This window comes from Oppia nitens, unplaced genomic scaffold, assembly GCF_028296485.1.
Source record: "Oppia nitens isolate AA-2021 unplaced genomic scaffold, nextdenovo-longstitch-racon4-pilon3 scaffold1_pilon_pilon_pilon, whole genome shotgun sequence".
NCBI lineage: Eukaryota > Metazoa > Arthropoda > Arachnida > Sarcoptiformes > Oppiidae > Oppia > Oppia nitens.
The window spans coordinates 12,405,855-12,550,033 of record NW_026533199.1 but is presented as its reverse complement, the minus strand read 5'-3'; the positions used below and the strand labels follow the sequence as shown (position 1 = coordinate 12,550,033).

At 22.5% G+C, this 144,179-nt stretch overlaps 13 protein-coding genes across 14 annotated transcripts; 9 read left to right on the top strand and 4 right to left on the bottom strand.

The window, feature by feature from the left end:
• Positions 1-68,012: 68,012 nt before the first annotated feature.
• LOC128951563 (ras-related protein Rab-3C-like) lies at positions 68,013-68,384 on the bottom strand. Its single transcript, XM_054296810.1, has 2 exons — positions 68,200-68,384; positions 68,013-68,139 (listed from the first exon to the last, which is right to left on the bottom strand). The coding sequence occupies exons 1-2, from the start codon at positions 68,382-68,384 to the stop codon at positions 68,013-68,015; spliced, it is 312 nt and encodes a 103-aa protein (XP_054152785.1).
• An 826-nt stretch (positions 68,385-69,210) lies between these two features.
• LOC128952277 (uncharacterized) lies at positions 69,211-70,580 on the top strand. 2 transcript variants are annotated; one of them, XM_054297639.1, is made up of 2 exons: positions 69,211-69,267; positions 69,742-70,580. In XM_054297639.1, exon 2 carries the CDS (start codon positions 69,769-69,771, stop codon positions 70,573-70,575), a length of 807 nt encoding a protein of 268 aa, XP_054153614.1. In that variant the 5' UTR covers positions 69,211-69,267; positions 69,742-69,768; the 3' UTR covers positions 70,576-70,580. The 2 variants fall into 2 exon arrangements, with proteins under 2 accessions (XP_054153614.1, XP_054153613.1); XM_054297638.1 differs by lacking the exon at positions 69,211-69,267 and adding an exon at positions 69,304-69,358.
• A 5,858-nt stretch (positions 70,581-76,438) lies between these two features.
• LOC128951562 (ras-related protein Rab-3-like) lies at positions 76,439-77,301 on the bottom strand. Its single transcript, XM_054296809.1, has one exon. The coding sequence runs from the start codon at positions 77,153-77,155 to the stop codon at positions 76,439-76,441; it is 717 nt and encodes a 238-aa protein (XP_054152784.1). The 5' UTR covers positions 77,156-77,301.
• Positions 77,302-80,378: 3,077 nt separating this feature from the next.
• On the top strand, positions 80,379-81,630 carry LOC128951561 (ras-related protein Rab-3-like). Its single transcript, XM_054296807.1, has 2 exons — positions 80,379-80,402; positions 80,800-81,630. Exons 1-2 carry the CDS (start codon positions 80,400-80,402, stop codon positions 81,628-81,630), a joined length of 834 nt encoding a protein of 277 aa, XP_054152782.1. The 5' UTR covers positions 80,379-80,399.
• A 9,457-nt stretch (positions 81,631-91,087) lies between these two features.
• On the top strand, positions 91,088-93,643 carry LOC128951560 (ras-related protein Rab-3-like). The gene is made up of 2 exons (XM_054296806.1): positions 91,088-91,093; positions 92,762-93,643. Exons 1-2 carry the CDS (start codon positions 91,088-91,090, stop codon positions 93,641-93,643), a joined length of 888 nt encoding a protein of 295 aa, XP_054152781.1.
• Positions 93,644-94,420: 777 nt separating this feature from the next.
• On the bottom strand, positions 94,421-97,595 carry LOC128952155 (protein zer-1 homolog). Its single transcript, XM_054297499.1, has 8 exons — positions 97,311-97,595; positions 96,379-96,679; positions 96,052-96,226; positions 95,734-95,823; positions 95,248-95,421; positions 95,021-95,150; positions 94,843-94,940; positions 94,421-94,727 (listed from the first exon to the last, which is right to left on the bottom strand). Exons 1-8 carry the CDS (start codon positions 97,532-97,534, stop codon positions 94,453-94,455), a joined length of 1,467 nt encoding a protein of 488 aa, XP_054153474.1. The 5' UTR covers positions 97,535-97,595; the 3' UTR covers positions 94,421-94,452.
• A 4,156-nt stretch (positions 97,596-101,751) lies between these two features.
• On the top strand, positions 101,752-104,686 carry LOC128951559 (uncharacterized). The gene is made up of 2 exons (XM_054296805.1): positions 101,752-101,910; positions 104,411-104,686. Exons 1-2 carry the CDS (start codon positions 101,752-101,754, stop codon positions 104,684-104,686), a joined length of 435 nt encoding a protein of 144 aa, XP_054152780.1.
• A 19-nt stretch (positions 104,687-104,705) lies between these two features.
• Positions 104,706-105,128, top strand: LOC128951557 (ras-related protein Rab-3-like). The gene has a single exon (XM_054296804.1). It carries the CDS (start codon positions 104,706-104,708, stop codon positions 105,126-105,128), a length of 423 nt encoding a protein of 140 aa, XP_054152779.1.
• Positions 105,129-106,000: 872 nt separating this feature from the next.
• LOC128951556 (protein zyg-11 homolog A-like) lies at positions 106,001-109,098 on the bottom strand. The gene is made up of 6 exons (XM_054296803.1): positions 108,876-109,098; positions 107,893-108,190; positions 107,335-107,506; positions 107,162-107,251; positions 106,894-107,000; positions 106,001-106,132 (listed from the first exon to the last, which is right to left on the bottom strand). The coding sequence occupies exons 1-6, from the start codon at positions 109,094-109,096 to the stop codon at positions 106,001-106,003; spliced, it is 1,020 nt and encodes a 339-aa protein (XP_054152778.1). The 5' UTR covers positions 109,097-109,098.
• A 7,336-nt stretch (positions 109,099-116,434) lies between these two features.
• On the top strand, positions 116,435-117,655 carry LOC128951555 (proteoglycan 4-like). Its single transcript, XM_054296802.1, has 3 exons — positions 116,435-116,567; positions 116,643-117,077; positions 117,255-117,655. The coding sequence occupies exons 1-3, from the start codon at positions 116,435-116,437 to the stop codon at positions 117,653-117,655; spliced, it is 969 nt and encodes a 322-aa protein (XP_054152777.1).
• Positions 117,656-120,308: 2,653 nt separating this feature from the next.
• On the top strand, positions 120,309-122,160 carry LOC128952127 (manganese-dependent ADP-ribose/CDP-alcohol diphosphatase-like). The gene is made up of 2 exons (XM_054297464.1): positions 120,309-120,711; positions 121,151-122,160. The coding sequence occupies exons 1-2, from the start codon at positions 120,327-120,329 to the stop codon at positions 122,053-122,055; spliced, it is 1,290 nt and encodes a 429-aa protein (XP_054153439.1). The 5' UTR covers positions 120,309-120,326; the 3' UTR covers positions 122,056-122,160.
• Positions 122,161-124,795: 2,635 nt separating this feature from the next.
• On the top strand, positions 124,796-127,656 carry LOC128951862 (uncharacterized). Its single transcript, XM_054297149.1, has 5 exons — positions 124,796-125,202; positions 125,297-125,755; positions 126,219-126,488; positions 126,570-126,989; positions 127,152-127,656. The coding sequence occupies exons 1-5, from the start codon at positions 125,043-125,045 to the stop codon at positions 127,622-127,624; spliced, it is 1,782 nt and encodes a 593-aa protein (XP_054153124.1). The 5' UTR covers positions 124,796-125,042; the 3' UTR covers positions 127,625-127,656.
• Positions 127,657-129,262: 1,606 nt separating this feature from the next.
• On the top strand, positions 129,263-143,868 carry LOC128951554 (uncharacterized). The gene is made up of 4 exons (XM_054296801.1): positions 129,263-129,303; positions 129,713-130,111; positions 130,192-130,439; positions 143,860-143,868. The coding sequence occupies exons 2-4, from the start codon at positions 129,718-129,720 to the stop codon at positions 143,866-143,868; spliced, it is 651 nt and encodes a 216-aa protein (XP_054152776.1). The 5' UTR covers positions 129,263-129,303; positions 129,713-129,717.
• The last annotated feature ends 311 nt before the right edge of the window (positions 143,869-144,179 follow it).

Genomic DNA, 144,179 nt, shown 5'->3' with positions numbered 1-144,179 from the left:
CTAATTGATAATCAATTTGATTGTTGTATTTGATATTATATAACTATAGTATCAATAAAATACAATCGATTAGTCTATTTTCATAATAATTAGTTATACTACACATGATAAATATTAGGCTAAATTAGACAGCGATAACATTGCCAATACTAATATAGGATTGTATAACACATAGATTGCTTGATATCCATAAATTATTTATAAAAAACAAACAATAAAATTTAAAAAATATAATTAAATAAATACATGATTATCAAATATAGCTGATTAATGGCAAATTTCAAACAATACAACAATAATATTAATTGACTTTTTTTATAATAACATTTATAATATATTTTTTAAAAGTTTACATATGTTATAATTTTTTAATAATTTTAAATCACAATAAAAATATAATAATTATTAACATATAGAATGTTATCAAAAAAAAATAATAAAAATATATTTGACCGCTTAAAACCGCCAATAAATTAATATTATACTAAATAATATTGTAATTATTTTTATAAATAAAATTAATTACAGTTTTACAAAAAAATTGCTGAAAATTAGTTTTAAATCATTCAAAAATAGTAATGATAGATTTACTTAATTATAAATATTACCTAAATCTGTAACAAATTTTTAAATATTATAATTAAAGTAAAATTTAGTATTAATCAGCATTACGTAAATCATTAAATATAGTACTTAAAACTGTAACTAATTTTTAAAAAAATAAATAATTTAGCAAAATATTATTTTTGATGTTGACAAACTGTAATAATTTCTATTTTCACATAATATTATTTTAAAATTATTTAAAATATTTATATTCTTAGCACTTAATGGACACATTTTTTTAAATTTTACTTTTTATATATTTTTATTGAAATATTTTTATTTTTATAATTCAAGTATTGTCAATATTTTTTCAATATATTAATAAATTTTTTAAAATATTATTAAATATATTTACTATATTTAATTAATAATTATTTTTATTAATGTACGATAAGTTATGTTAAAATTAAAGTTATAAAAAATTGACTAAATTTTAATTATCTTAAAAATTAAATTACTAACATCTTTTTACATTTATAAATATAATTTTATTTAAACTGTATAATTTTCATTAAAATCAAAAATTAATTAATTAATTAAGTTTATATTGTAGCAATTTCCGTGCGGTAATTCACTAATATAGGTTCAGAGATAGTTCTCTGTTAAAGCCGCGCTTACTATCACCTTCTCCAGCGGTAAAGTTGACACAGAAGCTACACGGATCATCATCACCACGATGATGACACCCTCAACAACAGTGATCGCAACGCATTTGCATTTATATTCATAATTTATAATTCAAAAGTACCTTATATGTGCTAAAATAATCACCTATAAAGTAAACCTCACTTAGCTTTGATTATGTCGATCCGTTACGATCCTGCCGTTTGTTCCGCTGTCTCGTTGTTTGACATCCCTTACACTATATACTCACGCGTTTACACTACTTACGCATTTTTCTACATACCAATTTCTTACTCTATTATACTTAACCTATGTCCGACTCTTCAGTCAGAACTACTACTTAGATCTATGTTTTAATAGATCTAAACCCATTATTCGACTATTACAGTCTGCAAATATGTCTCGATCGGTGTTTCCACCGAGAGACAAACCTTAAGGTAACATTACTGTTACCTACTAAATCTATGTCTCGATCGGTGTTTCCACCGAGAGACAAACCTTAAGGTAACATTACTGTTACCTACTAAATCTATGTCTCAATCGGTGTTTCCACCGAGAGACAAACCTTAAGGTAACATTACTGTTACCTACTAAATCTATGTCTCAATCGGTGTTTCCACCGAGAGACAAACCTTAAGGTAACATTACTGTTACCTACTAAATCTATGTCTCGATCGGTGTTTCCACCGAGAGACAAACCTTTAGACAACATTTATGTTGTCTAATATACCCCAGACTGACTATTTCAGTCTGAAACTATGTCTCAATCGGTGTTTCCACCGAGAGACAAACCTTAAGGTAACATTACTGTTACCTACTAAATCTATGTCTCGATCGGTGTTTCCACCGAGAGACAAACCTTAAGGTAACATTTCTGTTACCTACTATATATATGTCTCGATCGGTGTTTCCACCGAGAGACAAACCTTTAGATAACATTTATGTTATCTAATATACCTAAGACTGACTATTTCAGTCTGAAACTATGTCTCAATCGGTGTTTCCACCGAGAGACAAACCTTTAGATAACATTTATGCTATCTAATATACCTAAGACTGACTATTTCAGTCTGAAACTATGTCTCGATCGGTGTTTCCACCGAGAGACAAACCTTTAGATAACATTTATGCTATCTAATATACCTAAGACTGACTATTTCAGTCTGAAACTATGTCTCGATCGGTGTTTCCACCGAGAGACAAACCTTTAGATAACATTACTGTTATCTATTAAACCTAAGACTGACTATTTCAGTCTGAAACTATACCATGATCCGAGGTTTGCCTCGGATCAAAGCCTGATCTGCACTCCTGCAGGTCGGCATACCCTACATGTCCTACCTATGCTCCCATAGGCAGACATAATACATGCCGAATCTACGCTCCCGCAGATTGGCATACCTTAAACTAAAACTTACTTATGGTTGAATCCGTGTTGAGTTGCTAATGTAGTCCGATCCTGTTTCCGTTTGATGATGACTTTATTATTAACACTAATACTTACATTATTAACTCTGATAATCATACTTACTTAATTAACCTTTAAATTACTTCGCTAGCTTACACTTTCTTAAGGGACTCAGGGCCAAAGGCCCGAGCCCCTCGAAACACTTACTCTTTAGTTGTGTTAAATCCCTTTATTTATGTGTTTCAAGTATAAAATACAACTAGAGTATAACACTTCACGTCTATTCACTCTGAAGACTTGATGAGAACTCTCTGAGAGTTAGTAAAACACTAACTCTCTTCACAGTGAAAACATAGCGATCGCGCATGTATGCGCTGTCGACTTATTTTTCTATTACTGACTTTTCATTATGACGTGATTATACCTAATTGGCTATACATCTAGTTTCGTATATTTAATAGTTAAGCCCTATTTTACCTCTACACCCATTATTATAAATGCAGTTTAACTCAAACTGAACCTATAATTGATATATCTTTATGGAACCTAAACTTATACTATTTTTCATATAACATTCTCGTTATATTTATAGTATTCAAATAAATCTAAGAGTACCTGTGATAATCATTAGTAGCCGACATCGGCCGAAACAAGATTAGCTCTCTCACCGCCTTAATCTTGACCTAATCCACGTGGTATATCACATTACCCATCCCATTAATAAAACTCGTGTCCTCACGAGTGAAAAGACGTTTACAAAAATTATAAGATAAACCATTACCACTTATATAAATAAAATAAAAGAATAATTAAAACTAAAGATAAACTAATTCAGTCCAACAGGCTCTTCATTTTTATCGATGTCCTTATCAGGTTTTTCTTCAATTTCTTCAAACTTATTTTCCCAAGTCCAGAACTCATCTTCCTCGTTAATATCCTGATAATACGGTCTAATACGATCAATTGTTGCTTTAATAACACTACCAGTATTCACATCCTGAAGAGTATATGTTGTTCCAAATTTATCAATCACTTGCAAGGGCCCTTTGAAAGGATTGAGAAAGCGTTCACTTAGTCCTACTTTTCTTTCTTTTTTGTAAACTAAAACATAGTCCCCGACGTTAAACTCGTCTGACTTATGTTTTTTATCATAATTATACTTTTGCCTCAATTTGGCATTAAATAAATTTTGTTTAACAAATGCACGTGCTTCTTCAAATCTCATATGGATTTCTTCGGTTTCTCTGAACCGGGAAGGTAGGTCCATAGCAATATCAATAGGTAATCTAGGGTGTCTTCCGTAAAGTAAATAAAAAGGACTTTTCTGAGTGCTGGCTTGTTTTGCTGTATTTAAAGCAAATACCACATAGGGTAAAAATATATCCCAATCATTTTGCTTAACTGAACAATATAGCGCTATCATGTCAGTTAAAGTTTTACATTGCTTCTCAGCCAAACCATTGCACTGGGGATGATAAGGAGATGTAAACACGTGTTTACTTTGAAGAAGTAACATGACTTCTTGTATAAAATCTGAACAGAAACTTTGTGCTCTGTCTGTTAGTACTTTCGCTATAGCTCCATGTTTTAGAACTCCATAAGTTACAAAGAATTCAGCTATAACTTTTGCCGTCGAATGAGTTGTAGCCATAGCTTCAACCCACTTCGTATAGTGGTCTACCATAATAATAATGTATTTGTTACCACTATCACTCTTCCTTAGAGGGCCTAAAAAATCTATTCCGACCAATTCAAACGGTTGTGTTGTGATAATTGGTGTTAAATACCCTCTTGGTAAACCAGGTTCTCTCTTTCTTGATTGACATTCTCTACAAGTGAGAACGTATTTACTTGTTACTTTCTTAATTTTAGGGAAATAAAATCGTGATATAACTTTTTCATATGTTTTATCAATACCCAAGTGTCCCGACATGGGATCTTTATGTAATTGATAAAGTATTTCATTCCACATTTCTCGTGGTAAACATAAAAGTTTGTGTTGTATACCATCTTCCAATATATGCTTTCTATAAAGTATATCATTTTCAATAAGATAATGTATAGATTCAGTTATATTTTTATCTATAAGACTCTTAATAACGCCTTGACACCATCTGTCTTTTTTCTGTAGATCGGATATATTTGCTATTTCAGTTTGATAAAATTCCATATCTTTACCAATATCTGCTTCTTCATTTAATGGATATCGAGAGAGTGTGTCGACATTTTTTTGTTTAACTCCCGATTTATATTCTATTTCTAGTTGATTCATGAAAGGTTGTAATCTTAAAGCCCATCTTTGTAATCTACTATTTAAATCTTTTTTAGTCAATAACCAACATAGTCCATTATGATCAGTACGTATAGTAATCTTTTCGAAAGAGACATAAGTTTTAAATTTCTCTAATGCCCATATGATTGCATAACATTCTCTTTCGGTAGTCGAATAATTTCTTTGACATTGGTTAAGTGTTGCACTTGCATACTGCAATACTACTTCTTTATCTTCTTGTTTTTGGGCTAGTATCGCGCCAACACCATAACCACTTGCATCAACATATATGATTATAGGCTGGTTTTCTTTGTAATGTCCAAGAATAGGTGGGTGAGTAAGTTTATACTTAATTTCTTCAAACGCTTCTTGACATTTTTCATCCCATTTAAATTCAACATTTTTAGACGTTAGAGTTGTAAGAGGTTTGACAATACTAGAAAAATTCTTAATAAATTTTCTGTAAAAATTAGCAGTTCCTAAAAATGATTGAATATCCTTGACTTTACACGGAACGGGAAATTCATCTAATGTTTTGGTTAGAGCTGGATTCGGTTTTATTCCCTCTCTACTAATAATAAATCCAAGAAACTTCATTTCTTGACATACAAAAGTACTTTTTTCAGGATGAATTCTCAAATCATAATGATCTATACGCTCGAACACTATTCTTAGATGTTCAAGATGCGAGTCGAAATCTTTAGAAAATATAACTACGTCATCCAAATACACACAAACAAATTGATGTAAAATTCCTTTAAATACTTTTTGCATAAATCTCTGAAACGTCGAAGGTGCATTTACTAATCCAAACGGCATCACATTGAATTGATAACGATTATGATTAGCAGTAAAAGCTGTCTTTTCTTTATCTTCTTCTTTCATAGCTATTTGCCAATAACCTTTTGCCAAATCAAATACTGATAATATAGGTTTGCCTTCCATAAGATCTAATAAATCTTGTATTAGTGGTAAAGGAAAGACATCTTCTTTAGTAATCGAATTTAATTTTCTATAGTCTAAACAAAATCTCGATTTGTCTTTTTGATGTACTAAAACGATCGGGTTATTCCAACTCGATTGAGATTCTGATATAACACCATTTTCCAACATTTCTTGAACTTGTCTTTCAATTTCTTTCTTATCAACCCAACTATATTTATAATTTCTTAAATTTAAAGGTTTGGCGTCACCCGTGTCAATTTCATGCTCTATTCCTTTTGCGGTTTTTAGATCAGAAAATTTAAAGGCAAATATTTGCGAAAATTCTTCCAACAAAGTGGTTATTTTCTGTATCTCTTCATCTACTGTCGTTCCAATTTTAATAGTAGAGATAGGTTTATCAACATTCAGATTATAAAATGAAATATTACTACAATTATCCATTGCTTCAATTTTTATAAGATGTCCATGTTCAACAGCGTTTATTTTGTTAAAGAAATCCATTCCGAGTATAATTTCTTCGTTTAAATTTTCCATATACAAAAATTGTTGATAAAAAGTTATATTAAAAAATCTAATTTCTATGTTAGCCATTTTATTAATTATTATATTAGAACCATTAACCAGATATACAATAATTGGATCACATTCAGTGCTCTCAATATTCAAGCTATTAGCAAAAATTGGATTAATATATGTTTTCTTTGAACCTGTGTCGAATAAAGCATTGATTAAATGTCCAATAATAGTTATAGGATAATATAAGATATCTTTAGACGAATTTGTGAAATAAATTGCTTGTGATAGATGACCATCTTTATCATCTATCGCATACATTAGTTTTTTGAATTTTCTTGTCTTTTATTAGGACACTGTCTCGACATATGGCCTATTTTGTTGCATGTATAACACCTTGGACCGAGTTCAGACAATTTTCCTTCTGGTTGAATACTCTTAGGTTCAGTTTTAGCTTCTTGGTTAGTAATCGGTCGTGGTTGATTTTGATAATTATTTTGGGGTGCATTTTGATAGTTATTTCTAGCAAAGTTTTGATTGTTTTGGTAATCACTTCTCGGTGAATAACTTCTATTATTAAAATTACGTCTTGGTTGATCGAGGTATTGATTTCTGTTACGATTAGGTCGGTTTTGATATTCAATACTCTCATAGTCACGATAAGAGCGACTCCAGTTATTGTTATCAAATCTTGAACGATTTTGCATATTAGGACCTGGACTCATATCAGCAAACCTTACTTGTCTATTAAAATTACCTCTCTGTTGTCTATTAAATGGGATATTGTCTTTCTTCTGATTAAATGTATTTTGCTTCATCGAGCGACTCATAATCTCATTCTGACTTTTTGTAGCACACTCTACATTATATATGTCTATTATGACATCTTGTAGTTCCTCCATATTTCTTGGATTTCTGTCCAAAACTTTTTGACAAATCTCTCTATAGAGATTTCCATGAAAACCATAAAGTAATTGATTCTTTTTAGCATCAAATGTCATGTTTTTGTCAACTTTTCTCATATATTCCAACTTATCGCAAATGTATTTTTGAATATCTTCTTTCTGCGGATCGAACTTTCTAGATAGCATATTATGAAAATCCATTGGACTGTTCTTTGTACCGCTGAACATTTTAGTCAGTTTTTCCTTCAAATCATTATAATTAATATCTGGATTCTCGTTAATAACTTTCAAACAATATCTCGCTGGATCCATGGCCATATAAAACAGTAAATGATTTCTTTTATCATTTTCGTTAAACCCATTAGTTAATGCGAATATCTCATATTTAAGAAGCCAATTTTCAATCGGTATGGATTTATCATACTTTTCAATCTGTGGAGTCTTCTTTCGAGATACACTTACCTCAGTCGTGTTTATTCGAGGAAATTCACGAGCATCAGTTTGGATTTCGATGTCTGATCGATTATGACCAAAAGAGCTTCGATCCATTATACTCTGGTCGTCATCTACCGCATCTCTTCGTGGATTTCGATAGATTGGAGCGTTGGGATCTGCTCTATTAATATCTAACTCAGTATATGAGACTGACGGTCTTAGCGAAGTAGTCATAGTTTAACTTAACTCACAATTTTGTTATTTAAAATTAATTTTAGAAATAAACAACAAACGAATGAATGCTTAAAACTAAACTTTATTTCTCAAAAGTATCTACTTATATAGTCTTATAACTATTTCCCCTTCACCTTTATAATAATCATATAGTTTCTGCGCATTAGATTCTTAGTTAACACCGCTTATACTGTTATTAACCAAAGAAACATGCGCTATGCCATAATTGGAATTCATTTTAAATGCGAGAGGTTTTCCATCAAAAGGCTTATTTGGTCCATATTTCCAATTTATTTCTCTCGTTTTGATTCGGATTACTTTCCATTCTGAATCTTTGTTTACATTTTCTCCTTCATAAATGTGTATGTCTTCTGCGAACTTGAGAAGTCTTATACCATCGCGAACCACTAAAAACCAAGTAAATTTGTTTTCCACTAATTTCAAAGATTTGATTGGTTTTCCTCTAAATCCATGAATTGCATATTTAATCTGTATATTTTCAATTAGATTATAACATAATTTGTTTTGTTGTTGTATAATTTTTATAATCAATGTCCAGTTTGTATCAAGTTCATGAGAATTTACAAAAGATCTGCCTATATGATTTGTTATATAGACTTTTCGAAACCATGTCATCTTAATTAAGATTATTAATACCGATATCAATAAAACAATCAATACAATGTCGATAACTGTTTGCAAATCAACAGGAATAATTTCATATCTCATGTTGAATAACTGTATCGCATTTATTTTTCTTGTTGTAATCACCTGGATCGTTCCTACCGTAGACCAAATATTTGTTTTGGAAAATATACCAATTATCAAAAATAACGAAAATAGTGTCTGAAACATTCCGCCAATTCCTCTGAACATACTTTTGAACGAATACTGATATCTCATCTTTCTCGCATCGTGTTCCATAACTTCAACAGCTTTGGATAAATTCAGATTCATATTGTATAAGTAATTTGAAAATTTTGTAAGATATGTAGTATTCCATTCAAGAAAAACATCATCTGCTTTTTCATCAAAGGCTCTTACAATATTTGTAGTTAGATTCGGATAAATTATGTTTTGAATTTTATATTCTGACTCCTGTGCCGTTTTCTTGAATGCGGTCATTAGTTCTGAATGAAATGTTATATTCTGTAAATCAAGTGTTGCCCTTAGGGTTTTCGAGAATGGTCCGTGATAAAGTCTATTAAAGTTGGGTACACTAATTGTACATCCTTTTTGTAGATCTATAACCTCTGCAAAATTTTCTACTGTAAAACTTTTAGGATTACTGTCTTCACATATTAGTGTATATTCCGGTACCAAATCTTTATGAACAATATAGCGATCTCCTTGTATGTATATCAATTGATATTCATTTCGCGTTCTAGGTTGATAACCACAAAATTGTACAATTTTCAGTTCATTCCATTCAAAGATTGCTTTATTACACTCCGTTGCTTGTGTTATTTGATTTACTCGAAATGTAAAACAAACATATTTATGACCAATGTATTGACATTCCATGTCATTCCTATCAATTTCAGCTAAGATTTCGTCTTCTTTGGTATTTAATAACCAAACTTTTTCATTGGATTTTATTGAAATTGTTGGATCAGTAGAACTAATATTTAAACAATTACTAGATAAACATGAAAATGGTAGGAAATGCGGTTTATATATCTTATATTTCCTTTGCGTACCTCGCCTAACTAACGGTATCCTTAATGAAACGTATACATAAGTTAAATTAGCGTTAAAATTCATTGATACTAATGGTAGGGAGTAATATAATTCTTTCTCTTCATAGCTAATTGCAAAATTAAATTGGTTATCAGAAGCAATCATAATCTCACTCAAAATAGCATTCAGTTTCTTCCAACTTAACAATCCAGGACTTAATTTTCCCTCATATAAAGTTGAAAAGATATTCTCAAACGTTTGAATGCCATCTAACAACAAAATCATTTGGTTTTGCAATAAATTATTTTCCGAAAGTTGAAAGTCTCCGTATAAAGACAATAATGTTGACATATATAAAATATTTTTTATACCATTTAATGTATTATTAATGATATTTAATTGATTAACTGTATAAATTTTTAATTTATCCAATTTAGCATCAAATTGTTCCATAGCTGTTGCTACCTCTTTTCCAAATCCAACCAATTCATCTTTTAATATTTTAACTGTATCTGTAACGGAATCCAACTGTCTTTCCATTGCTCCAATTTTTTCACCTAGTTCTTTTCTCTCGTGCTTTCCATTAATAATTTCACTTACACCATAGACACCAGCTGCTATCACGGCTCCTACTGCCATCTCAATAACTACTCGGTTTTTACGTATCTGTCTGGTCCTAAAATCCCTTAAAGCATTTACTATAGTCGTTTGGATTTGTGATTCAAATTCTATCATATTGTTTAAGATAGCATTGCAAGAATCGTTTAGTGATGGTAGTAATTCTTTCAACTCTTTTCTAGTTTCACCATATTTATATTCTGTATCTATCAAATCCCATAAGACTTTGTTTTTAAATACATCACATAATCCCGTTGGTTCAACTGAAGTTAATGCGAAGTTTTTAAAAGGGAATGGGAATCGAAAAATATGAATAAATTCGTCTGAAAACGCATAAAGTGTTCCAATTTCATCATATTGTATTCCATGCATTCCTGCTTTGATAAGATATGTTGTATTTTCAAATCTTGATTGCATATAATTCTCACTAGGTTGTTGGGCAATATCAATCTTTTGATCTTGTGAAGGTAACATAGTATTGGTAATTTTTTGTTTTAAATTTGCATAAGGTATTAGATAAGGAGCTATAGATATCGGTCCGGATGCTGTTGAAATCTCTACGGCCTCAGTAAAAATTTCTTGAATTGATGAATCATCTATGTGAATTTTATTTGTTTGCTGCGATGTGTCAATCAATTGACCTCCAGAGGTTACATTTGAATTAAACGTTTTTTTAATAAAATCAGTATGCGGTTTGTTAGTTCTTGGAATAGGTTTAAAAGGAGAAGTTATTGAGTATAATTCTATAATTTTTTTGTTAAGATCATAATAATCGGTATCATTCATTTCAATGTGATCATTGCTAGCTTTAGGAGAAATCTTTTGTGTTGTAACTCCTACGGCTTCAGTAAAAATTTCTTGTATTTCTAAGTCATCTAGGGAGGTATAATCATAATCTCTTAATGGATGTCCAGTAGTAATATTCAATTCAAGAGGGTCGAATTCTTCATCGATCAAAGCTTCCTCCCTCTTATCTAAAATTCGTTTGTCCTCAAACGAGAGTAGTTTTCTAGATTGTATGTTACCTATATCATGTTTAATAATTTTATCAGACTGATCTAAATATACTGTCTGCCTAACTGTTGCTGTTTGGCAAACAGTTGACTTGGGAGACAATACTTTAGTAGATGTAAAAATGATATTTATTTTCTCAGTTGTAGTATAAGTAAAATTGATTGGTAATACGCTAATCATACTTTCGATATTAGTTATGGTATTATTAATATAAGACGTAGTAGTTTCAATATCTGTAACAGTTTCATTGATATATGAAGTAGAAATTATAGTATCGGTTATGGTATCGTTAACGTAAGATGTCGTAGTTTTAATATCTGTAACGGTGTCATTAATATATGAAGTTGAGATTAGAGTATTTGTTGAGATAATAGTCGAGTAATTAGTTATAGTTTTATAGATTTCTTTTATACTCGGAGTTACAACTATTTCCGTTGAAACTTCTGGGGTCAATGCAATTGTGACATTATTAATTACCGTTTTAGGTTCGATTGTTGTTGTATAGTTATACTGTATAGTTTCGGTGGCAATTATGTTGCTACAATTAGATACTGTTTCCGTCGTACTGCGATAAAAAGGTTTGGTAATAATACTAGTCTTGATAATTGGTTTTTCATATATCGTTTTATTAAATGTAACCGTCATGGGTTTAATCTTTATAGTTTTTGTAAGTGTTGAATTTACAGTGACGTATTTTTCAGGCAAAGTTGAAGTTAGTGTAATGGGCTCTATAAATTTAGTTTTAGTTGAAGTTATTGTAACTGGTCGTATTCTTTCTGTTTTAGTTGATGTAATTGTATCGGTTACCGTAGAGAAATTGAGTAAATATGTGTAGGTTTCATGAATTATTGGTAATTTAAATTGTTTCGCTCGACAAGTTTCTTTAGTAATCGTCGTAGTAATAGTCAAAGGTGGTAATGTGACAACACTGCTAACGATGTTATAAAAAGTATATTTTGATGTATCGGTATAAGTCACATTAGAAAAACTGTATGATGTTATTGTTGAATAATCGGTTACCGTGTTAACAAATTGTTTATATGAGGTTACAGTTTGTAACCCAGTTGTAGTCGTTGTGGTCTGTGGTTTTTCTATTATAATCGAATTCTGTTGGATAACTGTTGTCGGTTGATATTCGCTTTCTTTTATCGTTTCAAAACTAGGTTCAATAGGAGAAGCGATACCTAAACGTCGTGTATTAAATTTTTCTGATATGTTGTTGCTTCGAAATTCAATTATACTCATAAGAGGGAAATAAAGAAAAACTTGTGAATCTTCATTCTTTTGTGTTTTTAAATTATGAACAAATATAATTTTGTCAATTTGTTTTATATTTTCACATTTATGTAAATTAGTACTAGACATAAATGCTGGCTGTACGATAACATCTTCATTTGGTATATCTATTAATTTGCAATATTCGTCGTAGATTTTTGTGAAAGTATCATTTATTTGATTAACATAAGGCAAGTAAGCTTTGCCAGTTAATAGATTTTCATAACCTCTCTCTACGAAAACTTGTTCAGAAAGTGTTAGCACCCAGTTTGAATAAACTGAATTGTCTTTTCTGAATAATTCTTCTTTTGTCCAAATATTATACTCACAATTAAATGTTTGCGAAATGGGGACAGCTAAAGTATATTTGTTTTTTATTTCAGAGTTGGAAACGGTTCGTGTGTCACAATAACTATTTTGAATAACATAGCTGTCTTGATTTAAAACAGACTTTAGTTCGTATGCTCGATTAGGTGGAAACAATTCACTACTCGCTAATAAGGTTATTTCAACATAATCAACACGGAGACAAAAACTTAGTTTTATAATCAATAAAAATAAGATGATTAAATTAGACATTGTGAACAGTAACTATAGCCACAATTAAAAATATTTATCATCCAATTTATTATTGCGTATATATCCTCCGTATGATATAAGTATACATATAACACAATGTATAAGAAAATAATCAAAGTGACACATAACATCTTTCTCAAAAACAAAATAACATTTACTTTTATAGTATATTTTTTTTTTAAGAACATGCGCAATAAATTTGTTTAGAATTGACAAATAGGCTAATCTCAATAGATAAATTTATTATTTCTTTGTTTACAGATAATAAAATTAAAACAAAACTTTATAAATAATTATCATTATAAACTTTAAAAAATCCCTATTAATCTTTTGGTTTATTCTAGTTTAACAAAAAGATCCGAGAACTTTTCGTAAAGTATATCCATCCATCGTTCAAATTTTCTGATATCTGTTGAGTCGTAACAACTACAGCGATAACAGATTCTTAAGTGTTCATCAGTATCTTTTAAGTCAACTTGGATAGTCTCTTCAAAATCATTTATTTTACTAATCAGTATATCCATATCAAGTAGCGCTTTGTTTTGATCATTACATCTTGAAAGAATAGAATATTTAACATTGAAATACGTACCAATACATTTAATAGCTCTCAATTTTTCGTCAACTACATTTCGGTCACCACTATTAAGTCTTCTTTTCAGATCGTCATATTATTCACGTATTGCATATCCCAGATGTATAAACTTATAAGCAAAATTAATAGCTTTCTCATCGAAATTTTCTACTAAAATGATAGATTTCTTCGCTGAACTGTTATATCGTTGATTAAACAACTCACACACATTGAAAAAATGACTATAAAGTAACCTGTTTGTTCGATTACATATAGAGCATTTTATTAGATGTCGTTCGAAAATCACTATTTTATCGATAACTGGATATTCGATTATGTAGATTAAATCAAACAACTCGGTAACTAATCCATTAATAATAATGACATGTTGTCTTTCAATCAATGCTTTAAGTATTTGATTATATTTGTGAATACACATTTGGAGTAATATTTTAACACGTACATTTTCGTCATTTATTATAAGCAATGAAACTCTATTATATTCATTAACTAAAGAAACTTTAAAATGAATAAATTCAAAAAACTGTTGAAAATTTCTTTCTATACCACCTCCTGCCATGTCCAAAAGTTATAAAAAGATGTACGAGGTAGTAATACGATTAGGTTACAAGACAAATATCGTTTAACCAAATGAGAAAAGTTTATTATGTTTACACTATTTTATACTATTTTTAATGGAAGTAAACCTGTTTGACAGCTTTCAGTAATTATATTTTGTAAAACTTTTGTAAAACAGCTTTACATGTTTTTATACAAACTATTTGATTTCAATCAATATTTCAATGTAATTAACAATATACTAACATTACTAATAAATTAATTCTATATTATATAATATAGCCATTCATATTGAAATAAAAAATTACCTCGTGCGGCAAAATTTTTTTTTTTTTTTTTTTTTTTTTATTTTTTTGTAAATATCTCAGAAACTATAATAGATAGAAAATTTCATTTTATCTGTCTATTAATTCAGTACAAAATACCGTTAACAGAATATTAATTTTTTAAATATTTCCTCAATATTCCCTCGTGAATTACATATTTTTATGAAATTTTCTATTGTAATTTCTTAACTAAAAGAAATATAATTTTTTCAATATAGCCATTCATATTGAAATTAAAAATTACCTCGTGCGGCAATATTTTTTTTTTTTTTTTTTTTTTTTTTTTTTTTTTTTTTTTTTTTGTAACCCGTTTAGCAACTTTTGTACTTAACAGGTTTGACAACTTTCATTTTTATTTCCATTATGCTTATTCAGTTTTAATACTGTATAATTCAGTTTTGATATAGCTTTTGAAGAGTCAACATGAGTGGAATAAAGAGAATTGTTGATATTCGAAGAGTCGGTGCGTCAAAAGAGTACTGTGTCTGTTATAATATCGAAACTTTGACTAATGGTGATTGGATTCCAGAAGTTGATTTCTTTTCTATTTTATCTGATAACCGTCTCATTGACCAATTATACCTGATTTTTATCCATTGGTATTTTTCTTACCGTCACGGTATCATCCCATATATCATGAATAATACTGTAATATATGATCGTGATATGAGCATTCCTAATTGGCAGACCACTATTCCGCCGTATTATTCATGCTTATTAAATCAAAATGGAAGAGCTATGAAACTGTTATTCAAACGCCTTAAAAATTGCCTACTCTACGAGGCTTTTAATTTTACCATTGGATGGACAGATTATCACTATGGCGATTCCATTATGGATAAAAAGGTTGGCACAATAATGTTTTTTAAAGATGTTCATCAAGACTGGGGCAATAACTATCTGTACGATCGAATTGTCTTGTTTCGTCTCATTGTTGGAACAAATTGTATCAATCAAAAGGATACTAAACAATTAAACAAGACACTCGTAACTTTGGATATGGAAGGACATCGTCTCACCAATATCAACGTGGCTGCAAATTATTATAAAGTACTTTTTCCTGATAAAGTCTTTGTATTTTTATATTGTTGTAAAAACGATTTTGTTTTTGATTATTTCCTCGTTGGAATTGTCCGTAAAAATCGTTGTCAAGTAAGCTATAAGTTATTTAATCAAACATTTTACTTGTAATAATTTGATTTTTTTTTATATAGTCATTATTAGATTTTGATTTTTGGTTGCCAGGCCATCCGTTACTTCCCAATGGTATAGAGCATCAATCCTTGATATCTCTTTCAAACCGATTCAAATTGGCTTGTAAAGTACCAATTAACCTAAAGGTTCATTATTCAAATATTGTCTCAAAGGTTGATTCTCTAATTCAATGTACTGAGTTTGTCGCTAAATTACTTGATAATGAGACAACTAATGTATCAATTGATTAATGTATTATTTGATTAATAAAATTTTACAATTATGATTAATAAATATTTTAATTTGCTATCACATTATTTAAAGTATAAACTACGGTATGTATTTAGAAATAATGCGTAGAAATAATTCATTGTGAATAAGTATATCCTCACGTAATATTCATCGTGAAATGAACGCTACGACGTAAAATTCATCGTGAAATAGACATTTTGTGATGTAATATTCACAGTGAAATGAACGTTACAACGTAATATTCATCGTGAAATAGACGTCACGACGTAAAATTCATTGTGAAATAAGTATATCCTCACGTAATATTCACCGTGAAATGAACGTTATGACGTAATATTCATCGTGAAATAGACGTCACGACGTAAAATTCATGGTGACGCAATATTCATTGTGACGTCACCTAAATGACGTATATAACTGGTTTCTAAAACAAGTTTAACCGCCTCTCGAACACATATTTATTTTATTCTCATAGTATAGATAACCGTTCATCAGTAAACATGGCTCTCATTACACAGTTTGTTGACAGACGGTATTTTGATGATAATTATGAATATTATGTGGTAATTAATAATCTTAATATAAGAAGAGGAATATGGTTAAGAAGAGAAGAGTTTAAAGATGACATGGATCGTAGCCATATCGTAAGCAAATTATTTACCACTTTTAATCACTGGTTTGCTAATCATCGATATGGTATGAGGCCCTTTATTAATGTTAATAATTTGATCGTCTATGAACATAATATTGATGAAAATGTCAACATCAACATGAATATACCTGACCATTACTTCCTTGATATATCAGCTGCTCATCGTGCCAATACTATCTTAAGACAACAAATACAGCAATATGTCACCGAAGAAGCCTTTAACTTCAGCGTGGGCTTCAACGATTGTCGAAGACTGCCTATAGATGAGAGACTTCTTGAGGGAGCCATTCCAGAAACACTGGACCGGAGAATAACATTGGTTGACTTCTTCAGAAGTGTCTATAGATTATGGAGGAATAATGGTCTAATCAACCACTTCCACTTGTTTAAACACATCATAGGCAGAAACTGTGTTGTCGCTAATGATAACATTCCGTTTAAAAATTGGATGCTTGATATCGGACTTCGTGGATATATTTTGGTCGAAATAAATATTGCAATAAATTACTTAGTTAACTCTCATCCGAATGAACCCGTTGTCTTCTTATTTTGCAATAAGAATAATTTCGTATTTGATCACATAAGTGTTGGTGTCATCAGAAAACAGAAGCGATCAGTAAGTAAATCTATTATTTTTTAATTTTTTTTATGAGTGAATTTACATATTTTTTCGTTTAACAGAATACACTTGATGTTGACTTCTGGATACCTGGTCATTTCTTGTTCTCAGATGGAAATGGTCAACAAGTTTACCGTGATTTAGCCAGTTATTTTGGAAGAGAAAGAGGTTTACCAGTAAATACCCTATTGCATTATTCAGGAAATATCAATCGCGTGGACTCCATGATGCAATCATTGGAATTCATCGCCAATCTCATTGACAATCGCCCTACTGAATTATTTTTTAACTAAATTTTACTTTTTGTTTGTTTATATTTGTATTCAAACAGGTTTTCCTTCTCAATACTGGTTTTGGGTTAAATAAAAATTTATTTTGAATTTGTTTGTTATACAATTATTTCATTTGTAATTTGATTTTTGAAGTATTCATTTAGCAACAGACTTTCACTATGGTAAATAATATAGTTAGAAAAGTTATATGTTTTAATTATTTTATTTTATAGAGTATAATCTATGATTTGACCGAAATTGTTGATCACCGCTTTGCATTTGGTAATCATGAATTCTTGGTTTATCGCAGAGTCATAAGACCAAAAGCTTTATGGATCACACGAGATCAGCTTTTGATAACTTGTCGAAGAGGTCTAAAACGACGACTATTACACGCTTTTTCGTACTGGTTTCTTAACACTAGGTACGGAGCTAGACCTGTGATCACTGATAGTGATCTTCTTCCTCTACCACGACCAATACCTCGTGACCGATCACTTCCACGCACTTTGCGGTATTTATTTGGAGAAGAAATTGGTATCGCTAAGGATAGATTGTGGTGTCATTTTCGCGATTATATAGTACTAGATCTGTTTGATTTTACAGTCGGTTTTAACGATTGTACGATTCAAGTCTTTGATCGTCGTGTCGTGATTATTAAATTTATCTGCGAAGTGTTTACCTCATGGAATGAACAAAATATGTTTAATGATTACCATTTTTCTTCATTCATACTTGGTCGTAATACTATTCAGGATATCGACCGTCGTTATCTAAATATTTTCCTGACTAACCACAATTTAGATATGTTTACTTTTATAAGACCTATCTCGGCAGCAGATCTTAATGTGGGCGAAAACAATCAAACAAGTATTATGCTTCTTTGCCGTGAAGACAATTTCATTCCAGATTTCTTCTCTGTTATCATTACTAAACATAATAGTGGTATGTTTTTTATTTTTAATATAATCTATTAGTTACTAAAAAATTTGTTTTCAGAGGGAAATCTTCATGTTTATCACTGGCTTCCAATAAGATATGTTTTTCGTGATGTTTATAATCCGAGTGTTTATTACTTTGATGGATACCTTAGTGAACTAACACGCCTTTCAACAAACAAATTGATTGTTGAAACTTTCTATGCCAACGTGAATGCAACTGTGGATTCACTTATATACTGCTTAGAAATGATTGCACGCTTGTTAGACGGATACCCATTTCTTGATGTTTTAAACAACAACTATAATTAAGTTAATAATTTTTTTGTTTTATTTTATAATTTTGTAAATTACATTATTCATTAATTACAATAGATTTTTATTTTAAATAAAATCAATTTAACTTATATATTTTTACTTAGTGATTGTATTATTAATGAAATTTTTAATCAAAGTAATATACTTAAGATATCTCTTCTTAATGTTATCCGTAGCAAATCTGCAATGATTACATTTATTTAAGTGATCTATATAGTTTCCAATATCCATAACTATAGGATATTTAAATAGTTTAATCGAGTTGGATAATTCATTCAACAGAAACTGTATGCCCGCAGCAGTAGTCGGTTTCGATCCTAGAATGACGTAGTCAATAATTTTCACCGCGGCTTTTGCTCTGATAGTCAAGTCTACCTCAAAGTTACACAAGTCATTGATGCTGAAATTATCCCCACTTATTATCAGTTGGTTTAATTTTTCTTTGATAGTAATGTTGAGATGGATAAACGTATAAAACGCAACATTATCTTCGTTTGAAACCCTTATCTCAGGTACTCTTCTCATTCCTTGTAGTCGTTTATGGAATTCGTTTCTTGCTTTCATGAATTCAACAGCAAACTTGGAAGGTATCGTCTTGCAATGCCAACAAAACTTTATATGATCCACATAGGTTTCCACAGTATAGATCATTGGGTCTTTTAATAAATCGATTAATGAGAAAAACTTCCTGATGTTTCTTTCCCAATCCTTAACCAAATTAACTTCAGGCAACATTTTAAGCAACACACCATACTGTCTCATAACGTTTCTCACTTTTTCCTTCTCTCCTACCTCCTGCGTAAAAAAGTTTCTTCTCTTTAAGGCATAAGCAAAGTGAGCGAATTCACAAAACGATTGATAATCAACTACAACAACTTTATTTTTACGAGACATGTTTTGCAACTAAAAATATTTACTAAAATCGTCGAGCTTTTATAGCTCTCCATGGAAAACCGGTTATAATTAATTCAACTCATTTTCATTAATTCTATTTTTATTTTATTTCATTTTTCATTGAACTAAAATTACAAATTTATTCAATTTTAAAATAATAAGCACAAAAACAATATTCTCTTTCCCAAATAATTTCAAGTTTTCTTTTCATTTCTTCGGTTTTTCCGTCTTCATTATCCAATAAACCGAATGCAAATTCATATGGTGGTGTATTTTGCTTATATAACACAAATACCTTATCTTCGCTCTTGTTGGCCTCAATGCATTCTATGCAATCTTTTGAATGTTCTTCTTCTCTTTTAGTCACTTCGGTGGATATGGCCATATGAATCAATTTTCTTCTATATAGATCCATATTAGCTTGTATCATAGGTAGCCATTTCATATATTCACGTTGAAGTGCGTCAGGGAAGAAATTACACTCTTTGCATTGTTTGCGGTGAATTCTATAATCTTCAATTTCCAAAGTAATAGGATCTTTAAAGTTGGTTATACTCATAAAATACACTTTGATTTTGCCTGCTACATATGTCTGGTCGTAGTCCTCTTTTGCCATTTCTTCTTCAATCTGAATAATTGAATTGTACGCATTTAAAGCAAGTCGTCGTTCGATATCATCTTCTTTATAAAGTTCAAGACATTCGGCTCTTTTCAATAATGTTCTCCATTTCTTAAGTAAAGTTGTCTTTGCATGAAACATAAGATATATCATTTGCAATTGTGCATCGCTTATCTTTTCTCCAGGCAATTTTACCATTATACTCAATAACCTTCTGAAGTCCTGCTCGATTTCTACAAATTTACTCACTTTCCACAAAGCAGCCTTTGAACATACTACACAATGATGTTTATGTTCTTCTATTTTATCCACTTCATATTCTAAAGGTTTCTTCAGAGTATCGATTAGTGCAAACATTTGTATAAGGTAGAGATACATTTCCTCTCTGCATTTTTCTTCAGCAATTGCATCATGAATTTTATTATAATAATAGCAGACACCGGCAAGTGTAGATCTTTCATGTAGTTTTTGATAATCACCATTTTTAAAAGGAACTCCTTCATTAAGTCTTCTGATTATAGAAACCCTGAGATGAATAAAGTTATAGAAATTTTGAATATTTTTACTGACGACTCCAGCCATGTCACTTAGTATGTTTTTTGCTTATGATAAATCTTCTATATATATACTACGATATGTGAAACCTGATCTACGCATTCTCAGTTAAATATTGTTCATAATATAGGGTTTTATGATATAAATTACAAAATGATTAACCAAAATTCATATCAAAAATATCTTTCAGTTCTTGCATTTTGTCGAAAATAATTTGTTTCCAACTATGAAACATCTGTAACTCTTTAGAGTTTAGTTGACAACATAAATCACATTTTCTCAAATGTTCTTTGTGGTTTCCGACATCAAATAGTATGGGATTTTCAAAGCTCCTTAAGGCGTTAAACAGTCGATTCAAATATATATCAATCGTATCAATATCGTAAACACAAATTAAAATCCCTGCATTCACGACGTCTAACGCATTCATTGCGTCTGCAGTACATTTCTTTTCTTTCAAATTTTCATAATTAATTCCATACTCTCTGATAGTTTGATTAATCAATTCCATTTTGTTTCTCAAGAGTACATCAAGATGTATATAAGAATAGATAGTCCGTAATGCATTAGATTTATAGCCAGGTACATCCTTTTCCGCTAGTTTCAAGCATGAGTCACACATAATTTTAAAATCGCTTTGTATAATAGAAAAATTCTGAGCGTATGTTTGATTGACATTAAAACACAATATACACCGATTGTTGTGATATTTATAAAACACAATTGATTTAATTAAAGGTCTATTTAATTTTTTGATCAAATTAAATAGTTCAAATAATACATTAAGTAATTCACCCTTTGGCAGATTGTTTATTATGCCCACTGTAAAAATTTGATATATTTCTTGAAGATATTCAAGCAATTTTAGTTCTTCCATTTTTTCTTCATGATCATCCCTTTGAAAAACCTTTTCATATTCTCTACAAATACTAATTTTTAAATGGGTATATTCATAAAATGTTTGAAAATCAATTAGTTTTGTATTACTATTTAGTACAACGTCATGTTTTCTTAGTGACATTATTATACAGTCTAAGTTTATGTAACCTATAAAACTTTTGTTTTATACTTTTCAAGCACTTGAAAAACTGGTTTTATCCAATATAGTCATTTATTTTTTCAGACTATAAAATAGAATGTTTTTATTTCATTTGTTATATTAATAAATGACTCGCAGTTCTAGTTAACTATAACTATAAAATTTTTCTTAATAAATATGGCTCTTATTAATAAGTTTGTTGACATCCGGCTTTTTGATGAACATGTATTTTATTTGATATATACTGATAATTATGAAAACGGTATATGGATAACTGAAGAACAAAAATGGGCTTACTTCGGTTATGATGACCGAAACTACCAGTTATTTCGCGCCTTTCGTTACTGGTATAACAATTGTCGGGTTGGTGACTCTCCTAACCAGAATGACTCACTAATAGTATTGGGTACCGACGTACCTCGTGAATATAACATTCCACTGTGTTATACTTATTTGTTAAATCCTCATCTTCGCATCGCCGGTCAAATTGTACGCACCGCTTTAGACAGACTTATCCGACATAATGGCTTTGATTTCACAGTTGGATTTAGTAACATGATGTTTCACGGAGTGTTATATGACAAAAGGAACGTCATGATGTTATTTTATCAATGGATTTTCAGTGATTGGAGACTCAATCGGCTTTTTAACGACTTCCATATTTATCATCATTTAGTTGGTAAGAACACACCACGAGATATTGACGTCCCAACGATTAACAATAGAGTTGTCAATACTTTGGTCAAACCACACTGCTTTGTTAACATTTATTACGCCGTTGAACACCATATAAGATTTAGACATCATGAAAATTCGATTGTTCTACTAAGCAAAACATATAATGGCGTCTTTGATCACACTGGAATCATACACATTAGAAAGGAACAATTAAACGATGAAAATGAGGTATTTTTTCTGTATAGTTTATTTTAATTTTATTAAATGTTAATCCAAAAACAGGCTGTCTTATCGTTTACTATCTGGCATCCGGAAAGATATGACCAAACTGTTGCGTACGACTGGGCTGAGTATGATGATTTCTGTGAACTCTATGCAAGCCGAATGGAACTACCTTATCAATTCACCATGCATTTTTCCGGTAGTAATCGTCTGGTTGACTCGTTTGTACAATGTATGCAAATGATTTCAATACTGTTAGATAATGAACCGAACGAATTCGTTTTGTAAAAGATTTTTTTTTTTATTTCAAATGTTAAATAATTTGTAATACAATAAAAATTTAATAAAATTAAAATTTGTTAAAACATTGTGTTTATTTGCCATCACCTCATAATTTTTATTATTTTTTTTAAAAAAAACATTTAAGGAAATTTCTTGAAGTATTATTCATCTGTAATTTCGCATGTGATACACTCATTAATAATCTCTTCTAATGGTGTAACGATTCTTCCATGAATTGTGTTTTCTATGGCCATATTTACTTCACGACTACTTGGGCTAATACATCCCATCATGAAATTGAAACAAAAATCTTTCAATTCCAGAAGTCCAACACGTATTATATCCCCGACCAATAAAACTTTAATCCGTTCATCAACCATTGCAAAGATTGTACAGTTCTGACAATCCTTAAGATGAGCAAAGCAATTCCCGATATCAATTTCAATAGGCATTTCAAAAGTTTTAATAGCACTGAATAATTCATGGATTAAATCTTCAATAAATTCGTATTTAAAGTTTAACGTTTTAAATCTCTTAATGATCATCCGAAGTAGTCGAACTGTTAAGTTTGTTTTGTTTAACTCCAATTGTTGATCAAACTTTTCTCCCAGAATTATCTTTTCTTTTAGTAAATATATCCGCTTTCTTGTTATCGTCGTATACATATGAGTAAACTCATAATAACTATGACTATCCAAAGGTTGTATTTCTTGTGACATAATTAGGTCACTTCTGTAACTGATCGATGTTATTCTCACAATTCACTATGATTGGCTTCAAAATATATATCTCATATGACTTGATTTTCCAACTATAAACTACAAAAGGTATTTCGCATATTAAGTAACTATATCAAGGTCTAGTTTGTTGATTTATTAATTTATTAATTTTATGGGAAAGTTCATCTGAAACAATAATAAAACAAATTATTTCTTCTCTCACTTGACTTTCACAACATAAATTACAACAAGTTAAATGGCTCGAATAATCTCCAATATATGCATCAATAGGTTCTTCGAATGTATTTAAAATGTTGAATAATGCCTCTGATGTATTTAACATAAAATCAATTTTTGATTCACTTGATATAATACTACGGTACAAAACATTATAAATAAATATTGAAACTTTGGTTCTAAACAACTCGTTGATTTTATTAAACGATAAGCCATTAATTATTTGTTCTTTTAATAAATTATACCATTTGTCATTTAAGACTACTGATAAATGAACAAATTCATAGTAGGTCTGAGTATAAGTTTGAACAACTTTACTCATTTCTACAAATAAAGTTATATAAAATAACATTAAACAGTCTTTTATACACAAAATTTTATTAAATACAATTACAATTCAAACAGGTTTTAATACCTTTACATGTGAATTCAAAGAAAACAAGGTTATCATGAGATAGAAAGTAAAAAATAATTATTTTTAAAATTAACAAATCCCATTACCACTAATATAACATATTTCTTTAACTTAACATAACGAAAGTCTATTAGTTTAATTTTAAATTCTTTATGATGTCATCAACATTTTTACACATTTCTTCATCGTCGGAGAATTCGTCCACTGCGTAAACAGATTGAAATAAATCTTTATGTCCGTCATTCACTTTTTTCAATCTGTTTTCATTTTTAACTAAAGTATCAACCATCTCATTGATGATATTGTCTGCCGTCTGAATTGAGGATCCTTCATCAATTCCGATGGATTCTTCAATCTTTATTCTTATATAATCTTGAACGTAAATAAAACCCTTGACCGCAGTTGTGATCGTTCTCATCAAACAATTGTTACATTTTTCTTGATGATCAATATAATATCCAATACCAACACGAATAGGTATATCAAACCCATTCAACTCTTTGAACAACGCATCGATTGTGTATAAAGTCACCTCTATTACTGAACCTTGTATTATATCGGCAACAATCGACTGATGGATTTGTAAAGCCAACCGGGTTTTAAATAATTCAAGATGTTTATTAAAGGTTAATCCCATTTCCTTTTGTTCATCCATTAGCTGAATAATCTTTTCAACCAATGTATCAGATAAATGCATAAATTCATAAAAAATTTGATGATCAAAATATAAACTTTTAGACATTCTGAAAAAATCATTTATCTTAAATATTGGAAAACTAATAACATTTTATGATTTACACACACTTATATACATTTCATTCTGTTTATCGGGACTTTCTGCACTGTCGCATAACCTCCTTAATTCTCGCTATTTCGTAATTGCTTGATTCTTTTTCTCTTGTCCATTGATATGAGATACCCCCTGCGTCATCAATTTGAGGTTGTGTCCGTCCTTTTTTATGCTGTCTATAAATGTCAACAGTTAATTGCGAGTCAATTAGCGGACTATGACCCTTAGATTTGATATCGTATTCTTGTATAAATTTATTTTTTATACTATAGGATAATGTCTTCAAACCGATTTTATCATTTTTACCATTTTTGCCGTGAAATATAGGCTGAATATCGGTTATTTTCTTAATTGACTTATAGTCACTTAATCCCATTACTTTTAGATCTTTTGAGATATCAGCTCCAAGTATGTGATATCTCTCCAGATAATAGATAACATGATCTTTCGCTTCTTGAAGACTTATTCCCTGTGTCATTTGGCCATTTGTGACACCAGAGTATTTGGTCATTGGGTTCACATCTTTCGGGTTTTGATAAATAAAACAATGAAAAATACAATTACTTTTCAAGCCGTATTTAATCAATTGTCGAGTTCGTAATCTACTACAGATTGCGACACGTATAGGAACTAAACCATTGCTCTTTTTATTTTTTCCACATTCAATATCGAAGCCCAACTCAACGTCTAAAGGAGGATCCTTATCTTTATGTACCGACAAATTAACCAAATCTATATTTGGAAGTTTCTTCTGCGTACCTCTCTTTGTTCTCCCGAACCTCTTATTAGATCGTGACGTATTTTTATATTTTACTTCATTATCCTTTAAATTACTTTTATCTGTACTATGAGAAATCATTCTCATATCCTTAATTTGTCTACTATCAGTTTGCACTATAATTTCATCGTGTTTCGGTGAGGTAATGCCATAATTCACTCTGTTATTTGGTTCCACGTCATTAGTATCGGACATTTTGTATTCTCTATTATATTGCCGATGACTTTGAAATTCATATCTTAATTTCTCTGGATCGTAATCTCCTATTGTACAGTCTTTTGTTAGAATAACATTATAACACAATATACACGATTCGCTTTCATAATGTAATAATAGTTTACGACATTCCTGTTTGCATTTTTCAATATAATCTTTATAATCTGACAACTTGTGATAAAATATTGATCCCGATTTTCGCATTTCGGCAATTATTATTCTCAATGAATTACCATATTTTCTTTTATAAAATATTTGCTTAATTTTACCAATTAATGTTCGAACATCAAATTTTAATTCTTCAGTTAAGTTAAGTTTCTCTCGTAATGGCTTCTCAATCATTCTGGTTCGGTATAACATCTGGTTGATATTCTTCATTTCTTCCATTAAGTTGCTGTATAATACCTCGAGTTTTGCGCGATATTTTTCATCTCTCTCTATTTCTTTTTCCGTTATTTTATCTTTTGCGTGATTAGGGTATTTTCGGGTTACCATCACTGCATAAACATAACAAATGCATTATAAGCTTATGGAGCTGATTCCATGTGTTTAATGCAGCGCGGGACAGAGACTGTATAATCGGGTGCTCGCGACACGCTGGCACACCGTAGTCTCGTTGCTGTTTTGGGTGTTTCAGCTCACCGTCTGTTATATTTCTGGTGTACAGCACACCACTGTTTATTAAGATGTACAGCTCATCTCACCAATGTTGACCATTGACAATTTTTCGTCTACCACCGAAATCGAAGGACCGGACGATTTGTTTTTTTTATATACTTTTTATTTTTTATTTTTTTTTTGGACAAAGACAAACAATAAACGATGACAAACAACGTCGCATCCTGGTTGGCTCGCCAAAAATGTAGCAATTTCCGTGCGGTAATTCACTAATATAGGTTCAGAGATAGTTCTCTGTTAAAGCCGCGCTTACTATCACCTTCTCCAGCGGTAAAGTTGACACAGAAGCTACACGGATCATCATCACCACGATGATGACACCCTCAACAACAGTGATCGCAACGCATTTGCATTTATATTCATAATTTATAATTCAAAAGTACCTTATATGTGCTAAAATAATCACCTATAAAGTAAACCTCACTTAGCTTTGATTATGTCGATCCGTTACGATCCTGCCGTTTGTTCCGCTGTCTCGTTGTTTGACATCCCTTACACTATATACTCACGCGTTTACACTACTTACGCATTTTTCTACATACCAATTTCTTACTCTATTATACTTAACCTATGTCCGACTCTTCAGTCAGAACTACTACTTAGATCTATGTTTTAATAGATCTAAACCCATTATTCGACTATTACAGTCTGCAAATATGTCTCGATCGGTGTTTCCACCGAGAGACAAACCTTAAGGTAACATTACTGTTACCTACTAAATCTATGTCTCGATCGGTGTTTCCACCGAGAGACAAACCTTAAGGTAACATTACTGTTACCTACTAAATCTATGTCTCAATCGGTGTTTCCACCGAGAGACAAACCTTAAGGTAACATTACTGTTACCTACTAAATCTATGTCTCAATCGGTGTTTCCACCGAGAGACAAACCTTAAGGTAACATTACTGTTACCTACTAAATCTATGTCTCGATCGGTGTTTCCACCGAGAGACAAACCTTTAGACAACATTTATGTTGTCTAATATACCCCAGACTGACTATTTCAGTCTGAAACTATGTCTCAATCGGTGTTTCCACCGAGAGACAAACCTTAAGGTAACATTACTGTTACCTACTAAATCTATGTCTCGATCGGTGTTTCCACCGAGAGACAAACCTTAAGGTAACATTTCTGTTACCTACTATATATATGTCTCGATCGGTGTTTCCACCGAGAGACAAACCTTTAGATAACATTTATGTTATCTAATATACCTAAGACTGACTATTTCAGTCTGAAACTATGTCTCGATCGGTGTTTCCACCGAGAGACAAACCTTTAGATAACATTTATGTTATCTAATATACCTAAGACTGACTATTTCAGTCTGAAACTATGTCTCAATCGGTGTTTCCACCGAGAGACAAACCTTTAGATAACATTTATGCTATCTAATATACCTAAGACTGACTATTTCAGTCTGAAACTATGTCTCGATCGGTGTTTCCACCGAGAGACAAACCTTTAGATAACATTACTGTTATCTATTAAACCTAAGACTGACTATTTCAGTCTGAAACTATACCATGATCCGAGGTTTGCCTCGGATCAAAGCCTGATCTGCACTCCTGCAGGTCGGCATACCCTACATGTCCTACCTATGCTCCCATAGGCAGACATAATACATGCCGAATCTACGCTCCCGCAGATTGGCATACCTTAAACTAAAACTTACTTATGGTTGAATCCGTGTTGAGTTGCTAATGTAGTCCGATCCTGTTTCCGTTTGATGATGACTTTATTATTAACACTAATACTTACATTATTAACTCTGATAATCATACTTACTTAATTAACCTTTAAATTACTTCGCTAGCTTACACTTTCTTAAGGGACTCAGGGCCAAAGGCCCGAGCCCCTCGAAACACTTACTCTTTAGTTGTGTTAAATCCCTTTATTTATGTGTTTCAAGTATAAAATACAACTAGAGTATAACACTTCACGTCTATTCACTCTGAAGACTTGATGAGAACTCTCTGAGAGTTAGTAAAACACTAACTCTCTTCACAGTGAAAACATAGCGATCGCGCATGTATGCGCTGTCGACTTATTTTTCTATTACTGACTTTTCATTATGACGTGATTATACCTAATTGGCTATACATCTAGTTTCGTATATTTAATAGTTAAGCCCTATTTTACCTCTACACCCATTATTATAAATGCAGTTTAACTCAAACTGAACCTATAATTGATATATCTTTATGGAACCTAAACTTATACTATTTTTCATATAACATTCTCGTTATATTTATAGTATTCAAATAAATCTAAGAGTACCTGTGATAATCATTAGTAGCCGACATCGGCCGAAACAAGATTAGCTCTCTCACCGCCTTAATCTTGACCTAATCCACGTGGTATATCACAATATTTTCAATTAATTTCAGTAATAACTGCAGTTTTTAAAAATAGATCTTTATTCAATATTTTAAATTATAATTTTTTTATTTATTAAACTATTATTGTTATAATAATTTAAATAGATAAACTCTATATTAAGACTAGTAAAATATAAAAAAATTGTTATATTTTAACTAAAAATATAAATAAAACAATAAAAAAACACAATTTTCTTTTCCATATCCTCTACGCCCTCTACGCCGCCATTTTTTGTGGGCGTGTGGGTCTATTAAGTCATAGTCTAAAAAAATAAATAGTTTAGTAAAATAGTATTTTTTTTAACTAAAACTGTAATAATTTCTATTTTTACATAACATTATTTAAACATTTAAATAAAATAATTAGTTTAGTTCAGTTATAAATGGCATTTATAATTTTTGCTAATTTCAACTTAAAACTGTAACTATATTTTTAATAAAATAAATAATATATCAAACTTAGTATATAAGTAACATTAGTTAAAAATTTATTTAAAAAATAATTATTTTCGAGCTTCATATTTTTTTTATTATTATTTTACTTTTTATATATTTTTATTTTTATAATTTAAATATTGTCAATATTTTTGCAATATATTAATAATTTTTTTATATTATAAAATATGCTTACTAAATTCAATAATACAACATTCAACATTTTTTTTATTAATATTACTTAAAACTGTAACTAATATAAATTATGATTAATGAAAAGTTTTAATTATTATTATGTAAACCATTAAATATTTTATGTACAAGTTTATTATATTTTTATCTATGTAAAATAATATTTTTTAATTTTAATTTTTTGTTTTTACATTGTTAATACTTTTTAAAAAAGACACATATATTAAAAAAAAATAAACAATTTAGGAAAATATTTTATATATTTTTTTGTAAAACTGTAATAATTTCTATATTTACATAACATTATTTAATGATTTAAGTAAAATAATTAAATTAGCTTGGGATTCAATAAGCCTTTTATAATTTTACTTTTTATATATTTTTATTAATTATTATAAATTATTATTTATTAAACGATTATTGTTATAATAATTAAATAGAGATAAACTTTTTATTAAGACTAGGATACGTATGGGTTATAAAATATTAATAAAACTGTAACTAATTTTATAAATTAAAAATTAATAATATAATTAAAGCTAAATTACATAATTATTAGCCTATAGAATTGGTCCAATTATATTATTGGATTTATTAAAATTTTGTTTTAAAATTTAGTTAATCTAATTAATTTTTTATAATAGCAATACTGTATTTAATATTTTTAATTTATAATTAATTTTATTTGTGTAATTGTGTTCTATATATATATATATATATATATATATATATATATAGATTAAAAATTAAAATATCCAATTTATATTTATAAGACAATTACAATAAATTTAATTTAAAAAGCATATATTGATAATTATATTTTTAGTTGATCAAAAAATATATTTATTATTAATATAACATAAAGCAATTTTTACAATAATTTTTTACATTTAGCAATTTTTTTTAATAAAACTCAATCATGTTTTTTGAAATAGAAATAGTAACTTTAATTTTTTAAATATATTTTTTTTAATGACAATCATATATATATATATATATTACTGTAATTTTACACTAAATGTATACTGATTAATTTATAATTAACTCATTGACAATAATTACTATTTAAAAAATACAAAAAAAAAACAATTTCTTTTTAAAAAGATAGATATATTTTTTTAAATATAAATAATTTAGCAAAATAGTATTTTTTGTCAAACTGTAATAATTTCTATTTTCAATGAAAAATCAATAAAAAATTTAAGTAAAATAATACAATTATTTGGCCATAGAGATGACGATTTTAAAATTTTAAAATTTAGAATTAATTTAGATTTTTTAAAAATAATTTTGTTGTTGTTGTTATATTTTGCTATTTAAATAACGTAAATAATTTAGAATAATGAAGTATGTATAATTATTAAATAAAAATATATATTTTAAGTTTTTAAATCTTATAAAAAAACTGTAATAATTTTAATTAATAATAAAATATATATAATTATTTAATTTTATATATTTATTTAGAAAAGATAAAAGCATCGTTATTTTGTTAAAATTTATTATATATATAATACAATATAAAAAATAACAATATTTTTATAATAATGATAATTAATTATAATATTTAAAGTAATTGTTTATAAATTTTGTTTAATTTTTTTAATATTTGTATATAAAAACTGTATATAATAACATATGGTATATAATTATTTTTTTAAAATAAATAATCAAAATTTAATTATTATTATAATTTATAGATAATCTAATAATTTTTTATTAAACTGCATATTATTATTATTATTACTAATAAATTAATCTAATTTATATCATAATTTCTTCGCGTTATAAGCAAATAATACAATATTAAACATTTTTATTTATAAAAATAAATTAAAACTAATTAATTAAAAAAAATAATATATTAAAATAATAAATTTAAGTTCTAAATATAATTCTTTTAACCGCTATATATTTAATAAAACTAGTTTATTTGTTTTTATATGCGTAACTAATATTTTTAAATTTATTGAAAACATATATTAAAAAAAATAATTTAGTAAAACAGTATTTTTATTTATGAAACTGTAATAATATCTATATTCACATAATATTATTTAAAAATTTTAGAAAATACCTAATTAGGATCTTAAGCATTATTTGCTTTTATAATTTTGTTTATAATGTAATATCTTTTAAAAATTTAAATATTCTCACTATTTTTGCAATTTATTAATAGAATTATTTAAATTTACTAAATTTTTCAATTAATATTCTATAATTATATATTAATCTAATAAAATTTAGATATGTAATAACACTTAATTAGTTATTTTTATTTTACGGCTAGTTTTATAAAAATATTTTGTGGGGACGTGGGGTGGGGGAATTAAGTCATGGACTATAATTTAATTAGGTAAAAAAAGAAAAAACTACTTTTTAATATTTTTTTATTATATAATATTATTTATAAATATTAATAAAACTGTAACTTTTTTTATAAATTAAAAATTAATTATAATTATAGAAATATTAATATACTATTAGTATACATCAAAAGACAGTTATTTTATTGTATTTATTTAAATTTTGTTTTAAATCTTAGTTATTATAATTAATTTTTTACATAACAATAATGTATTTTTATTATTATTATATTTATAATAATATTTTTAATAAAATACATTCATGTTTTTTTAATCATATAACTTAAACAGCAATAATATCTTTAATTTATTTAATTAAATAACAATCATATATATATAAAACTGCAATTTTACACTAAATGTATACTGATTAATTTATAATTAACTCATTTGACAATACTATTAGTTTACTAAAACTCGAATATACTTTTAATTTTCATGTTTAAGATTTAGTTAATTTATTTAGATTTTATTTAATGATTTTTTGTTGTTGTTTTTATATTTTGCTATTTAAATAATGTAAATAATTCAGAATAATAAAAGTATGTATAATTATTAAATAAAAATATATATTATATAATTTATTTATTTATTATAAAAACGTTAGTCGTATAAGTGGATATGATTTTTTTTTTATAAAAAATGTAAAAATTATTATAGAGAATGTAATTAAAAACCAAACTATAATAACTAATTATTAAATTTTTAAACAATGATTAAAAAAACTATTTACAAAAATAATAACTATTTTTTAAAAAAAATTAGTATAGAAAAAATTAGTATTAAATATATTCAATACTCTAATGAATATAACTATTGAATATAATATTAGAATTAAAAGTTACTGTTTTTATAAAATTATTCTAAAAAAACTGTAATTATTTTAATTAAAACAAAAATTTATATAAGAATTTAATTTAAGATATTTATTAGCAAAATAATAAAACGAATATTTTTTTATTTTTTTTACAATTTACTATTATATATATAACACATATTAAAGAATAATTTTAAAAAATTTTATGAAACTAATAATTTCTATTTTTACATAACATTATTTAATAATTTAAATAAAATAATTTATTTAGCTCGACATACAATACCACTTTTATAATTTTACTTTAAATATTTTTTTATTAAGATATATGTTTTTGAAATAGAATATTACTTTTTAATATTTTTTTGTAAAGATTATTTATAAATATTAATAAAAATTGTAATGATTTTAATAAATTAAAAATTAATTATAATTATAAAAGCAATATTAAATTATTTTTTTGACACTTATTTTATTGTATTTATTTAACATTTTACATAACAAAACTGTATTTTAACTAATTTTTAATAAAACACAATAATATTTTTTAAATTATCTAATTATATTAATATCAATTATAACTTAATTTTATTAATAAATTTACTTTAATAACAATTATATATATATAACTGTAATTTTACGCTAAATGTATACTGATTAATTTATAATTAACTCATTCAAAATACTATTAGTTTACTAAAACTCGAATAAACTTTTAATTTTTATGTTTAAGATTTAGTTAAATTATTTAATTAATTTAGATTTTTTTAATGATTTTTGTTGTTGTTGTTAGATTTTGCTATTTAAATAACGTAAATAATTTATAATAGTAAAAGTATGTATAATTATTAAATAAATATATATATTATATAATTTATTTATTTATTAAAAGTAAGATACTGTTTTTGTTATAAAATTAAAAAATTATAAAAAAAACTGTAATTATCTTAATTAATATAAAAATATATATAATTATTTAATTTAAGATATTATTTTAGCTTAGAAAAGACGCGTCATTTTTTTATTTTGTTACAAGTTATTATATATAAAATACATTTTAAAATATATTTAGTTATTATAAATGAGTAAAATTATTATTAAGTATTATTATTATATAAATATCAATTATTTGATTTAATTAATTGTTTATAAATTTTGTTTTATTTTATTTTTTATATATCTCTATAAATAAAATTTAAATTATAGTTAAACTTTAAATAAATTGACATAATTTAAGCTATGACTTAATTGCCATACAAAAATCTTGCCCCATATGTCAATCTTATTATTGCAAACTCATAAATATTATCATTAATTTTAAAAAATTAATTATGATTAATGTAAAATATAATTTTTTTTAGTTAATATTAGTTAAAACATTAAATATTTTATGAACTAGTTGATATGTGAAGTGAATATTAAATATAATTTATAAGAAAAATAACCTGAATTTCAATTATCAATTACTAATATATTTTTATTTTAATTGAATAAAACAACTATTTTTGTAATTTATAAAAATAATTTTTTAAAACAGTATAATTTTAATTAAAACTAAAAATCAATTAATTATTTCCGTTTTATATATTTTCAATTAGTCTCGGTAATATATGCAATGTTTTTATTTATTGTTATCTTATTAATTATTATTATTATTTATTAAACGATTATTGTTATAATGATTATATATAGATAAACTTTTTTTTAATAAAACAATCACATATTTTTTCAACCATCTAACTATATCAGCAATAATATCTTTGATTTTATTAATATAATTAATTTAATAACAATTTTACACTAAATGTATACTGATTAATTTATAATTAACTCATGGACATTACTGTTAGTTTACAAAAACTAGAATAAATTTTTAATAATAAAAATATGTACAAATATTTAATTAAAAATATATATTATATAATTTATTTATTTATTATAGATTTGTTAGTCGCTAAAAATAACAATAATTATTTAGAATATAATTAAAAACCAAAATATTTAAACTAATTATTAAAAAAAAAATTTCAACATTGATTGAAAAAACTATTTACAATAATAAAAACAATTTTTTAAAAATTATTATAAAAAATATTGGTATTTAATATATTCAATACTCTAATTGAATCTAACTATTGTATATAATATTAGAAATATAAGATACTGTTTTTGTTAGAAAATTAAAAAATTATTTAAAAAACTGTAATTATGTTAATTAGTATAAAAATTAACATAAATATTTAATTTAAAATATAAATTTTAGAATATATATGAAGCAGATTTATTTATTATATATATATAATATGTTAATTTTTTAATTTAATAAGATTATTATTATTATATAAATATTAATTAATTGATTTAAGTAATTGTTTTTAAATTTTGTATTGTTTTATTTTTAAATATTTGTCTATAAAAAAATTGTAAATTATATTGTATATAATAAATTGACTTATAATTATTTTATTAAAATAATTATTCAAAATTTATTTATTATTTTTTTATAATTGATAAGTAAATTCATATTATAATTATTAATATTAATCTTATGTAATTCATATCATATATTTTCTAGTTATTAAGTAAAAAATAAAATTTTAACATTTTTATTCATAAATATTAATTAAATCTATAACTAATTTTAACTAAAAAAATTATTATAATTAAAGTAAAATTAAGTTTTAATCAGCTTACGTAAATCATTAAATATTCTATAAACAAGTTTGAGCTTAAAACTGTAACTAATTTTTAAAAAATAAAATAATTTATCAAAACTGTATTTATTTGTTGACAAACTGTAATAATGTCTTTTTTTAAATAATCTTATTTAAATATTTATTTAAAATAATTATTTTTGAGCTCCATATTGGATCACCTTTATTATTTTACTATTTATATATTTTTATTGAAATATATTAATAAAAATATTTTATATTATAAAATATACTTACTATATTTAATACTATATTAATTATTTAATAAAAAATATAAATTATATAATTAATTAATTTATTATAGAAATGTCAATCGTATAAAAAAATATCGTTTTATTTAATAATTGTAGTAATAATTATATAGAATATAATTAAAAACCAAAATATATTAACTAATTATTACAATATTTTTAACAATGATTGAAAAAATATTTACAATAAAAAATAGTTTTAAATAAAATTATTCTACAAAATATTGATATTTAATACATTTAATACTCTAATTGAATTTAATTATTGAATATAATATTAGTACTAAAAGATTCTGTTTTTGATATAAAAAGATATAATTATTTTAATTTATACAAAAAAATTATATAATTATTTAATTTAAAATATTATATCTAATAGCAAATAAAGTAAGACGAGTTTTTTTTAATAAATTTGTTATTATTTATTATATATAGAATACAGTTTAAAAAATAACTAAAAATTTATTAATTTAATTTTTCAATTTAATAAAATTATCATTGAGTACTATTATTATATAAATATTAATTGATTGTTTTATTAATTATGTTTTTTAAATTTTTTTATTTATAATTTTTATAATTAATTATAATCTCGTTTAAAAAAATTTATTAATATTTGTCTATAAAAACTGTAAGTTATACTGTATATAATAAATTGACATATAATTATTTTTTTAAAACAATTTGTTGTGTTGGATATCTATTAATAGCTGTAAATAACTTCTAAAAAAAAGAATCTAAAATAATCAATAATTATTCTCATTTATAAATTCATAACAAAAAAAACTTATATTAAAAAATAAATAAATAATAAATAAATAATTTATTAAAACATATTTTTTATTCAAACTGTAACAATTTCTATTTTAAAATAAAATTATTTAAAAATTTATGTAAAATAGTTAAATTAGTAATATCAACTCCTCCGCGACAGGTTGGCCACCATTTACTCCTGAACTCACGACACGACAAGCGGACGCGGCTTACGATTAAATGTGTATTTTATTAGTAGTTAAACAAGTGATACATATTATGTGATATAATAAAAGGTGTGTTATATAAACGTATTCATAATACTGGTAGTTAGCGTAACACCTCTCGAGTCGACTGCTCTCTGACTCAACGACTATACTACTGACGTATAGAACACTCGTCTGTTGGCTCAGCCCTACACTAACTCCCAGTCCATACATAAAGTATATTATAAAAACTTAGGCTAAATATAAAAATGGGTGGACTTGGCGGTCGTTTCATTCCCCGAACTCCGGCGAGACTCCGGGCGAACTACTCCTCGTCTTCAACGACCCCGTCCTGTCCCGTCTGTATCTTCTGATTCCCGTCATCTGTCTCTTTGTTGTCGTCCTTTTCGTTTTCTTCGTCTTTGTCTTTATCGGTCTTTTTGTTGTTGTTCTTCTGTCGATCGGCATTCAACATCTCCCACAAGCGTAGTCTGTTTTATCGTAGTTTACGGATGAACTCTTCTTTCTCTTCCATCGTTTTCTTTTTATCTTTTTTGTCTTCTATCGTCTGTAAACAGCGATTCATGAGATCGGAGAAAGTCAACAAAGTCCGGCGCAATTAATCAAATCGACCCTTAAGACAGGCGATCTCCTAAGTTCTCCCGCCATGTCTAAAAGCTAATTCTTCCCCTTTTTATGGTTGACATCAATCTTCTTTAGCTCCTCCTTGTGTTGGTTTTTGGCCTTTTCCAAAGTATCCTTCACTTGGACTAAGTAGCACAGAATTCTTCGATGGTCTTCGGCACAGAACTCCACTTTCTTTGTCAAGCGAGCAATCTCTTTGGTCAACTCCTCGCGTAGACTACTTTCCCACTTGTGCGGTAGTTCCCAGCCATAGACGCGAATCCAAACGCTAGCCTCCACTCATCGTTGTTCAGCCGATTGTTTTCTTCCCGAAGTCAATCTATCTCTACGTTGGCTTCGACTAGTGTATCGAACTTCTTCTTCTGCGTGAATTCTCTGAGGTCTTTACACTTAGTGTCTTTTTCCCCCTTATCATTGCCCGGATAGGACTTAACAACATCGGTGTCCGTAGTTTGGCCATTGTTTCAGGTTTACTCCTCGGGAATCACTTCACGACTATCGTAGACGAGTCATTTTCAACGCACTTTCAAACATATCCGAGAAGTCCAAATATGACTCTTCCAATGGCGTATTACCAGCAAACAACGGCAACTTATCGGTCGCAATACGCTGTTTCCTTGTCGGCCACTTAACATTGACTAACCACTTCCTGGTTGTTGGGCGTTGTCGCTGATTCCGTCGTTGAATCCGAAACACTATTATTGTCGTCCATTTTGCAATTAAGTCTTGATTTATAGCTCTTTGTGAGTCCCCTCGACCACGAGATATCAGATTTCACCCAAAGTTTCAAAACTATTGCACGTTGTGTGACGTCAAGTGTTATCTGTATGCACGACTACTGCACAACTAATAACGTTAATAACTAATAACAGCTCAATATTTCAAAAACTTCGGCGACGACAAAGTTTTTCTTCGTATTGTTGATACCGACGACTTCTGGCGTGGACTTCTGGAAATACTGACGACGCGATGACGAGAATCCACTTCAATCTTCTATTCGCTATTACCGATCAAACACTCATTGAGCGTTTGAGCGGCAACGCCGACATTCTGCAATGTGGCCAACGACCCGATGATCGATGATTGTCTGACCACAATTCAACTCTACACGTACACGCGTAGTATACCTCTATTGAATATTAATTATTACAAAAGATGTATAAAAAGCTTATATACTAAGGAATTGGAGTCACGTCTCAAGTTAACTGAGAATATAAATGTAAAACTATTAAATTTTTGCCTTTAATACTATTATTAATAAAATATAAGGAATTCACGGTAGTTATCAAAGTTTAGACACAAATATGGTTCTTGACGACTTTGTCACGGTACCAACTTCGAGGCGCGGTGGATCTATGTAAGATAGAGTAACTTTGCGGCGGTCCCGGCCGAAGAAAAGTCTAATGTCGAAAAAATGAAATAGAAGAATATAATAGAAGAAACAGACGATACGATCTCTAAAAATATCATCGATACTCGTGAGGCAACAATGAAAATTGCCGAAAAACGTATTACATAAAAGTACTGATAAATCCAGTACTTTAACGTCTTTAGCTGTCATATATGATCTCTACTGTTGGACTTCCGGATAGGACAGAAATAATATGATGCTCTCGACATACAATTCCTATAAAATCTTCCATTTAATAGCTTTAAAAGTGTTTTACACCTCCACCAATTTTTGGTTTGCCAATCTATGCTTTCGTATTTTATATTATATAACTATTTTATATTATTTAATTAAATTAATATTTAATTGTTCTTGTTAATATTCTATTAAAAATATAGTAAATACGCAAATTATAAAATTATTGATAGTATTAATTGTTTGGCATGTGAATTGTCTTTAGATATAGATAAAAAAATTATTTTAATTTATTAGGATGAGGTCGAAATGGGATATCATTGTTGTTTCAAAATTTGTTTAAAAAATTTGCAATTATTTGTTTTATTTGTCATTTCAGTTTTCATCTTCAATCACATTTTAAATTTGTAATTTTTCATTTATATCTTATTCAATAATTAAATGTTTTAAGCGTAAATAATTATTTTGAAAATTAAAATGTTATGGTAGATGTTATTACGATACCTTCATCATACAAATACAAAAATAAATTGACTAAAATTAATCTAACTTAAAATTATAGAAGATGATAAAATTATTATTAATTATTTTCGTTACTAATTTTTGTTTTATTTTATAATAAATATAATTTATAAAAAATATTTTCTATAAATTAATTTAAAAATATAGACTTTTATTCTAATTTTTTTAAGTGTACACATCATTGTTGTTGTTGTCCAAACCATATTTATAACTACTAATTGTGTGGCCAAACAAAATCATAATCAAACACAAACATGACATGATTATTTTTATGTGATTTATCATGTACATATTTTATTTTATAATTGATTTTGATAAGTTTTTTAAAAATAATTTTAACAAATTAAATTGTGATGTGATTTGAATTTTTTGTACCATAATATTGAATTATTTGTTTGTTTAAACCGATAGCAATATTTTTTTTTAAAAAAATAATTGAACTATTTTTATAAATTTGTCAATATTATTGACCGAAAGTTACAATTGTTTTTTGTTATACATTATATGCGGTAACTTTAAATTTATTAAAATTTTGTGTAATATTTATTATTAAATGAATCGGAATTATTATTAAATTTATCCATTGATAGTATTGCACTTTTGGGCGTTAATGCTATTATACAATAGATATAAATAAATTAAATTTAAATGATTTAATTGACATTTTTTTATATATATAATAAGTTATAGTTACACACAAACTTATCTTAATGTTATAGCAATTATTAACTATTTATTAGAATTTATATGATTATTAAAAAAATTATTTATTTTTATATAATAAATCCAATCAAAAAAATAAAATAAAAAGATAATAAAATTTCTTATTTAAAAACAAGATATACGAAAAAATAGTTGAATTGAATTCATAACTTTTAAAATTCATTTTATTTAGAAATTTTGTCATTCATTTAATTACTAATATTTGTTTTTTATTTTTCTATTTATTTTGTATTTAAACTATAATAATAATTTAAAAGACAATACTAATGAAATACATTTATAAATTATGAATAATTATATTTTACACCTCCACCAATTATTTTTTTTAATTTTTTAATAAAATAAAATTGCCGAAAAATTTCTTAACCAATTCTTAACAACAGTAAAAATATCGGTACAGAAAATACCGGCTAAACAGTTACCGACAGTCATCGGTAATTGATCAGAACCGGGGGCGGAGGAGGCGGCGGCGGCGGCTGTAATGAATTGGGAATTTTGCCATTCATTTAATTTTACAACAGTGACCACTTTTCCCGATATCTTAACATTTTAATAATAAAAATCATAAAATTAAATAATTAAGTTAATTAACTTTTAAAAAATATTAATTAATTAATTAAATAAAAATTAATTAAAAAAAATAAATAATATTATAAGATAAAATGAAATTTTATAGTCAATGACTTAATTGCCAACCACGCCCCATCGTCCCCCTACAAAATATTTTATTAAAAATTAGTTTTTATGCCCACAACGCCCCTCACAAAATATTTTAAAACTTATATCCCCCACACAAAATATATTATTATAGATTTGTTTTTTATGCCTCCATTCCCGCCACTAAATATTTTGTTAAAATTGTCTATTTTTTAATTCATTTATTTAAAACTTAATTAAACTTTTTTTTATATATAATATTTTTATATATATATATATACTGTAAATTCAATTAAATATTTTAATTAAAAATGACATAATTAAATTAAATTAAAATTTAATTAAAATGTTTATGTGTTTATTTAAAAAAAAACAATATTAATAAAAACTGTAACTATTTTAATAAATTAAAAATTAAATATGATTAAAGAAATATTAATTTATTATTAGCTACTTAAGGATGAAAAGTTATTTTATTGCATTTAATTGTATTTATTTAACATTTGTTTTAAAATTTAGTTAAACTAATTAAATTTTTACATAACAAAAATTAATATTAAATTTAATTATTTAATTAAAATAATTGATTTAATTTATATATATATATATTAAAATTAAAACATACAATTTAAATCTAACAAAACACTAAAATAAATTTATTCAATAAAACATATATTTTTAGTTGCTCAAAAAATATATTTATTATTAATATAACATTATCTAATTTTATAATATGTTTATCGTTATTAAATTTTTTGCCGATATATTTTAATTAACAAAAACTGTAAAAATATTAATGGATACAATAAATTATATATTAAATATTTTTTAAAATATTTTTATTAGAATTTAAAGTACTGATATTTAAAAAAAAAGTTTTTTTACAATGTTTATTAAAATTCATTGAAAAGCTACTTTACTCATAACTATTATTTTTAAATATCTAATTATACGATATATTATACCAGATATAAAATACTGTTTTTTTTTTTAAATTATCAAAAACTGTAAATAATTTAATTAATACTAAAAACTATATAAATAATTTACTTAATAAATTTTTTTTATATTCGTATATTTACCAATTTTTATTATTTTTAAAAACAAATAAAACAACAATATATAGTACATTAGTATTACAAAAAAATTCTAAATAATACTTTATAGTATTTTATTAGTTTAGATAATTTAAAAAAAAATTATTATTAAAATAATTATATTTAATTTTTTAATTTATTTAATCAAAACATATAAAAATTGTTAAAAAACTCATGACATTACCAAATGATTCCAACAGATATTGATAAAACAATTATGTAATCACTGGTTGAGAGATAACTGTACTGATTATGTAGTTTTTAACATTTATTTTTTAAAAAAATAGTTAAATTATCTAGATAATTTTTTAATATTAATAATATGTCTGAATAGTTTAAAATATTTAGTTAAAATATTAGTAATTTAAATAATTTAGTTGAATTAAATTAAATGAAATTTTAGTTAAACTAAAATTAATATACTGGTATTAAACTTATTTAATATATAATATTTAAAAAAAATAAAACAAATAACATTTTTGTGTATTGCTTTAGTAATTTTTATTTAGTAAAAGTATTTATAAAGAAATTAAAAAAAATAAATTTTTAAATAAAATAGATTTTATTTGTACTAAATCGTTAAATATGTTTTAAAAAATAAAATAAAATTATCTAGATAATTTTTAATGTATAAAATTTAAATAAACTGTAAAAATATTAATTTATTGATTACTAGTTTAATTATTTACTTAAATATAATTATTTTAGTAACGGCAATGCAATACATTGACCAATAGTCACTTTTGATAATTATGATTAAAAATGACCATAACTATTAGGGAGAGTATGAAAAAAAAAATTTTTTTGAAAAAACAAACAATTGTTTGTTTTTTTTTTCTTCCAAAGTATGAAAAAAAACAAAAAATTGTTTTTTTTTCATTTTAAGCATATTTTCAATATAAATCCAAATATCAATTTTTTAAACTTACAGTTTTTTATTTTCAAAATTAAAACAATGTTTTTATTGTAAAGATTTATTAATATTTTAATTAGTTTAATTATATTTTTATAATAATTTAATTTTTATAATTATATTATAATTAATTATTTTTTTATTGAATACAATATAATTAACTTAAATTTAATTTTTTTAAATATATATGAAAAATAAATAATATTTTATAATATAAGATAAATAATAGAATTTATTAAATATTACTTATAATTACTATAATTACTTATAAAGTTTTTTTATAGATTAATAATTTATATTTCTGTTCTGTTTTGATATTTATATTTTAAATTATAAATAAATACTAATATATAATATTATTTTTTATGTTATATTGTAACCGTGTTTATCTACCAGTACACTGTTTAGTTAGTTATAGACATGTTTTGTAAGGTATGTGACATACAGTTCCGTCCCATACTGTTATTGGACTGACGGTTGAGTAGGTGCGCACAACTCAGCTGTTGGTGGGGTATAACCAGAGAGAGTGGGCGAATGAGAAGAGCAGAACAGTTTCTAGATGTACGGTAACAACTCGATTCCGCTGCCATCAAATTACCTATAACCTTTATTGTTGTATTTTTAATTGTGAGTTTTAGTTGTGTTTATAATAAATATAGCCTTATGAGTGAATAGTATTGTGTATTCATTGTGTTGACAACCGAAACTACGACTGGGAATTGGTTGGACGACCGCCCGATAGGGAGAGGTCTCTGACGACAACGACAGGACGAGTGAAGTAACGATGAAGAAGCCGACAACGTCTGACCAGAAGAGGACAGGGATGGCGATAAAGTCGACTCTTTTAATATTAGTGGAAAAATATAAATTAAGTTAATTTATTATTTCACTTAATATTATAATTTAATTTTTCTTTTTTATAAGAAGACAAAAAATAAATTTAAAAAACGTGTAATAATACTATTGTTATATTGTTTGAAATTTGTCATAACAGCTATTGATAATCAGGTATTTAATTAATTTACAAATTTTATTTAGTAAAAAGTTTAAAATAATAATTTTCTATTTTTAATTATTTAATAACAGTTTTCAAGATTAAATAAATCAAATAAATTAAAATTTTATTAATATTTATTATCTATTTATAGTTTTATTAAACTGTTACAATATATTATATAATTAATTAAAAATTTATAGAAATATTAGTATTATAAAAAAAATGTCGTTAAAAAATATTTATTAAAAATCAAATTATAATAAATATTATTAATTTTTTTAAACATTGATTGAAATAAACTATTTACAATAATAAAATCATAATTAATTATTTTTAAAAATTAATATTGAAAATATAAATATATAATTTATCTAATATTTTATCTATACTATATCCAATAGTTTTTATTATAAAATTATTTAAAAAACTGTAACTATTTTAATTAATACATAAAATTATACAATTATTTTATTTAATATAATTATTGTAGAAAGAACAAAAATATAGTTTAAAATTATTTAAAAAAATATTTTTTAGTATTTTATTAAATATCTATTTAATTAATAGCATAATAATCGTTATTTTTAAATATGTGTGTTTATTATTATTATATACATTAATTATATACATATTATAAGATTTATAGGCTTTATGATGTAAAATTATTTAAGAAATAATTTAACTTTAATTATTTTATTTATTATTATTAAAATATAAATAAATTTTAATTTTAAAATGACTATATAATAATAATCTAAAAGTCATATTAAACGCTTAGTTAAAAATCAATAATTAAATCAATTTAAATTTTTTAAATTTAATCAGTTTATAATAATTTTATTAATAAATTGTTGATAATATTAAAACTTTTATAAATTAAATAAATATATGATAATTAGAATATTAAATTATATTATGTATGAAATTTTTAAAAACTTTAAAAATATTAATTTATTAAATGTTAGTTTAATTATTTACTTAAATATAATTCACATCAGATAAGCTGAGCAAAGCGAAGCGGGATACACAGAAGTCGACCGAAGGTCGACCGACGCGTATCCCAGTAAAATGTGTGTCGTAATTACCTGCAAGGGGTCCGAGATTTTGATGTAGACGAGGTTTCTCTACGGGATCGTTTAGAGGATGAAAAATGATGAAAAAAATCCGCTGTTGAAAAATTGCTCATTAACGAAGAAAGTGGTCAAAATGGCGGAAAACTAAATTTTTTTTTAAAAATCATAACTTTTTAACGGTGATAGATAAAAATATGGTTTCTTTTCTATAATATTTGTATCGATACATATTATAATATATATTAATAACAATTTTCTAACCTATCAGGAAATTAGGTAAATACTCGAAAAAGTTACATTTTCAAAAACTTAAAAATTGAAAATTGGCCATAACTCAGTAAAAAATAGACTTATATTGTTCTATTTATCTGAGCCTATAGTAGACATTAATTGTGATTTTTAGAGACCATTTTCAGATTTTTATCGCTACCTGGTGATTTTTGGGAAAAAGTTAAATTTGAAAATTTAGATTCCCGACATCTCGGGAATGTTATGACCGATCGATATGAGACTTTTAATAAAAAATCAAACAATTAAAGTCAATTAATATTCATGTCCAAATGACTTGATCACGTGACCAAAAGTGACCAAATTTCGGTACCCGAAGATAAAAAATTGTATACCGAAAGTGGTCAGTAATAAAAATCTAGAAAAATAATATTTGAATAGAAGACATAATTTGCTACAAATTTGCAATTAACAAAATTCGGCTAAGTTGTCATCTTCGGATATTATGGCAATCTTTCAAAAAAATGTACAGTACATGAAATGTAACACCAGTATAACATACATGTAAATGAGAGTAAGTAACGGTAAATCGGTAATTAGTGGTCACAATGTTATGACCTATCTAGTCAGTACCGCATACCTATATGCTATTTTCTCCCGAAGTTTGGTCCCGAAATACCCGAAAAACCTATATTTCCTATACATTAAAAACACATACAATACAATAAAATGTTGTAATCACGGGACGGGCCATATTGACCCGAAAACATCAATATAGACAATAATGTCCAACAGACAACTTGTTGGCCATCCAAATACTGTCCATAATATGTTGGTACGGATGTTGTCCAATGTCCGTAACCCGAGTTATACTGACTTGCCGAGATATACCGTCCCGACGATTCGATGGCTGACCAAGTGTTTTGAGTGTCTGATTCGGTGGCTAATCAATAGCCAATCATACACTTCCAATCTTGACTGCGGGCGGTTAACCTGTACCGAGTTATCGGCAATTTTTGTTTTCGGCGGCGGCAATACCTATGAATTACTAGATGATGGCCTTTGCGGCCCAGGTAGTGACCACAGTGTCGTGACATATCTGGTCAGTACCGCACACCTATTTGATACCTCATATTTAAAATTCATTCCAATCGATGATCATTTTCTGGTCAAAATTACCGATATACCGTTTCTCCTATACATACTAGAAAATACTGTATTAATATTACTAAACTGGTCAGTTTGACCCGAAGACATGATTGTAGACAATTATGTCCAATAGACAACTTGTTGGCCATCCGAATACGAACAATAATTTGGTGATCTTATTGTTGTCAGATGTTTGCTACCCGAGTTATAACGGCCCGAAGGTAAATCTTCGGGAGCTTCTGGCCGGTAAACGGGTCCAAGGCCTGACTTTATTTTTCAATATAAGGATCATATATGGATGGCCAACAATGTGATAGTGTCAAATTTGCCTGCCGATCAAACGTTGGTCACTTATCGGGAATTAAACATGTCATATTTTTTCAGGTACAGGTTTATTTTAATTTTTATAAAAAAATATGGCAAGAAATTCGAGTTTCATTATTTTTATAATTTAATCATATACTACATAACTTAACAGTCATTTTGACTTAAAAATAATTTCAATCATTAATAATAAAATAATAATAAAATAAATATTAAATATATTTCATTTAAATATATTAAAAATTAATTAATTAATTAAAAAATTAAAAAATAATAAAAAATAAATAAATAAAATTAACAAAAAAATGATAAAAAACAAAATACAAAAAAAATTAAAAAAAACATGATTTTGGAAACAACCTATGAAAAGAACTATTATCTTAAAGTGTTATAGTGATATATAAATAAAATCAATTATAAATTAAATAATTAACTTTAATATTAAATACTATATTTTTATCAAAAAATTAGTTAGAATAACTAAAATTTAAAAACAAAAGTAAAATAAATGCAATAAAATAATTGGTCAAAATGCGACTATCTAATAATAAATTAATTTAGATTTAAAAATATTTAAATTTTAATTTATAAAAATAGTTACTGTTTTTATTAATATTTATACCTTATTAGTACAATAAGTGATGTTAAAATTAAATATATAAAAAATTTTAAAAACTGTAAAATTATAAATTTTATATATAGTTTTAAAATTATTTTCCTTAATATTTTAATTTTAGTTTCCAGATTACTTCGATTTATTTCAGATACTGTACGTAAACATAAAAAAAATTATATTTAAATATACTTTAAAGAGAAAAAATTTTATTAAAATTTTTATTATTATCGAAAAAAATTGAAACTTGTTACATTGATAATTAATAATAATAATTAAAATATTAAAATATTTTATATATTTTTACTGTTATATTTTTAGTAATAATATAACTATAAGTTAATAATACTGATATTCATATTAGTGCACATATTATTACATTGTATATAAATATTGTTAAAAAAAAGACTTACGACTTAAGTAATAATTTTTATAAAATTAAATTAAATAATTATTTATAATTTTATATAAATAATAATTATTATAGTTTGATAAAAAAATTAATTATTTTATTACTAATACAGTTTTAAATTGTTACAGTTATTTAATCTTACTTTAAATTTTAGTCATTAATAATATTTATAAATAAAAATTTTGAAAAAATTACCTAAATAAATTATAATAAAATTTCATAATTTAAAAATATTATGGATTGCTAATGTTGTTGATTGTTTTTTTTTGAATTTGATTTGATATTTATTTACAATAAATGTTTAATAAATAAAATATAATAATCTAAATTAAACTATATAAAAAATAAAATAATAAAAGTGATAGAAACTCTTATCTAAATAAAATATACCAATATATAAATTTAAATAATAGTATATTAAAATAAAAATTATTACAGTTTGATAAAAAATTATTTATTTTATTAAAATATTTTTTTATTTAAAACGTATTCATTTCTAATTAAAATATAATAAATATTTGTTTTGTAAACAAATTATTTTTAAAAAAATATTAGTTATAAACATAAAAGCAAATAAAATATTTAGCAATTTTTGTAATTAAAACTTTATTATTAATAATAATATTTTAAATTAGTATTAGTTTTAAGTAATATTTATGAATAAAAATGTTGAAAGTTGTATTATTTGCTTATATCACAATATTTATATAAAAATTATATAAGTTTAATAATAAATATATTAAAATTACATGCAATTTATTAATTATAAATATATATATATATATATATATATTAAGGAAAGGTATACTGAGATAAAAAACGGTAATTGAAAATTGTTAGTCAATACTCAATCAATTTATATTTTATTATTAAATTATAATTTTAGAGAATATCAATTAGTAAAAAATCAAAAATAAAACAATTATCAATCAAGTTTAACATATTGTTAATTGTATATAACAAATTGTATAAATATTTTTTTGTGGGCGCGTTATTTTTTTATATATTTAATTTTAACATCACTTATCATACTAATAAGGTATAAATATTAATAAAAACAATAACTATTTTTATAAATTAAAATTTAAATATTTTTAAATCTAAATTAATTTATTATTAGAAAGTCGCATTTTGACCAATTATTTTGTTGCATTTATTTTACTTTTGTTTTAAAATTTTAGTTATTCTAACTGATTTTTTGCATAAAAATATAGTATTTAATATTAAAGTTAATTATTTAATTTATAATTGGTTTTATTTATATACATATATATGTATAAATTGAAATATCCTATTTATAACTAACAAATAATTACAATACATTTATTTAAAAAAACATATATTTTATTACATTTTATACATTATATTTTTAGTTTATCATGATACTATTTTTACTATATGTTTATAGTTTATCTGACTTTAAAAGAATTAATAACTTTAATTTTATTAATGATTTTATTAATATATCAATATAACACTTTAAGATAATAGTTCTGTATTTTTGTATTTATGTATGATACCTTTCCTCAACAACCATATTTTAATTCAAATCTAAAAATGTATTGTTATATTTTCAATTTTTATTCAAAGCAATGTTATTTTTATGGGATATTTTAAATGTTTATTGGGCACTGGTATGTTTTAGGGACAGGTAGGCAGGTGTCGTGTAATTACACTTTGCTATATTCTGTGAGTCTTTGGGCACCGGGAAGTTAGCTAAATTTTTATAATTTTTTTTCAAATGCAATTTTTTTAGCAAAAATGTTTAAAGTTTCATTTATATTTATATTTATATTACTTATTCTTTTTTACATAACAATACTATTTTTAATATTAAAGTTAATTATTTAATTTATAAGTGATATAAAATAATAATATAATAAATAAAAGTAATATACTTATATAAAGTAAAATATACAATTTATATCTAATAAATTTTTTAAAAATAACATTGTTAATTATATTTTTTGGTTGATCAAAAAAAATTATTATTAAAATAGCATTATAGCATTTTTACAAATGTTAGAAAAATACATTGCATACTTTTAGTTTGATTTATTTAATTTATATAATTTTTTGTTTGTTATATTTTTTATTTATTTAAATAACTTAAATAATTTATAACAATAAAATTGTCATTAATTAAATAAGTGGAATAATTGTAAAAATACAATAGAAATACAAAATAAATGACAAATATAAAACTGTAATAATTTTTACATACTGTATATAAAAAATATGTATTTAAAATAATTACTTTAGAAATGTTTAAACAACATAACCTTATCATAAACTTAATTTTAAAATAAAATATTAAATTTTTATTGTTACTAATAATTATGTATTAGAATTGTCACTAGGTAAGTGTTGATTGATTAAATATTTTTAATAAATTAATAGATGGATAAATTTTTAAATAAATTATATGTAATATAAATCATAAATGTTTTTAAATTATATTTCATAAAAAAATTAATTTTGTTTTTTTTATTTTAAAATTTAAATATCACTTAAGATATTACTTTATAGAACGATATAATTTCTAGATTACTATTATATAAAGATAAATAAATATTTTATCAAAATTTTTATTTAATGAAAATTTTTTGGTACAATCTTAATCGCCCCATCGCCCCATCGCCATCACCAATTAATTATGATTATTTTGTAATGTTTTTATTAACATTACTTAAGTCACTAATTATTTTATTAACTAGTTTATTTGTGTTTATTTAAATAAATTATTTTAGAAAATATATAGTATTTTTGCTGACTGTAATATTTTTAATTTTCTCATATCATTCATCATATCTATCATCATCAAGTTTTATTTAAAATAATTAATTTTGTGATAACAATTACTTTCGCTTTTATTATTTTATTTAGATATTTTTTTTATATAAGATAATGTTTTTATTATAAAATTATTTTTTTAAACTGTAAATATTTTCATCAATACTAAAATTTATATAATAATTTAATTTAAGATAATTATTTTAGCTACTTTTGAAATCCCATTCAATTTTTTAACAGTTTAAAAAATTACTAAAAAAATTTATTTATTTTTATTATTTAAAATATATATACCTATTATAAGATCTATAAGTATTATAATGTAAAATAATTTTAAATTATTTAAGACTAAGATTTAAATTAAATTATTTTATTTTTTAGTATTAATAAAGATATTAATATGATAAAATTATTTTTTTAAATTTGTAAATTTACTAACTAGGTCAAAACAATGTGATATGAAAATTATAATAATTAAAATATTATTTATTTAATTATTGATGAGTTAAAGTGTTTGAGTGTAGTTAAAATTAAATATCTAAATGAAAATATCTCAATTTTAATTATCTTAAGTTATTAAAATATTATTTGAATTCAATAAAAAATTTAATTTTGTATTTTTTCATCACAATTTTTAAAAACTGTATACTTTTAATTAAAACTAAAAATCAATTGATAATCTACGTTCATCTTTTCAATAAGTATCCTGAAACATCTTAACATTTTTAATTTTTTTTAATTATTTTATTTATTAAACAATTAGTGTTATAATAATTAAATAGATAAACTTTTTATTAAGTATAAAATTAAAAAATTTATATTATAATTAAAATATACATAAAACAATCAAAACAGCATTATCAATATATAATGTTTTATTTATAAAATTTATTTTATTTTATTTAGGTATTAGAAAATAGTACACTTATAATTTTTTTTATATTTATATTTATAAATATTATTAATACTGTAATTATTTTTATAAATTAAAAATTAAATATAATTAAAGCGAAATTAATTTAATATTAGCATTTTTTCGCACCAGTTATTATATTGCATTTATTTAACTTTTGTTTTAGAATTTAGTTATTCAAATTAATTTTTACATGATAATATTGTAAAATTAAAAAATTATAGATAAAACTGTACATATTTTAATAAATAATCAAATTTATTTAAATTTTTATTTAAAGATAAATATTTTAGTTCATAATGAAATGAAATTTATTTTTTTATTCGGTTACAATTTATTATATAACATTTTATTATAATAATATAGCCATATTACAATATTGGATTTAATTTTTTTTTTAAATTCAAATAATATAAACAATTAATAACAAAAAAGTATACAATTTTACAATTTAAAAAATATATAATTTACTGCCACAGTATTTTAATTGTAAAATTTTATTACAAATTATAAACTATTTGTTATTAATTGTTTATATATTAATAATTTGAATTATTTTTTTTAATTAAATTCAATATTTAAAAATTGAAATATTATTATAATAAACACTTATATCATGTGTATTGAATGTCTCTCTCGAAAACCATAAAAAGTAGATAAATATTAAGTTAAATAACAATTAGTAATATAAAAAATTTTAAAATATAGATAAACATAATGTAAAATTTAGTATTATGCTATATTAATAATAAATAGTTTTATAATTTGTTATTTAAAAAATTTAAAAAATTATTTTACAGATAAGACAGTTCAAAATTAAATAGATTGATAAAATAAAATAAATAATTTTTCAATATGTTATTTTATTGAATTCTAAAAACGTTTATTTATATTTTATAAAGTAGATTATTATTCTATTTAATATAATTTACTTAATAATTAAATAAATATTCTAAATTTTCTAAAATTATAATTTATAAATTTTATTTAATTACATAAAACTATTTGTTTTTATATTAACTTGTATTTAATTTTTTCATATTGTTTTAATAAACTGTAATAATTTAAATTTAAATAAAAAATTATATAATTATTTATTTTAATACATTTTATTTAGCACCAGATCCAGCTTAAAACTTTACATTTATTTTATTAATTTTTTAGAAAACATTAAAATTATTTTTTCATGTAAAATGTATAATTAAATAATGACTTAAAATAAAATAATTTTAAATCAGTTATTGTTTAAAACTTTGACATATTTTTTATTTAAATATTTTTTTTAAACTGTAACAATTTTAAGTTATACGAAAAATTTCATTTTTATTTTTATAATATTACTTTTGTTTTAGATAAAAGCTTTTCAAAAACTATTTTTCTTATAAATAGTCTATAAAATTATTTTTTAAAAAAATATTTAAAGCATAACAAATATTTACTTTTAATTCTAATTTTGCTTATAATACAAATTATATATATATATTGTTATAGTTAATAATTAATAACTTTTAAAGTTTTATTAAACTGTAAAAATTATTATATTTGCAAAATTATTTATAATTATTTAATTAAAGAAAGAAAAGTTTGATAAAGTTGTATATCTGTTTTTTTGGGCGATGACTTAATTGCCCACCACGCTCCCCACGCCCCCCTCGCCCCCCACAAAATATTTTATTACAAGTTAGTTTACTATGGCTCCCACAACTTATAATAAAACTTATATGCCCCCCACGCCCCCCACAAAAAATATTTTGGAACTTATATGCCCCCCACAAAATATAATACTAAAACTATTTTCAATGACTCGCCCCCCACAAAATATATGAAAACATATTATCACCACGCCCCCCACAAAATATTTTAATAAAACTTATTTTTTTATGGCCCTTTAGCCCCCATGCCCACCACAAAAAAATTAAAACTGTTTTAAAAGCCTCCTCGCCCCCCACAAAATATTTTTTAAAAAACATTGTTATCTATACCCCACGCGGGAGAATATGGAAACAAATTTTATAATAAAAAATATGTATATAAAACACTAATTTTGTTTGTTATTACAGTTTATAAGTTAATTAAATTTAATTATTAAATAAATTATACATTTAAAAAATCTGTTAATTACTAATTATATTAAAAACTATATACTTTAAACAATTATAAATAAAATTTTAACATAGTGACCAATGGTCATTTTTACTATTAATTATTAAAACTGACCATGTAATAATTTTTAAAAAAATAAATCGTATATACTAGCAATTGATAATAAAATTGTAATTTATTTAAAAACAAATTATCAATGTATAAAAACTGTAATACATATTAAATAATTTATTATAATATTATTAAATCTGTTTATTTAATTAATAAATAGTAGTCCCAGTGCAATTCGTAATTTTGAAAAAATTGTTGCAAATTTGATTAAACTATATAAATAATTACTTTAATTATAAATAATAATCTAAAAAAAATATTTTAGTTAATGTTTATCCAAAAATTATTAAAACTTGTTTATTATGATCTAGATAATTTTAATGTAAATAGCAATAATATTTATGAAATGTATTAGTAATAGTTATTATATTATATATATATGTTTATGTAATTATAATATATTTTAAAGTAATAATATATTTATGTTTGAAATTAATGCTATTAATTTAAACTAATTATACATTTATTAATTTTTTAAGAATTGGTTATAAAATTTTTTTACATTAAATATTAATAAGAACTTTAAAAATTTTTATTTTATTTATTAATTAAAACACTTTTATTTGTACTAATTTTTTAATTAATATTTATTGTATTATAAGTTTAAATAATTTTCTATTTATATTAATTCAAATAAAAGTTTTTATGATTAAATAATTTCAATAAATTAAAATTCTATTATTAATTATAAAAAAAATTATATATAATTATTTAATTTAGCAAATAAATTTTTACTCATTTTATTAAAAATTATTAACAGTCATTAGGAAAAATACTTTTCAATAATAAAATCATAAGTATTTTTTAAATTTATTTTTTTTAAATTTATTATAGAAGATATCGATTTTTAATACATCCAAATTAATTATATAAGATACTGTTATTTGTCTAATAAAATAATATAAAAAAACTAAATATTTTAATCAATTCTAAAAATTATATAAATATTTAATTTAAGTTAATTATTTTAGTCACCAAAATTTTATAACTTATTATTTTTATTTTGTAACAATTTATTATATATAATACAGATAAATAATTATTTTAAAAAAATATTTAGTTAAATTTTATAACCAAAAAATTTAATATATTATTGTATATTTATTGAATTTTTATTGTATAAATATAATAATTATTTGATTATTTTATCTAATACTTTTAAGTTATATTATTAGTTTCATAATAATTGCATAATAATAACTGTCGATAATTTAATAATAATTAAAATAATAAGTATTTACAAATTTAAAAAAGTAAAATTTATGTTATAGTTTATATTTAATTGAGATAAATAATTGAAAAATATAAAAATTTTTAAAAACTGTAGAAATTATTATTTTTATATATAAAATTATAAAATTATTTAATTTAATATATTTTCAGCTGCAATCATAGTTGTTCAATTTATAAATAATTTAATTTTAGTAAATTGTAAATATTATTATTTATACAGTTTAATTAAATTATTTATATTGAAATGTTAGATATAGATATATATTAATATAGAATTTAAAGTTGTAAAAATATTTATATTGCAAAGTGATTAAAAAATAAAATATAATTAATTTTATTTATTGAAAATTTTCAAGATATTTAGATAAAATTATTGATTAAAAGATTAGTTTTAACTTACAATTCACAACATATGTATGACCAGATACTCTGGTGACTGACCGGACGGTACCGTTTCGACTCAATACTTGAGTCCTCATCTCCGGTCAGTCACCAGAGTATCTGGTCATACATATGTTGTGAATTGTAAGTTAAAACTAATCTTTTAATCAATATGTGCTCTCACAACAACATAAATATAAATCGATAAAATTATTGTTTTTAAAAATTGTTATACAAAGTTTTTTTTAATAAATATTCAATACTATAAATAATCTAATTATTTATATAAGATATTATTTATTTTAAAATAAAATTATCAAAAAAACTGTAAATATATTAATTAATTTTAAAAATTCTATATTAATTTAATAAAATTATTTTAGATCTTAAAAGTTTCACTATGTTTATTATTTTTATAACAATTATAAAAACATTTTATTATAAATATTATTATATTATATAACAAATTATTGTTACTTTTTATTTTTGCTTATTATAGTTAAATATTTTTTACTAATTACATAGATAATTTTTAATATATATAAATATATTTAGCAAAATATAATTTGAAGAAAAATTCAAAAAAAAGTTTTATTTAAATATTTTATAATTTTAATATTGGCATCAAATTTATTCAATATATACTTTATATCTTATAATTATATATTAATCAGTAATATTTTTATATTATAAACTTATTTGTATAATAATTCATAGTTTTTATTTAATTAGGTAGATTATATTTAACTAATAAATAATTGATAAATGAAATTTTATTAGCATAACTTTTATTAGTTTTATTAAATTTTATAATTCTATTAATATAATAAATAGTTAAGATTTTATTATTGTAAATAGTTTTTTTTATCAATCAATGTTAATTATAAAATTTTGATATTATATTTTAATTTTTAATTACATTCTATATAAATATTGTTTCAACTTTTAAAAAATAGTGTTATACCGTTAAGGCTCTAACTTTCTAAAATAAATTAAATAATTATATATAATATTGTTTAAATAATAATATTTACAGTTTAATAAAACAAATTTAAAATTATGTAATTAACTAATTTATCCGTATTTATAATTTAAAATATAATCTTAATTAGGCTTCCGTACAAAATTATTTAACATAGGCGGCCATATTTGCCATTTCAGGTATGGCCTTATTAAAAAAAAATAATAGTTGAAAAAATAATTGGTTTTAATATGTCTAATATTAATTTAATTATTGTAAATAATATAACAAATATATAAAAAATATATTTTTCAATCAATAATTAGAAATTTAAAATTTCTAAAAACTGTAAATATTATAATTTATATACAAAATAATAAAATTATTTACATTAATATATTTATTTTAGTTCGAACCAGCATAAATTAATGTTAAAATTATTTATGTCATTTAAATGTAAACAATTTTTTTTTAAAATTAACGTAGATTAAATTTATAACTTAATTATTTTTAAATAAATAGTTTTATATGATAACTATTTATTTAATATTTATTCTACAGCTGATTTAATATTATATTTGAGAACATTATATATATGATATTAGTATTATTAACTTTATATTATTACAAAAAATATTATTACAAAAATTATAAATGTAAAAATATTTACAAATTATAAAAATTTGGTAATCTAAAACTAAAATAGATATATTAATGTTTATAATGTTTATTATTTTTAATATATAACTGTACTATAATTGTAAAAAATAAAGCCGAATAAATAAAACTTTGATTACTCGGAAAATTATTACAGATATTTTTAAGCAAATAAAGTCTATAAATAATATGAAATAATTAGGGTTTATAAAACTAAAATTAACTTGGTGACACCTCCTTTAACATTAAGGAGTTTAAAAAATATATGCAAATAAATCAAAAAATTTTGATTTTTTTCACTAATGCTTTTAAGGATTGATTTAAACACACTTTCCTTGAAAGTAAAATGTAAAATTTTTAAAAAAAAAAATATCCAGGCCAGACTTTTGGTAGAAATAAATTTTTTTCTAGAAAATTTTATGTAAATTATATGTAAAAACATAATAACCTGTATTTTTTTTATTGTTAAAGGAAATGTCACCTATTAAATTTTTGATTCATAAAAACTATTCCCTATTATTTTTAGTTTATTTTGCTTAAAATATCTCTTATACTTTTTTTGAGTAATTAAAGTTTTATTTATTCCGCTTTATGTTTTACATACTGTATTTACAGAAATTAAAAAAAAATTATTTCTAAAAAAATATTTTCTATAATAATTATTAGTAATAAATAGTTATGAATTTAATATTGTAAATATTTTTTTTATATCAATCAATGTTAATTAAAATTTAATTATAAAATTTAGTTATTATATTTTTATTTTTAATTACATTCTATATAAATATTGTATTTTTTTAAAAAAAAGTGACTTCCTACTCATGGCTACCATTTGAAAAATTAATTAAGTAATTATATATAATTTTGTCTAAATAATAGTATTTACAGTTTAATAAAACTATATTTACTATAAACTAAACTATAAATTAAACAACCAGTTATGAAATCATAACGTAATTGTTTTTGAATACTATCTACAAATTTACAAATTAATAATTTTATTATTACAAAGTCATTGACAGGCAGTGTATGCACCCGGTTTGATAGCATACCCGACACCCGGGTGTATATATACATAAATTATAATGAACATATAAAAGATAAATATTCAAATAAATTATTATTTTAAATTTTTTTTTATCAAACTAATAATTATAATTTTATAGTTATACATTTACAAATATTAAGATTAATATTCGTAGCATAATTATTTATTAATATATAATTATAATTTATTTTTATATGTAGTATTAGATGATATAATACTACAAATTATTTACAATTTATAATTATTAGAAAATTATTAATTTAAAAGTCTTATGTATTTATAAAACAAAAAATATTTATAGTTATAATTTTTAATTTAAACATAAATGCCAATAAAACTAGTAAATAAATAAATAATATTTTTAATTAATTTATTAAAATAAATAAACATTAGATTATTTTATTTGCACTAAATCGTTAAATTTGTTATATCATTAAAAAATAAAATAACCTAAATAATTTTTAATATATAAATTTTTAAAAAACTGTATAAATAATAGTATATTAAATGCTACTTTAATAATTTACTTAAATATAATAATTTGTGTTTTGTAGATATAAAATTATAAGTATAATAAAAAATAAAACAATTAATAACTCACAAGATATTTAAAGTTTAATTTTCGTTATATACTGTATATTGGTAAATATTTTTTTATAAAATAATTTGTTTACAAAATAAATATTTATGATATTTTATTTTTTATAGAGTTTTATTTAAATATATTTATATAATTTAAATATTTTCAATATTTTTTGCAAGATATTATTAGAATTTTTACTTTTATTATTAGAAAAAGTTTAATTTTTTTCAATTTATACTTTATTTCTATAAACATATATTCTAATTTAATAAAATTTAAATATGAAAAATAATATAATAAAATTTTTAAATAATGTTCTATTTAAATTATATAATAAGATTTTAATTTTACAATAACTGTATAATATTAACCTAATATACACATTTAAACGTTTAGTTAAAAATCAATAATTAGAAATTTCTAAAAACTGTAAATATTATATTTTATAAACAAAATAATAAAATTATATACATTAATATATTTATATGAAGTTGAACACTATATCATAAAATATTTATTTTTATTAATTAGATAAATCTAATAAATAATGATAAATTTTATAAAATTAAAAAGCAAATTATTATTATAGTTTACATTTATATGACATCAATAATTAGAAATATAAAATTTAACACCTATAAAGTTAATAATAAATATTTTAAAAAACATTGTTTATTAACTAATTTTCATAATAAATTTCATAATGTCGATAATGATCACATTAAATAATTATAAAATATTTATATAAAATTATTTATAAATTTTATATATTTTATTTGTACTAAATCAATTTTTTCTAATTTAACTTTATACATAATAATAGTTTAGTCAAAAAATAATTGTATTTAATTTTAATTAATTGTATGATGTATTTGTATTATTTGCATATTATTATAATAATTTGTAATATTTTTAATTTAACTAAAAAATTATATAATTAATCATTTTTATACTTTCTATTTACTTGTTATTAGTTAATTTGCTAATTTATAAAATAGACATAAAAAACATCATTATTGTTAATTTTTAACTTTTATGAAAATAAATTACTGTCTATTTTAAAAACATAAGTATTATGTAGATTATTATTTATTTTTTTTTGTATAAAGCTGTAAAAATTATTATTCATATAAAATATTATATAATTATTTAAGTAAAGATTATTATTTTAGTTTCGAATACATACGGTATTATTATTTTTATTTTGTTACAATTTAATATATATATATATATGTAAATATAAGAGATTTTTAAAATTAATAATAAAATATTGCATATTTATTGTGTTGTATTATAAATTTTACATATTAACGTAATTATTTAACTATATAAATATATACTATTATAACATATATAAGTTACACTGGTAAATATATTTATTGAATATTAAATATTAATAATTTAAATAATTACGTTAATATGTTTTACAATAACATTTTATTTATACACTAATTAATATACTTTTATTTAACTTATTTATTATATACTATTGAATATATAAATATATAATTTATAAAACTTTTAAAATTATTTACTTTCCATATGTTTATTTTTAATTTAATTAATAACAAAATTTCTTTTGTATTTTTTATACTGTTCCAATAAATTGTAATAATTTGATTTTTACTAAAAAAATATATAATTATTTATTGTGAATTAATTTTAATCAAAAAGATTGTCTAAATTAAAAAAAATAAATTTCGGTTAGTTATTTTATTTCAATTTTAAACTGTAAATTTTACACTAATAAAATCAAAACTATTTATTTTTAACAATTAATATAGAAAATATTGATTTATAATATAGTAATAATAGTTAGATTTTTGTTATAAAATTATTTAAAAATAAAACTGTAAATATATTAATTTATACGAAAATTTATATAATAATTTAATTTAAGATAATTATTGTAGGCTAAAGATAAGACTAATATTAATTAATAAGAATAAATTTTATTTTTTAACATTTAACATTTTTTTAAAGATTAAAGAAGTTAAAAAATTAAACTAATTGACTTTATAGTAATAATAATTTGATTTTTTTTAAATCCATATAATAATAAACTAATAAAATAAAAATCATATTTAAATAATAAGTTTTAAATAAATTATAAAAATGTTTATTAAAATTACAGTCATAATTTACATTTAACTGTCATGATTAATTTAAAAATATTAAAAAAAAATAAAAACTGTAAAGTTATAAATTTTATAAATAATTTTAAAAATATTTACTATATTATATTAATTTTAGCTTCCAAGTAAGATTTATTTTATTTTACATAATGTACGTAAACATTAATAAAATTCTTATAAATAAAATTTTTAAAATATATAAATTTGTTTATTATTATCTAGAAAATTTAAATGTAAATATCAGTAATTTTGTATTAACATATATTATTAATATTCATTAGAATTTAGTTATTAAAGTTAATTTTATTTATTATTAATATTTTAAAAATATAACACATTTTAATAAAGTGTTAAGTTAAAGAACTTACATTTTAAATGCCCTCAATAATTTTGAAATATAATATTTCTAAAAACTGTAAAAATTATAATTTTTATATAAAAGTAAACTTATTTATTTTAATATATTTAGTTAGCAGTTAATTATCATAAAATTTATTTTCAACATATACTATACATTTAAGTTAAACTAATTTAAAACTAATCTGTTATTTAATAAAATACAAAATTATTATTAGCATTAAATATTAATAATTTTAATAATTAATTTAATATACAGTATATATATATATATATATATATAAAGTAGAATAATAAATTAATTGATATACTTTTATTTAAATGAATTAAATTGATTACTACGGTATATAAATATAAAATTTTATATTTTTAGATGCAAAATGTAAAATTTTATAAATATTAAAATGGTGCTTGTATTTATATATAATTATCGTAATTTTTATAATGTTCCGATAAACTTTAATAGTTTTAATTTTATTTAGACAAAAATAGTAATATAATCTAATTGTAAAATGTTTTATACTATTATAATATAAATTTTATTAGATTTGTTAAATTTATTTTAAGTATATATATATATAATATTAAATTTTGATTTCTCTAACAAAAACATATTTTTGTAATTTTCAATTATTGTAAAACTATAAATAACTATTTTCTTTGGGTTAGCAACTGTAAAACATTTTTTTTATTTAAAATAAGTAGATTATTATTTTATTTAATATACTGTACATTAATTAGATAACATAATTCACTTGAATTAATAATAAAATTTTTAAAAATTCAATATTACTTAATTCTATTATGTATTTGTATTTTATGTAATTTATAAAATAGTTTATTTAAAGAAAAATTATTTAAATATTTTATTAGATTATTTAAGTTTTATTTTTAAAAAGAAAATAATATTTTGATACGACTTAAAAAATATAAATAATAAAAACGTCGTTATTTTTACTTTTTAATTTTTTTTAAACGAAATATTGTCTATTTTAAAAACAAGTATTATGTAGGTTACTATTTATAAAATGTTTGTAAAAAATTTATAATAAATAAAAAACTAGATATTTTTTTTAAGTATAGTGAATTATTTAATTTTAAAAAAAATATTTAGTTAAAACTTTAATAATTTTATTTAATACAAAAAATTATATAATTATTTAAATTAATATTCACATTTAGATATAACACAACAGAGCAGTTTTTTTTAATATTATTACTAATCATAACATATTGTATTTAATATAAAACTACTATTTTTAAAAAAAATATATTAGATTAGTTTGAATTTTATTAAATAAAAAGTTATATTTATAAATAATATTTTTCTAATAATTGCGTAATTACTTTTTATAATTATGAGTTTATTTTTAAATTGATATAAGATTCTATTTTATTTATATATATTTTATATTTATATTTTAATTAATAGTAAATTTTTTTTATAATTATTTAAGTAAAGATAATTATTTTAGTTTCAAATAAATACGGACTTATTTATTATATTGTTACAATTTAATATATATATAATACATTTTTAAAATTAATAAAAAATTGCATATTTAATGTTACCTTTTAATATATATGTTACTATATATATATATACTATTATAACATATATAAATTACACTATTAATTATATTTATTGAACATTTTATTAATACACTATTTAATATACTTTTATTTAACTGATTTATTATATACTATATAATATATAAAATTTATAAAACATTTAAAATTATGTGCTTTCAATATGTTTATTTTTAATTTTATTAATAACAAAATGTTTTTTGTATTTTTTATACTATAACAATTTAAATTTTAATAAAAAAATATATAATTTTATGTTGTGAATAAGTTTTAATTAAATTGTATAGATTGACTAAAATAATTAAAAAAAAAAAAATTTTAAATGGCTTTTGATTAGTTATTTACTTATTTTATTTTAATAAATAATTTTTCAATATGTTATTTTAATGAACTATAAAAACATTTATTTATATAACTAATGTAGTTTATTATTAATAATTAGTTAATAAAATGATTTAGTTAAAAATTATATTGTATTTATATAGTTAAAAAAAATTTTTTTTTTTTAAAAAAGCCATCTACAACGTATGCTAACATTTTAAATAATAAATAAAATAATTATATGCTATTTTGTTTGAATAATAGTTTTTACAGTTTAACAATAATTATAACTAATAAATTATTTATATATTAATTAATCTTAAAAACAGTTATTATTATTTTAAACTTATTTAGTATTAATTAATTACTAAATTTTATTAGAAATTGTTTTTATATTTTGGTTTTTAATCAAATAATATATAAACATTTTAAAAATAACTTTTAATTATATATTTTATTAATTTTCATAAATAATTTTTCAATTATTTATTTTATTGAACAATAAAAATATTTTATTTATATAAAAAATAAATTATTTATTTATTTAATATAATTTCACTTATTAAATAAGTAAAATTTTCAATATTATAAATAATTTATATAATTTTAAAATTTTAATTTTACTTAATTGTATAATGTATTTGTATTTTGTATAACAACACTATTTCTTATTTTTTCATATTTTTCTATTAATAATAAACTGTAATAACTATAATTTAAATATTTAATTAAATAATTATATTAATACAAGTTAATTAGTAGTAATTGTATAAAACCTCTTATTGTAAAATTGTTTGTATAATAAAAATTATTTTTTAAAATTTTAATATATTAGTTAAGTTTTATTTATAAAAAATAAATTTTAATTGACAAAAAATATTATAAATACAAAAAACATCATTATTGTTAACTTTTAATTATTTTAACAAACATTGACTTTTTTAAACAATAGGTTTTATTGTAAATAGGTTATTATTTATTAGATATTGTAAAAAAGTTTATAATAAATTCAAAACTAAATATTTTTTTATTTAATTATTTAACAAATTTTTTATTTGTAAAAACTGTAAAAAATTATATAATTTTTTAAATTACCATACTGATTTAGAAATAATAAAAATGTGGTTTATAAAAAAAAATTAAAAATCTACATTTTCTTACTATTTACAACATATTGTATCTAATTTAAAAATACTATAAAAAATTATTATATTACTTGTAATTTTATTAATTAAAAAGTTTATAGTTATAAATAATATTTTTTTTAAATTGTCAAAATTATTTATATAATTATAATATAAAATTATTTATATAAATATAATATAAAATTATTTATAAATTTTATTCGATTAGATTTTATATAAATATATAAGTTAAAATTTTTTATTTTACTAAAATATATAAATAATAAAAACATATAACATTTGCTTTAATATTATACATTACAATGCAATACTTATTATCTATAGAATATTATCTATATTATTAGTATATAAAAAGTACATTAAAAATAAATTTTTATCAAAAGTTTCTAAATTAGTTATATTACTTAAATATTTTATTAATTTTATGTAGAAATTGATATTATTACAGTTTGACAACATTATTTATTTTATTTTAATATAAAGTTTATAAATATAAAATTTATAAATTTTTTAAAATTATTTACTTTCATGATGTTAATTTCTAATTTTATTAATAACAAAATGTTTTTGTATTAATAAGAAATTTTTTTAATTTTTTATATTGTTACAAAAAACTGTAATAATTTTATTTTTAATAAAATAATATATAATTATTTATTTAACTTAATTTTAATTAGTCTAAAATTGTGACAATGTTTAATTGTAATATGATTTATATAATTATAATATAAATTTTATTCAATTAAGTTTAAATTTTGATTTTACTAAAAAAAATTAAATAAAAACTGTAATATTTTCATAAATAAACATAATAATTTACATTTATTTTATTAATTAAACATTTTATTAGAAATCATTAATATTAACACATAATAATTTTTTCCAGTAAAGTTTAATAATGTATTAATTAAATAAATAAGTCTTAAAATAAAATATATAATAAAATAATTTTAAATTATTAAGTTAAAAATTTGTCATATTATTTTTTGTATAAAACTGTAACAATTATAAACTATACTAAAAATTACATGTTTATTATCTAATACTTAATTTATTTTTTGAGGATTAAACTTCGTAATTATTTTTACTTATAAAATAGTCTATAAAAATATACAACTAATAAAATTAAATTAAAAATATTTAAAGCATAAAAATTTGTTATTTTTAATTTATAATACAAAAAATATGTAATAATAGTTAAAAATTTTAATAATAGTTTTATTATAAAATAAAATAAAATAATTTTAAGTAATTAAGTTAAAACTAATTATTTTTTTTAAATTAAATAATTAAAATTTTTATAAAACTGTAACAATTATAAGTTATACTAAAAATTACATGTGTATTTTCTAATAATATGTTTATTTTTGCTTAAATTAATATGACCGTATTTTTTACTTATAAAATAGTCTAGAAAAATATAAAACAAAAAAAATAATTTAAAATATTGTTACATTTAATAATAAATATCTTTTAATTTACTCTATTAATCTAATAATTAAAAAACATAGTTATTGTTATTAATGTTAAATTTAACTTTAGTTTTGAAGATATGCCTCTATTAGGCTACCATTACGTACTCCCTGAGCCCATAACGATTCATTAGGTTTCAGTTCATTACCATTAAACAGCACTGATTTAACACTTATTTCCGCCGAAAAATGGCCACTATTTTGGATAAATTTGGTCAGTCTATCGATAAAATTGTTGACCAATTGGTGTAAATCTGTTTTATAGTCATCAATACCCGAGAAATCGTTAACAGGATTACTAAAATCAATGGTCACATCTATCAATAAAAAAATATTAAATATATGTTTTTTTATTATTATAAAAAAACTAAAAATATTTATAAATTAATTAAAATAAAATATAATTTTTTTTATAATTACATTCACTAGCATTGGTTAGCAAAACAGTATATAATAAACTTAGAAATAATATTATAAAAATTTTCATATTTTATTTTAGTTTTAATATAAATTAATATATTTTATTTTAAAAACTAAACTATACTAATACACATATATTTTATTAAAATATAAATATTTTTTTTAGTAAACGTGTTGTTTGAAAAATTAGTAAATATAACTTTTTAATAAACCTGCTAAATCATAATGATTTACATTTTTATGTTTTTAAGTACAATATATTTAAACACATTATTAATACAAAAAAAATATTTTCAGCTAAAAATTAAATGTACATAATAAACTCATATAAAGTTAAACAAAATCATTTATTACATACTAACAATTAATATTATATTAAATTATTAACCCTATAATTTATTTATATAACAAAAATAATTAATTATATGTTTAATAAAAATAAAATTATAATAATTTTTTATTTATTTAGAAAAAAATAATTAACTAAAAATTAAAATCAATTTTATTATACAGTTACTAGTAATTAAAAATTAAATTTTATTTATTTTAAATATTTAGAACAATTATTTTTAAAATAAATTATTTTTAAGATTATATTATATTTTTTACATTAAATTATTTTATTAAAAATTACTATAAAAAAAATTATTTATATTAATAATAAAAATAATTAACCATCAAACTCAACAGGCAAAGTTGGCAAATCAGGTAAAGTGGGAACTGTAGGAAAATCACTAATTTTGGGAATAGTTGGGACAGTTGGCACAGTAGGTACTGTTGGCAATGTAGGCAACGATACACTGGGATCAAAACCAATGATTTTTATTATACCACTGATTCCGGTTAGAAAATTATTTGACTCAGCTATATAGATGTATAAAATAAATAATTAATTAATTAAAAATAATTAATTATAATAATAATAGATTAGTTATTTAAACAAAAATAACATAAATACATACACTTATCATCAATTGCTAATAGACTGCTAATGTTAAACAATAGACAACAAAATAAAATTGATATTAAAAATTTCATTATGATTTTTGTTTGTTTGTTCAACAAAATTAAATATAAATTATTAATCAATTCAATCACTAAAAATTATTTATTATATTTTTTATTTCCAAAAAAATATATTTATAATTCTTATTATTATTATTATAAACCTTTATGTATTTAAAAAAAATAAATAATTGTAAATAAAACTTTAATTTAATAAGTTTGTTAACCTTTAATATATATACATATATTAATATAAACATATGCTTAAAACAGCTTGATAATATTTTTATTTTTATTATTATTATTACTAAAAAATTGTCAGTAAATTATATAAATATATATTTTAAATTTTTTTTAAAAAATGATAATTATTAAATAAAAATGATTTAATTACTCTATTTTTACTTATATTTATATTAATGATAATTTCAAAATAATATCATTAAAAATAATAAAACATCAAATTTATTAATGCTACTTATATATTAATTTTTTATTAAAAATTTTATTATTATTATTTTTTGTTTTGTTAACAACATTTAGATTTTTGTACAGGTGAATTATTTAGACGAAAATTTTGTTGACGATTATTATATCCTAAGACAACTGTCCCCCCTATGGTTGCAATCGTCATAGTTGTTAGCGGCTCCGGGCTTTCGGCCAACATATGGTTATCGCATATCAGATCGACTAACCTATCAAACACATTGTCGACATTGATATTATCGTTGACTGATGTTTCATAGAAATTCAGTTTCAATTTATCGGCCAATTGTCAGTCCATTTCATAGCTGATCACTCGCTTAGGTTGCTGTTGTTGTTGGTTGTCATCATCACTACCATCACTGATATCACATTTATTGCCAACCAGTACTACCTGTGCCCTATCGGGTGCATTATCTCTAAATAATTAAAGCCATTGTTCAATCATATCAAACGATTGTCTATCTGAAACGTCATACATTAGTAGACAACCGCTAGCTTTACGATAGTATAAACTGGTAATCGTACGGAAACAGTCCTGACCGCCCATATCCCAGATCTGCAAACGTATAGACTGTTTGTTGGCATCATTGTTGGTCTGTTTGATTAGTGTTTTTATTTTGAAATCCAAGCCAACAGTACAGCAGTTAGCAGCAGATGACATGTTGTTGAACGTGTAGTCGTCAGTGTATCGGTAGATAAATCCTGACTTACCGACTGACTGACTGCCGATTACCAATAGTTTCAATAATAAGTCATAGCTATTGTTGTTGTTGTTGTTGTTATTGTTACCAGTTTTGGTCACAACTCCTCTATCGGATGATGTTTGACCGGTCGGTGTCGTTTGTGATGATGTCCTCTGGGTTTGTTGTGGTAGCCGTCGGCGCCGATCAGGTTCGGGTGATTTATTAGGATAGCCCTAAATTAATGACAATTTTAGTTAATATTATTAGTATTACTTTTTTGTTGTTGTTGATTAGTATTAATTATTTATTTAAGGATTAATATAAAATAAATTTTTAAAAAATTTATATATTTCTATATATAAATACTTGAAACTTACCATTAATTTACTTTTAAAAAAATTAGTTTTAATATATATATAAACTTTATATCAATAGTTAAATAATAGATAATTATAATATTTTTATTATAAACAAATATATAATATATATATATATAATTATAAACTGTATAGTTTCAAGGTTACAAATTATTATTATTATTATTATTATTATTATTACTGATATTGTGTGATCTAGGTTGATGTTGAAATCAATTGTGTTAATTAACGTAGATTTTATAGTTTATTAATAATTTTGATAAAAAAATTAATGGTTGCATCAATATTTAAAAAAAACAACATTACATTATTACATCAACACAAATATAAATTATTTACATTATTTTATATATAAATATTTATATATACAGTAGTAATAAATATTACTGATAAACTAAATACAGTAATAATATTATAAAAATTTATTATTATTATCTTTAGTTTAAATTAAACAAAATTTTTTAGCTCATATATACACTATTTTGTAAGTAATAAAAATTATTTTATAACAATTATTAAATTTATAAAAGTGTATTTTAATAATAATTTTTTTTTTTAAATAACAATTCACAATGGTAAATAATAATTACAATTTATTTAGTTTAACAATATTTTTAATAATTATTAAAAATAGTAATAATAATAATAATTCTAATACTAATAATAATACTAATAATAATACTAATAATAATACTAATAATAATACTAATAATAATACTAATAATAATACTAATAATAATACTAATAATAATACTAATAATAATACTAATAATAATACTAATAATAATAATAATACTAATAATAATACTAATAATAATACTAATAATAATACTAATAATAATACTAATAATAATACTAATAATGGTTATATAATTAATTTAAAAAATTAATTATTAATTATTACTACTATTACTAATACTAGTAATAAAATTATTTTCTCCACACAAAAAAAATACAGTATAGATTTGCACAACCTGTCCATCCTATGGCACTGTCACATACGGTAGTGTTATACCATTATACTACAACTGCCGGCGCCGACAGTATCCGACTATCGGGTGTCATCTATCCGGGCAATAGTGTCGAGCCGTACGGTGGCGGCGGCGAAGGCGGCGCACAGGGAGTAGTACTCAGTTCACTCAGTCCCGATCAGTACTATCGACACGAAATAGTCGACCGCATTCACGGACCACTGGCAACAACATCAGCAGCAGCTCAGGGCGGACGTCATAACTCGGCCGACTGGTTGGTCGAAGTGTATGTCCAAACACTGGACCCGAACCGACTGATACCTATAAAACCGGATGTCTATCTATACTGCGGCGGTCCGATCACTGTCACAGCTAATCAAGTAAAAGATAAACCCAGATGTTTGAGAGGAGGTGCCAATGGTGGCAGAGGTGGTGGTCAACCGTCAGCACCGCAGGGATCACCACAACAACAACAACAGTGGTATCAACCGGTGTTACAGCAGTTGCAAACTGTTGGCACCAATTTGCTAAACAATTGGATCCGACAACAACTGCCACAACCACCACAACAACAACAACCGCCAGCACCGGTAGCTCCACAACAACAAGCGTCTACAGTATATAACACCCACCCGAGTCCCATATACCCGTACCAAAATCTACCTGGCCCAATTTATTCAGCTCCACCTAATAGATTTCCTTATAACAATACTACTACTACTATGCCTACATCATCATCAACACAGATGCCATCATCACATCCCGGTGCTTATCATCAGTCAAACAATTTTCAACATCAACCTAGTTCACAATATCAGTAATAATAATAATAATAATAATAATAATTAGTAACCTTGAAACTACATACAGTTTATAATACTATAAATTTTATATCATCAATGTTGTTTTTTTTGTTGTATTAATTTTTTTTTAAAAAATAAATAAAAATATTATATTTTAATATCTGATTATTTATTAGTATTAATTATATACAGTGATACAATGATATTAATTTTTTTTATAAAATTTTTATAGTTAATATTTAATATTTTAAAAAAATAAATTAATTAAATCTATTATGTAATTAGTTATTACATTATTATTTATCAACAAAAACAAAATAAACATTATATACAATATGAATATATTTTATAATAATTTATATATATAATAATAATTATAATAACATGATGTTTATGTTTTATCACAGTTTGAATTTTTGAATAAATTTAAGATATATTTTTCAATGTCATATCATATATATATATATATATATACGGTATAATATATTGTAAACATTTTTAAAAATAAATGTGTTTTATTATATATATATTTTTATTTATATAGAAATATTTTTCAGTTTTATATCCCATAATTTTATGAGTCATTCAATAGATATGATATTTTATTTTTAGTCTATTCACATTAAATTACATTAAATAACTATATATAAAAAATAATATTGATGCAACAACAATATTAAATTTTTAATTAAATTATTTATTTAAATTAAAAAAATAATAATAATAAATTATAAGTTAATTATTATTTATTAATTGTAATTAATTAGTATTTTTATAAATTGAATTTTAATAAAAAACAAACAATTTTAATCTATTTTCCTAATTAATATTTTTGTTAATATTTTTAATATTAATTAATTTTAAAACTTTATAATAATAATAATTATTATTATTATTAAATTACATTAACATTTTTTTATACTTTAAATACTTGCACATATTAATTATATTAAATATACTATTAGTACACAATAATTTGTAACCTTGAAAATATACAGTTTATAATATAAACTTTATATATTATCAATGTTGTTTTTATCTTAATTAATTTTTTAAATAAATAAAAATATTATATATATTTTAATATTTAAATTATATATTCATTAATTCTTATACAGATTTATGATAATATGTTAGAATACTTTTACTATAATTAATATGTTTTTGTATAAAATTTAAATATATATATACAATATATATATATATATAATATAATGTTTAATTTTAATTACTTTAATATATTTGATATTATTAATAGATAAATGATTTTTGTTTTTAAAATATAAGTCTATATTTAGTTAATTACATAATTTCTCATAGAAATCATATTATGTTGTTTTTATTAATAAAAATATTTTATATATAATTTAATTAATATGTATTAAATGTTATATTCATATGACATATATTTAATTTACATATAATTTTTTTTAAATAAAATAATATATTGAGGTTAATATTTAATTAAAATGATTAAATATTGATAAAAATTTAAATAAAAATTAACATATTTCACAATTCACATTTTTGAATTTAATGCATTATTATTAAAAATAATAAATTTTAATTTAGGTTTAATATACATAAGTATATTTAAGATCTAAATAAAATTTATCATTTTAAAAATAATGCAATAAAAACAAACAAACTATAATTGTTTAATAAGCTTATTTTTTAATCAATTTTAATATTATAGTACATATATTAAAAATATTATTAATATTAATTAATAAAATATATTATATAATACATAAATAATTTTGTCTAATAATAATATAAGATAACGTATTATTATTATATATTATTATTTTTTAAAAAATATTTAAAAACTTATTTTTTTAAATTGAATTGAAACAAATTTTTTGTTTTTAATATTTAATTTACTTACTAAACCAAACAAACAAAAAATGTCACTTAATTTGTCCGGAAAAGTCAACAGTGATTATACTAACGGTATGTTTAGTGTCCGACGGGACGAACCATTAATTATTATGGAATACAACAATACGGATAATACATATCTGGTTCGGTCGGTACTACAAAATTTGGTCGGATATTTGCCGACTGATGTATGCATACCATTGGGTCCGTACACACCAATTACAACAACAACAACAACAGCACCGGTATCGGCATCGGCATCGATGACAACACCATTACTGGTATCGTTAGACAACAAGGATTATGACAACAACACCAACAACAAAGAATCGGCGATTAGCTCCGGGATGTATCCATATCTAGGAAACTATAGGACAGTTATTCAATTGAATAATATACCAAAATTTACGGCCGATGCCGACGCCGACCAACAAAATATATACGATTGGTTAGTCATCTACGAGTATAATATACCCACAGATAGGGATAGACTAATAAATTTTAGTTTTTACGTAACGGGCCATCGGATGAGGACATGGCTGGCCCAGGAAGTGTTGTTTACTACTGTTGATTCAAGCAATACAGGTAGAGATGATGGGCAAATTGTAGAAAGTTTCTATAGAAATTTCCCATTGAGAGAAAATTTCTAGAAAATTTCTCACGAAATAAATTTCTATAAAAATTTAATTATTTATTATTATACTATGGGATCCCCCATATCTATTGTTACTGCAATACTATACATATAATACCTGTATTATACAGTATAATACTATACACTGTATAGTATACAGTATAGTACAGTACTACACAAATGCTATATATATTAAACAATTTTAATTATTTAATAATAATTAGTTTTGTAAAATTGTAAAATAATCATTTTATTACATACTGTATATCATACCCTGTAGTTTAATTAATTAAATTAGTTTACTTTAATTAAATTAATTAAAATACTAATAATAATACTAATAATATTTAAGGTAATGTATTGTTATATGATTATCAAATACCGAGATAATAAAATTAACCATGGGGGGGGAGGATCCCATAGATATAAATTTGTTTCTAGAAACTTTCTAGAAATTTTTCTATTATTTTATATAGATTTCTATTTTTTTTTTGTTGCTAACACTAGGTGCACACCAACAACAAACAAGTTGGCCAGTTATACGGGAAAAATTATTGTATACTTTTGGCGGCAATGAATTACCTATTATTTTAGCAATCAATAGACTATATAAGCCCAATGAGCCAATTGAAACCTATTATCGGGAAAAAATGTCCTATCTCAATTATACGCCATTGGGTCCCAGTGATAAATTTGCATTACTAACCCATGGTATGCCCAATCGGGTACAAACCCTATTGAAATGTATGCATTCAAATAATAATAATAATAATAATGATCCACAACAATGGCTTAGATTTGTTAGGGAGTTGGAAAAATCTAACAAGATCAATTTGAGTAACAATTTATTTAGATTATTTTGAAATTAAATATAAAAATAAATAAATAAAAATAATAATAAATAAATAAAAATAATAATAAATAAATAAAAATAATAATAATAAATAAATAAAAATAATAATAAATAAATAAATAAAAATAAATAAATAAAAATAAATCATAATTATGAAAAGTTTTATTTTATTTTTTTCTAAAGTTATATATGATAAATAAATATTTAAAGTATATTTATAAAAATAAAAAATTATTATTAAATAAATATATTATTATTAATAAATATATTATTATTAAATAAATATATAATTATTAATTATATATTGTTTTATATATATATATATAGAAATGTAAATTTATGTTGTACTTAATAAAGTAGTGTATTGTATTAAATTTTTTTTATATCAATTGTATATTATTATTAATATTATTGCAAAATAGTTTACTTAATTTTTTAATTAATAAATATATTGCTTTTTTTAATGATTATCACTATATTTAAAAAACCCAATCTATAAAATTATATTTATAAAGTAAATTCAAAAAAAAATTATAATATATAAAAAATAGTTGAATTTAAATTAATTTTTTTATTATTTATCAACTATTTAGCGATAATATTAGTTTTATTTAATATATTTAAAATATATAAATTTCATTAACATATATCAAGTTTTTATGAAAATATTTTTGAATATTGATAATATTTAAATTAAAATTAACATAATTTGTACTGTAAATAACAAAAATAGTATTAATAAAAAATAAAAAATGATAAGTTTTATTTAGATTTATTATAAATGAAATTATTTATTAAATTTTATTATCAATTTTGATAGTCTATGAAAAAAATAAAGTATTAATTTATTTAATATTATCTAAACTTGATGTTGTTGTTGTGTAAAATATTAATATCTAATAATAAAAATTAAAATATAGATATTCAATAGTCTCATAATATTTTATTTTTGATAAATTGAAATAAATAAATTTTTTTAACTTAATTTAATTATTATTTTTAGTAAAAAATTTACTAAATAATAAAAATGTCGCTTAATTTGTCCGGAAAAGTCAAGACTGACTATACTAACGGTACGTTTAGTGTTAGACGTAATGAACCACTTATTATACTGGAGTACATCAACAACAACAACCCTAACCCCAACAATCCCAACAACAATACGGACAATACATATATGGTTCGGTCGCTGACACAAAATCTGGTCGGATATTTGCCGACTGATGTATGCATACCAATGGGTCCGTACACACCACTTACAACACCGGCAACAGCACCGGCACCGGCATTGACAACGCCATCACTGTCTGAATCATCATCGGCTGCTGAATCAGTATGGGATACGGCTTTCGATGATACAGAATCGCTTAGCTACCAGTCCCTGACTCCATCATCACCAGCAAACTATAGGAAAGTTATGCGATTGAAAAATATACCCAAATTTACGGCCAATCAGCAAACTATTAATATATACGACTGGCTGATCATCTATGAGCGCAATATAACCGCAGATAGGGATAGACTACTAGATCTAGAATTTCATGTAACCGGCGATCGTATGATGCAATGGATGGCACAGGAAGTGTTTGCTGGTATTGTTGACACTACAGGTGCTGAACATCAAAACAGTTGGCCAGTTATACGGGAAAAATTATTGTACACATTTGGCGGTCAGGATACACCTATTTTGATGGCAATCAATCGGCTATATGTACCGAATGAGCCAATCGATAGCTATTATAGGGAGAAAATGTCTTATCTGAATCATACATCCCTGAGCCCTAGTGATAAATTTTCCATACTAACCCACGGTATGCCCAAACAGGTACAAACACTAGTGAAAAGTTTGTATCCCAATAATGGTACTAATAATCCGCAACTATGGCTCCGGTGTGTTAAGGAGTTGGAAAAATCTAACCTGAACAATTTTCGAAACAATAATAATAATAATCACCAAGATCAATCATTATTAGCAATTAAATATCCATATATACAAAATAAATTTTTTAATCTGGGCTATTCATCATATTAAAAATTATAAGTTTTAATTTAAATTTAAATTTAACTTTAACTTTAACTTTAAGTTTAGTTTTTAATTTTTATATATATTATTTTTGTAGTTTCATCAATATATATATATATATATATATATACGGTATATGATATATAATACAATATGTTATATTTTTTTAAAAAAAATTAGTTTATTTTTATATTACTACTATATACATAAATAAATGTCAAATTTAAAATATTAAATTACTTTTTATATGTATATATATTAGAGTTATTATTAAAATAAAAATTTAAAAATCATAAAATCAAAAATCTAATGATAATTTTTTAACATAATTATTTAGATTTGACTTATAGATATAGGTATATAATTAGTATATAAATAATATTAATATAATAATTTAATTTTTTTTATAATAATATTTTTCATAAAAATATTTTCCACATTTATATTTTTTTTTGCAATAAATGTTTTAATATTAAAAAAAAAATAATTTTTAACAACATTTTGATTTTTTTCGACCTGAAATTAGCCGAGAATTATCTAAGACGACTGTCCCTATGGTCGCCATATTTGTTGGCGGCTCCGGGCTTTCGTTCAACATATGGTTATCGCAAATAATATCCACTAATCTATCAAACACTTTGTCGACATTGATATTATGTTTGACTGATGTTTCATAGAAATCCAGTTTCAATTTATCGGCCAATTGTCGGCCCATTTCATAGCTGATCACCCGATGCTGCTTCGGCTGTTGTTGTTGTTGGCTGTCATAATCATCACTACCTCCACTACCATCACTGATATCACATTTATTGCCAACCAATACTACCTGTGCCCCATCGGGTGCTAATTCTCTATATAATTGAAGCCATTGTTCAATCATATTAAACGACTGTCCATTGGTCACGTCATACATTAGTAGACAACCGTCTGATTTACGAAAGTATGAACTGGTAATCGTACGATACTTTTCCTGACCGGCCGTATCCCAGATCTCTAAACGGATAGTCTGTTTGTTGCCGCCGCCGCTGACACCGTCCACTTCCTCCGTCTGTCTGTCAATTGTTTTGACTTTAATATCCATACCTACTGTACTGGCGGCTGATATTTTGAACATATAGTCAGTGTATCGGTAGATAAATGCCGACTTTCCGACCGATGAATTGCCGATTACCAGCAATTTTAGTGATAGATCATAGTTGTTGGTCATAACTCTCCCGATAGGCTTATCCTGTATACTATGGCCGATAGTTTTCGGTGTTTTTGCGGTAACCGGTATTGTTGTTGTTGTTGTTGTTGATGATGATGTCCTCCTGTTTTGTTGGCGGCGGCGGACAGGTTCGGGTGATTGAGTATTGTTTCCCTTGAATTTGAACATTTAGTTTATAATAATTATAATGTTATTATAAATTTTAATTACAATAAATTTTAAATATTTTAATACTTACCATCAGTAAAATATTGTATAATATTTTTATATATATATATATAATTAATATTTTAGTAATACATTTAAAAAAATTGTTTTTAAAAATTATTGTTTATTTTTTTTAAAATTAATAGTTAGAAGACTAAATGTATTTGTTTTAATTAAAACAAAAATTATAATCTTATAACAAAAATAACAAATTGATAATAACTTGATAAATAATAATTTATATATAATTTTATATAATCAAAAAATGTTTGTTTACAATAATAATTTTTATTTATATAAATTTGATAACTTTAAATGATATATAGCAAAAAATTTTAATAACGCAATAATATGATAAAAATAATAAAAATAATTTTTAAATCAATTGTTTTTTATATTTGAAATTAATTAAGTATATTTATAGTAATAACATTAATAAATAACAATAACAATAATTAACGACTGGCCCAACACCTATTATCTTTTTAAAAATAGCGCTATTTCTATACTTTAAATAAAAGCAAAAATATTTTAATGTAGATTTAGTGTGGGGTAGCTGGCGTTTATTATTTAAAAAAATAAATTTTAAAAAATCAAAATTGCGGCTGTACATAACATAACTAAAATTATACTAAAAGTTAAATAAGTATAAATATTTTATTTAAAAATTTTTGGTTATCATGTTAGTGTAAATGGATATAGATACTTGTTTGATAAATAGAAAAAAATTTGTCAAAAATTAAGCCAATGTTTAGTTATGAATTTTTAAAAATATTATAATTTACAAAATTTTAAATTTTATTATTAATTAAAAATTTTTAAGTTCTTTCTAGTTTTAATGATAACGTTTAAGAAACTAAATGTATTTTTAACAATAATTAAAATTTTATTAAAAATATATAGTATAACTTTTTCGTGAAAAACTACACAAATATTCTATAGAATATGCTAGAAAAGTTTCGAAAAAAATTGACTTGCAACTTTGTAAATTTATTGCCATAAAATGGCGCCAATTTAAAAATTTTATTTATTAAAATATGAAATCCCATTTATTCATAAATAAGATATATATTTTTAAAATAAATTTCAATTAATAATTTTTGAAATAAATGGTGTATTTTGAAAATAACTCTTGATGAGTATTATTGTTATTTGGTTTATTATTATTATTAATTTTTTAAAAATAAAAATACATTTAAAAAGCTATTAATAAAGTTATGTTAACAATTAAAAAAAATAAATTAAATAATAATAATAATAATAATCAAGATCAATTAATAGTTTTCTATAAATATTATAGATTTATTTAGAATAGACTTATACTGTATGTATAATAGGTATAAATATATATTGAAACGGTTGGATGGGTTGCTTAAGGTGTCCGGTGCTGACTCGACGTTATCGGCACCAAAGTGTTTCGGTCTTAGAGATGAGTCGGCACCAACACCTATGTAGTTGAGGACATCAGTGACCACGGTATGGATCTGGCGGTGAGTGGTGATGGTTGTGATGAGCCAATGAGCTAAACGGTGCTGTATTGGCCAGTGAGTTGAGCGGTGCTGTATTTGCCAATGAGCTGAGTGGTGTTGTCGGCCAATGAGCTGAGTGGTGTTGTCGGCCAATGAGCTGAGTGGTGTTGTCGGCCAATGAGCTGAGTGGTGTTGTCGGCCAATGAGCTGAGTGGTGTTGTCGGCCAATGTGTTGAGGTGGTGGTGTTGGACACGGGAAAGGGACACACGACTGACACGGCAAGGGAGCCCGTAGATGAAATGAAAAGAGAAAGTAAGAGAGATAGAGAGAGAAGAGAAAGTACGGGCCAAAGGCCCAAATGACTTACTCGGGACTTATACCAAAACCGAGTTTTATTGATAACACATATAAAAATAAACTAATACAATGTAATACAATACACTACCGTGTATTGTGGAGCAGAGTGACGGCAACCGACCAGTTCAAGAGTAAGACAACTTTTGTCGAGCATTTCGCTCGACTGAGAGCTCAGCAGTCTGATCGCTGCATAAGCCACTGCCTGCTGCGCGCGCAAACTGTTAAACTCTGCATTCATATTTGATGACAACTTTTACATATACTACTACTTTGCTCTTATTGGTTAATTCAAACTCTGCCTATTTTTGATCAATCGCACACTACCACCTAAAGGCAAATTCTCATTTGCATTAAAATACAATACACAAGTGCGCTTAGAAGTTAATTAATTCATTAATGTTAAAGTATAGGAAACAAAAACCCTTGTTAACCCCTGTATATAAAATGTTTAAACCAATGGTTAAATAGTATTCACTGAAACGCAAGTGCGTCACTACATTTACTGACACTATACGTGTCACAAACTAAACCTATATGTTTGTATGTTAAAGTATAGCTAATGTTATTTCTATGGCAATGTTAAACCCATATTTATAATAGTGAATGTGCCGTTAATGCAATTCCTATGGGTATACTAAACACATACTTTAKAATACTAAATAACCCGTTWATGTTATTTCTATGGGAATACATATCTCATATTAAACTATGTATTTAATACATTATAAACTGTAGTGAAAACATACACATACGTAATACATATAAGATGTTATATAAGTAATTAAGCTTATAATTTGAGTACTTTTACTATTGTTTTAAATGATCTATTATTATTCCGCTACAATATATATAAATAGTATATCTATATCGAGTATTTTATTTCATAGTAATAATCAATTTGGTAATTAAATAATATTAATAAAATAATTATTTTTATTTGTTATTTTTTTACAACAATATTTTTCATAGATATATTTTATACTTTTATATTTTTTTGTAATAAAAATACGATTAAAATTATTAATATTAATTATATACCTGTATATATACATATTCAATATATTTTTTTCTGCAATAAATTTATTATTATTTTTTATCATTATATTTTTTTGCGGTGCATTACATTAATACATTTTATAATATTAATATTTGTAATTAAATATTAATATACTATTTAGTAGTATTTTAAACTAAATTTTTAGTGTTTTAAATGGTATATTATTATTATTATTATTATTATTATTATTATTATTATTATTATTATTATTATTATTATTATTATTATTATTATTATTATTATTATTATTATTATTATTATTATTATTATTATTATTATTATTATTATTATTATTATTATTATTATTATTATTATTATTATTATTATTATTATTATTATTATTATTATTATTATTATTATTATTATTATTATTATTATTATTATTATTATTATTATTATTATTATTATTATTATTATTATTATTATTATTATTATTATTATTATTATTATTATTTATAATATACTGTATATGTTTTATATTATAGTATTATAATATGTATAATAAAAACACTAATTATTATTATGAATAATAACTTAATTGTTTGAATTTAAGGGCTATCCTAATAAATCACCCGAACCTGACCGCCGTCGACGACGGCAACCACAACAAAATCAGAGGACATCACAAACTGTTCAAACATCCGATAGAGTTGTGATGAACAATAGCTATGACTTATTATTGAAACTACTGGTAATTGGGAATTCATCGGTCGGAAAGTCGGCATTTATCTACCGATACACTGACTACATGTTCAACATATCGGCTGTCCATACACTTGGTATAGATTTCAGATTAAAAACAATCGACAGACAGTCAGTCAATGGCAACAAACAGCGTATCCGTTTGCAGATCTGGGATACGGCCGGTCAGGAAAGGTATCGTACGATTATTACTTCATACTTTCGTAAAGCGGACGGTTGTCTACTAATGTATGACGTGTCAGATAGAGAGTCGTTTGATATGATTGAACAATGGCTTCAATTATTCAAAGATAATGCACCCGATAGGGCACAGATAGTACTGGTTGGCAATAAATGTGATCTGAGTGGTGGTAGTGGTGGTGATAGTGATGATGATTACAACCAACACCGACAACAACACCGACTACAACAGCCAAAGAAACGGATGATCAGCTATGAAATGGGCCGACAATTGGCCGATAAATTGAAACTGGATTTCTTTGAAACATCGGTTAAAGATAATGTCAATGTCGACGATGTGTTTGATAGGTTAGTCGATATTATATGCGATAACCATATGCTGACCGAAAGCCCGGAGCCAACTAATATGGCAATTGCTAACATAGGGACAGTCATCTTAGATAATGATAATAATAATAATAGCCATAATAAACGCCGAAAAAAATCATCGTGTTGTAAATAATTTTTAAAAAATAATTTATATATTTTTTTCAAAAATAAACATTATCAACTTTCAATCAAGGTTAATGCTAATTACTGTATTATGTTATATAATATTTACTAGTTTTACAATAATAAATTTTTATTTTTTATATTAATATTTATTAAATAATAATAATAATAATAATAACATTTAATATTATTATTATTTATAGATTAAGTTTAATTATAGATTATATACTACAGTAGTAAAGTAATAAATAAAATACAGTACACAATAATAGTTGAAAATTTATTAATGTTAATGTTAAATAATTGTATGCTTTAAATAAAACATATAATTTATATTTTTTTGAATTAATTGTTGTATATTTAATTAGCTGATATTTAATTATATATAATTAATTGTAATAATAAATACAATAATATACTGTCACAAAAATACACTATTATTATTATTATTATTATTATTATTATTATTATTATTATTATTATTATTTTTGTATATCACGGTTGTTCCGGTGTGATCACAGTTGTGTCGGCCACTTTTGGTGGCAGAGACACGACTGGTTAGACTCAACTCAAGTCTAGTACTTTTCTGACTGTTCTACAACTCTGAAGTATCACTGCTTTTTGCATTTCATAGATCTTAGTTTTTCTGATTTCCAGTGATTCCAAACTTAAGGCCAGATTTTTCGGTATTACGGCCATTGATGACAGGATTATAGGTATGATTTCAACTTTCTTAATGCGCCACATCTTATTGATCTCATAGGCCAAGTCTGTATATTTTCGGCGTTTCTCACTATGCGTGTCCTGTAGTTTGTGTGTTAGTGGGACCGCTATGTCTATTATGTACGCCTTATCTTGATGTTTGTCTACTAGTACTATATCTGGGCGGTTGTGGGCCACAGTCTTATCTGTTCTTATTTCCTTATCCCAGTAGAGCTTGGCTCTGTTGCTTTCCATTACACCTTGTGGCTCGTATCTATAGTATGGTAATGGTTCTTTGATTAGTCCGAATCTTATTGCCAATTCCTGATGTATGATTTTGGCTACTTGGTTGTGACGGCTTAGGTACTCGGTGTTTGTGAGTACTTTACACCCATTTAGTATATGTTCTATTGTTTCTGACTCCATATGACACATCCTGCACTTGTCTGTTGGTATATTTAGCTTTTGGATGTATTTCTGATGGTTTCGTGTCGGAATCACTCGATCTTGTATTGCCATCATGAACCCCTCTGTCTCTCCATGAAGACCGGCGTACTTCAACCATTTTGTAGACATTTCTTCGTCTACGTGTGTTTGGTTGAGTTCTGCTCTGTATCTACCGTGGAGTTCTTTTGAGGCCCATGTGTTAATCCTCTCTTTTTCATTTTGTATTTCTATTTGATGTTCATTATTGCTGAGATTTAGAGGTGTGTAGTTGTTATCAAGTGTTGCTGTTATTTTGTGGAGCTCTGAGACATTGCATTTTTGTTGATGGTATTTTCTCAGCAATTCTCGCTGTTTGGCTTCAAGGCTTACAATGTTTAGTAACCCTCTACCCCCATGCTTTCTACTAACACACAGTCGTGCTACAGAACTTCTAGGGTGGTGTAGTCCAAACATTGTAAGTTGTCGCCTTATATGTCTTTCAATGGTCTCAAGTTCTGTTTTACTCCATTTTATTATTCCGAACGAGTATGTCAGTACAGGTATAGCCCAAGTGTTTATGGCTTTGAATTTGTTGTTTGAGTTTAGTTGAGATTTTAGTATTTTTATTATTCTTTGGTTTAATGTTTTCTTTATTTCTTCTTTAACTTCTGTCATTTTAGATTTATGCATTTGCTTAATTCCTAAGTACTTATATATATCTCCATTTTCTAGTGCCTTTATATATCCATTTTCAGTTTCGTATTGATTTCTTTCAGAATAGACTCCTCTTTTCAGTTTCATTATAGCACATTTATCTAATCCGAATTCCATATTTATATCATTGGAGAAAGTTTCTGTTGTTTTTAGCATTGCATTTAAATCAGATTCTTTTTCGGCATATAGTTTTAAGTCGTCCATATATAGTAGATGTGTTAGATTATATTTTGTATCACTTGATTTTAGATTTACGCCTTTTAGCTTTTTAAGTAATGATGACAGTGGGTTTATGGCTAAGCAGAACCACAGAGGACTGAGTGAATCTCCTTGAAATATTCCTCTATTTATTTTTATTTCTGTACTTATTTTTGTTCCATTATTTGTATTGACACACAATTTAGTATTCCATTTTTTCATCATATTTTCTAATGTGTTTATCAGTGTGTTGTCAATTTTATATAGTTTTAACACTCTTAATAACCATTTATGAGGGACTGAATCGAATGCTTTCTTATAGTCTATGTATGCCATTTCAAGATTTCTATGTTTTTGACGAGCTCTTATTGTTATGATATTGTCTATTGTTAATTGCTCTTTACAGCCCATAGAGTGTTTTATACAGCCTTTTTGTTCTTCAGCTATTATGTTGTTGTTGCTTAAATGATTATATATTTTTGTTGATATTATGGATGTTAAGATTTTATACATTGTTGTTAGGCAAGTGATGGGTCTATATTTACTGGGATCTGATGTATTTTCTGTTTTTGGGAGTAGATATGTTATTCCAGAAGTGAGGAAGTCATCGGTTTGTCCTGTTTGTATTATTTTATCCATTGCTATTGCCATTGGTTGATGTACTGTTGTAAAGTGTTTGTACCAGAAGTTTTGTATTTTGTCTTGTCCTGGGCTTTTCCAATTGTGGGATTTCTTGAGGGCTTCGGTTAAGTCATCTTTAATTATATTTACTGAAGTCATATGTGGTATTTCTTTATTTTCATCTACAATATCATTTATCCAATTTGATTCTTTATATTCCTTTGGGTTACTCCAGATTTCTTTCCAGTAGTTTTCTATTTCATCTATTTGTGATGTATTGTTAATATTGCTTGAATTTATTTTATTTTGATTTCTATAGAACATTTTTTCGTTATTATAGAACATTGTATTTTGTTTTCGTCTTTCGCTTTGTTGTTTATATCTTCTGATTCTTTGTGATAGTGCTTGAACTGTTTGTTTTAATGTGTCGTTGTAATTTCGGATTATGGATTCAAATTCAGGATTTCCAGGTTTTGTCTGTAATGATCTGTATATATCTTTTAATGATTGGTTAATTCTTTTTGATTTGTTTCCATTTAACACTTGCGTTATTCTTCCAATTATTTTTCTTTTCCCTTCGATTCGTGTCTCTATTCGCTTTGCCATTTAGGTATTACATTTTCTTGATTTGGTTTTGTTGTTGACATGGGATCTATTTTGTAGCCTAAGAGTCTCGATACTGCTACTGCTGCACAATACGTTATTGTATTAATTGCGCTCAACGACATATTTTCTTCGATGTAATCTTTAAGTATATCATTTATTGTTATTATAGTAGATCTTGTTTTAATGCCACTTCTTATTTTTGGTAATTTAGGTCTGAATTCTATTTCAAAGTCTTTATATTGTTCTAAAGATGTTTTTAGTTCATTTTCTGCTGTTATTCTGTTTGTTTCATCATTTGTATTGTTTCTGTTATCTGTTGTTGTAGGTGTCTCTTCTATTTCTGGCACTACTTCTACTGTAATATTTAATTCAGTTGTTTCATTTAATGATAGTTCATGTGCCACTTGTTGTTTGATTTCTTGTAATTCAATCGGGGATATTTTATTATTCTTTGCTAAGAATCGCCGTTGGTCTGCAATCCTTTGTTCCGTTACATTTAGTTCTGGATATTTTTGTTTGAATGCTAAGTATATTTGGTTTCTGTAATCAGTCATATTTGATTCGAGTCGAGTTGATCTGTAGTATTCGCGCATTATCAAGGTATTCATCTCATGTGTCCATCTCATGCGCTTTTGCGATTTGTCAACCAAATTGGTCAGTTGTTGCTGAGAACCAGCTTGAACTGAAACATTTTGGAGGTTAGTCTGATTTTGTTGACTAGTCTGCGGTCGCATTACATCACAGCTTTGCCCGCATAGCACATCACTGCGTGGGATATGATGCATACTTAACGAACTGCAGTCAATGCCTACCTGCTGAACGCGGGATTTATTTGAGAGGGTACCTCCCGAACACCCCCCGTTATTCCTACGACTACGTGTAATCATATTTATATATTTTTGTGGCCTTTTTACGGGGTCCCGGTCCCTAGAGAAAGCTCAACACTAACATGTGTCTATTGCCACCCATTTCTCACCACTAACATGTTTGTTGAAATAGGATTTTTATTTTTTTGAAACAAAAGTGGCCATTGCGTGTGAGGACGAGTAACTACTCGAAGGGTGAAGGGACATCCTTGCGGACATCCCTTCGGGGTGGGGGCACCTTTTTACAGGCACCCCCGGGTGGGAGCACCCTTGCGGGTACTCCCAGGTGGGCACCGATACCGAAGTACCGATACCCGGGTCGGGCAGAAACTCGTCCTCACTTAGCACCCCGCTTTCCCCATACTACTTAAGTTGGCCGTCCTAAACAGCGTTGGTTGGGCAGGGACGGGAAGCACAGTTAAAACAATTTTTTTTTCTCAGAAAAATTGCTTTACCACATCGGGGCTCGAACTATAGATCTTACTCTCCATTACACTACATAGCCCTACACACTAACCACTACACCACTGTGCCTCCTCTTTATTATTATTATTATTATATTATTATTATTATTATTATTATTATTATTATTATTATTATTATTATTATTATTATCTTTGTATATCACGGTTGTTCCGGTGTGATCACAGTTGTGTCGGCCACTTTTTGGTGGCAGAGACACGACTGGTTAGACTCAACTCAAGTCTAGTACTTTTCTGACTGTTCTACAACTCTGAAGTATTACTGCTTTTTGTATTTCATAGATCTTAGTTTTTCTGATTTCCAGTGATTCCAAACTTAGGGCCAGATTTTTCGGTATTACGGCCATTGATGACAGGATTATAGGTATGATTTCAACTTTCTTAATGCGCCACATCTTATTGATCTCATAGGCCAAGTCTGTATATTTTCGGCGTTTCTCACTATGCGTGTCCTGTAGTTTGTGTGTTAGTGGGACCGCTATGTCTATTATGTACGCCTTATCTTGATGTTTGTCTACTAGTACTATATCTGGGCGGTTGTGGGCCACAGTCTTATCTGTTCTTATTTCTTTATCCCAGTAGAGCTTGGCTCTGTTGCTTTCCATTACACTTTGTGGCTCGTATCTATATGGTAATGGTTCTTTAATTAGTCCGAATCTTATTGCCAATTCCTGATGTATGATTTTGGCTACTTGGTTGTGACGGCTTAGGTACTCGGTGTTTGTGAGTACTTTACACCCATTTAGTATATGTTCTATTGTTTCGGACTCCATATGACACATCCTGCACTTGTCTGTTGGTATATTTAGCTTTTGGATGTATTTCTGATGGTTTCGTGTCGGAATCACTCGATCTTGTATTGCCATCATGAACCCCTCTGTCTCTCCATGAAGACCAGCGTACTTCAACCATTTTGTAGACATTTCTTCGTCTACGTGTGTTTGGTTGAGTTCTGCCCGGTATCTTCCGTGAAGTTCTTTTGAGGCCCATGTGTTAATCCTCTCTTTTTCATTTTGTATTTCTATTTGATGTTCATTATTGCTGAGATTTAGAGGTGTGTAGTTGTAATCGAGTGTTGATGTTATTTTGTGGAGCTCTGAGACATTGCATTTTTGTTGATGGTATTTTCTCAGCAATTCTCGCTGTTTGGCTTCAAGGCTTACAATGTTTAGTAACCCTCTACCCCCATGTTTTCTACTAACACATAGTCGTGCTACAGAACTTCTAGGGTGGTGTAGTCCAAACATTGTAAGTTGTCGCCTTATATGTCTTTCAATTGTCTCAAGTTCTGTTTTACTCCATTTTATTATTCCGAACGAGTATGTCAGTACAGGTATAGCCCAAGTGTTTATTGCTTTGAATTTGTTGTTTGAGTTTAGTTGAGATTTTAGTATTTTTGTTATTCTTTGGTTTAAAGTTTTCTTTATTTCTTCTTTAACTTCTGTCATTTTGGATTTATGCATTTGCTTAATTCCTAAGTACTTATATATATCTCCATTTTCTAGTGCCTTTATATATCCATTTTCAGTTTCGTATTGATTTCTTTCAGAATAGACTCCTCTTTTCAGTTTCATTATAGCACATTTATCTAATCCAAATTCCATATTTATATCATTGGAGAAAGTTTCTGTTGTTTTTAGCATTGCATTTAAATCTGATTCTTTTTCGGCGTATAGTTTTAAGTCGTCCATATATAGTAGATGTGTTAGATTATATTTTGTATCACTTGATTTTAGATTTACGCCTTTTAGCTTTTTAAGTAGTGATGACAGTGGGTTTATGGCTAAGCAGAACCACAGAGGACTGAGTGAATCTCCTTGAAATATTCCTCTATTTATTTTGATTTCTGTACTTATTTTTGTTCCATTATTTGTATTGACACACAATTTAGTTTTCCATTTTTTCATCATATTTTCTAATGTGTTTATCAGTGTGTTGTCAATTTTATATAGTTTTAACACTCTTAATAACCATTTATGTGGGACTGAATCGAATGCTTTCTTATAATCTATGTATGCCATTTCAAGATTTCTATGTTTTTGACGAGCTCTTATTGTTATAATATTGTCTATTGTTAATTGCTCTTTACAGCCCATTGAGTGTTTTATACAGCCTTTTTGTTCTTCAGCTATTATGTTGTTGTTACTTAAATGATTATATATTTTTGTTGATATTATGGATGTTAGGATTTTATACATTGTTGTTAGGCAAGTGATGGGTCTATATTTGCTGGGATCTGATGTATTTTCTGTTTTTGGGAGTAGATATGTTATTCCGGAAGTGAGGAAGTCATCGGTTTGTCCTGTTTGTATTATTTTATCCATTGCTATTGCCATTGGTTGATGTACTGTTGTAAAGTGTTTGTACCAGAAGTTTTGTATTTTGTCTTGTCCTGGGCTTTTCCAATTGTGGGATTTCTTGAGAGCTTCGGTTAAGTCATCTTTAATTATATTTACTGAAGTCATATGTGGTATTTCTTTATTTTCATCTTCAATATCATTTATCCAATTAGATTCTTTATATTCCTTTGGGTTACTCCAGATTTCTTTCCAGTAGTTTTCTATTTCATCTATTTGTGGAGTATGGTTAATATTGCTTGAATTTATTTTGTTTTGATTTCTATAGAACATTTTTTCGTTATTATAGAACATTGTATTTTGTTTTCGTCTTTCGCTTTGTTGTTTATATCTTCTGATTCTTTGTGATAGTGCTTGAACTGTTTGTTTTAATGTGTCGTTGTAATTGCGGATAATAGCTTCAAATTCAGGTTTTCCAGGTTTTGTCTGTAATAATCGGTATATATCTTTTAATGATTGGTTAAGTCTTTTTGATTTGTTTCCATTTAACACTTGCGTTATTCTTCCTATTACTTGTCTTTTCCCTTCTATACGTGTCTCTATTCGCTTTTGCCATTTAAGTATTATATTTTCTTGATTTGGTTTTGTAGTTGACATGTGTTGTATTTTGTAGCCTAAGAGTCTCGATACTGCTACTGCTGCACAGTATGTTATTGTATTAATTGTGCTCAACGACATGTTATCTTCGATGTAATCTTTAAGTATATCATTAATTGTTATTATTGTAGATCTTGTTTTTACGCCACTTTTTATTTTTGGTAACTTAGGTCTGAGTTCTATTTCAAAGTCTTTATATTGTTCTAAAGTAGTTTTTAGTTCATTTTCTGCTGTTATTCTATTTATTTCATCATTTGTATTGATTCTGTTATTTGTTGTTGTAGGTGTCTCTTCCATTTCTGGCACTACTTCTACTGTGGTATTTAATTCAGTTGTTTCATTTAATGATAGTTCATGTGCCACTTGCTGTTTGATTTCTTGTAATTCTATTGGGGATATTTTATTATTCTTTGCTAAGAATCGCCGCTGGTCTGCAATCCTTTGTTCCGTTACATTTAGTTCTGGATATTTCTGTTTGAATGCTAAGTAAATTTGGTTTCTGTAATCAGTCATATTTGTTTCGAGTCGAGTTGATCTGTAGTATTCGCGCATTATCAAGGTATTCATCTCATGTGTCCATTTCATGCGCTTTTGCGATTTTTCAACCAAATTGGTCAGTTGTCGCTGAGAACCAGCTTGAACTGAAACATTTTGGAGGTTAGTCTGATTTTGTTGACTAGTCTGCGGTCGCATTACATCACAGCTTTGCCCGCATAGCACATCACTGCGTGGGATATGATGCATACTTAACGAACTGCAGTCAATGCCTACCTGCTGAACGCGGGATTTATTTGAGAGGGTACCTCCCGAACACCCCCCGTTATTCCTTCGACTACGTGTAATCATAATTATATATATATTTGTTTTTGGCCTTTTTACGGGGTCCCAGTCCCTAGAATAAGCTCAACACTAACATGTGTCTATTGCCACCCATTTCTCACCACTAACATGTGTTTGTTGAAATAGGATTTTTATTTTTTGAAACAAAAGTGGCCATTGCGTGTGAGGACGAGTAACTACTCGAAGGGTGAAGAGACATCCTTGCGGACGTCTCTTCGGGGTGGGGGCACCTTTTTACAGGCACCCCCGGGTGGGGGCACCCTTGCGGGTACCCCCAGGTGGGTACCGATACCGAAGTACCGATACCCGGGGTCGGGCAGAAACTCGTCCTCACTTAGCACCCCGTTTTCCCCATACTACTTAAGTTGGCCGTCCTAAACAGCGTTGGTTGGGCAGGGACGGGAAGCACAGTTAAAACAATTTTTTTTTCTCAGAAAAATTGCTTTACCACATCGGGGCTCGAACTATAGATCTTACTCTCCATTACACTACATAGCCCTACACACTAACCACTACACCACTGTGCCTCCTTTTATTATTATTATTATTATTATTATTATTATTATTATTATTATTATTATTATTATTATTATTATTATTATTATTATTATTATTATTATTATTATTATTATTATTATTATTATTATTATTATTATTATTATTATTATTATTATTATTATTATTATTATTATTATTATTATTATTATTATTATTATTATTATTATTATTATTATTATTATTATTATTTTTTTTTATATATTACTTTATCACAAATTGTTCAATAATGTTTAAAATGTGCTTGTTAAATAACAAAAAAAATTATAATTTATAATTATATGAAACATAATTAAAAGCATTTATGTGTATTTTTTGTTTATTGATAAATTTATATATATTATTGTAATACACATATATATATATATTGATATTATTTTTTTTGTAGTCTTATAGTTAGTATTTAATATTTTTCAAAAATAAATTAAATTATTATGTAATTAGTTATTACAGTATTATTTATCAACAAAAAAAACATTATACAGTAAATCATATAATACAATATGAATGTAGTGTTTTGTAATAATTACAATTTACAGTAATAATAATAATATGATATTTATGTTATCATTTATCACAGTTTGAATTTTTGAATATATTTTTAAATATCATATATAATAATATATTGTAAACATTTTTAAAACAAATAAATGTTTTATATAATTTTATTTATATAGAAATATTTTTCAGTTTCATATCCCATAATTTTATCAGTCATTTAATAGATATTATATTTTTTAGTCTATTCATATTAAATTACATTAAATAACTATATATTTAATAAAAAATAATATTGATGCAACAACAATATTAATTATTTAATTAAATTATTTATTTAAATAAATTATAAGTTACTTATTATTAATTAATTATGATTAATTAAGATTTTTTTATAAATTGAATTTTAACTTATATTCATAATTAAAATCAACATCAAATAATTTCAATTAATTTTCCTTATTATTCATATTTTTGTTAATATTTTTAATATTAACTAATTTTAAAACTTTATAAATATTATTATATATTAAATTACATTAACATTTATTTATACTTTAAATGCTAAAAGTTTTCACATACAGTATGTCATATAAATTATATGATATAATAATAATAATATGATATTTATTTTTTATATATTATGTTATCTTTTATCACAGTTTGAATTTGAATAAATTTAATATATTTTTCAATATCATATATAATAAATTGTAAACATTTTTATTTATATAGAAATATTTTTCAGTTTCATATCCCAATAATTTTATAAGTTATTCAATAGATATGATATTTTTGTCTATACATATTAAATTACATTTATAACTATATATAAAAAAATATTGATGCAACAACAAAATTAATTTTTTAATTAAATTATTGATTTAAATAAAAAAATTATAAGTTAATTATTATTTATTTACTAATTATTTTTTTATATATATTGAATTTTAACATAAAAAACTTATATTCATAATTAAAATTAAGATTAAATAATTTCAATTTATTATACTTATTAATAATTTTTGTTAATATTTAAATATTAATTAATTTTAAAACTTTATAAATATTATATTTATTATTATATATTTAATTACATTAACATTTATTTATACATGAAAAGCTAAAAGTTTATCACATACTGTATATCATATAAATTATATGATATAATAATAATAATAATAATAATAATAATATTTGAGAAGTTAAAGTAACGGATAAAAAATATATTATTACTATTATTATTTTTATTGATTTTAATAATAATATTATAATAATAATAAGTAATTTTCTGTTTGCATTTAAACCAGTATTTTGCATGTTTCACATATTGTAATATATATTAGTATATAACTTAATATATTTAATGAAATAAAACTTATGATTAAAATTATCAATATATTAAATATATTTTTTAATTGTTAGCAGTAATTAATATATATTACTTTATTTGCCCAAAAAAATATTTATATAATTATAATAATAATAGTATTTAATTATAAAAAAATATATTTTTTAGTATTTTTAAATGGTATGTATTATTATTATTATTATTATTTATATACTATTATATAATATATATTGTAAATTATTAATTAAATATTATAATTATATATTATATCTATAATATAAAAACTAAAAATTTTTGAATAATAACATAATTTTTTTTTTAATTTTAGGACTATCCTAATAAATCGGCCGAACCTGACCGCCGTCGACGGCAATCACAAGAAAATCAGAGGACATCATCACTAACAGCACCGACCGGTCAAACATCCGATAGAGGAGTTGTGACCAACAACTCTGCGGACGACAACGACTATGACTTATCATTGAAACTACTGGTAATCGGCAATTCGTCAGTCGGAAAGTCGGCATTTATCTACCGATACACTGACTACACGTTCAACATATGTACTACGATTCCTACAGTAGGTGTAGATTTAAGAGTCAAAACAATCGACAGACAGCTGGTGGACGACGGTCTCAATAGACGATTACGTTTGGAGATCTGGGATATGGCCGGTCAGGACAGCTTCCGTACGCTTATCAGTTCATACTTTCGTAAAGCAAACGGTTGTCTACTAATGTATGACGTTTCCGATAGACAATCGTTTCAGTGTATTGAACAATGGTTGGAAGTATTCAGAAATATTGCACCCGACGGAGCACCGGTAGTACTGGTTGGCAATAAATGTGATATCAGTGGTGGTGGTGATGGTTATGATGATAATGATAGCCAACACCGACAATACCACCAGCCGAAGCAGCATCGGGTGATCAGCTATGAAATGGGCCAACAATTGGCCGATAAGTTGGAACTGGATTTCTATGAGACGTCAGCCAAAGATAATATCAATGTCGACAATGTGTTTGATAGGTTAGTCGATCTGATATGTGATGATATGTTGGCCGATATATTGGCAAAACTGATGACAACAAGTTTGACCACACAATTGCTAACAGAGACTATAATCTTAAGTATTAATAATAATAATAATAATAATAATAATAATAGCGATAATAAAAGCCGAAAAAATCATCATGTTGTAAATAATTAATTAATAATTGTTAAATTTTAAAAAAATAAACATTATCAACTTTTCAAGGTTCAATTCTAATTACTGTATTGTTATATATTTATTAAAAATAATAATAATAGTAATAACATCTAATATTATTAGTATTATTAGATAATTATTATAACTATATATATATTTTCACTATATATATACTAGTAATCTATATATATATATATATATATATATATATATATATTAGTTGCTAATGGTTTTCTAAAACTAATAAGTTAAATATAGTTATATATATTTAAATTAATTAAATTTTATTTATCGAAAAAATTTGTATTATTAAAAATTTTGAAAACTTATTTTTATCATTTAAAATAAACTTTTTAAAAATAAACAGAATATTTATAGTACTGTAAACACACATATTTTATTAAATAAATTACTGGTAATATAAGATAAATATAGTATATATGTATATATATATAAACTGTATTTTAATATAAACTGTTTTTTAGATAATTTTATTAAATAATAATAATTTGCTAATATTAATATTTTAAAGATTATAATGTAAATAATTTATTTAGTTTATGTATAAGATTTCAGTTTAAATTAGAGTTTTTTTTCGTATAAATATCAAATATACTTTAAAAATGTTGTTTAAATAAAAAATAATAATAATCATGGTTAATAAAGTAAATATTATCAAAGTTATTAGTTAATATTTGATATAAATTTGATTTAAAAAAAAACTTTAGTAACTAAAACTAATATCATTAGTAAAAATATATAATTATTATTTCAAAAAAAAAATTTAATATCAAATTTTTAATATCAACTTAATTATCATTATTATCATCACTGCTGTCCTCATCACTATCACTATCATCATCGGACTCATGTTGTTTAAAGTATAGACCAAACTCTACGGGTATATCCATATCGGATGAATCCTCCAAATCGGACAATGACTGGGATTCACGATATTTATAGTATTGATAGAGTGTTAGTCGGGATAAATCACGGATATGTATTGACAATGATTTATTAACTGCAAGTTTTCGCAATTGTTTGACACCTTTATCATGTAATAGCATCGGACAATATTTGTTGGCTAATTATATATATATATATATATAAATAAATATAATAATTAATTAGGTAAATATATTTGAATAATATATAGTTAAACTACAATTATTATTATTATTAACTAAAAAAACCCTTACCTTTAATTCTAGTCAAGTTAGCCAATGTCCAAACCGGCCAATACTTGGCATCATTGGGTACACTATCTTTCAATAGACTTATTATGGGAACCAATGAACTATTAATTTAATTAGTAATAGAAATATTAATAATTATTATAATATACTGTAATAATAATAATAATAATAATTAATTGACTTGTAATTCATCAATTGTTTATTGGTATTGATTTTCCATTGGCCAATAGCCAGGTACAATTGATAGACAATATGATCGCGTCCATAGTTTACAGGTAATTGTTGTGACCAAACATCGGGACCATCACTAACTGGTTAATGATAATAATAATATCACTAATTAAAAATGTTTTTCATTTATATATATACAGTATATATATATATAACTATAAAAATAAAAAATTATACCAATATTTGTTAGTATACCGGCTGACATAAAACTGATACCAATATCCATACCATCACTACTAGTGGCCAATAGTTGCAAAAATATGTCCAAATAGTTTTCGGTTAATAATTTTGATCGAAGTTGACTACATTCGGCTACATTGGCCAATACACCCATCATTCGGGATATTAAGTCTATTAAAATTTACAATCAAATATATATATATACAGTATTTTATATTATTATTTACAATTACCTGTATAAATAAAAAGCTAATAATATTTACAACAAAAATGAAAACAATGTATTTATATGATAGTAATATAACTCTATTACTATCATATAAATACATTATTTTTATTTTTGTTGTAAATATTATTAACTTTTTATTTAGGGTGTTATATGTGTATAATATTTAAAATAATAACAAAATTTTTTAAAAATACTGTATTTTTATATTTATATACATAAGCTGTAGAATTTATTTTTTTTATAAAAAAAATTACCCTGATTATCTGAAAACGATTGTCTACATGCTAGAAAATTATCCAGGCCATTGTTTGTTATAAATTGTTGACAATTAGATTTATTTTCATCTATTTTTTAAAAAAAAAATATATAAATAAAATATTTTCCAATATATATATATATATAATTTTATAGTATATTATAATTAAATTTATAGATTATTTTTTATTAACAAAAATATATAATTTATATATATATACTAGATCTTTATCTATAAAAAATATTTTTTTTTATAAAAAAAATATATTTAAAAAAAACTATAAATATATATAAAAATTATATATTAGTTAAATTACCTGTAATATTCCATAGTATACTCCAAGCTGTTAGCATAACATCATCGCATAGGAGCTGTAGTACACGTCTATCAATTAGATGCAACAATTTGCTAACTATTCCCAAAGTTCCCATAAATTTTCTCAATTTTATTTTGAGAAAATAATTGATTACTAGTATATCGTTATCACTAAACTAAATAGATTTGTTTGATTTTTTTGTTGTTGTTGGAAAAATAGACAGTTAATTTTTATGTTTGTTTCAACCACACCACCCTCCCAGTAATAATTAAGTGTAATATTTTTTTTTATAAAAAAAATTAATTAATTAATTACATTATATTTTACCTCATCATCGTCGAAAGTTTCCCGTAAATTACATTGCGATAGATTTTCCATAATATTCATTAACATTAATATTTCGGCATTAGTTTTATGATTCAATTCGGTCATCGATTTCAGACAGTTGTGTTCAAACGGTTGTCGAGCACCGGTAGTATAGTTGCACAGACATTGGGGACATTGTTGTACATTATGGGGACAGTTAGCCGTATGTTCCGTCAACTGTTGAACAGTGGTTATCACTGGACAACCTTTGTCCCAGAAATCGCATTTGATTTTCAAATTTGACAACAAATTCACTAAAATTCTATATAATATTTTATTTTTTAAATAAAAAATATATTTAAAAAAATTATTTAAAAATTTAAACTATTTAAAATCTATTGAAACATATACCCCCCTCTATCATGGGTGCTATAAAATTATTTGATGAGCTTTATATATATATATATATATATATATATATATATATATAAATACTAATTTAAAAATTTTTAATTTAATAATTATACTGTATGTTTTTAATGGTAAAAAAATCATTAAATTAATAAACTTATCAAATTATTTAAATAGTAGATTAAACCATTAGCTTTTTAATTATCAATAAATTTAATAAATAATAATAATTAAAAAAAATTAAATATATAACTTTAAACACTATGCAATTAAAAATGCTATTATATTTATAATAATTGTATAATAAATTGATACTATTTTTTAGTTTTGTTTATGTAATAAAGTCAAGTATTTTATTAAACTTTATTGTTTGCCATTATTACTAATTTCATAGCGATTTACTATAATAAGGTAGTAATAAGGGACAGGTAGACAGGGAACAGGTAGATAGTGAACAGGTTATTGATAATACTTAAAAATTAATTAATTATATATATATAGTATATCCATTTAATACATAATAAACAGTCGGTGACCATTACCTGGGCGGTGAACTTAGCTGTTCGATAGTTAACTGTTTGCGATCGTAGGGACAGGTAGTCTGTTTGACTAACCATTCCTTTATACAGTCCGTACAAAATGCTTGTTGACAGCACTGGACGACTATCGGTTGGCATACAATTGACTTACATATACCGCACATTAGTTCATCTAATTGTTGTTTTTGTGTTTTATCAACAAATCGTTTACAATCGTATCCGGGCATTGAATTTTTAACTTTTAACTAACTTAAAAATTTTTTAAAAAATTATTTTATAGTTATTAACTCATATTAATTTAAACAATAAACAAAATATTAAATGCGTGTATATATTTTTTTTATAGCATAATAGTTATTATTAAATTACTTGAATTATTTGTTTGGTATAGACTATAAATTTTTATATCATTTAAATAATATCTGTTTTATAATATACTGTATATATATCACGTATTTTATTGCATAGTAATTATCAATTTATTTAATTTTTGTAGTATTAATGGCATAATATAATATTTTTCATAAACATATTTTCTTATTTTATATTATCTTTTATAATACTAAACCAGTTAAGAATGCTAAAAAGCATTTTCAGAAAAAAACTTGATTATCATTGAAAACCATTAGTTTGTATAATTATAGCGGCTATATAGTATAATACATATAATATGATAAAGTCAAAATATACTCAACTATAGTCATGTAGGGTATCAAATGACTCAGTATGACAGTATGATACTTTTAAATAATAAATTAATTTTGATATATTATACATTATTTTTGGTTATCTATACAATTCTAAACGTTAAAAATTTCCTAAAATTTTGTTTATACATTTGCCGCCATTTTTTGAATAAATAAAAAATAATGCTGATTTATTATATAGTATTCTTGATGCTCTATATAAACGATAATCTAAACGTCAAAATTTTTACCTAAATTTTTTACTTTATCCGCCATTTTCTCTATGTTCTCGAAGAGATATCAAAATTTTAATGCATATTTCTTATGCTTGTTTTTGATGCTTTATTCAAATCTATACTTAAAAAAAATTTTCTTAAAATTTTTTTATTTTGGCCGCCATTTTTTCTATGTTCCCGAAGAGAAAATTTTAATACAACTTTTCAATAGATTATTAATAGTCCTCTAACCGAATCTGAAGTCAGAATTTGCAAAATGAAATGCTACAGACACACACACACACACACACACACACACACACACACACACACACACACACACACACACACACACACATACATACACACACACAAAAGGCTCGTATAGATTTCAGAAAACAAAACTTCAATTTTTTTTGAAAATAGATAGATTAAAATTATCAATATTAAATAATATTATTTTGTTTGTTTAAAATAAATGTTTTTAAATATTTTTTTATCATTATTTTTTTCTATGTGTGTGTGTGTGTGTGCATTACGTTATTAAATATTTATAAAATTTATATAAACTTTATTATGTCTTAATAATATTTATATAATAATATAGTACAGTTTAATTGCAAACATATTTTTAAAAAAAAGTATTTTAAATGGTAGGTATGTATTATTTATATATATATTAATAAATTAAATAATATGTATAATAAAAACTAATAATTATTGTAAATTAATTATTAATAAATAAAAAATATATTTCTATATACATGTCTATGATATGAAATTATTGATTTATTTAATAATTATTTTCTAAGTAGTTTATTATTATCTCTCTCTCTCTCTCTCTCTCTCTCTCTCTCTCTCTCTCTCTCTCTCTCTCTCTCTCTCTTTCTCATATTATAACTATAAAAAGTATTAATAATTATCATTTATTTGATATATCAATATTTATTATTGCTTACAAAATACATATTAGAAAGTAAAATAAATCTATATTATTAAAATAACTGTATTATTATTTTATAATTTTAATATTAGATAAATTTTTATAAAATAAATATATTTGAAATTATTGCACCTACATAGTAAGTATATATATAATGAGATAAATAAGTCAAAAACAAAAAAATATTAAATAATAGTTTAGTATTTAAGATTATATATATATAAATAAAATAAAAATATGTATTACTGTTATATTTATTATATTTGTTATTAAGTTATTTCTAAAAAGCAATTGTTTTATTTAAATATAATTTTTTTTATAAATTTTATAATAGTATCAAATATTGAAAAAATTCAATCATTTTTAAAATTATGATAATTTATGGTTAAGATTTATATATTTAGAAATCATTATTATTATTATTATTATTACTGTAAGTTATTTGCGATAAATTTGTATTACTCGATAAAAATGGTTTCTTTCTTAATAACGATGGAGTTGTCAATATTTTTATATGTTGTTTTCCAGCAAATTTTACTGTTTTACCTGACAACTGGGTATACTTTTCAATTTCCAATGCACAATCAAACCATCTACCTGGATCATGGCATTGTTTACCAAGTGCTATTTTGAAGTATGGCTGAATGTGTTGCGGCATACCCTGTATCAACAACGATACGATATCTGCTTGTGTTAGTTTTTGTTTTGATTCAGATAGGCAACTTTTGGTTCTGTAATAATTTTCAACTGAATCAAATTGAGAATTATATAAATAATTAACAGCTTAAAACAATTGGTCGTTCGTTTCCACCAAATTCATACAATAACTTTTCGCGAACAGTTTCCCAATCGTATTGTCGTTTTGTCGAATAGAATTCTTGTACTATCCATGTTCTCAGTCTAGTGCCTTCGACATAATATTGTAGCTCATCAACTCTTTTCGAATCGGTTTTAACAAATCGTTCGTACAAGACAATCCAGTTATAGATATGCATTTTATCTGGCGATGCTGAAAATTTCGGAATATTCAATTGCTCTCTCTCTCTCTCTCTCCAACGATTGTTTCTATCGTTTTCATAGTTTGAATCATCTGATACTGTAGAAAAAGTATCAACTGAATCAATTGATAGCGATTTTCTGTGTAATGATATCTGTTTATTATAATTATTTTGATCAGGCATTATGAATGATGATAGAGCTTGATGAGTTTGTTGAGCTTGATGATCTTGATAAGCTTGATTGAGTTGATTTTCGTTTTGTACATCGCACTTATCAATCGGTATATAACCTTCTTTTTTTGTTAAACGAGATTGACAATAATAATAGTTTTCATTTTCATAATAGTATAACAATGTTAACGGTTCAAGATATTTTACTTTAAAATTACAATCATATTCATAATCAGCATTTGCTTTAGCAAACAAATTGATTTTATGAATGTTGTCTTCCATACTTTATTTTAAAAAAATAAACTAATTTTTTATTCTATAAAGTTAGCCGTTTATATATATCATTTTATTATCATTTTTTAATGATTCGATTTAAGTATTTTTATAATAATAACCAATTGTCTTAGTTATTGATTAATGAATTTCATTATTAACAATTATTATATTTATTTTAATAAAATTAATTGAATAACAATTGAAATTATTAATATATTTATAATAATAGATATCTGATTTGCACTTATACTATATATTATTATACTTATATTAGACATTAGTTTATTTGTTATAAATATAACAAAAATTTAATCAATAGTTTTTTGCAATAATTTATTTTTCTCAATAATTAATTATATTTACAATTAAATAAAATATTAACTGCTGTTTGTAATGATTCAATGCAGACTTTGTTATATATTTACTTAATTTATTTTTATAAGATAAGATACTTAAATTATATTTTTTATTTTTTTTATAAAATTTTAAATATATAAATTATTTAACTTGTTAGACTTAGCATATTTTAATAAAAAATATTTTGATAATTTTATGTTAATTTTAATTGAATTATGTTGTATTACTGTTTGTACATTATATATTATAATCTAATTATTTTAGTATTATTGTTTATTAAATAGTTAAAAATTTAATAGTTATTTATATCTAGAAGTAAAATAATTTATTATTAATTATCAATAATAAATAGATTAAATAAAATAACTGTTTATTAATTTCCTTAATTAATATTATTTAATATTCTAATTTCAGATAATTATTATTATTTAATTAGATATTTTGATGTTTAAACTCTAAATTAAAAGATTTTTATTTTATTTTACAATACTATAATATTTAGAAATTACACCAAAAATATTTTTATTATTTTAGTTTAATTACATTTATAAAAATACTCTATTTATATTTAAAAATAGATTAAATTATTATAAAACATTAACACTAAAATTTTTAGTTCATAGTAATTATTAATTATTAATTTTCTAAACATTTATTAATATATTATTAAGTATTAATATCATTGTATTGAATATAATTATTTTTAAAATTAATTTACTTAATGGTTATAAATAAAATAACTGTTTATTTTAACTGAAAAGTTTAACAACATTATTATATGTACTAAATATAAACTAAATGTTCAAATTCAAGGGTAACAATACTCAATCACCCGAACCTGTCCGCCGCCGGCAACAAAACAGGAGGACATCATCAACAACAACAACAATACCGGTTACCGCAAAAACACCGAAAATTATTGGCCGTAGTATACAGGATAAGACTATTGACGGGAGAGTTGTGACCTAAACAGCTATTACTTATTATTGAAATTAGTGGTAATCTGTAATTCATCGGTCGGAAAGTGTCGGCATTTATCTACCGATACACTGAACTGAATGTTCAAAATATCAGCCGCCAGTACAGTAGGTATGGATATTAATTTAATGGAAACTAATTAGTATAGGTACCGATAATAGTGTGACATCACAAGTAGGATTACCAAATGTACAAAAAAAAACGAAAACATATAAATATATAGTTTTTTATTAAATAAAACAAAAATACAATAAATTTAAAAAAAATAAATTAGAAATTTAATAAATAAAATTTACATTAAGTAATATAAATAACAATAAGATAATATAACATATAAAGTATATTATTGAAAATTATAAATAAAAAAACTAATGTTATCCAAAGTTAATTTATATATTTTAAAATTATATTAAAATATATAGCTGGTCATAAACTTTGTTTATTATACATATTAGTTAATAAATTTTTAAGTATTTTTAATTTAATTTTTAAAAATCATGAATATTTTTATTTTCATGTTTGTAAAATTATGAAAAACATAAACATTTCAAAATTATATAATTGTAGAGATATTATTAAAATTAATTTGTATTTACAAGTTATTTAAATGTTTAATATTAATTTTTATAATATAAAACAATTTATTTAATTTTATTTATAAATTATTATATTTTTTATATTATTTTTCTCATCTATATTAATATATTATATTAATAATACATTTAAATTTATTTTGCATTACATTATTTTTTTACTCTAAACACCTACATAGTTGGCAACCCTTTTAGTGATTTTGTCAATTTATAAAGTTAGACTTTATAGCATTGTTAGTATTTTACATTAATTTATATACAGATATTAAAGTCAAAACAGTATATATATATATATATATATATAGTATGAATATAAATTAATATAATATAAGTTGTTAACAGTTTTTTTTAATAAAAATTAATTAAATTTTATTTATCATCAAAAAATTTTAATAAAGTTTTTAATAAATTATTTTTCTAAAAATTGTAATGTTTGTTGGGTATAGTAGACAGGATTCTGGGCGGCGTGTTATCAACTAAGATTCGTAACTTGCGTGCACTTAACTCCTCACTTAAGTGAAATCCTGTGTTATAAAATATTTTAGCAAGTTAGGTTTACGGGTAAGTTAGGAGAGGACTTAATTATACAAAACTGGTTTTTAGGTGAAAAGTGTGTTAAGAAAACAAGTTAGTGCTAGAGTTAGGTGTAAAGTTAGGATAGCTTTAACCCAACTTTAGCTATACTTTAACATTGATAATAATGTTTATTTTATAGTTTAAAATATTTATACTTAATTTAATAAAACACTGTATTATTATCACTACAAAAAAGAGTTACGTTTGCGTAAATCAAAATATTTTGTAGTAACGCTACTCTATACTTAACTTAAGGAAATCGCAAACGTAAACCTAAGTGTATTCCTTATGATAACACTCACCCCTCTACCCTATTTGTATATTTTATCATAAATTTAATAATAATTATTGCATTATTTAAAAAATAGTAATAATTTATGACTTTTTTTAATAACTTTTATACCTTATAAATCTATACTTTTATTGTATAGTAATTATCAATTTTAACTGTTTATAATTTGTTATTTTTAGGACAGTATATAATTTTGTTTTAGTTGAAAATATTTTATTTAATAATATTATTATAATTTTTTTAAAAATGTTTTATTTAATACAGTATGACATACAGTATTATTGATTATATACTTATAAGTTAACTAATGGTATGTACGATATTTATATTAAAAAAATTATTTGTATAAAATATATTATATAATAAATAATAATAATAATAATAAGTAATTATTGTTGAATATTTAGTTCAATAACTAAAAACCTGTAACCTTTGGATACAACAAAACCATATGACAATTGCATCGACCGATCGATCATACGATAGATTTGTAAACAATAGTTTTTAATAAATATTTATTTATTTTAAAATTTTTAGTCTTATATATTTAATTAAATTTTATTAATTAATAATAATAATAACAACTTTATTTTAATTATATTAATTATAATATTGAAATATAATAAAAAATTTAATTGTTAAAAAACATTTCACCTAATATTTATTATTTTAAGATTATAATTTAAATCATTTATTTAGTATTATGTTTAAAAATTACAGTTTAATTAGATTTTTGTTTTAAAAAATATCAAATATAATTTTTAAAAATTGTTGTTTATATATAAAATTTAATTTTATTCAACAACAAAATAAACTTAAATGATTAGTAAATATATAAATATAATTATTAACATTAACTTAATTATCATTATAATCATTACTGTCCTCATCACTATCACTATCATCATCGGACTCATGTTGTTTAAAGTATAGACCAAACTCTACGGGTATATCCATATCGGATGAGTCCTCCAAATCGGACAGTGAATCCGATTCCCGATATTTTTTATATTGATAGAGTGTTAGTCGCGATAAATGTCTTATATGTATTGGCAATGATTTATTAATTTCAATAATCGGCAATATGTTAGTCGGAAAGTCAGGATTTATCTACCGATACGTTGACCACCTGTTCTATGAACATACTATGCCTACTATAGGCATGGATTTGACATTAAAAACAATTATCCGACAAAAGTCAGACAACAACAACAAACGTATAATACGTTTGCAGATCTGGGATACGGCCGGTCAGGGAAAGGTTCCGTACGCTTATCAGTTCATTGTTTCGTGAAGCGGCCGGTTGTCTACTAATGTATGACGTGTCAGATCAAGAGTCGTTTGATATGATTGAACAATGGCTTCAATTATTCAGTGATAATGCACCCGATAGGGCACAGGTAGTACTGGTTGGCAATAAATGTGATATCAGTGGTGATTATGATGATAACCAACATAAACAGCAGCCGAAGCAACGGGTGATCAGCTATGAAATGGGCCGACAATTGGCCGATAAGTTGAAACTGGATTTCTATGAAACATCAGTCAAACATAATATCAATGTCGACAAAGTGTTTGATAGATTAGTCGATATTATTTGCGATAACCATATGGTGACCAAAAGCCGGGAACAATTGCTAACAGATATATCCATTTCGACCGCCGGGACAGTCGTCTTAGGAGATAATAATAGGAGACAACAAAATATAGGTCGAAAAAAATTTAATTGCTGTTAAGAAAAATAAATATTTGTAAATATGATATAATCACAACAAATAAAATCTAAAACAAAATATTTTATATAATAGTTTAAATGTTAGTCTATTTTTAAAATCAAACAAATATTTGTTAGTTTTGTTATAATAAAGATAAATATACTGTATATATATTTTAAAAAATACAAATAAATTATTGTTTATTATTATTATGTATATAAAAAACTTAATTAATTAATTAATTATATTAATTATAAAATATTTATAAAAAATATAATCGCAAAAACCATAAAACCTATAATTAATATTTTAAAGATTATAATGTAAATAATTTATTTAGTTTTATGTTTAAAATTACAGTTTAATTAGATTTTTTTGTTTGTTTGTAAAATATTAAATATTTTTTTAAAATGTTGTTTATATATAAATATTTTCTATAAAATAAATTTCAGTAATAAAAAACATATGATTAGTAAAAAAATAATAATAAAAAAACTTTAACTTTATTTTAGTTAACTATATTATCTAAATAATTATTTTTAATAATATTTAATTATATAAAAAATATATATGTGCTGAGATATCACTAATATTAATATTTTAAGATTATATTGTAAATAATTTAATTAGTTTTATGTATAAAATTACAGTTTAATTAAATTTTTTTAAAAAAAAATATCAAATATACTTTAAAAATATTGTTTAAACAAAATGTAATCAAGTTTAATAAAAAAAAGTAAATATTACCAACTAATCAATCATTAATATTTGATATAAATATATAACTTTACAAATACTTATATGATTAGCAAAAAAAACATTTATATAATTAGTAATTAAAAACTTTATATATATATATATAAAAAATAATATTTAAAATTATTAACATTAACTTAATTATCATTATTATCATCACTGCTGTCCTCATCACTATCATTATCATCATCGGACTCATGTTGTTTAAAGTATAGACCAAACTCTACGGGTATATCCATATCGGATGAATCCTCCAAATCGGACAATGACTGGGATTCCCGGTATTTATAGTATTGATAGAGTGTTAGTCGGGATAAATCACGGATATGTATTGACAATGATTTATTAACTGACAGTTTCCTCAATAGTCTAACTCCACCGTCACGTAATAGCATTGGACAATATTTTTTGGCTAAATTAAATAAAAAAATTATTAATTAAATCTATATATATATATATATATATATATATTATTAATAATAATTTAAATTATTTTTTGCTTAACTAAAAAAACTATACATTTAATTCTAGTCAAGTTAGCCAATGTCCAAACCGGCCAATACTTGGCATCATTGGGTACACTATCTTTCAATAGACTTATTATGGGTGCCAATGAACTAGTAATTTATAAAATTAATAATTTATTAAAATATTATTATTATTATTATTGATAAAAAATAATAATACTGTTTAAACAACAAACTTGTAATTCACTAATTGCTTATTGGTATTGATTTTCCATTGGCCAATAGCCCGGTCCAGTTTATAGACAATATGATCGCGGTCATAGTTTACAGGTAAATGTTGTGACCAAACACCCGGGTCATCACTAACTGTTTTATAATAATAATTATTATTATGTATTAAAATATTAAAATAAATAAAAATATATAATACCAATATTTGATAGTATACTGGCTGACATAAAACTGATACTAATATCCATACCATCACTACTACTATTACTACTACTACTACTACTACTAGTAGTAGTAGTAGTAGTAGTAGTAGTAGTAGTAGTATTAGTGGCCAATAGTTGCAAAAATATGTCCAAATAGTTTTCGGTCAACAATTTTGGTCGAAGTTTTCTACTTTCGGCCACATTGGCCAACACACCCATCATTCGGGATAATAAGTCTATTAAATTTACAAAAAAAATATTTTATATATATATATATAAATTTAGTTAATAAAAATATTTACAACAACCAACAAATTATTATATATTTTTTTTAAAAAAATATTGTATTTATTTATATACAAATAGTTTTGTTTTTTATTGTTGTTGAAAATATTACCCTGATTATCTGGAAACGATTGTCTACATGCTAGAAAATTATCCAGGCCATTGTTTGTTATAAATCGTTGACAATTAGATTCATTTTCATCTAGTTAAAAATATTTTGTTTTTTAAAAAAATATATTTAAAAAAAACTATATAAAATTATATATACTGTACTAGGTAAGTTACCAGTAATATTCCATAGTGTACCCCAAGCGGCCATCATAACATCATCGCATATTAGCTTTAATACACGTCCATCAATAAGTTCCAACAATTTCCCGACTGTTCCCAAAGTTCCCATAAGTTTTCTCAATTTCTTTTGAATAATATGATTGGCTAGAATAACATCGTCACTTAGCTAAATAGTAATAATATTTTTTTTAAAATAAGAAATAAACAATTAATTTTTATTTTTATTTTTAGTATTAATTAAGTGTAATATTATAAACTAATTAGTTAATTTATTTTTTTTGAAATTAATTAATTAGTTAATTTAGTTTTTTAATAAATTAATTGTTTAATTTAGTTTTTTAATTAATTAATTTGTTAATTTATTAATTTGTTAATTAATTAATTAGTTAATTGTTTTTTAATTAATTAATTAATTAAATCTATTTTTAAATTATTAATTAGTTAATTTAATCTATTTTTTTAATTATTAATTGGTTAATTTAGTTTTTTAATTAATTAATTAGTTAATTTAATCAATTTTTATATTAATTAATTAAATTAAATTAAATTTACCTCATTATCAGTAATTTCCCGTAAATTACATTTCGATAGATTTTCAATAATATTCATCAATATATTTATTTCGGCATTAGTTTTATGATTCAATTCGGTCATCGATTTCAGACAGTTGTGTTCAGACGGTTGTTGAGCACCGGTAGTATAGTTGGACAGACATCGGCGACATTGTTGTACATTATAGGGACAGTTAGCCGTGTGTTCGGCCAACAGTTGGACAGTGGTTACCAGTGGACAGCCTTTGTCTGAGAAATCGCATTTGATTTTCAAATTTGACAACAAATTCACTAAAATTCTAGAATATTTTTTGTTTGTTTAATAAATAAAACAAAAATTTAAAAAATTTAAAAAATTTAAAAAATAATTATAACATTTTAATGTAAAAAACTATTTCATCTATTGAAATATAAGTTTCTAACCCCCCCCCCACCCCACCCCACCGGGTGCTATAACATTATTGATTGCTTTATGCATAATATATATATATAAGATATTTAGTTTTAAAAAATGTTAATTTAATAATTGTACGTTTTTTATTGTAATTTTTTTTAATTAAATACTAAAATAATTTATACAATAGACTGGCCATTGGACTTATAGTTATATCTAATAATGTATTAATTTATACTTAATAATAATAATAATAATAAATTGAATATAATTTTTAACAATACAATTTATATGCTATTATTACTGTATATATATATATATATATATATATATATATATATATTAGTTAATTTGATAACAATTTTTTTATTAGTCTAATATTTTATAACACTTATGACATGTAATAAGTTGTTTGAAATTTTTATTAATTGATTAAATTGATAGGTATTAGAGGGACAGGTAGACTATAAGGGGGGGGGGTTCCTATTAGGGGTCATTAATAATAAAATACTAAACAACAAATACATATATATATATATATATATAATACATAAAACAAAAAAACAACCAAAATTTAAAACCTTAAATACCTGGGCGGCAAAGTTAACTGTTCGCTAGTTAACTGTTTGCGATCATACGGACAGGTAGTCTGTTTGTCTAACCATTCCTTTATACAGTCCGTACAAAACAATTGTTGACAGCACTGGACGACTATCGGTTGGCATACAATTTCCCGACATATGCCGCATAGGAGTTCATCTAATTGTTGTTTTGTTGAACCAACAAATCGGCTACAATCGTACCCGGGCATTTTTATTATTATTTTAATTAAAACAAATCTATATTAACAACACTAATAATATTTTTTTTTAAAATAAATAATAATTTTATATTAATTTTTTTTGTTAGAAAAATATATGAGCATTAAATGCATTTAGTGTTATAAATAAATTTAAAAATAATCTAATTATAATGTTTTATTTTTAATAAAAATATAATTAATGTTTATGTTTTTTGTTGTTGTTGATTAAATGCTAATGAAATTCATATAGTTTTCAATGTTAACAAATTTTTCCTATTAAATCAAATCAAAAAAAAATAATTGTCAATAATTTTGTTATACAGGCAATTGTTGATAGTATTAGTACATGTATATTTATTACTAGTATATTATAATATATATTATTATTAAATTATGTGTTAAAAGGATATAATTTTTTATGATTGGCCTATGAGCTGATAGTATTGCTGATTGCATTGAAAACAGTATTTATTAAGTAATATATAAATTATTTTTGTTATTTGTATATCTTATCTAGAGATGGGCAAATAGAAAGTTTCTAATAAATTTCCATGAGAAAGTTTCTAGAGTTTCTCAGGAATAAATTTCTATAGAAATTTAACTTTTTTGTTATACTATAGGATCAGCATATCTATAGATATTGTAAAAATATAAATATATTAATGAGACATATAATATTATACTATATAATGTAGATTACTGTATAATACTATATTATACAAATGGGATACCTATATAAATAATTATAATTATTTAATAATAATCAGTTTTGTAAAATTTTATTCACCATTTTATTATATCATAGTTTAATATAATTAAATAAATAAATTTTTTTTACTTTAATTAATAATTAAAATACTAATACTAATATTTAAATATTACTTATAAAAACAATGTTAAAGATAACAAATATCGAGAAAACAAAATTAAACATGGGGATCCCATAAATAGAAATTTCTTTTAGAAACTTTCTAGAAATTTCTCTATTACTTTATAAATTTCTCTTTTTTGCCAACTCTAATCTTATCTCATATTACTTTATATTACTATTGCTATTGACTATTATTTTAAACAATATTAATAATTATCATTTGTTATTTTAATATATGTTTTTTAATATCATTTATATATATTTCAATATTAATATAATATTATAAATGTCTACTAAAATGTCATATGTTTTTTTAGAAACGTTATCTTTTTTAGTAAATAATTTTATTTAACAAAAAAAACTAATTTATTAAAATTTAAACATAATAACTATTATATATATATATATATATTGATAGTAATTCAATCAATATTAATATATAATTTTGAATAAACTATAAATTAAAAAATATCTATATATAAAATGTTTTAATTTAATTTAATAACTAATAAGTGATAACTTTTTATGATAGTTAACATTTATATGTACAGTATATTATAGATAAAGTTATTTTTTTAAAAAGAGTCATTTATTATGTTTTACTATACTTTTACTATAAAAAAATTTAATATCAGATTATTTAATAGTTTATATAACTGTATTATTAATGTTGTAATTTTAATGTTAGATAAAATATAATATTTAAAAACATATTATTTCAATAACAAAAAAATCTATTTCATTACATAGTGTGTAGTATTTTGCGCTATAAAAGTTTAATTTTATTTATTAATAATATTATTATTATTGAATAAAATACAATAATAATTATTAGTAAATTTATTACGGTATAACAACAATAAGCAATAATAAAACTTATTGAAAAATTATGGTATGTTTAACATGACTATTTAAAAATAAAAATATTATTTTTTGATTATTTTATCAAATTTAATCTAAATCAACATTTTTTAGTAAAAAATTTCTCACTTAAATATAAAATTAATATTTTTATTTATTTAATTATAAAATATTATTTTCTAATTTTACTTATAAAATATTATTTTTTAACTTTACTTATAAAATATTATTTTTTAATTTAGGACAACAACAACAATAACAATAATAATAATAATAATAATACATTGGTGTCGACACCACTACCAGATAAACTATATCACTATACAAGTGTTGAATCGGCCCAACAGATCATTGAATCGGGTTATATACGGCCCAGTAATACATACGGTCAGTACCCAAGGGGTGTATATATGACACCATTGAGACCCGGGTCGGATCAGATTAGGCGTACCAACAAAAATGTACCCGGCTATATTAAAGATAATAGTAGTGATTTTTATTTTAAAATCTATACTAGCACATTGGATCTACAAAAATTTAGTTGTATAAATAGAAATTTATATTGTTACACTGATCATGTTATAATTAAATTGGGTCATGTCTAAATTAGGATAAATAATTTTATATAATATTTTGTTTATTAAACTGTAAAATTTTTCTGTTAAAATTCAATAACTAAAAAATAATATTGTAAATTAATAAATTTAAAAAAAATATTTTTTATTAATTTTATTTAGTATTTAGTTTATAATATATGTGATATTAAAGTTTTGGCAATCAAAATAATTTTAATCTAAAAAAATTATTTTACTAATATATTGATAACATAATTATATATTGACAAAATTAATAGAAATTTATTAATATTTATAAATAAATAAAAAATTAAAAACGATAAACGCAGTTCAGCTAAGTTAATAACATTATTAATTATTGATCTAATAAAAAAAATAATAATTTAACATCACAGTTTATTTTAATAGTTAGTGAAAAAATAAAATATTATTTTTGATACAAAACTAAACTTTATATTATTAATAATATAATTTAGTATTTAGTTTATATTATATGTAGTTATGCAGTTTTGACAGTTAAAAATAATTTTCATCTAAAATAAATATTCTTAAAAAATATATATATTAATTATAATTCATTAATAAAATAATTTTTAGTAATATAATAATAACAAAATTAATAGAAATCTATCAATATTTATTTTAAAAAAAAAATAATGGGGCTACAGAGCTACCTACTTTAGTAACATTATTAATTATTGATCTAATAAAATAATTGTAGTAATTTAACTTGACAGTTTTTTTAAAAAAAATAGTTAGTGAAAAAATTAAAATATCATTTTTGTTATAAACTAAACTTAATGTTATTATTATTATTATCAGTACCCAAGGGGTGTATATATGACACCATTGAGACCCGGGTCGAATCAGATTAGGTGTACCAACAAAATTGTACCCGGATATATTAGAGAATAATAGTAGTGATTTTTATTTTTAAAATCTATACTAGCACATTGGATCTACAAATAAATATATAAATTATAATTCAAATTTATTTTAAATAAAATAAAATAATTTTACTAATATATTGATAACATAATTATTTATTGACAAAATAAATAAAATAATAATTAAAATTGAAAAATGCAAGTGCCTAAGTTAATAACATTATTAATTATTCATCTAATAAAATAATAATAGTAATTTAACTTGACAGTTTTTAAAAACATTATTGAAAAAATACAAAAATAATTAGTATAAACTAAAATTTATGGCTAATTATTTTTTAAAAATATTTGTTTGTTTAAAAAAATATAAAATATTAATTTTTTTTTTGAAAATAATAATCAATATTAATTTTTATTAATTAAAAAAAATTACAACAACATCAACAAAAAACTTTACAAAAATATCACTGTTAAAAATGTTTACTCTAATCAAAAAATTTAGCTAGGTATATTTTCAATAAATTAAAATAATTAATTTGAATAAAAAAATATTACAGTTAGTAGTAATAGTAGTTTTTATTTATTTTTTCAAAAAAATTATAATTATAAATCACTTATAGATATTTACAAAATATATATATACAGACTACTAAATAAATTTATTTAAATTTTTTTTAATAAAAGCATCAATTAGATTTTTTCAAAAACATCCCTATCACTGATATAGATAGTATCCGTATAGGCATACATATCGTTGCCCAGTGCTGTCAGCTTATCCATGTCCAGTTCACTGGCCATTATACGTACAAACCAGTCGGCTTTATTGCGGCACAGATACGGTACCGTATTATTATTATTATTGTTACCGTAGTACCTTGTTAATATTTCCGATTTTGTATGCTGTTCCGGATCCATTGTAGTCAACTTAATATAGCCATTAAATAGTCTAGTGATCATGCTCAAATAGATAGCACCGTTAGCTATATGTTGTTCAGCTAACGGTCCACTTGTATAATAATATAGTATATGTTGTTGATTACTATTACCGGTACTATTGTTATCATTGTTGTAGTTGTCATCCCATAATGGTTTATCCTGTATATAATTTTTTTATTTAATAAAAAAAATTACTTAATTATTACTGTATTTAATTGTTTAAAATTATTATTTTTTTAATATAATAAATTTATAATATTAATTAATTTTTTTAAATAAATATAATTAATAAACTTACCATAATTTTTTTTATTATATTAAATTTTTGTAAATTATATTAACTGAAAATATTTTACTAAATATACAGAATTAAATAGATTTATAATTTATTTTATTAATAAATAAAAAAATAAATAAATTGTTTAATAAACAAAATATTGTGATTTTTATTTTGTTGTATTTCTTATTTTTTTTTATATTATCAAACATAATGTTAAATAAATGGAGAATAATTTACCATGGTAATAATTTTTATTAAGTATTTATTTGTTGTTGTCTATAGATTACAATGCAATGTAATAATATTATGATAAGTAAATAATATAAAGTAAAAAAATTGACATTCAATTAGATGTAATACTTTATACTAAATGTATATATAATATATAAATTTATATAACATTTAATCAAATAAAACTACTTATTATTAAATAAATGTTTTTATAAAAACATTATTTATTGTATAATTTAATTATATAATATATAATATTATATAATATCACTAAAGTGTTTTCATATACAAAAAAACTTAATAATAATTTTCTAAATAAATTATTCAAATAATATTTAATAATAATTTGTTTTATTAAATTTATAATGTTATAAACAGTATTATTTAAAAAATAAAATAATTAATTGCCAGTGATTTATTTACCGACATTTTCTTCAATAAATTGATTGACGATACATCATTGGATAGCATTGGACAATATTTGCTAGCTGAAAACAAAAATTATTTATTTTATTAAAAAAACAAACTTATTATTTAATTAAAAAAAACAAACTTATTATTTAATTAAAAAAACAAACTTATTATTTAATTAAAAAAACAAACTTATTATTTAATTAAAAAAAACAAACTTATTATTTAATTAAAAAAAACAAACTTATTATTTAATTATTATAAATTACAAAAAATAGTGTTTTATATATGCTTAGGGTTTGTTCATATATACAATATATATATTTGTTAATTAATTTTATATATTAAATAATTATAAGTAATTGTTGAAAATTATGTTGAAATAGGGTATTAATAATTTTTTAAAAAAAAGTAAATACTAAGACATTATTATTGCAATTATTTTTTGAGATTATCAGGGTTAACTTAGAAACCAGTTTCAACCGGTTTTTATCAGCTTTAAACAAGTAATAAGTTATAAATTTAATTTAATAATTAAAAATTATAATCTAATCTAATATATACCATATCAATGACCAAAAAAAAATAAAGTATTTATCTTATCTATAAAAAAATAATAAATGTTTTATTTAATAACAAGAAAAATATCAATTTTTGTAATTATCAAATAGATTAAAAAAAATTGACAAATATTTTAAGGTCTGTATTTTTTTTGTTATATAATTACATTTTATTAATAATAATAAGCAAATAATTTTCTATAAAAACTACTATTACTATTATACTTAAATAAACAATTAGTTTTGCATTATTTATTATATCCTTTTACAACAACTAAAATATCTAATATTTATTATTAGTATCAAAAAAAAAACTATAAATAATTATTTAATTTTTCTAGAAATAAATTTCTATAATAATTATGCATAAATAAAATTTTTAATATTAATATCAAAATGTATCTTTTTTAATGACTAGTTATTATCTAATCTGTAATAATAATAATTATTTATATTTAATATTTTTAGTAAATATTCACAATATTATTGTGATTATTATTTATTTTTTTTGGTATAAATTTTAAACAATTTACGATAATGTTTATTTAGATTTAATTTACTAATACTTTATATTAAATTATATACTATTATCTTATTGATTATAGTTATTATTGATACAGTGTACTTAATTAAAATATAATATTGTTTATGTACCAGGGTTGAAAAAATACAAAAGTTTACAGTAAAATACAAATGTAATGCATGTATTATATAAAAATTTTAAAACTAATATACTATACTTTAATATACAGTGTATATTATGTTAAAAATTACTTTAAAATATTTAGTAAAAATATAATTTCTACAAAAATGCATTATTATTATAATAGTTATTTCTAAGTTATAATAAACAAATAATTTAAAATAATAAATAAAATTCAATAAAAAATAATATTAAATTATTTTTTATATCAATGCTTTTAGCACTAGGTGGCGCTAATTTTTTTTGTAAACCAAATTGGTCATGTATTTTTTCATTGTATTATAATGTATAATACACTTTGTATTATCCAAACATTTTTGTCTCTGCCAACATTGATATGTACTCAATATATATAATATATATCATATATATATTACAAATAATAATAATATTATTAATTTTTAAATATTCTTTCATGACAATTAAGTAATAAATAAATTATCAAAAATTATTTATAAAAATATAAAAATTATTGTGAAAAATTGTTTATAAAATATCATTTACCTTAGCATAAATTTTATTATCTAATTTTGTTTTATATAATTAATATTATTATTAATTATTATTTTTAGCATGTTTTAAAATTAATATCTTAATATTACCTGAACGTTTTTTTAACGTTTTTATTATTTAAATACATTTATTATATAACATTAGAATATAAGTAAAGATAAAATATTTATAAAAAAATATATATATATATATAAGTGTTTTATTTTATATAAATTATATACTGTTTTTAAATAGTACTTAAATATTATGTATATTTTTAATTAGTTTATGATTTGAATTAGTTTTTTTTATTTATAGAAAATATAAATAAATATATATATATTTATTTATTTATAAATAATACAGTATCTTTTCTATTGCATTACTTTAAGAAAATGTTTAATTATTAAAATTAGTGAAATATATTTATTTGTTTGTTTAAAAACTTATTAACATTAACTAATTGTTTTTTTTAAAAAAATTGTTTTTTTTAAATTTTTTTAACCTGTTGTGTTGTTAAAAACAATTGTAATTTCAATAATGGTATCATTAATTGTCGTCAATAATAGATATATCATTGGTATGATAGCTATGATATCAATGTTGTTGACTATTGAGACTATTGATACAAATCTGTTATCACTGAAAACAGAAAACATAACTTATAATGAATGTATGTATTAATTATAAATAGTATTTTAATTTTTAAAATTAATACAATTTTTTTGGACAATATTATATTTGATAGACAACTTGAAAAACTTTTGCCTAAATAGTAGTAATAGTAGTAGTAGTAGTACTGTCAATGGCATCAATGGGATTATCAACCTAAGCAGCAGCACCGGCAGCACCGGTACAAACATCAACAGTACTAACATACCGGCCATTGTCTATCTGTTAGCTGATGACAATAAAAACATGTCGCTAACCAACTGTACCATTAGATTTGTAGTTCCCATCAAAAAAGGTCTACTAATTGGTGTCGATAGTATTGCAATCGATAGTGGAGATTATCTGGCTATCGGTTCATCGGATAAACGAGTGGTGTATTGGTTTCACAATAAAACTGGTAGTCAAGTAGGACTGGCCTTTAAACAAAAAAATGTCCAAACAGTTGATCTAACATTTCACGGGGGAAATGCTAGTAATTCAAGTTTCTCATTGATTATGACACCCTATGATGGTTAGTATATACATACACATATATATATATATATATACTATAATATCAATATGTTTTATATATATATCCGGATATTTTATTTTAAAATAAAAAAAGTAATTAATTAATTAATTAATTTTTCATTTATCTTACCATTGATTGAAAAACTTTTTTAAAAAATGTAAAAAATAAAAATAGTGTCAATTATGGGATATTGTTTTTCATCGACAAATCTTAAATGCCGTACAGATGATGGTGACTACCAGTGCCTATCCAGACAATACCAGTGCGATGGTCATCGTAACTGTGCCGATGGTAATGATGAAAATAGGTGTCCGACACCATCACCGACAACAACAACGACTACTACTACTACACCTAAACCTACTACTACTACACCTAAACCTACTACTACTACACCTAAACCTACTACTACTACACCTAAACCTATTACTACTACACCTAAATCTACTACTACTACACCAAAACCTACACCAAAACCGATACCGACACCAACACCGGGTCCGTCACCGTCACCGACAACCAGTCGACAACAACCGCTAAGTGGCGGTCAAATAGCCTTTAAGATTATTAATTAACTTTGAAACCAGTTTCAACCGGTTTGATCAGCTTTAAACTAATTAGGTTATAAATTTAATCTATATATATATATATATATTTATCATTTCAATTATCAAAAAAATATTCCAGTATTATTATCTTATCTATAAATAAATAATAAAACATTTTTAATAACAAGAAAAAAAATCAAATTTTTATTTTTGAAATTATCAAATAGATTAACAAATTGACAAATATTTAGTGGTTTGTAATAATTAGTTTTAATGTAAATAATTAATAATAATATCAAAATATTTTTTTTGTTAACTATTATTATTATTAATAACTAAACTAATAATAATTAGTTGTATTTATTTATTTATTAGTGATATTATCAGAAAAAACAAATAGTTATTTATTTCACTAGAAATAAATATCGATAATAATTATGGTATAAATAATTAATTTTTGATATTAATATTGATATCTTTTAAGTCCTATTTATTATCTAATCAGTTATTTGTCTTTTTTACAAAAAAAAAAATTATTAATTACTGATTAATAATTTTTGTTGTTGTTATCTTAATGTTTGAAAAGCCAATTAAATTATCTACAAATATATATAATAATAATAATAATAATAATAATAATAATAATATTTAATGTTACTGTGCTATTAAGTGGTTTACAATTTAATCATAAAAATAATTGATTTATCAAACTAAACAATAACAATATTTGTTATCAAATTTTTAAAAAATAGATTAATTTTTATCTATTTTTTTTGTTTTTGATATAATTTTGTGTATATTTACAGTTATATTTTGATTTTATTGATTTGTGTGCAAAAAAATAAATGATATATAAATTCAATATTGAATTTTGATTTTCTTTTTATTAAATATTAATATAAATTGAATGAATTTTTCTAATATCCATTAAGTTATGAATCAATAATAAATATATTTATTTATTTTGTTATTTATATGTGAGTGTATTTATTAATATTTTTAGTAAATATTACACCAATTTTTAGTGATATTTTTTTGAGGGGTAAAAATATTTCAAAACAATTGCGGTAATGTTTATTTAGATTTAATTTAAATTACTAATACTTTATAAAATTAAATAATACTATTAATATATTATCATATTGATTATGATTATTATTGATACAATTACTTAATTTAAATATAATATTTTTTATGTATTAAATATATATCTTTATATATATATTACAAATTATAATAATAATATTATTATTATTAATTTTTAAATATTTTTTATGACAATTAAATAATAAATAAATTAGCAACAAAAAAAATTATTTATAAAATTATAAAACGTGATAAAAATATCATTAACCCTAAGATTATTATTTTTTATTATCTAATTTGGTTTATATATATATACTTAATATAATATAATAATAATTTTTGTTAAATGCTTGTGTTTTTTTAAGATAAATATATTTCTAAATTTATTACATTAATAGACATTTTTTTGTGTTGTTTTACTCTCTATATATAAATATATGACTTCAATGTTTCAACATTTTTATTTAAATACATTTATATAACATTAGAATATATTTAGTAAATATTATAATATAAGTTTAAAATTATTTTTTTTAAAAAAATATATTATTTAGTATTTAATCATTATATATATATATGTTTTATTTATATATATACTGTATATAAATTACATACTGTTTTATAATAGTACTTAAATAGAGAATATTATCAAATGTTTTATAATTAGTTTGTTATTTATATATTTTTACTGTATATTAAATGACGTTTAGTTATATATAAATATATATTTAATAATAATTTACAGTATTTTTGTATTGCATTACTATATAATTATTGTGTATTTATAGCTATATAGAAATTGAAGGTCAAATGCAATGTTATGTTTGTATTATTTGATAAACATTTTGTTGTTATTATTACTATTTTGTTGTCTAAATATATATAAAAATATTTTTTTTGTAATTTCAATCACTTATATATATATTAAATGTCTAGAAATATTGATTTTTATTGATTTTTTTAAATAGTAATTATCAGATAAAATAATAATAATAGTGTTTATATAAATATATTTCTCAAAATAATTGTGATTAAAATATTTCCATAACAACAACAAAATTACAAAAATTTTTATAATTTTAATTTTTTATATATATCTAAAAATTATATACAGTATATGATAATGAATCTAGTTGACAATGCAAAAAATTTAATTATCATTATAATGATTTATGATAATAAATAATTGGAAATTTTTGATAATTATTTAAAATTATATAAATATATAAAAAATAAAAAAATAAATTTGAATAATTTTCAAATTATAATTTCTATTTTATTATATTATATTTAAATATGTGATATAAAATATAAAAAAAAATAATTTCAATTACTATTTAAGGTAATTTCAAATTTTTAGTTTATATAAAACACAAATTGTGTAAGTATATTTAATTAAAAAAAATATAACCAATGTTAAATTTTGATTATCTATAATATAGACTATAAATTATCTCAAATAATTATTATATAACTAAATTAATTATTAGATTATTTATTTAATTATAATTGTTATCTAATTTTTTGTTTTTTAAAATACAGATTCAATTCAATACTCAAGTATTAAATAATAATAATATTAATAACGTTTAAATTTATTAGTAATAAACTAATGGCTAAACAATTGGTACGGTTCGGTGTTGTAGCCGATGTCCAGTATGCGGACAGTGATGACCGACCCGCTTGGTATGACCCGTCAAAAACACGTTACTATAGGAATGCCTTAAATCAAGTTAGGAAAGCCTATGACCAGTGGATCGGTAGTAGTGGTTGTAGTGGTAGTAGTGATAGTCAAGTGTTGTCAACGGATCAGCAGATGATTGATAATTATAGCAATAATTTCAATAAAAAGATTGGTTTTGTACTACAATTGGGAGATATTATCGATGGACTGAATGCTAATTCACAAGAAGCTCACGACTCTAGTCTTCGGGCTATCCGTCGGACACTCAATCAGTTTGAATGTCATAAAACTATACCCGCTTTTCATACCGTCGGTAAGTGTCTCACTCACACACTCTGTCTGTCTCTCACTCACTCTGTCTGTCTTTCACTCACTCACTCACTCTGTTTGTCTCTCTTTCTCTCTCACTCTGTCTGTCTCTCACTCACTAACTCACTCTGTCTGTCTGTCTGTCTGTCTGTCACTCACTCACTCACTCACTCACTCACTCTGTCTGTCTCTCTCACTCACTCTGTCTGTCTCTCTATCTCTCACTCACTCACTGACTCAGTCTGTCTGTCACTCACTCACTCACTCACTCACTCACTCTGTCTGTCTCTCTCACTCACTCTGTCTCTCTCTCTATCTCTCACTCACTCTGTTTCTCTCTCTCTCTCTCTCTCTCTCTCTCTCTCTCTCTCTCTCTCTCTCTCTCTCWTAACTAAATTAATAAATAAAATTAATAATAATTTAATTCAATTGTATTTTTAAAGGTAATCACGAGTTATATAATTTTACCCGAAAAGAATTGGCCGAACTATTCAGGGATTCGTTGTTCAAAAAACTGAAAGTAGACTCGGATTCAATCGGTCTGAACGAACTGAAACTACTACCCGACCGATGCTCTACCGGCTCTACCGATAGTGACGATATGCTTCTGTATTATAAGTTTTATCCGCAGCCGGGCCTCAAACTCATATCATTGGACTGTTTCGATATCAGTGTCCTGGGTCACGAACCTACACACCCGAAGTACCAGTTGGCAGCCGACATACTGGCCCGATATCATGGCTGCCGGGATATGGATGTCTGGGATACTGAAACCAGATTGGTTGGTCCAGATAGACGCTATCAAGCATCTAACGGTGCTATTAGTCGGGAACAAATTCAATGGCTGGACGAGGAACTGGCGGAATCGGATTCAATGGGGGAACTGGTGATTGTTTTCGGTCACGTAGGCCTACATCCGGGTAGCAGTGACTGGAATACTGTCTGCTGGAACTATGACGAAGTGGTCGACTGTTTCAATCGGCACCGGTCTGTTGTTGGCTACCTAAGCGGACACTCCCATTCATCCGGCTATACGCTGGCCAATGGTGTACACTATATAACATTTCACGGTATTGTGGAAACACCGCCCGATACCGAAGCGTTTGCATCGGTCAGTGTCTACGAGGATCGTCTAGTGATTGAAGGCTACGGCTATGAAAAGTCACGGGTTTTACCGTTTTCTAGACTGACGTCCGGCAGCGGTGGCGGCGGCGGCAATGAAATTGCTGATGAAATTAATGTCAATAATAATAATACAAATAATAATTTAATACAACAAACAATCGATGATTTGGCCAATAATATGGAGGATATGTCCATCAATACTACCGTTAAGGTTGAAGTCTAAATCTAAAGAGACATTTATTATTAATTATTAATAATTTTTTTGTGGTAAGAAATTTATGGCCGAAAAACTTTAAAAAATAATTAATTAATTTTTACTATTATGAACAAATTTATTTTTATTTTTTTAAAAAATAATAATAATTTTATTTAGTATTTATAAATAATTTTGTTGTTGAAATACTATCTCATTTTACGGTAAATGTTTTATTATTATTTATTTTTAAAAAAAACATGTGATATTATAGATAATTAGTATATTTTTAATTAATTAATTTATTAATACTCAATATATTTATTTATTTATTTAAATTAAATATTTAAAAGTTTTTCAATTGATTTCAGAAATCAACCGACCGATAGGCCGGACATTAAAAAAATAGTAATAATAATAATACAGTATTTGTTAAATAATTTTTTTTAATTGTTATATTTATATTTTGTTAATTATAGATAGATATTAGTTTCAAATGTATTTTGTTGTACACTAAATCACATATAGATAGTATATATATATATAAATCATTATTCAATATAAATTTAATTAATTTATAATAATATTAATACAGGATTATTGGTTTATAATTTTTGTTAAATACATTATAAAATCTATAAAATAATTAAAGATTTTTATTTTATATTATTATTTTTTAAAAAAATATTAAGTTTTTAATAATTATTTAATCTGTTTAAACTGTAGTATTTTATAAAAATTTAATTTATATTTTGTATATTCATTTAATGCATAATTATTGATCACCAGTTGCAGTATATCTTAATTATTTTATTGTAAATAATTATTATAAAAATTAAATATTATTTAATTGTATTGAAATTAATTTTTATAGTAAAAAATAACTAAACATAATAATATTTATATCACATATTTTAACATTTTATTTAAAAAAAATAAACTTTTTAAATTTAATTGGTAATACTTTAAATAATCAATTTAATTATTTGAAAATTAACTATTTATGTGTATAAATATTAATTACTAAATGTTTTTACAGTATTTATAATACAGTATTAATAAAAAATTACCAGTAAGTGAAAGTTATTTTTTTAAAATTAAAAATAAACAATTGATAAAAATAATTGATTAATTAAAAAATAAAATAAATGCTATTTGATTACATTTATGAAAAATAATCTGTTAATGTAAATTACTGTAAGTTTAAAAATTAAAAAAAATTGTTATTAATATTGATACTAATTTATCATTTTAATTATAGATTTTATAAAGTATTATAACATATAAAATACATTACATATAATAATAGTTGAAACTTTTTACTTGTATTTATTAAATTAAATTAAGTTTGAATATTTATATTTTACTAATTTATCTAATTATTTATAGTTTATTGATTTAATTTTTGTATATTTAATTAGCTGCTATTATATATAAATATACTATAATAATATATAATTAATTGTAATAATAAAGACAACTATACAACAATAATCATATATAAAATGTGCTTGTTAAATAACAATAAAATCACTAATTTAATGTATAATTTATATGAATCATAATTAAACATTAATGTGTATTTTTTGTTGTTGATAAAATTGATTGACATATATAATAATATTAATTGTTTATAAAGTTTTATAGTTAGTATTTAATAGTATTTTTTTGCTAATATTTTTCAAAATAAATTAAATTATTATGTAATTAATTGTTACAGTATTATAATTTACAGTAATAATAATTATAATAATAATATGATGTTTATGTTTTATCACAGTTTGTATATTTGAATAAATTTAAGATATATTTTTCAATGTCATATCATATATATAATATATTGTAAACATTTTTAAAAATAAATGTGTTTTATAAATATATATTTTATTTATTTAGAAATATGTTTTAGTTTCATATCCCATAATTTTATGAGTCATTCAATAGATATGATATTTTTTGTCTATTCATATAAAATTACATATATATATATATATATATATAACTATATATAAAAAATAAAGTATTGATGCAACAACAACAACATCATTAATTTTTTAATTAAATTATTTTTTAAATAAAAAAATTAATTAATTATAAATTAATTATTATTTCTAAATTGTGATTAATTAAATATTTTTTTTTTAAATTGAGTTTTAATATAAAAATAATATTCATAATTTATAATTCAAATCAACATTAAATAAATTTTTAATTTATTTTCCTTATTAATATTTTTGTTAATATTAAAATATATAAGTTACTAATTATATAAAACCTTATAAATATTATATATATTAAATTACATTTACATTTATTTATATTTCAAGTGTTTTCAAGTCTCTTGCATATACTGTATGTCATATAATAATAATAATAATATTTGAGAGAAGTTATAGTAACGGATAAAAAATATATTATTATTATTATTGATTTTAATTATAATATAATAATAATAATAATAATAATAATAATAATAATAATAATAAGTAATTTTATGTTTGCATTTAAATACCAGTATTTTTTTGTTGTATGTCTAGTAAAGTAAATGTAATGAATATTTATCTCAAAATGTGATAAAATTTCATATCATTTATATTATTAATATTATTGCTATACATTATGATTGTGTGTTTGGCTAAAGTTTATTATAACAATTTTTTTTAGTTAATTTGAAACGTTATACAAAAAAATTGTAATAATATATTTATTTTTTTTAAATAATTATTATTAAGTGTTTTTTATTAAGTCTAGTAAGTGTTGAGACACTCACAGTATATAATCAATGTTTTTATAGACATTGAATAAAATTTATTTTTTTATTTGCTAAGTGTTTGTAAAAAATAAAATAAAAATTCAATAAAATCAGCAAATGTTTAATTATTAACAACAAAAAACATATTTGTTTGGATATATTTATTTGCTTAGAAAAACAATTAACATTAAACTAATTTTTTTAAATATTAAAAAAAATTGTTTTAACTATTGTGTTGTGTAAAACAATTGGTATTTTTTAAATAATGGGTTCAGTAATTGTCGTCAATAATAATAGCTATATAATTGTGACGATAGCCATGCTATCAATGTTGTTGTTGACTATTGAGACATCAACTATAACAACAACAACAACACCAACACCATCGCCAAGTCCTACACCTACGCCACAAGTTTATCAAACGTGTTAGTAGTAGTTAATAATTAATTAAAAATTAAATTAATTAAAAAGAAAACAAATTTTATTATTATTTATTTTATTAATATATTTTTTTAACAGATAATTTGTATGATATATGTAGTCAACGTAATGTCAATCAAATTCAATTAAAAGTCAATGAAAATAAGGGATCAGTTATACCGGCTATTCTCTATCTGTTAGTCAATGATAATGTTAGTCAAGTAAATGCCAATCAAACAACACCAACAAAGACAACGACACCGATAACAGACTGTGCCATCCGATTGACAATTGGTTCAGCAATTCAATGGCCAAAGTCTAACGGATTTATTGTCGGCATCGATGACCTACTGATGGGCGATAGGGATAGTATAGAAATTGTCGGATCAGATCATATGGTTATCAATTGGTCTAAAAATAATACTAATAGTAGTGGTGTTGCCTATGGTGTCGTCAAGGGTGCTGTTTTCAATGGTACCGACTTTCTAGATATAAGGTTTAGATCCGATAATTTGTTTAATACTATTAGACTTCAATTGATTATAACACCATTTGAAGGTATTATAATTATTATTATTAGGGGTGATTCACATAATACTTTTGCACTTTAGGGGAGTAGGGGGTCGGACAATGCTATTTTTTTGCATACGAGGGGTAAAGGGGGAGGGGTAGAGACCTTAATAACTTTGGTATTTAGAGATAATATTTTATTTCTTAGTAATGATTATGATGGGGTGGGGTTGGGGTTGGGGTTGGGGTTTGGGTTTGGGTTTGGGTTTGGGTTGGGGTTGGGGTTGGGGTTGGGGTGGGGGTTAGCGGTTAGGGACATGTGAACCTAATTTTTTAAATGACTATCATGCAAACAATTGAGAACATAGGGGTGGGACGGGGTCTAGATAAAAGTGCGATGGTAATATCTGAATCTCCCCTTACTTTACATATTTTACAGATAAATATTGAAGTTTTGAAACTTTAATTTTTGTGATTTGTTTTATTTTATATATATATATATATCTATTAGAACCGCTATTTGATTATTGTTTGTCAACCGATGATAGCAAATGTTTAGTAAATAATAGTAGCAAACAATGTATACCAAGAAGTTTGAGATGTGATGGCCATCGCAATTGTGCCAATGGTGACGATGAGATCAATTGTGGTGATAATGATGATCAATACACAACAATATTACCACAAAATACTACTACTACTACTGGTGATGACAACTACAACAACAACACTGATACTATTGATACAGATTTATCATTGAAAAACACCACTTATAATGAATGTTTGTATTGATTATTATAAATAGTTTTTTTTTAATTTTTAAAAATTAATACAATTTTTTTTTTAAATATTAATTTGATAGACAACTTGAAAAAAATTTGTCAAAATAGTAGTAGTACTGTCAATGGTATCAATGGGATTATCAACCTAAGCAGCACCGGCAGCACCGGTACCAACAACAACAGTACTAACATACCGGCCATTATCTATCTGTTAGCTGATGACAATAAAAACTTGTCGCTAACCAACTGTACCATTAGATTTGTGACGCCCAGCAAAAAAGGTCTACTACTCGGTGTCGACAGTCTAGCTATAGGTACCGGTGATTATCTGGCTATCGGTTCTGGGGATAAACAACAGCGAGAAGTAGATTGGTTTCACAATAGTACTGGTAGTCAAGTAGGACTGGCCTTCAAGACAAATGTCCAAATAGTTGACCTAACATTTCACGGGGGAAATGCTAGTAATTCAAGTTTCTCATTGATTATGACACCCTATGATGGTTAGTATATACATACATATATATATATATACTATAATATTAATAAGTTTTATATATCCTGATATTTTTTATATAAAAAAACTAATTAATTAATTAATTAAAATAACTTTTTTTTGTTAATTAATTTTTAACTTAACCATTTGGTTGAAAAACTAAAAATAGTGCCAATTATGGGCTATTGTTTTTCAACGTCAAATCTCAAATGCCGTACACCATATGGCGATGACTACCAGTGCGTATCCAAACAATACCAGTGCGATGGTCATCGTAACTGTGCCAATGGTGAGGATGAAAGTAAATGTCCCAGACCGGTACCATCTACAACAACAACACCACCCACTCCTACTACTACTACTACTACACCTGAACCTAAACCTACTACTAGTACTTCACCAAAACCATCAACAACAACAACAACGGCAGCGCCAACACCTAAACCAACTACAAAACCGGGACCAACACCAGCACCGTCACCAACACCCAGTCCATCGACACTAAGTGGCGGTCAAATAGCCGGCATTGTTATCGGCGTATTGATTGCTGCCCTGTTGTTGGTCTTTATTGTCTATAAAGTTGTTAAAAAACGTCAAAACGGTGGTATAAATAGCGGTTATTCACCCGTTAATGATAATTGATTGATCACAACAACAATAAAAAATTAATTAATTAATTAATTAATTAATTAATTAATTAATAACAATAACAAAATATTTGTTTTCTACTATAGTTTTTTTGTTATTTAAATTTTTTTGTTATTTGTTTTTAACTTTAAATAATTTACTAAAAACTTCTATAAATTAATTTAACATAAATGATTACTATTCATATTAATTGATAAAAATTTATAAAATTTAATATAATTGATGGTAACTATTAATTAATTTTTATTTCTAAAAGTTTTAACAAAAAAATTATTTTCTAACAACTATTTCTATAATATTTTATTTTTATTGATAATTCATAATTTTTGTTAAAAATGTGAAAAATATTGTATCGCTATTAATAATTGTAATATTGATAATTATATATTTTTATTTTTAAAATAAATACTTATTACTTATAAATACTTAATAAATATTATTAATGATAATTAAAATTATTATAAAAAAATCATATATTTTTTAAAAATACAGTATTTTATACAATTATTAGTAAACTTTTTAGTTATTGATATACAGTACATGTATATTAAATAATACTAAACTGTAGTCATATTTAAAAAATTTATTAAAAAAAATTATGAATAATTTAAGCCATAGTTTAAAAATAATAAATAATATTAACTAGAATTTCATCGAAAAAATCGTGGGTTTTAGACATAGGTTTACACATTATTTTTACAATAAGTTATTACAATAAAAACATTAAAAGTAAATAAAAACAAAATTTGATAAATAAGGAAATTATGTAATATGTCTAATAACTGTTAACTCATTGCTAATTATATATAATTTAAACAAAAAATTATGATTAGTTTTGTGTAGTTTCACTATACAACAAAAATAAATGATTAAACAATATTTTTATGTATAATATATTGTATATTATATTACTTTACTTTTAATAATAACCTTCAAAATTACTAATTTTATAAAAGCATACAATTTTTTTGTTAAATATAATAAAAACACATTATTATTAAGTATTATTAATTATAACATATATGTATTAGTTATGATATGACATGACATTAATATTAGCAATTAGTTTGTTTGTATGTATCATATGTAACACACATACAAATTAATAAAATTAATTTTTAAAAAATGCTTTTTAAAATTGTTTAACTAAATAATAATTGTTTAATCTATTGATAAATTATTATATATTATTAAATGTATTAGTATTTTCTATAAAAAAATTATATAAATATAGTATATTTCAATATTTTAATGTAAAACACTTGAAACTTTTATATACCTTATATTTGGTATATATATATATATATATTATATTATATTTTATTATAAGATAATCATAATGATTATAACCATAACTATTTATTATTATTTTATTTTTGTAAAACAGTTACAATAAATTGTGTCTACAGTATTAATATATTATATAACAACAACAACAAAATATGTGATAAAATAATAATAAATCTAAAAACTATTGTTGTATTGTTTTATTTATTAATATGGAGTTTTATTTTTTTTATAAATATACAGTATATTTGTTTATTTGATTAATAAATAAATAAATAATAACCAGTAAAAACTTATAATGTTTTTAATAAATTATATAATTTTAATAATATTAGTTTCAGCTAATTGTTTAAATCATCATCATCATCCATTAACATATACAACATGTAAGTTATTAAAAAAAATATTTTAATTTAAATTAATTAATAATAACAACAATTATAAAATAAATCTAATTTTAAATTTATTTAACACCTAATTTAGTTACTATTATTTTTTACTTTATTATATTTTTAGTTTATTATAATATAATTATTATTAATTAATAATAACAACAAATATTTTTTTAAATAATCTAATTATAAATTTATTTAACACCTAATTTAGTTATTATTATTTTTTAGTTTATAATAATAATAAAATAATTAATAATAACGACAATTTTAAAATAAATCTAACTTTAAATTTATTTGACACTATTATGTTACTATTATTTTTTAGTTTATTATTTCTTAAGTTTATTATAATATAATAATTATTATTATAAATATATATTTAATTGTCTATTTTGTTTAGATTTTATGCAATACTATTGTGACCAAAATCATGACCGACGGATATTAGTTACCGATTACCGAAAATTTTCGACATTTACATTGAGATCGGCACCGATCGGGTCGTTGCCAGTGTCTAACCGTAGATGTCATACAATGATTTTGGGGACAGATATCAATATCAAGGGTTTTATTATTACTGTCCAATCGCTATCACTAACTAATAGTAATAGTGATAATAATAATAATGGCTGTGAAGATCATATAGTAATTGATAATCAATACAAATGGTGTCAAACATCGGATTCAACAAAAAGTTTGACTAAATTTTTAGACAATAATAATAATCACTTAACTGTTGAGTTTAATACCGGTTCAAACAGTACTGCAGAGTTTGAGTTTACAATAACAGCATTTAGTGGTAAAAAAACATATTTAAAAAAAATATTTAAAACTATTTTTCATTGTAATAATTATTATGATTTTTTTTTAAATCTACAGGTGTTTGGAACCATACCTGTCCTAAACCTGGGGATACCATTAGGTGCGATGGCGGCCAACAACTATGTATATACAATGGCCTGGAATGTGATGGTAGAGCTAACTGTCCCAATGGTAGCGATGAACACGACTGTCCTATTTTGTTATTATTAAACAATACTAACAACAGTGACGATGATTATGATAATAATGATTTAGTAGACTATAGTTTATATGATAATAATAACCAGTCAAACATGTCATCAACTGTTATAATATCTAATGAAAAAAATTATTTACTATTAAATACAACTAACAAATCAAATAAATTAATTGCAAAACAATTTTTGGTAAATCAAAGTCAATATCAATATACTAGTCAACAGTTTTCAAGTCAACAAATAATTATTTTAGTCATAACTATGACACTAATTGTAATACTTATGATAATAACAACACTATTAATGTATAAAAAACATTTGAATAATAATAATAATAATAATACTAGTAATCAAATACAATATAGACCTATTAATTATTAATTAAATTTTTAATAATAATTAAATATAAATTGTATTTATTTATATTATTGTTAATCATGAATAATATTAATATATATATATATATAAATATTTGTAATAAAAATATATTTTATAATAATAAATATAAATTCAATAAAAAACCAAAAAATATAGTTTATGTTTAAAAAACTAAAATTTTAAAGTAATTAATAAAGTTAGAAAAGTTAAAATAATATTGAATTTTATAATTAATATTAATTAATACAAATTGCTCAATATAGTTACTATTATAATTAATTTATAAAAATTAATTAATATGTCTTGGTAACCCCTTTCTAATAATTTGTTTGTTAAAGTTATATTAATTTATTAGTTTTTAAAAATAAAGTAATTTATAGCAGTTTAATGATTATTAATTTTTTTATTTTATAATTTAAACAAAACTAATCCTAATCTTTATGTTTTATTAATAATATTAAATAATATCACAAATAACTGACTGAAAAAAATAAAACTGTAAATAATATAATATTTTAAATATTTTAAAGTTTTATAAAAGTCTATTTTATATATAAATAGGTAAATCAAAAATATGTAAATAATCTATTTATAATTAGATTTTTTTTAAAAGTAAATTTAATTAATAATACATCAATAATAACAAATATAGTATACTATAAATATAGTATATACAACTAATCAACTATTAATCTTTAAACAATAAAATAATATTATATTAAAACTTAAATTATAAATGTTATAAATTAAAAAATATATATATATAATTATTAATATTATTTATAATTACAATTAATTAATACAAACTTCTCAATATAGTTGCCATAATAATTAACTGATAAAAAAATTAATAGCTCATAAGTTTGGTTACTAATTATTAGTGTATTGATTAATAATTTTTTATACTCTATTAAATAGTTGTTATAATAGTTGCCAAAAAACGTCAAATAGTTGTTAAAATAGTTATTTAAACTGTATTAAATAGTTGTATATAATTTCCAAAAAAGCCAAATAGTTATTGAAATAGTTATTTATTTTCTTATAAATATTTCAACTGATATATAATTCACTTGTTTTCAGCATATTTACAAAAATTATTTATATAAATAAACTTAATATTTCTATTGTTAAAAATGTAATATGAGTTGATAACAGTTTACACATTTTATATAATTTATATAACTATTACTTTATGTTTTTACTTATATTTGAGCAATATTTTTCAATTTAATGCTTATATTTTACAATTTAATGCTTATATTTTTCAAAATAACTGAAATAGTTATTTATAAGTTTTTATAGTTGCTAACCTAAGAAATAGTTATTTATAGTTATAATAAAATTTCGGAAATAGCGTCCACTGGTCAACTTCGGTGGACATTCTAAGTCCCAGTTATAAGCGTTAAACCAACAAAATAATTTTTTTAGTTGGAAATCAAGACACTACTAATTATTTATGAATTTAGTTTATTTATTTATTATTATTGAAAATAAAATAATATATATAGTTTTATAATAAAAATTTTATTTTATTTTCAAATAAAATAATCAGCATAACTAATTATAATAAAAATATTTTTAAAAAATTATATTAAAAGATTTAATAAAAATATATGTTTAAATATTAATGTAATAAATTATAAAATGTAATACTATAATAACCTTATTAATTATAAATAAATTAGAATATTAAAAATATAAAATAATAATTAAATAAAATAAATTATAAAAATATTTTTGTTTTAATTAATAAATTTATTTATTATAAAATTTCGTCTGATGAACAATATTTAATTAATTGTTTTAATTTTGTATTTGACTAAACAATTTTTTAAATACAAATTATTACAATTTTAATTTATTTGTAATACAGCACAACAATTAATTATACAATAATAATTATTATGTATTAAAATAAAGTTTAAGTTTAACTATTTTATTTATATATATTAAAAAATATACATATAGTACTGTAAAATAAAATTGATTAGAATATATTTTAAATAAACCTTAGAAAATTTTAAAATAAAAAATAGTGTATTGTATATACAGTATATTGAATAATATTTTTAATAATAGTAAAAATTAAAAATAACTGTAACTAATAATATAATTGTTTATTATTATTATATATATTTAATAGAGATAACAAAGCATTTAGTCAACAAAAGAGCCTAACATATTAATAAAATATTTAAATTATAATTTATTTTTTATTTTAATCAACATAAGTATATTATATAAAAAAAATTTTAAAACAAACTTTAGTTAAGTTTAAATAATAAATGCTAAAAATATTTTATTATTATTTTAATAAAATTATAAAATTAATTTTTATAAATAAATTATTAGAAGAAAGACAATTAAATCGCTTTTTTATTAATTATCCTTAATTTTTACTTAAATATAATTTATATTGACAATAAAATATGTTTTAAATTTTCTAAACAAAAAAAAATTATGATATTTATTAGTTTTGTTGTTTCAACATTTTTATTTTTTATGACTATTTAATTAAGTGTAATAGTAAATTATTAAATTATATAAAATGTATAAAAATCCTATGTATTTATAAATATAATGATAAATGCCTACAAGTTAAACAATATTTAGTTTAAATTAAACAATATTTTAGTATTAATTTTAAATAATAAATTTTATTTTATAATTAAAATAGTTTATTAACTATAAAAATTTTAATTCATAAATACACGTCCAGTCTAATATTATTTATTTATAAATAATAAATTTAATATATTAATGCTTAACTATAAAATATTACAGTTTTTTATTAAATAATTGTTATGATTATAATTTAATTGTTTTTTTAATGAAATAAATAAATAGATTTTTAATAGATTTAATTTTAATTATTTTTTTAAAAATGTAATTATAAATATTAGTTTTGCTAGCTGAAAATATTATTTTACCATATTATATTTATAAACACTATTATCTTAATTTTGATAAACTTAGGGAAACCCAATTTCAATTCATTGACTAAAAAACATTAAACTTATATTTAATTACAAAACAGTTACTATAAATTGTTTAAATAGATTTTTTTTATAAATAATTACAATAATATAATAATAATTAAGATACAATAAATAATATAAATAATTAATTAATTGTTTTAAGTTAAATTCTATGTAAATATATATAAATATAAATTAATATTTATATTTTGATTATAATAATTTTTAATTAAACATATATTTATATAAAATATATAAAAATTAAATTCAATAAATTAAATACATTTAGTTTTTTCCACATTACGGGCACCTATATTTATAAAATTAAATATTGTAAATTAATTAATAGACAATATTTCATTGGTAGAGACATTAAGCACGTTCGCAATTAGATAATATTTTATTTATTGTGGTGGGGGGGGGGGGGTAGCGGTTAGGGACAAGCGAACGTAATATTTTTAAATGACCATGCGAACAATTGCGAACATAGGGGAGGGAGGGGGTCTAGATTTCTTAAAAAGTGCGAACGTAATATGTGAACAACGCCTAATTTAAAAAAAATAATTAATGTCATTTACATTAACAATATAAAAAATTTTACTCAGAAATATAAATATATATGAATTAAATCCAATAAATTAAATGCATTTAAACTTTTCTACATTATGGACACCTGTATTTATAATATTAATATTGTATATTAATTAATAGAAATATTTCATATAAAAAAGTTAGTTTTTAATTGAAAAAAATTAATAGTATAAATATATAATCAACATAAAATTATAATTAATAATAATAATAACAAATAAACAATTTAATCAATTTAAAAGGTAATATAATTTTTATATTCTAAACATATATCTAAATATATATATATTAGGTTTTAAATATTAAATTATAGTTTTTATTATAAAATATTAATAGAAATAATTAAAAATTAAAATAAATAATCTATTATAATTATGATCATAAACTGTAAATTAATAAACTTAAAACAATGTTAATTAATAAAAGATTAATCGATAATTATTTAATATGGCGGCAAAATTTTTAAAAAATAAGATAAATTTTAACGTTTAGAATTTTATAAAGTATCAAATATAAGATATAAAATTATTATTTTGATCTATATAATAACTGTTTATTTTGTTATACTGAATCATTTGATACCACACATGACTATAGTTGAGTATACATTTTAGTATTATTGTATACTATTTAAATTTGCAATCACAAAATAATTACTATATTTATAATAACAGTTTAATTAATTAAAATTAATCCTTCAATATATCCTTAAGTATATCCTTAACCCTAAAATCTAATATTATTGATTTCTCATACTTGATATACAATATATTTATTTTATTTTTATGTATTAAACAATTATAATATAATCATACGCAATAAATAATTATATTATAATTGCTTAAAATAATTGAATTATTATAGCGGGAATTATAATTATTTTATTACAATAACGATCAATAAGATAGACAGTGATGAGTTAGTCATATACTATATGTATATAAATAGTGATTACACGATCATCATTGAAAAAGATACCGTGAGATGATGGATCACTCCTATGGGTCGATCGGTTTGTTTGATTGGTTAATAACTAGACTCATAGGAATTATTCATCGCATGGTATCTTCTTCAATGATGATCGTGTAATCACTATTTTATATATATATATATATATATATATCATTTTCATTTCAGATAAAGAAATCCTATATTACTGTTTATCTTATCGATAGTTTAGTTAACTGTTGGCTAAAAAATTAGTATAATTAATAAAATACTAAAAATAATACCCGCTGTAATAATGCAATAATTTAAGCAATTATGAAAAATTAGTTGAAAATTTTGTGCAAAATTTTTCAATTATTACTAATCATACTTATATGATAGTATCTTATTTGATACTTATTGTATTAATATATTGACAAAATGATAGTTAAAAAAAATTCAGATTTTGAAATACATGATTTACTATTTGGTAAATCAAATGTAATCAAATTTATTATTTTAATTAATAATTATAAAATAAATTAGCTATTAATAACATTAGTTTAACATAATCGTCTCGTAAAGAAACATTATACCCAAGTCTTAAAAATAAAACTAATATAATTGAGACAAAAAAAATCAAATATTTATTCAGTAGATTATCCCAAAACAGTTGCGACATATGATAGAGAATTGTTTGATAATTTATGTTTAGATATAGTTACTATTAATGATTGTATTAATAAATGTATTATAATATCATTAAATTTTTCTATAGAAAATGCTAGTTATAAAATGTTTAGAAAAACATATAAATCAATAGCTAAATATTCTAAAAAATTGCTTAATTAATTGCAAATTAATTACTGCACTGTAAATTTGAATCATTCAATAATCAGTCACTTGTTATGATTATATTGAAAACAACTCATTAGAAAATAACTATCAACTAATAGTATCAAATAGCGATAATGAAGAAATAAGTTATTATAACATTACATTAAAAATATCATATTTACAGTATATAAATGACATGTCGAGCGCGATTTTGTCTATGGTTTGGCGTATCAGTTACTATTATGGTAAAAATATTTTACAAAAAACGCGACAATTGATAGATAATTGTTTAATAATTTATGTTTAGAAATAGTAAGTAGTGATGAATGTATTTTACATCCAATGATTCATTCAATAGAAAATGTTAGTTACATAAAAATTTTAGTCAAACATATATACATCATAAGTTAATTATGGCAAAAATTGTTTATTTAGTTGTAAAATATTACAGCATCTTAAATATAACTCGTTCAATTTAGTTACTTATTATGATTATATTGAAACAAAGAATTCACTAAAAAAATAATTATAAAATCATAGTATCAAATAGCAAAAAACCAAGAAATTAGTTATTACATTACATTGAAAATTTCATATTTACAATATATTAACTATATGTCGAGTTCTATCGGTTTATGGTTTGGCGTTTCTGTAATAATAATTTTAAAAAATAATTGAAAGTGATTAATCATATATATATAACTAGTGATCACACGATCATCATTGAAGAAAATACCTGTCTTTCTTATTGATCGTTTAATTAATTATTGGTTAACAATTAGTATATGTAACAAAATAATAAAAATATTACCCAGCTGCTTGATTGCTTTTTATATTTTTTTTGTTTAATACATAATAATAAAATATCTATAATGTATATATCAAATATGTGATATCTACAATATTAGATTATAAGGCTAAGGATATAATTTATTGTACGAAATAACTATCCGAAACATTAACAATATTACCGTAATGTAAATATGAGTCATTCAATTTAGTTACTTATTATGATTATTATGGAAAAAAGAATTAAAAACTAATTATAAAATCATAGTATCAAATAGCAATAACCAAGAAATTTGTTATAACATTACATTAAAAATATCATATTTACAATATATTAATGACATGTAAAGTGCGATTGGTCTATGATTTGACGTTTCAGTTATTATGATCGTAAAAAAATTTACAACTAAAAATATTAAAATACTTGTTTGTAAAATAATTGTAAAATTTCTGTCCGAAAAAAACAACGCCCAATAAAAGTTAAAAAATTGATAATGCTAATAATAATAATAATAATAAAATGATGATGATGATTGTTGTGACAAGGACAACAATTTATATATAACAAAAAATCTAAAGGTATTCTTAATATAAATATTAATTTAATTTATTAAAATATATATATTTATAATTATTATATTTTTTTATTACTATAGGTTACAGCTGTTTAATAATAATAATAATATTAATAAATAAAGTTGATGTTGAACTATTATTAAAATTATTAGTGTTTATTCATAGCAACTCTAAACCATATGTATCCAATCATATGTTGTCGTTGTTGTTGTTGGTGTTGTTGTTGTTATCAAATCAAATGTATATATTGTGACGGTTTGGGTTTATATTTTACCGTCAAATTGCCCGTAAAGTAAAATTTACGAAGCAATAAGCAATGCGGTGTATGTATGATAGAGAACTGTGACGTAATTATTGTAAGAATATATATATATATAATTATTTAGTAATTTTAATCTAATTAATAAATATATCTAATAAATTGATTTTTTCAATTAGTCAACTTTTTGTTATAATGTATTTAATTTTTAATTAAATTTAGCATAAATGTTATGCATATAAATAAATAAATAAACTTTACTACACCAAAATCTAAATTATTATTATTATTAATGTTTTGATAAAATTAAAAATTTTTAAATAAAAATTATTACAGTTTTTTTGAATAAATTTATTTTTTATTATACTAAATATATAATAATAATAACCTAATTTAATACCTAAGATATATTTTTCTAATTTAATTAATATAAATAATAAACTAATTAATCTTGCAGTAAAATTGCATATGTTAACAACATAATTTATTAAATTAAAATAATAATATATTTAATTCATTTAATACAAATTTATAAATAATTTATATTTTACTTAATACTGTATCTGATATATAATATTATATAATAAATAATATAATTATATTAAAATAATATTTTTTAAAAATAGTTTAATATGAATAAAATATTAATTCAGTTATTTTTTTAAAAATTGACGATAACAACATTGTAAGTATTATTTATGACTTAATTTTTTTTTATTTTGAATACTTAAAGTTAGTTATTTTTTTAAGTTATGATAAAAAAAACAGTAAAATAAAAAGTTTTATAAAAAAATTCACATTATGTCATAAGACAGTGTCCTTATCCTAACTTTTTTTGTTTCTAAATGTTATGATTACTACAAATTTTATAATAAAAAAATATTACAGTTTTAGTATAGTATTTGTTTTAATAAATAAATAGCTTTTTATTTTTACATATAATTAATTTCTTAATAATTTATATTATTTTATTTTAATTATGTATTATTATATCAATTATAAAAAAAACAATAACAAAAATGTTACTCATTCTATAGTCTAAAAAATAACAATAACTAATATATTTATATTATAAACCAAATAATAAAAATAGTAACAGTTTTACAATTGAAAAATATTTACAGTTTTATTATATTTAATTGCACCAATAATTAAATAAGATTTATTTTTTAAAATTTAACTAATTTCTAAACTATTTTATTAATAATAATATTATTATAAAACAATAATTAGTATAAAAAACTTTAGTTATTTGAAAGAATTAAATGTCAATATTAAATAAGTAATAATATGTGTATATAAAATTATTTTTAAATAAAAGTCTTTTACATTAACAATACAATAATTTTTAATTAAAAATTTATATATATATATGAATTAAATCCAATAAATTAAATACATTTAGATATTTCGACATTATGGACACCTATATTTATAAAATTAAATATTGTATATAAATTAATAGAAATATTTCATATAAAAAAGTTACAGTTTTTAATAGTAAAAAAATAATAGTATATATATATACATAAAATTATAATTTATATATATATATAATCAACAAAAAAATTCAATTAATAGGAATCAATTTAAAAGGTAAAATAATTTTTATATTCTAAACATATATCGAAATATATATAAGGTTTAAATATTATAGTTATTATAATATCTAAATAATAGATTAAAAATTAAAAATCATGAACTTTAAATTGATAAACTTAAAACAATGTTAATTAATTAAAATTAATCAGTAATTATTTAATATTGTTAAAATTTACTAATAAATTAATTTTTTTAAATAATTTTAAAAATAAAAATTAATTAAACACACACAGGCTAACCATTAGTATTTTAATTTAGATTATTTTATTAATATAAAGATAACTAATTTTAATAGTTTTTTTTATAATTATAAATCAAAATATTTAAATTAAATATTATTAGTTTTAATATTTTTTTAAAATAAAAATTTACTTATATTATAGTAATAACAAAACAAACAAAAATCTGTAGCTAATTTGTAAATACAATAGTATTTTTGATAAATAATAAAATAATATATTTATATATATTATATATTGATAAATAATATATATAAATTGATTTTTTTGATCAGTTAACTTATTTTTGTAATTTAATTTATTTTAATTAAATTTATATTATACATATAAATAAAAAAATAGACGGACCGCATCAGATTCTAATTTAGTATTTTAATTAATGTTTAGATATAAATAAATTTTTAATATTAAAATTAATACAGTTTTTCAATAAAATTATTAAATATAAATTTCAATAGATTTTTTTCTAATTTAATTAATATGAATATAATTAAATAAATATAAACAAAAAAATCAAGGTAAATAAATTAGGTTTCAAATAATGTTAAAGTGATGTTAGTTTTTTGTGTCTTTAAATTATAAATACAATTAACAGTAAAAATAAAATAATAAAGTTTTTACAAATTTTATAAATTATAAAATATATTTATCTAATGTATGATTTATTAAGACATTTGCAAATTAAAAAAATTAAATTATTATATGATCTTAAAATTTCTATAAAATCTATTTAAAATCTATTAAGTGATATATATTGTAAAATATTAAAGTTTTATATTAAAAATCATATTATTTCTTTAACATAATTTTATTGTTTTTAATTGTTATGATTAATACAAATTTTACAATAGAAAAGTATTTACAGTTTTAATATATTATTTTTTTCCAATAAATAAATAGTGTTTATTTTTACTTATAATTAATTTCTAAATAATTTATATTAAGTATAATTACATCAATTATAAAAACAACAACAACAAAAGTTCTAACTGTAAAAAACTTTATAAATATTAAATTAATTTATATTTGTTTTAAAAATCAATATTTAGTTAAAAAATTAAACAAATTTTTTATTGATTAAAACTAATATTATTTTATTATAGTTCTTATTATTTTAGAAATTATTATTTAATAAAAATATTTTTTAGTTTGGTTTCTAAAGAATATTTATTTAAATTAATTTTTTTTTAAAATAATTTTATGGTCTAAAAAATAAACATTGATGTTTATATTAAATTTATAAAATAAGTTATGAAATAAATAAAAAGATTATTTAGATATTTTGTATATTTTCAACAAAATTAGATTTTAATTTCTAAAAAAATGTTTTTATGGCAAAATTGTATATAAAACTAAACTACAATATTTTATACTATAGGCTATTAGCAAGGTCATTTATTTTAACAGCTACCTGTTCACGTTTGCACTCTAGCTTATCTAATATATCATTTGGATCTATCACTATATCTAGGTCATAGTAAAATAAATCATATTTGTTTGTTATATTTGCTATACGATTGACCAGGTGCAATTTGCTAGGATCCAATGTAACTGTCCTAATAGGTATTACCCAATCGACAGTATCAATGGGACAATGATTATGGTAGATATCTAGTTTGATTTCTAGGCGTGAAAAATTCACCCGGTGACATTTACGACAGTAATAGACCATTAATACCATGATCCAGGAAATCTGGTTGTATTTTGCTAACTTTCCTAATGGTGTCGACACCATCATTGCCAACATATTGATAAAGTTTATAGGGAACATTGAACTTTTTGTTTAAATAAACAAGTAAATAATAATAGAAAACAATTATTTTTTATTTTATTTAATTAAGATTTTATCATTTTGACAACAACAACATTGTAAGTAATATTTATGATTTGATTATTTTGTTGCTTATTTAAATTTACTTGAACTAATTTATTTATTTTTAAGTTATAATAAAAAAATATTAAAATAAAAAATTTTATTAAGAAATTCATATTACTTTAGTGTCTTTTACTAACTTTTTAGTTTTTAAATTTTATGATAATTATAAATTTTATAATACAAAAATATTACAGTTTTAGTAAAGTATTTGTTTCAATAAATAAATAGCTTTTAAATTTAAATATTTATAAACATTTAAATTTTTATTTTAATTAAGTAATAATTCTATAGTCTAGAAAAATAACAATAATTAATATATTTATATTAAAAACTTTAAATACCAAAATTAGTAATAGATATTTTTAAAAAATAAACAAGTAAATAATATGTGCTAGTATATTAAATTAATCAAATGTTATTAATATTAATATAGAATTATTTAATAGTATATTAAAAATATTTTTTTATTAAAATATATTAATATAACTATGGATACCTAACTTTATAAAATTAATATATGTTTACATTTATTTATATTATTAATAATACATGATTTAGAGTTTTATGATAATAAAATAAATTTTTTTTTTAATTAAATATAATTGTTGTCAATATATTCTTGTTAATAATTCTAATCATAAGTATTTAATCATTTCTTTAATTTAAAAAAAATAAATAAATAATATTTAATATATGTATAATTAATATATAATTATATTTAAATAATATTTAATTAAAAACTAGTTTAGTATGAATAAAATATTATAATTAGTTATTTTTAATTAAAATAAAATAATTATTTCTATCTAATAATAGAATAAATATTTTGTAATTAATTTTTCTTATTCGGTTGAATTTACTTATAATGAAATCAAACAAAATATATACGATGGCCAATGTCCACTTAATTTTTAAAAATAAAAAAAAAATATTAACTAACTATTACTATAAATATTATTTATTTAAAAAAACTGTAAATAATAGTTTAGTTAAATTTAGTATAGTTAATAATATTAAAATATTTATAGTTTTGACATCTAAATGGTAAGTATATATATATATTAAAATATTTTTAAAATAAGTTTTAATATTTTTTATCAAATAAATCAATTTACATCAAATTATTTATATTAATTGCTGAGAGACTTAATAAATTGATTTTTTTCAGTTAGTTATATTTTATTTTAATTAAGTAATAATATGTGAAAATATAATTATTTTTAAAATAAAAGTAATTTTTGTTAAAAAAATTAATGTCATACACATTAAGAATATAATAATTTTTAATTAAACATATATTTATATAAAAATTAAATCCAATAAATTAAATACATTTCTACATTATGGGCACCTGTAGTTATCAAATTAAATATTGTATATTAATTAATAGACAATATTTACTAGAAAAAGTTACAGTTTTAATAGTAAAAAAATTAATAGTATATATATTATACATAAAATTATTAATATAAATTAATAAATTAATTAATAATAATAATATAAGCAAATAAACAATCAATTAATAGGAATCAATTCAAACGGTAATATAAATTTTATATTCTAAACATAAATATAAATATATATAAGTTTTAATTATTAAATTATAGTTTTTATTTTTAGACAAAATAGAAATAATTAAAATTTAAAATCATAATCTATTAAAATTATGATCATAAACTGTAAATTAATAAACTTAAAACAATGTTAATTAATAAAAGATTAATCAATAATTATTTAATAGTATTTAAATTATTTAATTATCTATTATATCATAAACTGTAAATTAATAAACTTAAAACAATGTTAATTAATTAAAATTATATAATAAATTTTGAATAATTTTTTTTATTTTTAAAAATTATTAATTTAATTAACTAAAATAATGTTATAAATAAAAAATTAATTAACAACAAAACAAACAAAAATCTGTAGCTCATCTGTAAATACAATAGTATTTTTAATAAATAATAAAATAATATCCAGTATATATAAACTAATTTGACTAAAACCTGTTTATATATAAATTATGTATTATCTAATTATTAAGTATATATTTAATAAATTGATTTTTTTTGTAATGTATTTTATTTTAATTAAATTTAGAATAAATTAATGTTATATATACATATAAATAAAAAAAACTACTGTGACAATATCTTATACTAATTTATTATTTTAACAAATGTTTAAATATAATAAAATTTTTTAAATTAAAATTATTACAGTTTTTCACTAAAAATATTTTTTATTATGTCAAATATAAACTAATTAATCTGTAGTAAAATCGCAACTGTTAACAATATATAATTTACTAGATTAAAATAATAATATATTTAATTTATATTATATATTAATCAATTGTATAATTTAAAAAATAATCATAACTATCATATAGTTTAATAATATTGAAAATATAAGCAAATAAATATGGTTGCTTTATTGAAAAATTTTTTTAATTTAAATTTGTTGATAATAGAACATCTAAATTACTAATATAAACGCAACACTTTAACCAAAAAATTAAATATATATTTTATATTACAGTTGTCATTAAAAATTTGGTAATAAAATCTAATACAAATAAATAAGTTTATAATAATTAAATATTAATAGGATAATGATAATGTTTTAATAAAAACTTTTTCTATAATAATTATCCAATTAAAATTCAAAAATTGTAATAATTATTAGACAAATAACAAAATATTATTTTTTAAAAAACTTTAAATCAGTCAGTACAGTATAAGTTAATCTTATATTTTATGGTTTCTAATTTTATGAAATATATAAATTTTA

Excerpts from the sequence above, each read along its gene's own strand:
- LOC128952155 (XM_054297499.1), bottom strand. The coding sequence starts at position 97,534 with ATGCCCGGATACGATTGTAAACGATTTGTTGATAAAACACAAAAACAA. Across the intron at positions 96,227-96,378 it reads AAACTTTCGACGATGATGAG|TTTAGTGATAACGATATACT; the intron begins GTAAAATATAAT and ends AAATCTATTTAG. Across the intron at positions 94,728-94,842 it reads TAACTTGACTAGAATTAAAG|CCAACAAATATTGTCCGATG; the intron begins GTAAGGGTTTTT and ends ATATATAATTAG.
- LOC128951862 (XM_054297149.1), top strand. The coding sequence starts at position 125,043 with ATGGGTTCAGTAATTGTCGTCAATAATAATAGCTATATAATTGTGACG. Across the intron at positions 125,756-126,218 it reads GATTATAACACCATTTGAAG|AACCGCTATTTGATTATTGT; the intron begins GTATTATAATTA and ends TATATCTATTAG. Across the intron at positions 126,489-126,569 it reads AAACACCACTTATAATGAAT|ACAACTTGAAAAAAATTTGT; the intron begins GTTTGTATTGAT and ends TTAATTTGATAG.
- LOC128951554 (XM_054296801.1), top strand. The coding sequence starts at position 129,718 with ATGCAATACTATTGTGACCAAAATCATGACCGACGGATATTAGTTACC. Across the intron at positions 130,112-130,191 it reads TACAATAACAGCATTTAGTG|GTGTTTGGAACCATACCTGT; the intron begins GTAAAAAAACAT and ends TTAAATCTACAG.
- LOC128951563 (XM_054296810.1), bottom strand. The coding sequence starts at position 68,384 with ATGTCATCTGCTGCTAACTGCTGTACTGTTGGCTTGGATTTCAAAATA. Across the intron at positions 68,140-68,199 it reads GCTAGCGGTTGTCTACTAAT|AGATAATGCACCCGATAGGG; the intron begins GTATGACGTTTC and ends TTAATTATTTAG.
- LOC128951555 (XM_054296802.1), top strand. The coding sequence starts at position 116,435 with ATGGTATCATTAATTGTCGTCAATAATAGATATATCATTGGTATGATA. Across the intron at positions 116,568-116,642 it reads AAACATAACTTATAATGAAT|ACAACTTGAAAAACTTTTGC; the intron begins GTATGTATTAAT and ends TATATTTGATAG. Across the intron at positions 117,078-117,254 it reads GATTATGACACCCTATGATG|TGTCAATTATGGGATATTGT; the intron begins GTTAGTATATAC and ends AAATAAAAATAG.
- LOC128951556 (XM_054296803.1), bottom strand. The coding sequence starts at position 109,096 with ATGCCCGGGTACGATTGTAGCCGATTTGTTGGTTCAACAAAACAACAA. Across the intron at positions 108,191-108,875 it reads CAGTTAACTTTGCCGCCCAG|AATTTTAGTGAATTTGTTGT; the intron begins GTATTTAAGGTT and ends AAAATATTCTAG. Across the intron at positions 106,133-106,893 it reads ACATATTTTTGCAACTATTG|TCATTGTCCGATTTGGAGGA; the intron begins GCCACTAATACT and ends CGGGAATCCCAG.
- LOC128951562 (XM_054296809.1), bottom strand. The coding sequence starts at position 77,155 with ATGACCAACAACTATGATCTATCACTAAAATTGCTGGTAATCGGCAAT.
- LOC128951557 (XM_054296804.1), top strand. The coding sequence starts at position 104,706 with ATGTATGACGTGTCAGATCAAGAGTCGTTTGATATGATTGAACAATGG.
- LOC128952127 (XM_054297464.1), top strand. The coding sequence starts at position 120,327 with ATGGCTAAACAATTGGTACGGTTCGGTGTTGTAGCCGATGTCCAGTAT. Across the intron at positions 120,712-121,150 it reads ACCCGCTTTTCATACCGTCG|GTAATCACGAGTTATATAAT; the intron begins GTAAGTGTCTCA and ends GTATTTTTAAAG.
- LOC128951559 (XM_054296805.1), top strand. The coding sequence starts at position 101,752 with ATGTTCAAATTCAAGGGTAACAATACTCAATCACCCGAACCTGTCCGC. Across the intron at positions 101,911-104,410 it reads ATAAGACTATTGACGGGAGA|AGTGTTAGTCGCGATAAATG; the intron begins GTTGTGACCTAA and ends TTATATTGATAG.